At 54.1% G+C, this 142,861-nt stretch overlaps 1 protein-coding gene across 1 annotated transcript; it reads left to right on the forward strand.

Annotated features, from left to right (window-relative positions):
• The first annotated feature begins 19,627 nt into the window (after nucleotides 1–19,627).
• On the forward strand, nucleotides 19,628–118,931 carry SGPP1 (sphingosine-1-phosphate phosphatase 1). The gene is made up of 3 exons (XM_069638232.1): nucleotides 19,628–20,321; nucleotides 97,675–97,764; nucleotides 107,083–118,931. The coding sequence occupies exons 1-3, from the start codon at nucleotides 19,737–19,739 to the stop codon at nucleotides 107,629–107,631; spliced, it is 1,224 nt and encodes a 407-aa protein (XP_069494333.1). The 5' UTR covers nucleotides 19,628–19,736; the 3' UTR covers nucleotides 107,632–118,931.
• Nucleotides 118,932–142,861: the final 23,930 nt, after the last annotated feature.

Here is a 142,861-nt window from a genome sequence, read left to right on the forward strand (position 1 = left end):
ACATGAGCACCAACGCTACCCTGCTCCGGGCAACTCGCTTCCAAGAGAGCTGAGCACACTGCTGCCCCCAGACAGAGAGGGAAGGTGCATAAGCACGTCTCGACTGTGGCGATCGCCTCAAACTGCAGAGCTGAGGAGAGCGCAGCGAGTATAGACAATCCCACGTCATAGGAGCACCACCCGCTCCACCAGGGAACAATGAAAATTAAAGTTTACAGTCCTCTAACATGGCCACAACAAGGGTCAACATCACACCATAAATGCACTCATCATTGCACTCATTTAGGTGCTCAGTTATAACATAGCGGCCACCACAAGCCTGACAGTGCTACTTGAAGGCTGAAAAAGAAAGACTTGCCATTGTGTGGGCGTGCAAACCTTTTCATTTATTGCTCTACGGCAAGCCTTTTGCTATCATTACCGGCCATCAGGCTCTTGTCACAATATATGGAAAATTGACAGCCCAGATGTCACCCTACAAAGCTTGGTGGGGCCTACGCCTACTAGAATACCGGTTCAACATTATCCACAAACCGGGTAATGAATAGTCCTGTCTCCTCCTCCCCTGACAAGCCTTAACCATCCAGTGATCGGACCGAAGGTTATGTCAACTACATAGTACACCACACCAGACCACGCCACAGACGATTTTGCTAGAGTGACTGACTCAGAGAACGAGAATACCCAACACTGGAGCTAGCTGCATTCAGAATGGGAGGTGGCAAACAGCGGAAAGCACAGCATTATCAAACCCAGCAATAGATATCAGACTCCTGAGAATGCTTGCGCGCGTGTAAGATGAGCTATTTATCTGGTCGTCCAACCTGATCTCAAAGCGGATAGGATAGTGGCACCAGCACCTCTACAACAACAGATGTGGATGTTGCACATGAAGGCAACTGAAGAATTGTATAGACCAACAGACAACTAAGCAGGAAAGCATGGTTACCCGGGATGGACATGATTGAACGCACACTCCCATACATGCCAACCCTCCCGATTTAGGCGGGAGACTCCCGATTTTTCTGTGAAAAATATTGCTATTTTTCACTGTCTCCTGCCTGAAATACTAGTAGCCCCGATGCATTCCTATGGGGAAATGTTTGTATCCCGATTTCCCTGTGGAAATCTTCCTCCCAGCTGTGTCTGAATGTTGGCATGTATGCACTCCGATCGTACCATATATACCTCAGCCTACGCCACACCCTTCCGCAGAAACCATGCAGAGGACACTGCTTCCTGACCAGGTCTGGGAGGAAGTGGCCATTGACTTATTTGGTCCAATTCGATCAAGTAGCTACATGCTAGTGGCCCTAGACGAACACACCAGATACCTAGATATCGAAATACTGCAACCATGGCAGTGATACCTGCATTGGATCGAATATTCTCAATTTATGGTGCCAACAGACCCCCGTTCACAGGAAACGATTTCAAGGACTTTGCATTATACATAGGTTTCCACCACACCAAGGTCTCCCTGCTGTGGCCTTAAGCAATTGGAGCAGTGAAACGCATTATAGCCAATATTAAGAGAGCAATGGGAGTATCTACCATTACTCATAAGCCTACAGAAAGACGTAGCAGCGTGGGAAAATCACGTGATGGCAGAGGATGAACGTGATTGGCAGCAGTTCACCTCACGTGACACGTGAATTGCCGTGTTCCTCGGCGGTGCTGCAAGGCATACGAGAGTTTCTACGGGAGTTGCCAGGACAATGAAGGTTGGAAAACACCAGTCATCCTTCTCCAGTGTCGAGCAGAAGGTTGTGTTCTTGTGCCCCGATGTGCAGCGAGAGATGTGCCAGGTAAATGCGGGCTGATCGTGGGTTGCCTAGTGGGTTGCCTAGTAGTAGGCACACTGGGAGACGTGACAGAGCCCTCCCCCCAAGGGCCCACGACCCCGTGGGCAGGAAGGATGATCCCGATGGAAACGAGCTACCAGTCTAGGGGCATTAACATCCCGGGAAAAAACCCAAGAGCGCTCCTCAGGACAGTAACCCAACCAGTCCACAAGGTATTGCAGCTGACCCGTCTAAGACGAGAGCCCAAAATGGCACTGACCTCAAAGACATCCGGAGAGGAGCCCGAGACAGGGGCAGGAGGAGAGATGATATGTGTGGGGGGAATGCAAGGCTTGAGCAGGGAGACATGGAATACCGGGTGTATACGCCATGTTGATGGAATCAAAAGACGGAGGGGCACAGGGTTTAGGACCTTGAGAACCCTGTATGGGCCAACAAATCGAGGCAGCAACTTCCGGCAACCAGGGATGTGCAGATGGCAGGTCGACAACCAAACACGGTCACCCACATGGTAGTCAGGGGCTGCAACCCGTTTCTGGTCTGCCTTTGCCTTCATAGACACTTGGGCCTCACGTAAATGGAGAAGGGTCTGGTCATGAACCGAAACAAGATTGCGGGTGCAGGCCGTAGCAGCAGGGGCAGTAGAAGAGTCGAAATCAGGGAAAGGAAGGGTTCGGGGATGCTGGCCGTATAAAGCATAGAAAGGAGAAAAGCCAGTGGAGGAATGCTGAGAGTTATTGTATGCAAACTCAGCGAGGTGGAGTATGTTCAACCAGGTATCTTGGAACTGAAGAGTCAGGCAGCGTAAGTATTGTTCTAGGGTCTGGTTCACTCTCTCTGTCTGCCCATCGCTCTCCGGGTGGTAAGCGGAGGAGTAGCGTGCATCAATATAAAGGAGCTTAGGGAGGGCTTGCCAAAAATGTGAGGTGAATTGTGAGCCACGATCCGAAACCAGGACCTGTGGCAAACCAAAAAGACAAAACACTGATTTGAAGAATAATCGGGCCAATGTAGGGGCAGAGGGTATCCCTGTACAAGGAATAAAATGGGCCATTTTGGTGTACGAGTCAACGACTACCCAGATTGTGTCACAGCCCTGTCTGCGAGGTAGATCCGTGACTAGATCCATAGAAACAGTGTGCCAGGGTCTGGGTGGTAGAGGCAAAGGTTGGAGCAGACCTAGTGGTCGACCACGGCGTGTTTTGCACTGAGCACATATGGAGCAGGAGTTCACGTAACCTTCCACATCCCGCCGCATCGATGGCCACCAGCACCAGCGCTTTAGTAGTTCCAGCATATGTAGTTGTCCAGGGTGACCATTGATGGCGGCATTGTGGGACCAAGCAAGCGCCTGATTGCGTACATCACTTGTGGGGAGAAAGAGTTTCCTGTGAATAAATGGTAACCCTTCCTGAAGTACCAAGTCCCAATTTGTCAATTCATTTGGATGTTGTGAAACCCACTGCCTAATGATGGATAGCATGGGTAGGGATGGTGTGCATAAACAGACTACGTGACCCTTCCCTAATAGTGTTTCAGGATACAAAGACTGGGATTTCCCCCCCAGGAGAACGAGAAAGCGCATCCGCCTTGCCGTGGGTAGTCCCCGGCCTATGTTTCACTACAAAATCATATACAGCAAAGAAGAGATGCCAGTGTACCTGTCTGCTATTTACACATTTGAGGGAGGCCAGGTCTTGGAGGTTTTTGTGATCAGTGTACACCACGGTCTGATGTTTTGCCCCTATAAGGTGATGTTGCCATGTTTGCAAAGCGTCCTTAATGGCCAACAATTCTTTTTCAGTAACCGTGTAGTGATATTCGGAAGACGTGAACTTCCTCGAGTGAGAGGCTATGGGATGCAGTTGCCCCGTGGCTGAACAAGGTTGAGAGAGCACTGCACCTAATGCAAAGGGGGAAGCGTCGGCCTCCAGGACAAATTGTCACAATCTATGTACCTTTCTATTCCAAAGGTTTGGTGTTCACAGTCCCTACTGCAGATATCAGATAACAACAAGACAACACTAACCTGGTCCAGTAGAAATTCGTAGAGAAGAATGGAAAGCTCACCTAACCCCCTCTCCCCGCGCCGGAGAAACCCAGGTCGAGGAGGGGAAGTCAGGGAAACCCTCGTGGGGGAAAAAACCCTGTTGTACCAGGAACTGAAAGGAAGCGATGGGCGAGTCTTGATTCCCAGGAGTGACTTCGGGAGTTGGACTTGCGATCGCGAACTATCCTGAAGAGAGAAACCAGATGGTGTTTAGAAAAGGGAGAGATTGCTGCAGTAGGACTCTGGTGAGCGATATACCTTTAAATCTGAATGTCTGTTGAGGGGGTGTAAGACGGCTTGCACGAAGGTTGTATTCTGTTCAGCGCGTGGTTTAAAGTAACTCCCTGTCCTTGCAGAAGAGACTGAAGAATGGAGAAAGATTCGTTTTGGAATGAATTAAAGTATTTTGTATGCTGGGGGGGGGTACGGAACTATACATACTGCAGAGTGTAGAATCAATGCCTTCGGTGTAAGTGTATGGAGAGCTGGTAGGGAAGAGGACCACGGGTAGAGGAATCTAAGAGTGAGAAAAGGGAGAGACGGTTGAAAGATTACAGACAAGCTGAGTTATTCGAAGGGTAAAGAGAGCTAGCCTTGAATTACGAACTCACGGAGCGTGGCCTCCGAAAACAGTAGCAACGCGCTGGACCGAAGACGCCGCCGAAGGAAATCCATTCTGCGAGGTTGGGGGCGGAGTCATCCGACACTGTCGGATTCGGAAGGCTGGAGCGCTGCTTTTCCTTGCTACCGCCATGTTGGAGGGGGTAGAGGCGATGCATGAAATTCGTCTCCTCCACCTGTGCCAGAAGGTCCACGTGAGCCGCCCCCTAGAGGGAGCAGACGTGAGAGTATGCCCCCTCTGAAGGGCGACGAAACCCGGTTTACCAGGATGTAGGCGGTAAAACCTGCTAACCAAACGGGGAGCATGAACCGCTGAGGCGGGTTCCCAAGAATGTTCCGCCTGAGAATATCCCTTCCAGTCTATAAGAAACTGTAGCACCCCTCTTCTATAGCGTGAATCACAGCTCGAGGAGACTTCGTATTCTGGTCCTTCACTTGTCAGGACCGGAGGGGGAGTTCCCTTCTTGGACACATGGAATCGGGATTGTACGTCAGGCTTCAACTGAGAATCATGAAATGTAGGGTGTATGCGTTTCCAAGAAAAAGGGAGACGTAACTTGAAAGCAGCCAGGCCTTTATTTTCAAGAACCAAAAAGGGTCCAAAGTATCTCGGCGATAATTTTGAAGGTTTCAAACTCTTGGGGAGATATTTACTCGACAACCAGACCTTGTCACCAACTTGAATGGAAGGTGTGGGACTCCGATGTTTGTCGGCTTGTATCTTATAGCGTTCATGAGCATCCTTTAGAGCTACCTGTGCATTTCGATGTCCCTGTTGAATGGAGGTGATTAACCCGTCTAAATCCGGAAAGGAAGTATCTGTGGGAACAGTCGATGGGTACACCTCTGGATGAAATCCAAATGTACTAAAGAAAGGACTAACACGTATGGTGGAATGAACCGCATTATTATAGGCAAATTCTGCTATAGGCAGTAAAGCCTTCCAATTGTCTTGTAAAGCTGAAATATAACATCTTAGATATGCTTCCAGGGTTTGATTTAAACGTTCAGTCTGGCCGTTGGTCTGAGGGTGGTATCCTGAACTGAGCGCCCTTGAGATCCCTAGTAAACAACAAACATGTTTCCAGTACTGTGACGTGTATTGTGGTCCTCGATCCGAGATAATGACCTCTGGTAGTCCGTGGAGTGAAAAAATGCGTTCCACGAATACCCTGGCCATAACAGGTGCAGATGGAACAGATGGGAGAGGGGCGAAATGCGCCAATTTGGTCAAAGAGTCTATCGTCACCATGATGGTATTACAACCCTCTGACCTTGGTAAATCCACGATAAAGTCTGTTGATATTATTTGCCAAGGTTTCGTAGGAATTTGGGTTAGGATAAGTTTGCCAATAGGAGAAATCCTTGGGGTCTTGGTTTGTAGACACACCGGACAAGACGCGACATAGTCCATTACATCCTTGCGAAGTGTCGGCCACCAGGAGTGCCGTTGAATTTGTTCTGTAGTATTGAGAGTACCTCTATGCCCGGCTGCCTTGGAGTCATGACACATTTTAAGTACCTCTAATTGTAGTTCTTGATCGGAAAGGTACATCTTGTCTTCTCTGAAAAGAAGACCCCGATCAGCAGTAAGTCCTAGTTCTCGCAGGGTATCGTCCTGATCCAAGTCTAGATTCCTCGTCCTTTGTGCTACCTTTTGAAGAAAAGAATGGACAACAGGCACTGTGACCAGGTTGGGAAACATAGGTTCAGGCTGAAAAGGAGCTCCTTTAAGTGGATTACTGCAGGATAAAGCATCCGCTTTGAGATTAGTCTTGCCCGGTATGAAAGTGAATGTAACCCGAAAGGGTGAAAAAAAATGCGCCCATCTAGCTTGTCTACTATTGTTAGTTTGGGCATATTGCAGTGCTCGGAGGTTGTGATGGTCGGTTCTTATTTCAATAGGAAATAATGCTCCCAAAAGCAAATGACGCCATTCTTCAAAAGCCCTCTTGATCGCGAGCAACTCTTTCTCGAGAACCGTGTAATTTACTTCTGCCGGGGACAGAGTCTTCGATAGGTAAGCAATGGGTCTTTCGAACCCCCTGGCGTCCGGTTGTAACAGAACCGCTCCAATACACTGGTCTGAGGCATCTGATTCCACTATGAATCTGTGAAGCTGATCCGGCATTGCCAAGATAGGAGCTCTAGTAAATAAGGCTTTTAGCTCCTGAAAGGATTCCTGAGTTTCACTTGTCCACCGAAACACAACCCCTTTCTTTAGCAGATGAGTGATGGGATGGGTGAGGGTAGAAAAATGAGCAATGAAGCGCCTGTAGAAATTTGCGAAGCCAAGAAATCGCTGTATTTCTTTAACTGACTTGGGGGCTGGCCAATCAAGGATAGCTGACACCTTTGAGGGGTCCATGGAGACTCCTTGATCGGACAGGATATACCCTAGATATGCCACTTTGTCTTTATGGAATTCGCATTTCTCTAATTTACAAAAGAGATGGTTCTTCTGTAGTCTGTGTAAGACTTCTTTAACATGAATGACATGGTCTGCAAGGGTGGATGAAAATACCAAAATGTCATCTAAATAGACAATGACAAAATGTAGGGCTATATCTGCAAAAATGTGGTCCATAAACCTTTGGAATATTGCCGGGGCATTGGCTAATCCAAATGGCATTACACTATATTGGAAATGACCAAATGGTGTCCGAAAAGCGGTCTTCCATTCGTCCCCTTTTCTTATGCGGATGAGGTGATAAGCACCGCGTAGATCCAGTTTAGTGTAGAGTCTAGCTCCTCTAAGCGCTTCCAAGATATCCGGGATAAGCGGCATGGGATACTTGTCCGGCACTGTGATCTTATTTAATCCTCTGAAGTCAATGCAGGGACGTAACTCGGTGGTGTTTTTCTTTGGAATAAAGAAGAGTGACGCCGCTGCAGGAGAGGTGGATTCCGTGATTAAGCCATTTTCTAGATTTGTCTTCAGATATTCTTTCAGTGCCTCTTTTTCCTTGGCGGACAATATGTACATGCGGCCAAAGGGAAGAGGACTATTCGGAATCAGATCGATACAACAATCATCTCTGCGGTGAGGTGGTAATTCAGTGAATTCTGTTTTTACAAAGACCTGGTGGAATTCCTGATATTCCTGAGGAAGAGTGTTTACTTCGTTAAGAATCTTATTTGTGACACAAAAAGATTCCTGAGAGTGTTGGTTCTTGGAGGTGGAGGCGACTAAGTTATGGCAGTTGTGAACACAATGTTCTGACCCCAGAAAAAGAGTCCCAGCTCTCCAGTTAATAAAGGGGTTGTGAAATCTCAGCCATGGCAATCCTAAGATTACAGGATAATGTGCAGTCTTGATTAAATCTAATTTCAGGATCTCTTGATGTGCCGCTATAGTCATCGTGAGAGGAGAAGTGTGGTCTTTTATGGGACCGGAAGTAAGAGGGCTACCGTCCACACTCTCAACGGGGATCATTAATGCCTTGGGTACTTTTGGAATCCCCTGTTTAGTAGCAAAGGTGTCATCTAAAAAATTTCCTGCAGCTCCGCTATCGATAAGTGCGGGCACGTTTTCCAATCTTGTGCTACCCCAGGCTAGCGTAACTTCAAGTACTATCATCTGATTTTCTGTGGATAAATCTTGTTGAACCCTGGGAATGCTTTGAAGGGAACTAGTAACTCTGGAACCCTGCACCGTCGTTCCCCTTACGGTCGGGCGCTGGCGTTTCCCGCCTTCCTAGGGGGAGTATGGGGACATTCCTTAACCAAGTGAGAGCTCTCTCCACAATACATACAAAGACCCTGAGTACGCCTTCTGGTACGTTCACCCACAGATAAAGGACCTCTAGTATTGCCTATTTGCATCGGGTCCTCGGAAGGAACTGGTCTAATAGGAGACAGGGTACCTTCGGTGGTTTGTCTGCTCTTTCCTTTTCTTCTTTCCTTCTGTCTTTCTTGCAGTCGATAGTCTAACTGCATAACCAGTGAGATGTATTCCGCCATGTTATGTGGACGTGGGGCTCGGGACACCTCGTCCTTTAAATCCTCAGAAAGTCCTCTTCGGAATATGGTCATCAAAACTTCATCGGCCCATGCCGTGTCAGAAGCTAGTTTCTTAAAGCGTGTGATATAGGAAAGGAGATCCTGACTACCCTGTTTACAATCCAATAACTTTTCCTGTGAGGCAATGGTTATCTCCTGTCTCCCAAACATACTCTTTATGCTGTTACAAAAAGCAGGGTAGGAATCAAGTATGGGATTGTTACTGGTAACCAAAGGAGTGGCCCAAGCTAACGCAGCCCCTGACATTTGGGCAATCATATGGCCCACCTTGTCTCTATCTGTCGGGAAAAAGGCTGCCTTAAAGGCGAACTGTACAGAACAGGACTCAAGAAATTCCTTGACTGCATGGGGATTACCATCGAAACGTCCTGTGGGTAATGGGCCAGGAGGTACTTCCGAGCTATGGGCTGCTCGACCCACCTGTTGCCTCAAGCTGGTATTCTCTAGCTTCAATAGCTGTACCTCGGATGACAGGGACTGAACCGCTGCCATTAATTGTTGTATTTGTTGTTCCATAATGGATCCTCTGATTCTGTCAATAAAGACTGTGAGGCCGGTAAATAATTGAAAAATTCCTGGCGTTGCTAACTGTCACAATCTATGTACCTTTCTATTCCAAAGGTTTGGTGTTCACAGTCCCTACTGCAGATATCAGATAACAACAAGACAACACTAACCTGGTCCAGTAGAAATTCGTAGAGAAGAATGGAAAGCTCACCTAACCCCCTCTCCCCGCGCCGGAGAAACCTAGGTCGAGGAGGGGAAGTCAGGGAAAACCTCGTGGGGGAAAAAACCCTGTTGTACCAGGAACTGAAAGGAAGCGATGGGCAAATCTTGATTCCCAGGAGTGACTTCGGGAGTTGGACTTGCGATCGCGAACTATCCTGAAGAGAGAAACCAGATGGTGTTTAGAAAAGGGAGAGATTGCTGCAGTAGGACTCTGGTGAGCGATATACCTTTAAATCTGAATGTCTGTTGAGGGGGTGTAAGACGGCTTGCACGAAGGTTGTATTCTGTTCAGCGCGTGGTTTAAAGTAACTCCCTGTCCTTGCAGAAGAGACTGAAGAATGGAGAAAGATTAGTTTTGGAATGAATGAAAGTATGTTGTATGCTGGGGGGGTACGGAACTATACGTACTGCAGAGTGTAGAATCAATGCCTTCGGTGTAAGTGTATGGAGAGCTGGTAGGGAAGAGGACCACGGGTAGAGGAGTCTAAGAGTGAGAAAAGGGAGAGACGGTTGAAAGATTACAGACAAGCTGAGTTATTCGAAGGGTAAAGAGAGCTAGCCTTGAATTACGAACTCACGGAGCGTGGCCTCTGAAAACAGTAGAAACGCGCTGGACCGAAGACGCTGCCGAAGGAAATCCATTCTGCGAGGTTGGGGGCGAAGTCATCCGACACTGTCGGATTCGGAAGGCTGGAGCACTGCTTTTCCTTGCTACCGCCATGTTGGAGGGGGTAGAGGCGATGCATGAAATTCGTCTCCTCCACCTGTGCCAGAAAGTCCACGTGAGCCGCCCCCTAGAGGGAGCGGACGTGACACAAATGGAAGATCCGGATCAGGGTGTTGAAGCACCGGGGCGGAAGTGAACCTGGACTTCAGAGCCTCAAAGGCCATTTGATGCTCCGGTGTCCAACAGAACGGGGCAAGAGGGCTGGTCAAGGCGGTTAGCGGTGATACAATGGAGGAAAACCCAGCGATAAAGCGCCGATAAAAATTGGCAAAACCAAGAAAAGATTGTAACTGTTTCAGGTTGGTCGGGGCAGGCCAGTCTATGATAGCGCAGACTTTCGAGTGGTTCATGGATAGGCCACCAGGAGTTATGTGAAAACCTAAAAAATCCACCTCTTTAGTGTGGAACTCACATTTTTCGGGTTTAGCGAATAAGGCATGATTCTTGAGGCGTGTTAATACTTCTTTAACATGGACGATATGTTCCTCCAAGGAGGAGGAAAACACCAGAATGTCGTCCAAGTAAGCCACTACGTATATATCAAGAATATCATTGAACACCTCATTGACAAATTGTTGGAACGTAGCTGGGGCATTACATAAGCCGAAAGGCATCACAGTATATTCAAACAAGCCATGTTTGGAGCAGAATGCTGTTTTCCACTCGTCTCCCTGACGCATACGGACAAGGTTGTAAGTACCTCGGAGATCCAGTTTAGTAAAAATGGTTGCACATGTCCGTTTGTCTAGTAGTGGGGAGAACAATGGAACGGGATACCTGTTCTTTATGGTAATAGTATTCAGTTTTCTGTAGTCCACACAAGAACGTAAGTCTCCCTCTTTTTTCGGTACGAAAAAGATGGGACTAGCAGCCGGAGAGCAGGAGGGTCGTATGTGGCCTAATCGTAAGGCTTGTTGGATGTACTCCTTTAGGGCCTGTTCCTCTGACTGAGATAGGGAATATATCCTGCCCCTTGGGATCACTGCACCAGGGACTAGATCAATGGGGAAATCTTAGGGTCTGTGTGGTGGTAAACCTTCTGCCGTGGCCTTGTCAAACACAGTCAGGAATTCATGATAAACGGTGGGGATACCAGCCATTACAGCCCCTACAGTATGTGTTGAGGGTACACTTTGCATTGTCTCCTCTAGATGGGAAGAGGCCATTGCCCCAAGAATACTGGTAGGGGAGGAGAGCGTCTGAGATTCTATCAGGCAGAAGTGTTGACAAATATAAGATTCAAAGGTGACTTGACCCATACCCCAATTGATCAGTGGGTTGTGTTGTCTCAATCAGATAATGCCCAGAATAACACCGAATTGCGGGGTGGTGATAAGATCGAATGATATAGTTTCCTTATGGGTGTCTTGGATTACCACTTCCATAGGAGCCGTTTGATGCATGATAGGACCGGAAGCAAGGGAGGTACCATCAACTGCTTGCACTGGTTCTGGGTGTTCCTTCTTAATCAAGGGTAGATTGAGTTTGTGGGCCAATGCTATATCGATGAAGCAGCCAGTGGCCCCAGAATCGATCACTATGTGTACCTGGTGTGTAAGCTCCCTAGTAGGTTTCAATGAGGCTTGGACCACGATAGGTCTGATGGGACCGAAAACGGGTTCAGTGGGGGACATGGAGGTGCTCGCCCGTACCCCCGCTCTTAGGGGCGAGCCTTCTGAAAACCCTGATTCTTATTTCTTGGGCGTCGTGGGCATTCTTTAACATAATGTCCGTTGATGCCACAGTAAAAACAAGAATTATCCGTTCTTCTGCGTTCCCGTTCAGCCTGAGTAATGGGACTCCGAATCCCACCGACTTGCATGGGTTCAGGGGCCGACAAAGTCGAGGATGTTTGATTTGAAAAACCGACCTCTGCCTTATGCTCAGATCGGCGTGCATCTACTTGCAGGGTTAGGTCTACCAACTCGTAAAAAACAGAGGGAAGGGCCGGGACCACTGAGATGGCGTCTTTCATAGTATTACATAGCCCTTTGTAGTACACGATAGCTTTCTTTTCCTCCGGCCATGCAGTCTCTGTAGCAAGTTGGTTAAAACGTGTTATATATTCAATAAGTGTTTGTCTGCCTTGTGAGAGCTCTAGCAGTTCCAAGTCTCGGGATTGTGCTTTATACCTGGTATTGAATACCTTAGCCATTTCCGTTACTAGAAGATCGAAATCATATAATGCTGGATGGTTATTTTCCAGTAGCGGGTTCGCCCAGGTAGCTGCCACGCCAGATAAATGGGAAAGAAGGAAGGCTGCCTTGGTGACGGAATCAGGAAAAGCCTGGGGTCGACATAGAAAATGTAGTTTACACTGGTTCAAGAATGTGCGGTATTTCCTTGGATCACCTTGGAATCGTTCTGGGGCAGCAAGGGGAAAGGAAGTAGGAAGTAGTACAGGAGTGGGAGTTGTGGGCGGAGCGGGTGGAGACTGGGCTTGAGGAGCATCTCCAATCTCGGCGTCAGCCGATAGAGGATGACGTGTGCTTTGCAAGGTATCAAGACGGTGGTGGATTGCTGTTGTTGCGGTGACCATGTCTGTCCTAAGGGCCGCAACTGCCTGCATTAAAGCGGTCACGGGGTCCCCGGCGGAGGGATCCATAATCAGGGCGACCAAAAATGGCTTCTCAGTCTGTTTTGATCTTGATGGTCGTGCCGATTATTGAATACCTCCGTCCCCAAGTACCACACAGACAGAATGACCAAATACTGTCTGTGCAATCTTTGAGGCCACAGGTGTAGTGAGCCGTCAACTGGAACCAGGAAACGCCGGAAGAACCCCTTTGACTGCTATAAGGCAATAGAAGGTTATCAAACTAATGCAATATGGACACAGCAATAAGGAACTGATTGTAGCAAGGCTTACCTAGATGAGCTGTGGGCCAGGTCGTAATGCACTAGGGGCAACCAGCAGGGACAGTGGGCCGGGTTTCAGAGAGGCTTGGGTAGTAGTTCCACACCTGGACAAGTTGGTACAAGAGGAGTCCAAAAGAGGAGTCCAAAAACACGTAATGGGGTCAAAACCAGTTCAAAGCACAAGGTCCAAGCAAAGGGATAGTCCGTTTAAGCAATCCGTGGAGGAGATGCAGGGTCGAAAATCTTTAGAAGCAAGCAAGAAGAGTTCCAGGGCAAAGGTAACAGATGAAGCCAAGAAGAAGTAGAGTAACCAAAAAACAGTCCGTGGTCGTAGAGCCGATGAATCCTTGATGAAAACAATAACGCCAAACAGTCCTTACGAGAAGCAGCTGAGAAGCGCTGCTACCGTGGTTACCGGCGCTTTTGACTGCAAAAACGCGGCAGCGTGGGAATATCACGTGATGGCAGCGGATGAACGTGATTGGCAGCGGTTCACCTCACGTGATGCGTGAATCGCCGTGTTCCTCTGCGGTGCTGCAAGGCATATGAGAGTTTCCACGGGAGTTGCCAGGACAATGAAGGTCGGAAAACACCAGTCATCCTTTTCCAGTGTCGAGCAGAAGGTCGTGTTCTTGGGCCCCGATGTGCAGCGAGAGATGTGCCAGGTAAATGCGGGCTGATCGTGGGTCACCTAGTGGGTTGCCTAGTATTGGGCACACTGGGAGACGTGACAGTTTCCACCAATCCGGTCTCCCCACGCGCAGAGCTGCGGAGGCCGGATCTAACAATGGAGACGAGGTGAACTACTCGAGACACACGCGCTCGGCGCTCGACAGCCTGCTGATGGCCTGCGGCCATCGAATCTCAATTTTTGGGCACTCGGCGGGGGAATACACACGTGAACCCCCACCCCCAAAAAAAAAAAACCACGCCAGGGGGAAACAAACCCCACCTGGATCAACCTGACCCATCCTACAAAGGGCGGACCATCAGAACGTGGAGGCGCCAGGACTCTCCATCTGCCTCCTATGAGCCAGAATCGCCAGGAAAACGTCGGGGAAGGCCCAATGCTGATACACAGCTACTAATTCAGCACGTGTGCATGTGGTGAGGGCCGGACCTGGCAACTGCTGCCCATCTGGACAGTCAAGGGATCGCACAGGGACCTGCTCCAGGGTGAGGCAAGTGTACCCCAGCATGGCTACCGGAACATCCACCCCCAGACCCAGCACACCGTCGTGAATGGCGGCAAACCTATCGATGTCATCACCACAAGCTCGCCCGCAAGGGAGCTCCCGGGTATGATCCAGCCTTTTGACCCATTCACCGACCCATCATCAGTTGGCCCCAGGTGGCAGCTATGGATCTAGAAATTCGAAATGGTGATGGAATGCAAGGATATAAAGACTGCCAGGAAAATGAGGTTGCACTTGCTGCTAAACGTGGGGGACGAGGTACTACGCATATTTAACTCTTTAACCATTGATGATGGCCAGGACGCATACCAACAAGCGAAAGATGCCCTGACGGCGCACTTCCTTCCACAATTAAACCCGGACTATGAGACCTTCATATTCTGCATCACCATTCAGGCAGAAGAAGAAACGTTGGACGCCTACCACACACGGGTGAAGAAGCTAGCTATGTCTTGTAAATTTACCAACGTCGAAAAAGAAATCCGGAGGCAACTCATCAATGGCATCCATTTGGAAAAACTGAGACGGATGGTACTTGGTGAAAAAGGCATCTCCCTTACACGGATTCTCGAGATGGGTCGACAAAGAGATCTGGCACACACCAGGGCTGCCAACATGGGGGCAACGCTACAAAAACTACAGCCCGCCCTCGCTACAGCCATGGTGTCCCATGTCACCAACAGACAATTCACGAGGGACGAGGCTGGTAGCAGCTACGCACAAAACAGGTGGCAGCCATGCGTCCCGTGTCCCACAGAGTGTGGATGGTGTGGTGGACCGCGACATGGACGGCGTAACTGCCCCGCGCAAGGAACAACATGCGAGGCATGTGGCAGAAAGGACCACTATGCAAAGGTATGCCGATCAGTGGGCACCCCGGCACAGCCCCCGCAGAACACTCAAGAAAAGAGCGGGACCAAGAAGAAGAAACAGGCCAGCGCAAGGCGAGTCGAAATGGCCAATTCTTCGACCGAGGAAGAAGGGGATGATATCTCAGGCATACAACAGGAAGCCGGCAAGGAACAATGGAGAAAAGGGAGGAAGATCTACCAGGTGTCAGCGTTGGGTCAAGGGCAGACAACAAAGAGAAAGCATCTCCGAAGGCGCAAATGTTTGGTCACCCTTAAACCAGCAAGTATGGATGACCATCGACACGGGAGCTTCCGTAAATGTCATGCCCACGAACATGTTCCAAACGCTACAACCCCAACCAGATCTGAAGGACACGGACACGCTGCTGTTTGCGTATGGCAGCAGGAAGCCCCTACCGGTCGTCGGCAGGTTCCGCACCACTCTCGTCCACGGCGAAAACAGACTGCGATCAAAAATCTACGTCGTGAAGGCGGGGATTGAATGCCTCTTGAGTGGGGACGCGGCTGAAGATCTGGGGTTAGTCAAGTTCATCGGCCAAGTGGATGAAGTGCAAGAAGGCGAGAACATTTTGAAGCACTATCCCAACCTGCTAAAGGGGATAGGGTGTCTGAGAGACAAGACTATCAGACTCCACATTGACGAGTCGGTACAGCCGAAGGCAGTAAAACACAGGAGAACACCGTTCCACATGCGAGAACAAGTGGAGAAAGAACTTAAAGCGCTGGAAGAAGCCAGAATAATAGAGGAGGTGACTGGGCCCACACCATGGGTCTCCCCGATGGTAGTAACAAGAAAGCCCTAACAGCCCGGCAAAGTCCGGATTTGCATAGACATGCCTCTTCCGAACACCGCCATCAAGCGGGAGCGCCACATCACATCCACGCTCGACGAAATCGTGGCTGACCTCACAGGGTCACGAGTGTTCTCCAAAGTCGATCTGAAAGCAGGATACCGCCAGTTAAACCTTCACAGAGACTCTCGCTACATAACAACCTTCTCAACACATCTGGGGTTGCGGAGGTACAAACGCCTGAGCTTTGGGATATCATCGGCGGCCAAAGTCTTCCAACAGACAATTCAAGAGGTCATCCGAGACATACCTGGTGTTCTCAATGTGAGCGACGATATCCTGATCCACGCTCATGACAAGGAAGAACATCTCAAGAGGCTCCAAACGCTACTGGGCAGGTTAGAAGGTGCTGGATTAACCGTACATAAGGAAAAGTGTGAGTTTCTCAAATCTGAAATCGCGTTCTTTGGGTACAAATTCAGCAGCACGGGCATTTCCCCTGACCCCCAGAATGTTGCAGACATTCAAGCCGTAAGCCAGCCAATGACACCCACGGAAGTGCGCAGTTTCCCGGGCATGGCCACCTACTGCAGCAGGTTCATCCGGAATCTGGCCACTCTCTCGGAGCCCCTACGCGAGCTGACCAAGCTAAACGCCAAATGGGAATGGGGGCAGGATTGCCAGGAAGCTTTCGAAAACATTAAGGAGTCCCTGTCTGTTGACAAAAAAATGGCGTACTATAACACCGAGCTCCTGACAGAATTGTTTGTGGATGCGAGCGCCATAGGGTTAGGGGCCATCCTCATGCAGGTCACCAAAGAGGGGGCGAAGAGGCCCATCGCATATGCATCAAGAGCTCTCACCATGACAGAACAACGGTACTCCCACATCGAGAAGGAGGCCATTGCCGTACTATGGGGGTGTCGTCACTTTCACCTATACCTCTATGGACCGAGATTTACGGCGGTCACAGATCACAAACCCCTACTACCCATCTTCATGGGCACGTCGTCACACCCCCCGGCAAGGATAACGAAATGGTTGCTGCACCTCCAGCAATATAATTTTGAACTGGCCTACCAGCCAGGAAGTGGAAACCCGGCGGACTTCCTCTCAAGGCACCCTCGAGCAGCAACCTCACAAGAAGTCCAAGTGGCCGAAGAGACCGAGGAGCACATATGCCAGGTGGTGCGAGCTATGAGGCCAAAAACGGTCAGCATTGAGGACATTGAGTCTGAGACCCACAAAGACCCCTGTTGCAACCTAGTAAGTATGCCATCATCTCAGGCGACTGGAAGACCTTCATGAAGAACACCCATAACAGGACAGTGGAAGCGAAGGTTTTTCTCTCCGGGATGTTCACCATAAGACAAGACCTGTCGATCACAGAGAGCGGACTGCTGCTCAGGGGGAATCGGATTGTCATCCCGCCGAGCATACAAGACAGAATAGTGGCACTGGCCCACGAAGGGAATCAAGGGATGGCACGGACAAAAGCTCGGATCAGGCACCGGGTGTGGTTCCCACAGATAGACGAGAAGGTTGAAAATCTGGTAAGCACATGCCTACCCTGCCAGATAACAGGGGCTCCGCCTGAACCAGAACCCATTCAGTCAGTGGAACGTGGTCGTAGCAGTTGGGATGCCATCAGCATCGATTTCTGCACACTACGGGAAGGCCTCTACCTCCTGGTAGCCATTGATGACCACTCCCGATACCCTGAGGTCAAAATAGTGGAATCTACAGCAGCGGAGGCGGTCATCCCTGCCATGGAGAAGATGTTTGCGACACATAGTTTACCCACCACCATCAAGACCGACAATGGTGCCCCTTTCCAAGGGAAGGAATTCAAAAAGTACTTGCACGAACTAAACATCAAGTACCATCATATCATGCCGAGATGGCCCCAGGCGAACGGCGATGTAGAACGTTTCATGAGGACCCTGAATAAAGTACTAAGAGTATCCAAGGCGAATGCCAGCCGTGGAAAATTGACCTGTACCGTTTTCTGCAGAGCTACCGGGTCACCCCTCACAGCACGACGGGCGTCCCGCCAGCTGACCACATGTATGGCACCGTCATAAAATCCTCGATTCCCCATCACCCTAGCCGGACCCCGGACGAAGTCGATAAGAAGCGTACGGAGAGAAGGAGAACAAGTGCCAACGCACACATGAGTGCCAGGAGAAGAGCGAGACCATCCAACCACCAGGTGGGCGATCAGGTGGTCATGTTGCGAAATCCGACAAAGTCAAAACTGGACACCAGATACGAAGAGCTCCCATGGACCGTCAGTGGCAAGCAAGGGACCATGGTGACTGTAACGAGAGGGCACCGCCAGGTGACACGAAATGCGTTGTGGTTCAAGGCGGTACCACGCAACCTGTGGACCGATGGCGAAGGCCACCAGGAAGAGGAGGCATCCCAGGCCAACGAAGAAGAGCCCGCTTCCCGCGAGGACGAGGCTGCAGCAGGTGACAGGACGTGGGAGCAGTGGAGCGAGCCGGACATGGGTGAGCCAGACAGTGAAGGTGAGGCGCCCAGAGGGACAGCGGGGTCACCACCAGAGACGGGCGATATAGCTTGAGAACTGCCACAAGACTGCCCGCCAGGCTCAAAGACTATGTATGGTAGTTGGCTCCCTGTGGACTGTGAGTAAGGAGGGTCCAGGGACGTATAACCGTGTTATGTTGTTTTAACTGAAGTTTATAGCATGTTTGTGTTCAGTGTCAACCTCATTTGAAATAAAGGAGGAATGTTACATCCGCCCTGCGCCCCGCTACGCGGTGACGCAGGGCGCTCTAATAAAAGCCCCGCCCCGAGAACGGGAGGCAGTTCCGGGCCAACCTAACGCTGTGTGCTGCGTGATTTATCTGCTCCCGCTGGAGCTGCGACACAGATGCCGCATGGCCTTGCGTTTCCACCAATCCGGTCTCCCCGCGCGCAGAGCCGCGGAGGCCGGATCTAACAGGCCGCTCTTTTAGTTCAGGTCAATTTCCATGTAGGAATCTTTTAAGTTTTATTTTGACTATATAGCTCGGAATGCACTCTTTGCAGAGCCCCAGAAATTGCTGGAATTTGAAAGCTGAACACTTGTTTGAATTATGTGCGTAATTAATGTTGCAGACACATTCACTACTTTTATCACAATATTGCATTTTTCCATTGGATTGAATTTGGGATATAATTATTTTAGGAAGAATACAATTTTAAAAAATAGCAAAATGTGTTTAAAAAAAAAAAAAAACTCTAAACTTGAGTGCGAGGTGCAAAAAATGTATTTTAGACGTTGAATACAAAATCTCTGCATGGGTGTCTTAAGCTAAAATGTTTCTTATTCTCTGTGTTCATTGAGCCGTCTATCCTCGCTCCACTGAGGGGCGCCCCATTGCACCCCACCTCTCTTTAGACCGTCGTAAAATGGCGCCGCCTAGTGATAGGGGAAGGGGGAGGGGGGGCACGCGGGTCTCCATGACCCCGGTCACGCGGTATCACGTGCAGGGTGCGGCCCTGGCAGGTTCCGCTGTTCATGCTGTCACTTACACACCCCTCATTATTGGAGACAGTGCTTGTCATTCATTATTTTAGGGGCGGGCCCTCGCGCAACTAAGGGTGGAGTCCGCCACGCCCTGTCTCCTAATTGGGGAAGTTGTGGAGTCTGTCATTACAATTAGGGCGGGGTTAGACACATGATTTCGCCAGTCAGGGCGGAGCTGATAGGGGTCCAATGAGTCCAGGCGGGGCGAGGCTCGTAGCGTATCCTATGGGGGGGGCCGGACAGCGGTAGCAGCTCCTCCTATCAGGGCGGAGCTGGCGACCGTTTAGTCAGTGCGCTCGAGGCGAGGCTGGCAGCTCCTCCTATCAGGGAGGCCCAGTGGTAGCAGCTCCTCCTATCAGGGCGTGCGGGCTTCCTCCACCCTCCAATCTGAGCGCCTCTCGCGCCCGGGGGCGGGGCCGCGCGCGCCGGAGTCCCCTGCCGCCGCCGGATATGGGCGCAGGGCGGGCCGGCGGCCGATAAGCGCTATCAGGAGCCGCGGGAGCGCGGCGCGGCCGTGATTTGGTCATGGGGCCGGTGGAGAGGCTGCGGCGGCTCTGCGAGGCCCTGCAGGATCCGGCCTTGGTGGCCGGGTTCCAGCGGCTGTGCGGGGTGGAGGCGGCGGCTGAGGAGGCCGCGGAGAAGGCCGCAGCGGCGAACGGGGCCTGCGGCGAGGACGGGCGGCGGCGGCGGGGGCAGCGCGGGCCTCCCGAGGCCGGGGAGGCCGGAGACAGCGCCCCCGGGGCCGGGCAGCGGCGCAACTCCCTGACGGGCGAGCAGGGCCGGCCCTTCGTGCTCCGCCGGCCGGCGCTGCACCGCCTCTTCGCGCTGGGCACGGAGCTGGGCAACGAGCTCTTCTACATCTCCTTCTTCCCCTTCTGGATCTGGAGCGTGGACGCCTTCGTGGGCCGGCGGCTCATCATCGTCTGGGTCTGGGTCATGTACCTGGGCCAGTGCAGCAAGGACCTGCTGCGGCGCCCGCGGCCCGCCTCGCCGCCCGTCCTCAAGCTGGAGGTCTACTACATCTCCGAGTACAGCCTGCCCTCCACGCACGCCATGTCCGGCACCGCCATCCCGCTCTCCCTGCTGCTGCTCTCCTGGGGCCGCTGGCAGGTGAGCCTGGGGGGACGCGGGGGAACGCAGGGGGAACGCAGGGAAGGTGAGGAGGGGTGAGGGAGGCGGGAGGTCTACTACAACTCCGAGTACAGCCTGCCCTCCACGCACGCCATGTCCGGCACCGCCATCCCGCTCTCCCTGCTGCTGCTCTCCTGGGGCCGCTGGCAGGTGAGCCTGGGGGGACGCGGGGGAACGCAGGGGGAACGCAGGGAAGGTGAGGAGGGGTGAGGGAGGCGGGAGGTCTACTACAACTCCGAGTACAGCCTGCCCTCCACGCACGCCATGTCCGGCACCGCCATCCCGCTCTCCCTGCTGCTGCTCTCCTGGGGCCGCTGGCAGGTGAGCCTGGGGGGACGCGGGGGAACGCAGGGGGAACGCAGGGAAGGTGAGGAGGGGTGAGGGAGGCGGGAGGTCTACTACAACTCCGAGTACAGCCTGCCCTCCACGCACGCCATGTCCGGCACCGCCATCCCGCTCTCCCTGCTGCTGCTCTCCTGGGGCCGCTGGCAGGTGAGCCTGGGGGGACGCGGGGGGACGCAGGGAGGGTGAGGCGGAGGGGGGAGGGAGGCGGGAGGTCTACTACAACTCAGAGTACAGCCTGCCCTCCACGCACGCCATGTCCGGCACCGCCATCCCGCTCTCCCTGCTGCTGCTCTCCTGGGGCCGCTGGCAGGTGAGCCTGGGGGGACGCGGGGGAACGCAGGGGGAACGCAGGGAAGGTGAGGAGGGGTGAGGGAGGCGGGAGGTCTACTACAACTCCGAGTACAGCCTGCCCTCCACGCACGCCATGTCCGGCACCGCCATCCCGCTCTCCCTGCTGCTGCTCTCCTGGGGCCGCTGGCAGGTGAGCCGCGGGGGAACGCAGGGGGACGCAGGGAGGGTGAGGAGGGGTGAGGGAGGCGGGAGGTCTACTACAACTCCGAGTACAGCCTGCCCTCCACGCACGCCATGTCCGGCACCGCCATCCCGCTCTCCCTGCTGCTGCTCTCCTGGGGCCGCTGGCAGGTGAGCCTGGGGGGACGCAGGGGAACGCAGGGAGGGTGAGGAGGAGGGGGGAGGGAGGCGGGAGGTCTACTACAACTCCGAGTACAGCCTGCCCTCCACGCACGCCATGTCCGGCACCGCCATCCCGCTCTCCCTGCTGCTGCTCTCCTGGGGCCGCTGGCAGGTGAGCCTGGGGGGACGCGGGGGAACGCAGGGGGACGCAGGGAGGGGTGAGGGAGGCGGGAGGTCTACTACAACTCCGAGTACAGCCTGCCCTCCACGCACGCCATGTCCGGCACCGCCATCCCGCTCTCCCTGCTGCTGCTCTCCTGGGGCCGCTGGCAGGTGAGCCTGGGGGGACGCGGGGGAACGCAGGGGGACGCAGGGAATGCAGGGAGGGTGAGGAGGGGGGAGGGAGGCGGGAGGTCTACTACAACTCCGAGTACAGCCTGCCCTCCACGCACGCCATGTCCGGCACCGCCATCCCGCTCTCCCTGCTGCTGCTCTCCTGGGGCCGCTGGCAGGTGAGCCTGGGGGGACGCGGGGGAACGCAGGGGGACGCAGGGAGGGTGAGGAGGGGGGAGGGAGGCGGGAGGTCTACTACAACTCCGAGTACAGCCTGCCCTCCACGCACGCCATGTCCGGCACCGCCATCCCGCTCTCCCTGCTGCTGCTCTCCTGGGGCCGCTGGCAGGTGAGCCTGGGGGGACGCGGGGGAACGCAGGGGGACGCAGGGAACGCAGGGAGGGTGAGGAGGGGGGAGGGAGGCGGGAGGTCTACTACAACTCCGAGTACAGCCTGCCCTCCACGCACGCCATGTCCGGCACCGCCATCCCGCTCTCCCTGCTGCTGCTCTCCTGGGGCCGCTGGCAGGTGAGCCTGGGGGGACGCGGGGGAACGCAGGGGGACGCAGGGAACGCAGGGAGGGTGAGGAGGGGGGAGGGAGGCGGGAGGTCTACTACAACTCCGAGTACAGCCTGCCCTCCACGCACGCCATGTCCGGCACCGCCATCCCGCTCTCCCTGCTGCTGCTCTCCTGGGGCCGCTGGCAGGTGAGCCTGGGGGGACGCTGGGGAACGCAGGAGGGGTGAGGGAGACGGGAGGTCTACTACAACTCCGAGTACAGCCTGCCCTCCACGCACGCCATGTCCGGCACCGCCATCCCGCTCTCCCTGCTGCTGCTCTCCTGGGGCCGCTGGCAGGTGAGCCTGGGGGAACGCAGGGGGAACGCAGGGGGAACGCAGGGGGAACGCAGGGGAACGCAGGGAGGGTGAGGAGGGGGGAGGGAGGCGGGAGGTCTACTACAACTCCGAGTACAGCCTGCCCTCCACGCACGCCATGTCCGGCACCGCCATCCCGCTCTCCCTGCTGCTGCTCTCCTGGGGCCGCTGGCAGGTGAGCCTGGGGGGACGCGGGGGAACGCAGGGGGACGCGGGGAGGGTGAGGAGGGGGGAGGGAGGCGGGAGGTCTACTACAACTCCGAGTACAGCCTGCCCTCCACGCACGCCATGTCCGGCACCGCCATCCCGCTCTCCCTGCTGCTGCTCTCCTGGGGCCGCTGGCAGGTGAGCCTGGGGGGACGCTGGGGAACGCAGGAGGGGTGAGGGAGACGGGAGGTCTACTACAACTCCGAGTACAGCCTGCCCTCCACGCACGCCATGTCCGGCACCGCCATCCCGCTCTCCCTGCTGCTGCTCTCCTGGGGCCGCTGGCAGGTGAGCCTGGGGGGACGCGGGGGAACGCAGGGGGCACGCAGGGAGGGTGAGGAGGGGGGAGGGAGGCGGGAGGTCTACTACAACTCCGAGTACAGCCTGCCCTCCACGCACGCCATGTCCGGCACCGCCATCCCGCTCTCCCTGCTGCTGCTCTCCTGGGGCCGCTGGCAGGTGAGCCTGGGGGGACGCGGGGGAACGCAGGGGGACGCAGGGAACGCAGGGAGGGTGAGGAGGGGGGAGGGAGGCGGGAGGTCTACTACAACTCCGAGTACAGCCTGCCCTCCACGCACGCCATGTCCGGCACCGCCATCCCGCTCTCCCTGCTGCTGCTCTCCTGGGGCCGCTGGCAGGTGAGCCTGGGGGGACGCTGGGGAACGCAGGGGGACACAGGGAGGGTGAGGAGGAGGGGGGAGGGAGGCGGGAGGTCTACTACAACTCCGAGTACAGCCTGCCCTCCACGCACGCCATGTCCGGCACCGCCATCCCGCTCTCCCTGCTGCTGCTCTCCCGGGGCCGCTGGCAGGTGAGCCTGGGGGGACGCTGGGGAACGCAGGGGGACGCAGGGAGGGTGAGGAGGGGGGAGGGAGGCGGAAGGTCTACTACAACTCCGAGTACAGCCTGCCCTCCACGCACGCCATGTCCGGCACCGCCATCCCGCTCTCCCTGCTGCTGCTCTCCTGGGGCCGCTGGCAGGTGAGCCTGGGGGGACGCGGGGGAACGCAGGGGGACGCAGGGAACGCAGGGAGGGTGAGGAGGGGGGAGGGAGGCGGGAGGTCTACTACAACTCCGAGTACAGCCTGCCCTCCACGCACGCCATGTCCGGCACCGCCATCCCGCTCTCCCTGCTGCTGCTCTCCTGGGGCCGCTGGCAGGTGAGCCTGGGGGAACGCAGGGGGAATGCAGGGGAACGCAGGGAGGGTGAGAAGGGGGGAGGGAGGCGGGAGGTCTACTACAACTCCGTGTACAGCCTGCCCTCCACGCACGCCATGTCCGGCACCGCCATCCCGCTCTCCCTGCTGCTGCTCTCCTGGGGCCGCTGGCAGGTGAGCCTGGGGGGACGCGGGGGAACGCAGGGGGAACGCAGGGGAACGCAGGGAGGATGAGGGGGGAGGGAGGCGGGAGGTCTACTACAACTCCGAGTACAGCCTGCCCTCCACGCACGCCATGTCCGGCACCGCCATCCCGCTCTCCCTGCTGCTGCTCTCCTGGGGCCGCTGGCAGGTGAGCCTGGGGGGACGCGGGGGAACGCAGGGGAACGCAGGGGGACGCAGGGAACGCAGGGAGGGTGAGGAGGGGGGAGGGAGGCGGGAGGTCTACTACAACTCCGAGTACAGCCTGCCCTCCACGCCCGGCACCGCCATCCCGCTCTCCCTGCTGCTGCTCTCCTGGGGCCGCTGGCAGGTGAGCCTGGGGGGACGCTGGGGAACGCAGGGGGACGCAGGGAGGGTGAGGAGGGGGGAGGGAGGCGGGAGGTCTACTACAACTCCGAGTACAGCCTGCCCTCCACGCACGCCATGTCCGGCACCGCCATCCCGCTCTCCCTGCTGCTGCTCTCCTGGGGCCGCTGGCAGGTGAGCCTGGGGGGACGCGGGGGAACGCAGGGAGGGTGAGGAGGAGGGGGGAGGGAGGCGGGAGGTCTACTACATCTCCGAGTACAGCCTGCCCTCCACGCACGCCATGTCCGGCACCGCCATCCCGCTCTCCCTGCTGCTGCTCTCCTGGGGCCGCTGGCAGGTGAGCCTGGGGGGACGCGGGGGAACGCAGGGGGACGCAGGGAACGCAGGGAGGGTGAGGAGGGGGGAGGGAGGCGGGAGGTCTACTACAACTCCGAGTACAGCCTGCCCTCCACGCACGCCATGTCCGGCACCGCCATCCCGCTCTCCCTGCTGCTGCTCTCCTGGGGCCGCTGGCAGGTGAGCCTGGGGGGACGCTGGGGAACGCAGGGGGACGCAGGGAGGGTGAGGAGGGGGGAGGGAGGCGGGAGGTCTACTACAACTCCGAGTACAGCCTGCCCTCCACGCACGCCATGTCCGGCACCGCCATCCCGCTCTCCCTGCTGCTGCTCTCCTGGGGCCGCTGGCAGGTGAGCCTGGGGGGACGCGGGGGAACGCAGGGGGACGCAGGGAGGGTGAGGAGGAGGGGGGAGGGAGGCGGGAGGTCTACTACATCTCCGAGTACAGCCTGCCCTCCACGCACGCCATGTCCGGCACCGCCATCCCGCTCTCCCTGCTGCTGCTCTCCTGGGGCCGCTGGCAGGTGAGCCTGGGGGGACGCGGGGGAACGCAGGGGGACGCAGGGAACGCAGGGAGGGTGAGGAGGGGGGAGGGAGGCGGGAGGTCTACTACAACTCCGAGTACAGCCTGCCCTCCACGCACGCCATGTCCGGCACCGCCATCCCGCTCTCCCTGCTGCTGCTCTCCTGGGGCCGCTGGCAGGTGAGCCTGGGGGGACGCGGGGGAACGCAGGGGGACGCAGGGAGGGTGAGGAGGAGGGGGGAGGGAGGCGGGAGGTCTACTACATCTCCGAGTACAGCCTGCCCTCCACGCACACCATGTCCGGCACCGCCATCCCGCTCTCCCTGCTGCTGCTCTCCTGGGGCCGCTGGCAGGTGAGCCTGGGGGGACGCGGGGGAACGCAGGGGGACGCAGGGAACGCAGGGAGGGTGAGGAGGGGGGAGGGAGGCGGGAGGTCTACTACAACTCCGAGTACAGCCTGCCCTCCACGCACGCCATGTCCGGCACCGCCATCCCGCTCTCCCTGCTGCTGCTCTCCTGGGGCCGCTGGCAGGTGAGCCTGGGGGGACGCGGGGGAACGCAGGGGAACGCAGGGGGACACAGGGAGGGTGAGGAGGGGGGAGGGAGGCGGGAGGTCTACTACAACTCCGAGTACAGCCTGCCCTCCACGCACGCCATGTCCGGCACCGCCATCCCGCTCTCCCTGCTGCTGCTCTCCCGGGGCCGCTGGCAGGTGAGCCTGGGGGGACGCTGGGGAACGCAGGGGGACGCAGGGAGGGTGAGGAGGGGGGAGGGAGGCGGGAGGTCTACTACAACTCCGAGTACAGCCTGCCCTCCACGCACGCCATGTCCGGCACCGCCATCCCGCTCTCCCTGCTGCTGCTCTCCTGGGGCCGCTGGCAGGTGAGCCTGGGGGGACGCGGGGGAACGCAGGGGGACGCAGGGAACGCAGGGAGGGTGAGGAGGGGGGAGGGAGGCGGGAGGTCTACTACAACTCCGAGTACAGCCTGCCCTCCACGCACGCCATGTCCGGCACCGCCATCCCGCTCTCCCTGCTGCTGCTCTCCTGGGGCCGCTGGCAGGTGAGCCTGGGGGAACGCAGGGGGAACGCAGGGGGAACGCAGGGGAACGCAGGGAGGGTGAGGAGGGGGGAGGGAGGCGGGAGGTCTACTACAACTCCGAGTACAGCCTGCCCTCCACGCACGCCATGTCCGGCACCGCCATCCCGCTCTCCCTGCTGCTGCTCTCCTGGGGCCGCTGGCAGGTGAGCCTGGGGGGACGCGGGGGAACGCAGGGGAACGCAGGGAGGATGAGGGGGGAGGGAGGCGGGAGGTCTACTACAACTCCGAGTACAGCCTGCCCTCCACGCACGCCATGTCCGGCACCGCCATCCCGCTCTCCCTGCTGCTGCTCTCCTGGGGCCGCTGGCAGGTGAGCCTGGGGGGACGCGGGGGAACGCAGGGGGACGCAGGGAACGCAGGGAGGGTGAGGAGGGGGGAGGGAGGCGGGAGGTCTACTACAACTCCGAGTACAGCCTGCCCTCCACGCACGCCATGTCCGGCACCGCCATCCCGCTCTCCCTGCTGCTGCTCTCCCGGGGCCGCTGGCAGGTGAGCCTGGGGGGACGCTGGGGAACGCAGGGGGACGCAGGGAGGGTGAGGAGGGGGGAGTGAGGCGGGAGGTCTACTACAACTCCGAGTACAGCCTGCCCTCCGCGCACGCCATGTCCGGCACCGCCATCCCGCTCTCCCTGCTGCTGCTCTCCTGGGGCCGCTGGCAGGTGAGCCTGGGGGGACGCGGGGGAACGCAGGGGGACGCAGGGAACGCAGGGAGGGTGAGGAGGGGGGAGGGAGGCGGGAGGTCTACTACAACTCCGAGTACAGCCTGCCCTCCACGCACGCCATGTCCGGCACCGCCATCCCGCTCTCCCTGCTGCTGCTCTCCTGGGGCCGCTGGCAGGTGAGCCTGGGGGAACGCAGGGGGAACGCAGGGGGAACGCAGGGGGAACGCAGGGGAACGCAGGGAGGGTGAGGAGGGGGGAGGGAGGCGGGAGGTCTACTACAACTCCGAGTACAGCCTGCCCTCCACGCACGCCATGTCCGGCACCGCCATCCCGCTCTCCCTGCTGCTGCTCTCCTGGGGCCGCTGGCAGGTGAGCCTGGGGGGACGCGGGGGAACGCAGGGGAACGCAGGGAGGATGAGGGGGGAGGGAGGCGGGAGGTCTACTACAACTCCGAGTACAGCCTGCCCTCCACGCACGCCATGTCCGGCACCGCCATCCCGCTCTCCCTGCTGCTGCTCTCCTGGGGCCGCTGGCAGGTGAGCCTGGGGGGACGCGGGGGAACGCAGGGGGACGCAGGGAACGCAGGGAGGGTGAGGAGGGGGGAGGGAGGCGGGAGGTCTACTACAACTCCGAGTACAGCCTGCCCTCCACGCACGCCATGTCCGGCACCGCCATCCCGCTCTCCCTGCTGCTGCTCTCCTGGGGCCGCTGGCAGGTGAGCCTGGGGGGACGCTGGGGAACGCAGGGGGACGCAGGGAGGGTGAGGAGGGGGGAGGGAGGCGGGAGGTCTACTACAACTCCGAGTACAGCCTGCCCTCCACGCACGCCATGTCCGGCACCGCCATCCCGCTCTCCCTGCTGCTGCTCTCCTGGGGCCGCTGGCAGGTGAGCCTGGGGGGACGCGGGGGAACGCAGGGGGACGCAGGGAGGGTGAGGAGGAGGGGGGAGGGAGGCGGGAGGTCTACTACATCTCCGAGTACAGCCTGCCCTCCACGCACGCCATGTCCGGCACCGCCATCCCGCTCTCCCTGCTGCTGCTCTCCTGGGGCCGCTGGCAGGTGAGCCTGGGGGGACGCGGGGGAACGCAGGGGGACGCAGGGAACGCAGGGAGGGTGAGGAGGGGGGAGGGAGGCGGGAGGTCTACTACAACTCCGAGTACAGCCTGCCCTCCACGCACGCCATGTCCGGCACCGCCATCCCGCTCTCCCTGCTGCTGCTCTCCTGGGGCCGCTGGCAGGTGAGCCTGGGGGGACGCTGGGGAACGCAGGGGGACGCAGGGAGGTTGAGGAGGGGGGAGGGAGGCGGGAGGTCTACTACAACTCCGAGTACAGCCTGCCCTCCACGCACGCCATGTCCGGCACCGCCATCCCGCTCTCCCTGCTGCTGCTCTCCTGGGGCCGCTGGCAGGTGAGCCTGGGGGGACGCGGGGGAACGCAGGGGGACGCAGGGAGGGTGAGGAGGAGGGGGGAGGGAGGCGGGAGGTCTACTACATCTCCGAGTACAGCCTGCCCTCCACGCACGCCATGTCCGGCACCGCCATCCCGCTCTCCCTGCTGCTGCTCTCCTGGGGCCGCTGGCAGGTGAGCCTGGGGGGACGCGGGGGAACGCAGGGGGACGCAGGGAACGCAGGGAGGGTGAGGAGGGGGGAGGGAGGCGGGAGGTCTACTACAACTCCGAGTACAGCCTGCCCTCCACGCACGCCATGTCCGGCACCGCCATCCCGCTCTCCCTGCTGCTGCTCTCCTGGGGCCGCTGGCAGGTGAGCCTGGGGGGACGCGGGGGAACGCAGGGGGACGCAGGGAGGGTGAGGAGGAGGGGGGAGGGAGGCGGGAGGTCTACTACATCTCCGAGTACAGCCTGCCCTCCACGCACACCATGTCCGGCACCGCCATCCCGCTCTCCCTGCTGCTGCTCTCCTGGGGCCGCTGGCAGGTGAGCCTGGGGGGACGCGGGGGAACGCAGGGGGACGCAGGGAACGCAGGGAGGGTGAGGAGGGGGGAGGGAGGCGGGAGGTCTACTACAACTCCGAGTACAGCCTGCCCTCCACGCACGCCATGTCCGGCACCGCCATCCCGCTCTCCCTGCTGCTGCTCTCCTGGGGCCGCTGGCAGGTGAGCCTGGGGGGACGCGGGGGAACGCAGGGGGACGCAGGGAACGCAGGGAGGGTGAGGAGGGGGGAGGGAGGCGGGAGGTCTACTACAACTCCGAGTACAGCCTGCCCTCCACGCACGCCATGTCCGGCACCGCCATCCCGCTCTCCCTGCTGCTGCTCTCCTGGGGCCGCTGGCAGGTGAGCCTGGGGGGACGCTGGGGAACGCAGGGGGACACAGGGAGGGTGAGGAGGGGGGAGGGAGGCGGGAGATCTACTACAACTCCGAGTACAGCCTGCCCTCCACGCACGCCATGTCCGGCACCGCCATCCCGCTCTCCCTGCTGCTGCTCTCCCGGGGCCGCTGGCAGGTGAGCCTGGGGGGACGCTGGGGAACGCAGGGGGACGCAGGGAGGGTGAGGAGGGGGGAGGGAGGCGGGAGGTCTACTACAACTCCGAGTATAGCCTGCCCTCCACGCACGCCATGTCCGGCACCGCCATCCCGCTCTCCCTGCTGCTGCTCTCCTGGGGCCGCTGGCAGGTGAGCCTGGGGGAACGCAGGGGGAACGCAGGGGAACGCAGGGAGGGTGAGGAGGGGGGAGGCGGGAGGTCTACTACAACTCCGAGTACAGCCTGCCCTCCACGCACGCCATGTCCGGCACCGCCATCCCGCTCTCCCTGCTGCTGCTCTCCTGGGGCCGCTGGCAGGTGAGCCTGGGGGGACGCGGGGGAACGCAGGGGTAACGCAGGGGAACGCAGGGAGGATGAGGGGGGAGGGAGGCGGGAGGTCTACTACAACTCCGAGTACAGCCTGCCCTCCACGCACGCCATGTCCGGCACCGCCATCCCGCTCTCCCTGCTGCTGCTCTCCTGGGGCCGCTGGCAGGTGAGCGCGGGGGGACGCAGGGGGACGCAGGGAACGCAGGGAGGGTGAGGAGGGGGGAGGGAGGCGGGAGGTCTACTACAACTCCGAGTACAGCCTGCCCTCCACGCACGCCATGTCCGGCACCGCCATCCCGCTCTCCCTGCTGCTGCTCTCCTGGGGCCGCTGGCAGGTGAGCCTGGGGGGACGCTGGGGAACGCAGGGGGACGCAGGGAGGGTGAGGAGGGGGGAGGGAGGCGGGAGGTCTACTACAACTCCGAGTACAGCCTGCCCTCCACGCACGCCATGTCCGGCACCGCCATCCCGCTCTCCCTGCTGCTGCTCTCCTGGGGCCGCTGGCAGGTGAGCCTGGGGGGACGCGGGGGAACGCAGGGGGACGCAGGGAGGGTGAGGAGGAGGGGGGAGGGAGGCGGGAGGTCTACTAAATCTCCGAGTACAGCCTGCCCTCCACGCACGCCATGTCCGGCACCGCCATCCCGCTCTCCCTGCTGCTGCTCTCCTGGGGCCGCTGGCAGGTGAGCCTGGGGGGACGCGGGGGAACGCAGGGGGACGCAGGGAACGCAGGGAGGGTGAGGAGGAGGAGGGGGGAGGGAGGCGGGAGGTCTACTACAACTCCGAGTACAGCCTGCCCTCCACGCACGCCATGTCCGGCACCGCCATCCCGCTCTCCCTGCTGCTGCTCTCCTGGGGCCGCTGGCAGGTGAGCCTGGGGGGACGCGGGGGAACGCAGGGGGACGCAGGGAGGGTGAGGAGGAGGGGGGAGGGAGGCGGGAGGTCTACTACATCTCCGAGTACAGCCTGCCCTCCACGCACGCCATGTCCGGCACCGCCATCCCGCTCTCCCTGCTGCTGCTCTCCTGGGGCCGCTGGCAGGTGAGCCTGGGGGGACGCGGGGGAACGCAGGGGGACGCAGGGAACGCAGGGAGGGTGAGGAGGAGGAGGGGGGAGGGAGGCGGGAGGTCTACTACAACTCCGAGTACAGCCTGCCCTCCACGCACGCCATGTCCGGCACCGCCATCCCGCTCTCCCTGCTGCTGCTCTCCTGGGGCCGCTGGCAGGTGAGCCTGGGGGGACGCTGGGGAACGCAGGGGGACGCAGGGAGGGTGAGGAGGGGGGAGGGAGGCGGGAGGTCTACTACAACTCCGAGTACAGCCTGCCCTCCACGCACGCCATGTCCGGCACCGCCATCCCGCTCTCCCTGCTGCTGCTCTCCTGGGGCCGCTGGCAGGTGAGCCTGGGGGGACGCGGGGGAACGCAGGGGGACGCAGGGAGGGTGAGGAGGAGGGGGGAGGGAGGCGGGAGGTCTACTACATCTCCGAGTACAGCCTGCCCTCCACGCACACCATGTCCGGCACCGCCATCCCGCTCTCCCTGCTGCTGCTCTCCTGGGGCCGCTGGCAGGTGAGCCTGGGGGGACGCGGGGGAACGCAGGGGGACGCAGGGAACGCAGGGAGGGTGAGGAGGGGGGAGGGAGGCGGGAGGTCTACTACAACTCCGAGTACAGCCTGCCCTCCAGGCACGCCATGTCCGGCACCGCCATCCCGCTCTCCCTGCTGCTGCTCTCCTGGGGCCGCTGGCAGGTGAGCCTGGGGGGACGCGGGGGAACGCAGGGGGACGCAGGGAACGCAGGGAGGGTGAGGAGGGGGGAGGGAGGCGGGAGGTCTACTACAACTCCGAGTACAGCCTGCCCTCCACGCACGCCATGTCCGGCACCGCCATCCCGCTCTCCCTGCTGCTGCTCTCCTGGGGCCGCTGGCAGGTGAGCCTGGGGGGACGCAGGGAGGGTGAGGGTGAGGAGGAGGGGGGAGGGAGGCGGGAGGTCTACTACAACTCCGAGTACAGCCTGCCCCCCACGCACGCCATGTCCGGCACCGCCATCCCGCTCTCCCTGCTGCTGCTCTCCTGGGGCCGCTGGCAGGTGAGCCTGGGGGGACGCGGGGGAACGCAGGGGGACGCAGGGAGGGTGAGGAGGAGGGGGGAGGGAGGCGGGAGGTCTACTACAACTCCGAGTACAGCCTGCCCTCCACGCACGCCATGTCCGGCACCGCCATCCCGCTCTCCCTGCTGCTGCTCTCCTGGGGCCGCTGGCAGGTGAGCCTGGGGGGACGCGGGGGAACGCAGGGGGACGCAGGGAACGCAGGGAGGGTGAGGAGGGGGGAGGGAGGCGGGAGGTCTACTACAACTCCGAGTACAGCCTGCCCTCCACGCACGCCATGTCCGGCACCGCCATCCCGCTCTCCCTGCTGCTGCTCTCCTGGGGCCGCTGGCAGGTGAGCCTGGGGGGACGCGGGGGACGCAGGGAGGGTGAGGAGGAGGGGGGAGGGAGGCGGGAGGTCTACTACAACTCCGAGTACAGCCTGCCCTCCACGCACGCCATGTCCGGCACCGCCATCCCGCTCTCCCTGCTGCTGCTCTCCTGGGGCCGCTGGCAGGTGAGCCTGGGGGGACGCGGGGGGACGCAGGGAGGGTGAGGCGGGAGGTCTACTACATCTCCGAGTACAGCCTGCCCTCCACGCACGCCATGTCCGGCACCGCCATCCCGCTCTCCCTGCTGCTGCTCTCCTGGGGCCGCTGGCAGGTGAGCCTGGGGGGACGCGGGGGAACGCAGGGGGACGCAGGGAGGGTGAGGAGGAGGAGGGGGGAGGGAGGCGGGAGGTCTACTACATCTCCGAGTACAGCCTGCCCTCCACGCACGCCATGTCCGGCACCGCCATCCCGCTCTCCCTGCTGCTGCTCTCCCGGGGCCGCTGGCAGGTGAGCCTGGGGGGACGCTGGGGAACGCAGGGGGACGCAGGGAGGGTGAGGAGGGGGGAGGGAGGCGGGAGGTCTACTACAACTCCGAGTACAGCCTGCCCTCCACGCACGCCATGTCCGGCACCGCCATCCCGCTCTCCCTGCTGCTGCTCTCCTGGGGCCGCTGGCAGGTGAGCCTGGGGGGACGCGGGGGAACGCAGGGGGACGCAGGGAACGCAGGGAGGGTGAGGAGGGGGGAGGGAGGCGGGAGGTCTACTACAACTCCGAGTACAGCCTGCCCTCCACGCACGCCATGTCCGGCACCGCCATCCCGCTCTCCCTGCTGCTGCTCTCCTGGGGCCGCTGGCAGGTGAGCCTGGGGGGACGCGGGGGAACGCAGGGGGACGCAGGGAACGCAGGGAGGGTGAGGAGGGGGGAGGGAGGCGGGAGGTCTACTACAACTCCGAGTACAGCCTGCCCTCCACGCACGACATGTCCGGCACCGCCATCCCGCTCTCCCTGCTGCTGCTCTCCTGGGGCCGCTGGCAGGTGAGCCTGGGGGGACACGGGGGAACGCAGGGGGATGCAGGGAGGGTGAGGAGGAGGGGGGAGGGAGGCGGGAGGTCTACTACAACTCCGAGTACAGCCTGCCCTCCACGCACGCCATGTCCGGCACCGCCATCCCGCTCTCCCTGCTGCTGCTCTCCTGGGGCCGCTGGCAGGTGAGCCTGGGGGGACGCGGGGGAACGCAGGGGGACGCAGGGAGGGTGAGGAGGAGGGGGGAGGGAGGCGGGAGGTCTACTACAACTCCGAGTACAGCCTGCCCTCCATGCACGCCATGTCCGGCACCGCCATCCCGCTCTCCCTGCTGCTGCTCTCCTGGGGCCGCTGGCAGGTGAGCCTGGGGGGACGCGGGGGAACGCAGGGGGACGCAGGGAACGCAGGGAGGGTGAGGAGGGGGGAGGGAGGCGGGAGGTCTACTACAACTCCGAGTACAGCCTGCCCTCCACGCACGCCATGTCCGGCACCGCCATCCCGCTCTCCCTGCTGCTGCTCTCCTGGGGCCGCTGGCAGGTGAGCCTGGGGGGACGCGGGGGAACGCAGGGGGACGCAGGGAGGGTGAGGAGGAGGGGGGAGGGAGGCGGGAGGTCTACTACAACTCCGAGTACAGCCTGCCCTCCACGCACGCCATGTCCGGCACCGCCATCCCGCTCTCCCTGCTGCTGCTCTCCTGGGGCCGCTGGCAGGTGAGCCTGGGGGGACGCGGGGGAACGCAGGGGGACGCAGGGAACGCAGGGAGGGTGAGGAGGGGGGAGGGAGGCGGGAGGTCTACTACAACTCCGAGTACAGCCTGCCCTCCACGCACGCCATGTCCGGCACCGCCATCCCGCTCTCCCTGCTGCTGCTCTCCTGGGGCCGCTGGCAGGTGAGCCTGGGGGGACGCGGGGGAACGCAGGGGGACGCAGGGAACGCAGGGAGGGTGAGGAGGGGGAGGGAGGCGGGAGGTCTACTACAACTCCGAGTACAGCCTGCCCTCCACGCACGCCATGTCCGGCACCGCCATCCCGCTCTCCCTGCTGCTGCTCTCCTGGGGCCGCTGGCAGGTGAGCCTGGGGGGACGCAGGGAACGCAGGGAGGGTGAGGAGGGGGGAGGGAGGCGGGAGGTCTACTACAACTCCGAGTACAGCCTGCCCTCCACGCACGCCATGTCCGGCACCGCCATCCCGCTCTCCCTGCTGCTGCTCTCCTGGGGCCGCTGGTAGGTGAGCCTGGGGGGACGCTGGGGAACGCAGGGGGACGCAGGGAGGGTGAGGAGGGGTCAGGGAGGCGGGAGGTCTACTACAACTCCGAGTACAGCCTGCCCTCCACGCACGCCATGTCCGGCACCGCCATCCCGCTCTCCCTGCTGCTGCTCTCCTGGGGCCGCTGGCAGGTGAGCCTGGGGGGACGCTGGGGAACGCAGGGGGACGCAGGGAGGGTGAGGAGGGGTCAGGGAGGCGGGAGGTCTACTACAACTCCGAGTACAGCCTGCCCTCCACGCACGCCATGTCCGGTACCGCCATCCCGCTCTCCCTGCTGCTGCTCTCCCGGGGCCGCTGGCAGGTGAGCCTGGGGGGACGCTGGGGAACGCAGGGGGACGCAGGGAGGGTGAGGAGGGGGGAGGGAGGCGGGAGGTCTACTACAACTCCGAGTACAGCCTGCCCTCCACGCACGCCATGTCCGGCACCGCCATCCCGCTCTCCCTGCTGCTGCTCTCCTGGGGCCGCTGGCAGGTGAGCCTGGGGGGACGCGGGGGAACGCAGGGGGACGCAGGGAACGCAGGGAGGGTGAGGAGGGGGGAGGGAGGCGGGAGGTCTACTACAACTCCGAGTACAGCCTGCCCTCCACGCACGCCATGTCCGGCACCGCCATCCCGCTCTCCCTGCTGCTGCTCTCCTGGGGCCGCTGGCAGGTGAGCCTGGGGGGACGCGGGGGAACGCAGGGGGACGCAGGGAGGGTGAGGAGGAGGAGGAGGAGGGGGGAGGGAGGCGGGAGGTCTACTACATCTCCGAGTACAGCCTGCCCTCCACGCACGCCATGTCCGGCACCGCCATCCCGCTCTCCCTGCTGCTGCTCTCCTGGGGCCGCTGGCAGGTGAGCCTGGGGGGACGCGGGGGAACGCAGGGAACGCAGGGAGGGTGAGGAGGGGGGAGGGAGGCGGGAGGTCTACTACAACTCCGAGTACAGCCTGCCCTCCACGCACGCCATGTCCGGCACCGCCATCCCGCTCTCCCTGCTGCTGCTCTCCTGGGGCCGCTGGCAGGTGAGCCTGGGGGGACGCAGGGGGACGCAGGGAACGCAGGGAGGGTGAGGAGGGGGGAGGGAGGCGGGAGGTCTACTACAACTCCGAGTACAGCCTGCCCTCCACGCACGCCATGTCCGGCACCGCCATCCCGCTCTCCCTGCTGCTGCTCTCCTGGGGCCGCTGGCAGGTGAGCCTGGGGGGACACTGGGGAACGCAGGGGGACGCAGGGAGGGTGAGGAGGGGTCAGGGAGGCGGGAGGTCTACTACAACTCCGAGTACAGCCTGCCCTCCACGCACGCCATGTCCGGCACCGCCATCCCGCTCTCCCTGCTGCTGCTCTCCTGGGGCCGCTGGCAGGTGAGCCTGGGGGGACGCTGGGGAACGCAGGGGGACGCAGGGAGGGTGAGGAGGGGTCAGGGAGGCGGGAGGTCTACTACAACTCCGAGTACAGCCTGCCCTCCACACACGCCATGTCCGGCACCGCCATCCCGCTCTCCCTGCTGCTGCTCTCCCGGGGCCGCTGGCAGGTGAGCCTGGGGGGACGCTGCGGAACGCAGGGGGACGCAGGGAGGGTGAGGAGGGGGGAGGGAGGCGGGAGGTCTACTACAACTCCGAGTACAGCCTGCCCTCCACGCACGCCATGTCCGGCACCGCCATCCCGCTCTCCCTGCTGCTGCTCTCCTGGGGCCGCTGGCAGGTGAGCCTGGGGGGACGCGGGGGAACGCAGGGGGACACAGGGAGGGTGAGGATGGGTGAGGGAGGCGGGAGGTCTACTACAACTCCGAGTACAGCCTGCCCTCCACGCACGCCATGTCCGGCACCGCCATCCCGCTCTCCCTGCTGCTGCTCTCCTGGGGCCGCTGGCAGGTGAGCCTGGGGGGACGCGGGGGAACGCAGGGAGGGTGAGGAGGGGGGAGGGAGGCGGGAGGTCTACTACATCTCCGAGTACAGCCTGCCCTCCACGCACGCCATGTCCGGCACCGCCATCCCGCTCTCCCTGCTGCTGCTCTCCTGGGGCCGCTGGCAGGTGAGCCTGGGGGGACGCGGGGGAACGCAGGGGGACGCAGGGAGGGTGAGGAGGGGTGAGGGAGGCGGGAGGTCTACTACAACTCCGAGTACAGCCTGCCCTCCACGCACGCCATGTCCGGCACCGCCATCCCGCTCTCCCTGCTGCTGCTCTCCTGGGGCCGCTGGCAGGTGAGCCTGGGGGGACGCGGGGGAACGCAGGGAGGGTGAGGAGGGGGGAGGGAGGCGGGAGGTCTACTACATCTCCGAGTACAGCCTGCCCTCCACGCACGCCATGTCCGGCACCGCCATCCCGCTCTCCCTGCTGCTGCTCTCCTGGGGCCGCTGGCAGGTGAGCCTGGGGGGACGCGGGGGAACGCAGGGGGACGCAGGGAGGGTGAGGAGGAGGAGGGGGGAGGGAGGCGGGAGGTCTACTACATCTCCGAGTACAGCCTGCCCTCCACGCACGCCATGTCCGGCACCGCCATCCCGCTCTCCCTGCTGCTGCTCTCCTGGGGCCGCTGGCAGGTGAGCCTGGGGGGACGCGGGGGAACGCAGGGGGACGCAGGGAACGCAGGGAGGGTGAGGAGGGGGGAGGGAGGCGGGAGGTCTACTACAACTCCGAGTACAGCCTGCCCTCCACGCACGCCATGTCCGGCACCGCCATCCCGCTCTCCCTGCTGCTGCTCTCCTGGGGCCGCTGGCAGGTGAGCCTGGGGGGACGCGGGGGAACGCAGGGGGACGCAGGGAGGGTGAGGAGGAGGGGGGAGGGAGGCGGGAGGTCTACTACATCTCCGAGTACAGCCTGCCCTCCACGCACACCATGTCCGGCACCGCCATCCCGCTCTCCCTGCTGCTGCTCTCCTGGGGCCGCTGGCAGGTGAGCCTGGGGGGACGCGGGGGAACGCAGGGGGACGCAGGGAACGCAGGGAGGGTGAGGAGGGGGGAGGGAGGCGGGAGGTCTACTACAACTCCGAGTACAGCCTGCCCTCCACGCACGCCATGTCCGGCACCGCCATCCCGCTCTCCCTGCTGCTGCTCTCCTGGGGCCGCTGGCAGGTGAGCCTGGGGGGACGCGGGGGAACGCAGGGGGACGCAGGGAACGCAGGGAGGGTGAGGAGGGGGGAGGGAGGCGGGAGGTCTACTACAACTCCGAGTACAGCCTGCCCTCCACGCACGCCATGTCCGGCACCGCCATCCCGCTCTCCCTGCTGCTGCTCTCCTGGGGCCGCTGGCAGGTGAGCCTGGGGGGACGCTGGGGAACGCAGGGGGACACAGGGAGGGTGAGGAGGGGGGAGGGAGGCGGGAGGTCTACTACAACTCCGAGTACAGCCTGCCCTCCACGCACGCCATGTCCGGCACCGCCATCCCGCTCTCCCTGCTGCTGCTCTCCCGGGGCCGCTGGCAGGTGAGCCTGGGGGGACGCTGGGGAACGCAGGGGGACGCAGGGAGGGTGAGGAGGGGGGAGGGAGGCGGGAGGTCTACTACAACTCCGAGTACAGCCTGCCCTCCACGCACGCCATGTCCGGCACCGCCATCCCGCTCTCCCTGCTGCTGCTCTCCTGGGGCCGCTGGCAGGTGAGCCTGGGGGAACGCAGGGGGAACGCAGGGGAACGCAGGGAGGGTGAGGAGGGGGGAGGGAGGCGGGAGGTCTACTACAACTCAGAGTACAGCCTGCCCTCCACGCACGCCATGTCCGGCACCGCCATCCCGCTCTCCCTGCTGCTGCTCTCCTGGGGCCGCTGGCAGGTGAGCCTGGGGGGACGCGGGGGAACGCAGGGGGAACGCAGGGGAACGCAGGGAGGATGAGGGGGGAGGGAGGCGGGAGGTCTACTACAACTCCGAGTACAGCCTGCCCTCCACGCACGCCATGTCCGGCACCGCCATCCCGCTCTCCCTGCTGCTGCTCTCCTGGGGCCGCTGGCAGGTGAGCGCGGGGGGACGCAGGGGGACGCAGGGAACGCAGGGAGGGTGAGGAGGGGGGAGGGAGGCGGGAGGTCTACTACAACTCCGAGTACAGCCTGCCCTCCACGCACGCCATGTCCGGCACCGCCATCCCGCTCTCCCTGCTGCTGCTCTCCTGGGGCCGCTGGCAGGTGAGCCTGGGGGGACGCTGGGGAACGCAGGGGGACGCAGGGAGGGTGAGGAGGGGGGAGGGAGGCGGGAGGTCTACTACAACTCCGAGTACAGCCTGCCCTCCACGCACGCCATGTCCGGCACCGCCATCCCGCTCTCCCTGCTGCTGCTCTCCTGGGGCCGCTGGCAGGTGAGCCTGGGGGGACGCGGGGGAACGCAGGGGGACGCAGGGAGGGTGAGGAGGAGGGGGGAGGGAGGCGGGAGGTCTACTACATCTCCGAGTACAGCCTGCCCTCCAGGCACGCCATGTCCGGCACCGCCATCCCGCTCTCCCTGCTGCTGCTCTCCTGGGGCCGCTGGCAGGTGAGCCTGGGGGGACGCGGGGGAACGCAGGGGGACGCAGGGAACGCAGGGAGGGTGAGGAGGAGGAGGGGGGAGGGAGGCGGGAGGTCTACTACAACTCCGAGTACAGCCTGCCCTCCACGCACGCCATGTCCGGCACCGCCATCCCGCTCTCCCTGCTGCTGCTCTCCTGGGGCCGCTGGCAGGTGAGCCTGGGGGGACGCTGGGGAACGCAGGGGGACGCAGGGAGGGTGAGGAGGGGGGAGGGAGGCGGGAGGTCTACTACAACTCCGAGTACAGCCTGCCCTCCACGCACGCCATGTCCGGCACCGCCATCCCGCTCTCCCTGCTGCTGCTCTCCTGGGGCCGCTGGCAGGTGAGCCTGGGGGGACGCGGGGGAACGCAGGGGGACGCAGGGAGGGTGAGGAGGAGGGGGGAGGGAGGCGGGAGGTCTACTACATCTCCGAGTACAGCCTGCCCTCCACGCACACCATGTCCGGCACCGCCATCCCGCTCTCCCTGCTGCTGCTCTCCTGGGGCCGCTGGCAGGTGAGCCTGGGGGGACGCGGGGGAACGCAGGGGGACGCAGGGAACGCAGGGAGGGTGAGGAGGGGGGAGGGAGGCGGGAGGTCTACTACAACTCCGAGTACAGCCTGCCCTCCACGCACGCCATGTCCGGCACCGCCATCCCGCTCTCCCTGCTGCTGCTCTCCTGGGGCCGCTGGCAGGTGAGCCTGGGGGGACGCGGGGGACGCAGGGAGGGTGAGGAGGAGGGGGGAGGGAGGCGGGAGGTCTACTACAACTCCGAGTACAGCCTGCCCTCCACGCACGCCATGTCCGGCACCGCCATCCCGCTCTCCCTGCTGCTGCTCTCCTGGGGCCGCTGGCAGGTGAGCCTGGGGGGACGCGGGGGGACGCAGGGAACGCAGGGAGGGTGGGGAGGGAGGCGGGAGGTCTACTACAACTCTGAGTACAGCCTGCCCTCCACGCACGCCATGTCCGGCACCGCCATCCCGCTCTCCCTGCTGCTGCTCTCCTGGGGCCGCTGGCAGGTGAGCCTGGGGGGACGCGGGGGGACGCAGGGAGGGTGAGGCGGGAGGTCTACTACATCTCCGAGTACAGCCTGCCCTCCACGCACGCCATGTCCGGCACCGCCATCCCGCTCTCCCTGCTGCTGCTCTCCTGGGGCCGCTGGCAGGTGAGCCTGGGGGGACGCGGGGGAACGCAGGGGGACGCAGGGAGGGTGAGGAGGAGGAGGGGGGAGGGAGGCGGGAGGTCTACTACATCTCCGAGTACAGCCTGCCCTCCACGCACGCCATGTCCGGCACCGCCATCCCGCTCTCCCTGCTGCTGCTCTCCCGGGGCCGCTGGCAGGTGAGCCTGGGGGGACGCTGGGGAACGCAGGGGGACGCAGGGAGGGTGAGGAGGGGGGAGGGAGGCGGGAGGTCTACTACAACTCCGAGTACAGCCTGCCCTCCACGCACGCCATGTCCGGCACCGCCATCCCGCTCTCCCTGCTGCTGCTCTCCTGGGGCCGCTGGCAGGTGAGCCTGGGGGGACGCGGGGGGACGCAGGGAGGGTGAGGAGGAGGGGGGAGGGAGGCGGGAGGTCTACTACATCTCCGAGTACAGCCTGCCCTCCACGCACGCCATGTCCGGCACCGCCATCCCGCTCTCCCTGCTGCTGCTCTCCTGGGGCCGCTGGCAGGTGAGCCTGGGGGGACGCGGGGGAACGCAGGGGGACGCAGGGAACGCAGGGAGGGTGAGGAGGGGGGAGGGAGGCGGGAGGTCTACTACAACTCCGAGTACAGCCTGCCCTCCACGCACGCCATGTCCGGCACCGCCATCCCGCTCTCCCTGCTGCTGCTCTCCTGGGGCCGCTGGCAGGTGAGCCTGGGGGGACGCGGGGGAACGCAGGGGGACGCAGGGAACGCAGGGAGGGTGAGGAGGGGGGAGGGAGGCGGGAGGTCTACTACAACTCCGAGTACAGCCTGCCCTCCACGCACGACATGTCCGGCACCGCCATCCCGCTCTCCCTGCTGCTGCTCTCCTGGGGCCGCTGGCAGGTGAGCCTGGGGGGACACGGGGGAACGCAGGGGGACGCAGGGAGGGTGAGGAGGAGGGGGGAGGGAGGCGGGAGGTCTACTACAACTCCGAGTACAGCCTGCCCTCCACGCACGCCATGTCCGGCACCGCCATCCCGCTCTCCCTGCTGCTGCTCTCCTGGGGCCGCTGGCAGGTGAGCCTGGGGGGACGCGGGGGAACGCAGGGGGACGCAGGGAGGGTGAGGAGGAGGGGGGAGGGAGGCGGGAGGTCTACTACAACTCCGAGTACAGCCTGCCCTCCATGCACGCCATGTCCGGCACCGCCATCCCGCTCTCCCTGCTGCTGCTCTCCTGGGGCCGCTGGCAGGTGAGCCTGGGGGAACGCAGGGGGACGCAGGGAACGCAGGGAGGGTGAGGAGGGGGGAGGGAGGCGGGAGGTCTACTACAACTCCGAGTACAGCCTGCCCTCCACGCACGCCATGTCCGGCACCGCCATCCCGCTCTCCCTGCTGCTGCTCTCCTGGGGCCGCTGGCAGGTGAGCCTGGGGGGACGCGGGGGAACGCAGGGGGACGCAGGGAGGGTGAGGAGGAGGGGGGAGGGAGGCGGGAGGTCTACTACAACTCCGAGTACAGCCTGCCCTCCACGCACGCCATGTCCGGCACCGCCATCCCGCTCTCCCTGCTGCTGCTCTCCTGGGGCCGCTGGCAGGTGAGCCTGGGGGGACGCGGGGGAACGCAGGGGGACGCAGGGAACGCAGGGAGGGTGAGGAGGGGGGAGGGAGGCGGGAGGTCTACTACAACTCCGAGTACAGCCTGCCCTCCACGCACGCCATGTCCGGCACCGCCATCCCGCTCTCCCTGCTGCTGCTCTCCTGGGGCCGCTGGCAGGTGAGCCTGGGGGGACGCGGGGGAACGCAGGGGGACGCAGGGAACGCAGGGAGGGTGAGGAGGGGGAGGGAGGCGGGAGGTCTACTACAACTCCGAGTACAGCCTGCCCTCCACGCACGCCATGTCCGGCACCGCCATCCCGCTCTCCCTGCTGCTGCTCTCCTGGGGCCGCTGGCAGGTGAGCCTGGGGGGACGCAGGGAACGCAGGGAGGGTGAGGAGGGGGAGGGAGGCGGGAGGTCTACTACAACTCCGAGTACAGCCTGCCCTCCACGCACGCCATGTCCGGTACCGCCATCCCGCTCTCCCTGCTGCTGCTCTCCCGGGGCCGCTGGCAGGTGAGCCTGGGGGGACGCTGGGGAACGCAGGGGGACGCAGGGAGGGTGAGGAGGGGGGAGGGAGGCGGGAGGTCTACTACAACTCCGAGTACAGCCTGCCCTCCACGCACGCCATGTCCGGCACCGCCATCCCGCTCTCCCTGCTGCTGCTCTCCTGGGGCCGCTGGCAGGTGAGCCTGGGGGGACGCGGGGGAACGCAGGGGGACGCAGGGAACGCAGGGAGGGTGAGGAGGGGGGAGGGAGGCGGGAGGTCTACTACAACTCCGAGTACAGCCTGCCCTCCACGCACGCCATGTCCGGCACCGCCATCCCGCTCTCCCTGCTGCTGCTCTCCTGGGGCCGCTGGCAGGTGAGCCTGGGGGGACGCGGGGGAACGCAGGGGGACGCAGGGAGGGTGAGGAGGAGGAGGGGGGAGGGAGGCGGGAGGTCTACTACATCTCCGAGTACAGCCTGCCCTCCACGCACGCCATGTCCGGCACCGCCATCCCGCTCTCCCTGCTGCTGCTCTCCTGGGGCCGCTGGCAGGTGAGCCTGGGGGGACGCGGGGGAACGCAGGGAACGCAGGGAGGGTGAGGAGGGGGGAGGGAGGCGGGAGGTCTACTACAACTCCGAGTACAGCCTGCCCTCCACGCACGCCATGTCCGGCACCGCCATCCCGCTCTCCCTGCTGCTGCTCTCCTGGGGCCGCTGGCAGGTGAGCCTGGGGGGACGCAGGGGGACGCAGGGAACGCAGGGAGGGTGAGGAGGGGGGAGGGAGGCGGGAGGTCTACTACAACTCCGAGTACAGCCTGCCCTCCACGCACGCCATGTCCGGCACCGCCATCCCGCTCTCCCTGCTGCTGCTCTCCTGGGGCCGCTGGCAGGTGAGCCTGGGGGGACACTGGGGAACGCAGGGGGACGCAGGGAGGGTGAGGAGGGGTCAGGGAGGCGGGAGGTCTACTACAACTCCGAGTACAGCCTGCCCTCCACGCACGCCATGTCCGGCACCGCCATCCCGCTCTCCCTGCTGCTGCTCTCCTGGGGCCGCTGGCAGGTGAGCCTGGGGGGACGCTGGGGAACGCAGGGGGACGCAGGGAGGGTGAGGAGGGGTCAGGGAGGCGGGAGGTCTACTACAACTCCGAGTACAGCCTGCCCTCCACACACGCCATGTCCGGCACCGCCATCCCGCTCTCCCTGCTGCTGCTCTCCCGGGGCCGCTGGCAGGTGAGCCTGGGGGGACGCTGCGGAACGCAGGGGGACGCAGGGAGGGTGAGGAGGGGGGAGGGAGGCGGGAGGTCTACTACAACTCCGAGTACAGCCTGCCCTCCACGCACGCCATGTCCGGCACCGCCATCCCGCTCTCCCTGCTGCTGCTCTCCTGGGGCCGCTGGCAGGTGAGCCTGGGGGGACGCGGGGGAACGCAGGGGGACACAGGGAGGGTGAGGATGGGTGAGGGAGGCGGGAGGTCTACTACAACTCCGAGTACAGCCTGCCCTCCACGCACGCCATGTCCGGCACCGCCATCCCGCTCTCCCTGCTGCTGCTCTCCTGGGGCCGCTGGCAGGTGAGCCTGGGGGGACGCGGGGGAACGCAGGGAGGGTGAGGAGGGGGGAGGGAGGCGGGAGGTCTACTACATCTCCGAGTACAGCCTGCCCTCCACGCACGCCATGTCCGGCACCGCCATCCCGCTCTCCCTGCTGCTGCTCTCCTGGGGCCGCTGGCAGGTGAGCCTGGGGGGACGCGGGGGAACGCAGGGGGACGCAGGGAGGGTGAGGAGGGGTGAGGGAGGCGGGAGGTCTACTACAACTCCGAGTACAGCCTGCCCTCCAAGCACGCCATGTCCGGCACCGCCATCCCGCTCTCCCTGCTGCTGCTCTCCTGGGGCCGCTGGCAGGTGAGCCTGGGGGGACGCGGGGGAACGCAGGGAGGGTGAGGAGGGGGGAGGGAGGCGGGAGGTCTACTACATCTCCGAGTACAGCCTGCCCTCCACGCACGCCATGTCCGGCACCGCCATCCCGCTCTCCCTGCTGCTGCTCTCCTGGGGCCGCTGGCAGGTGAGCCTGGGGGGACGCGGGGGAACGCAGGGGGACGCAGGGAGGGTGAGGAGGGGTGAGGGAGGCGGGAGGTCTACTACAACTCCGAGTACAGCCTGCCCTCCACGCACGCCATGTCCGGCACCGCCATCCCGCTCTCCCTGCTGCTGCTCTCCTGGGGCCGCTGGCAGGTGAGCCGCGGGGGAACGCAGGGGGACGCAGGGAGGGTGAGGAGGGGGGAGGGAGGCGGGAGGTCTACTACAACTCCGAGTACAGCCTGCCCTCCACGCACGCCATGTCGGGCACCGCCATCCCGCTCTCCCTGCTGCTGCTCTCCTGGGGCCGCTGGCAGGTGAGCCTGGGGGGACGCGGGGGAACGCAGGGGGACGCAGGGAGGCTGAGGAGGGGGGAGGGAGGCGGGAGGTCTACTACAACTCCGAGTACAGCCTGCCCTCCACGCACGCCATGTCCGGCACCGCCATCCCGCTCTCCCTGCTGCTGCTCTCCTGGGGCCGCTGGCAGGTGAGCCTGGGGGGACGCGGGGGAACGCAGGGGGACGCAGGGAGGGGTGAGGGAGGCGGGAGGTCTACTACAACTCCGAGTACAGCCTGCCCTCCACGCACGCCATGTCCGGCACCGCCATCCCGCTCTCCCTGCTGCTGCTCTCCTGGGGCCGCTGGCAGGTGAGCCTGGGGGGACGCGGGGGAACGCAGGGGGACGCAGGGAGGGTGAGGAGGGGTGAGGGAGGCGGGAGGTCTACTACAACTCCGAGTACAGCCTGCCCTCCACGAACGCCATGTCCGGCACCGCCATCCCGCTCTCCCTGCTGCTGCTCTCCTGGGGCCGCTGGCAGGTGAGCCTGGGGGGACGCGGGGGAACGCAGGGAGGGTGAGGAGGGGGGAGGGAGGCGGGAGGTCTACTACAACTCCGAGTACAGCCTGCCCTCCACGCACGCCATGTCCGGCACCGCCATCCCGCTCTCCCTGCTGCTGCTCTCCTGGGGCCGCTGGCAGGTGAGCCTGGGGGGACGCGGGGGAACGCAGGGGGACGCAGGGAGGGTGAGGAGGGGTGAGGGAGGCGGGAGGTCTACTACAACTCCGAGTACAGCCTGCCCTCCACGCACGCCATGCCCGGCACCGCCATCCCGCTCTCCCTGCTGCTGCTCTCCTGGGGCCGCTGGCAGGTGAGCCGCGGGGGAACGCAGGGGGACGCAGGGAGGGTGAGGAGGGGCGAGGGAGGCGGGAGGTCTACTACAACTCCGAGTACAGCCTGCCCTCCACGCACGCCATGTCCGGCACCGCCATCCCGCTCTCCCTGCTGCTGCTCTCCTGGGGCCGCTGGCAGGTGAGCCGCGGGGGAACGCAGGGGGACGCAGGGAGGGTGAGGAGGGGTGAGGGAGGCGGGAGGTCTACTACAACTCCGAGTACAGCCTGCCCTCCACGCACGCCATGTCCGGCACCGCCATCCCGCTCTCCCTGCTGCTGCTCTCCTGGGGCCGCTGGCAGGTGAGCCGCGGGGGAACGCAGGGGGACGCAGGGAGGGTGAGGAGGAGGGGGGAGGGAGGCGGGAGGTCTACTACAACTCCGAGTACAGCCTGCCCTCCACGCACGCCATGTCCGGCACCGCCATCCCGCTCTCCCTGCTGCTGCTCTCCTGGGGCCGCTGGCAGGTGAGCCTGGGGGGACGCGGGGGAACGCAGGGAGGGTGAGGAGGGGGGAGGGAGGCGGGAGGTCTACTACAACTCCGAGTACAGCCTGCCCTCCACGCACGCCATGTCCGGCACCGCCATCCCGCTCTCCCTGCTGCTGCTCTCCTGGGGCCGCTGGCAGGTGAGCCTGGGGGGACGCGGGGGAACGCAGGGGGACGCAGGGAGGGTGAGGAGGGGTGAGGGAGGCGGGAGGTCTACTACAACTCCGAGTACAGCCTGCCCTCCACGCACGCCATGCCCGGCACCGCCATCCCGCTCTCCCTGCTGCTGCTCTCCTGGGGCCGCTGGCAGGTGAGCCGCGGGGGAACGCAGGGGGACGCAGGGAGGGTGAGGAGGGGCGAGGGAGGCGGGAGGTCTACTACAACTCCGAGTACAGCCTGCCCTCCACGCACGCCATGTCCGGCACCGCCATCCCGCTCTCCCTGCTGCTGCTCTCCTGGGGCCGCTGGCAGGTGAGCCGCGGGGGAACGCAGGGGGACGCAGGGAGGGTGAGGAGGGGTGAGGGAGGCGGGAGGTCTACTACAACTCCGAGTACAGCCTGCCCTCCACGCACGCCATGTCCGGCACCGCCATCCCGCTCTCCCTGCTGCTGCTCTCCTGGGGCCGCTGGCAGGTGAGCCGCGGGGGAACGCAGGGGGACGCAGGGAGGGTGAGGAGGAGGGGGGAGGGAGGCGGGAGGTCTACTACAACTCCGAGTACAGCCTGCCCTCCACGCACGCCATGTCCGGCACCACCATCCCGCTCTCCCTGCTGCTGCTCTCCTGGGGCCGCTGGCAGGTGAGCCTGGGGGGACGCTGGGGAACGCAGGGGGACACAGGGAGGGTGAGGAGGGGGGAGGGAGGCGGGAGGTCTACTACAACTCCGAGTACAGCCTGCCCTCCACGCACGCCATGTCCGGCACCGCCATCCCGCTCTCCCTGCTGCTGCTCTCCTGGGGCCGCTGGCAGGTGAGCCTGGGGGGACGCTGGGGAACGCAGGGGGACACAGGGAGGGTGAGGAGGGGGGAGGGAGGCGGGAGGTCTACTACAACTCCGAGTACAGCCTGCCCTCCACGCACGCCATGTCCGGCACCGCCATCCCGCTCTCCCTGCTGCTGCTCTCCTGGGGCCGCTGGCAGGTGAGCCTGGGGGGACGCTGGGGAACGCAGGGGGAACGCAGGGGAACGCAGGGAGGGTGAGGAGGGGGGAGGGAGGCGGGAGGTCTACTACAACTCCGAGTACAGCCTGCCCTCCACGCACGCCATGTCCGGCACCGCCATCCCGCTCTCCCTGCTGCTGCTCTCCTGGGGCCGCTGGCAGGTGAGCCTGGGGGGACGCTGGGGAACGCAGGGGGACACAGGGAGGGTGAGGAGGGGGGAGGGAGGCGGGAGGTCTACTACAACTCCGAGTACAGCCTGCCCTCCACGCACGCCATGTCCGGCACCGCCATCCCGCTCTCCCTGCTGCTGCTCTCCTGGGGCCGCTGGCAGGTGAGCCTGGGGGGACGCTGGGGAACGCAGGGGGACACAGGGAGGGTGAGGAGGGGGGAGGGAGGCGGGAGGTCTACTACAACTCCGAGTACAGCCTGCCCTCCACGCACGCCATGTCCGGCACCGCCATCCCGCTCTCCCTGCTGCTGCTCTCCTGGGGCCGCTGGCAGGTGAGCCTGGGGGGACGCTGGGGAACGCAGGGGGAACGCAGGGAGGGTGAGGAGGGGGGAGGGAGGCGGGAGGTCTACTACAACTCCGAGTACAGCCTGCCCTCCACGCACGCCATGTCCGGCACCGCCATCCCGCTCTCCCTGCTGCTGCTCTCCTGGGGCCGCTGGCAGGTGAGCCTGGGGGGACGCGGGGGAACGCAGGGAGGGTGAGGAGGGGCGAGGGAGGCGGGAGGTCTACTACAACTCCGAGTACAGCCTGCCCTCCACGCACGCCATGTCCGGCACCGCCATCCCGCTCTCCCTGCTGCTGCTCTCCTGGGGCCGCTGGCAGGTGAGCCTGGGGGGACGCGGGGGAACGCAGGGGGACGCAGGGAGGGGTGAGGGAGGCGGGAGGTCTACTACAACTCCGAGTACAGCCTGCACGCCATGTCCGGCACCGCCATCCCGCTCTCCCTGCTGCTGCTCTCCTGGGGCCGCTGGCAGGTGAGCCTGGGGGGACGCGGGGGGGCGCAGGGAGGGTGAGGCGGAGGGGGGAGGGAGGCGGGAGGTCTACTACAACTCCGAGTACAGCCTGCCCTCCACGCACGCCATGTCCGGCACCGCCATCCCGCTCTCCCTGCTGCTGCTCTCCTGGGGCCGCTGGCAGGTGAGCCTGGGGGGACGCGGGGGGACGCAGGGAGGGTGAGGCGGAGGGGGGAGGGAGGCGGGAGGTCTACTACAACTCAGAGTACAGCCTGCCCTCCACGCACGCCATGTCCGGCACCGCCATCCCGCTCTCCCTGCTGCTGCTCTCCTGGGGCCGCTGGCAGGTGAGCCTGGGGGGACGCGGGGGAACGCAGGGGGAACGCAGGGAAGGTGAGGAGGGGTGAGGGAGGCGGGAGGTCTACTACAACTCCGAGTACAGCCTGCCCTCCACGCACGCCATGTCCGGCACCGCCATCCCGCTCTCCCTGCTGCTGCTCTCCTGGGGCCGCTGGCAGGTGAGCCGCGGGGGAACGCAGGGGGACGCAGGGAGGGTGAGGAGGGGTGAGGGAGGCGGGAGGTCTACTACAACTCCGAGTACAGCCTGCCCTCCACGCACGCCATGTCCGGCACCGCCATCCCGCTCTCCCTGCTGCTGCTCTCCTGGGGCCGCTGGCAGGTGAGCCTGGGGGGACGCAGGGGAACGCAGGGAGGGTGAGGAGGAGGGGGGAGGGAGGCGGGAGGTCTACTACAACTCCGAGTACAGCCTGCCCTCCACGCACGCCATGTCCGGCACCGCCATCCCGCTCTCCCTGCTGCTGCTCTCCTGGGGCCGCTGGCAGGTGAGCCTGGGGGGACGCGGGGGAACGCAGGGGGACGCAGGGAGGGGTGAGGGAGGCGGGAGGTCTACTACAACTCCGAGTACAGCCTGCCCTCCACGCACGCCATGTCCGGCACCGCCATCCCGCTCTCCCTGCTGCTGCTCTCCTGGGGCCGCTGGCAGGTGAGCCTGGGGGGATGCGGGGGAACGCAGGGAGGGTGAGGCGGTGGGGGGAGGGAGGCGGGAGGTCTACTACAACTCCGAGTACAGCCTGCCCTCCACGCACGCCATGTCCGGCACCGCCATCCCGCTCTCCCTGCTGCTGCTCTCCTGGGGCCGCTGGCAGGTGAGCCTGGGGGGGACGCGGGGGAACGCAGGGGGGCGCAGGGAGGGTGAGGAGGGGGGAGGGAGGCGGGAGGTCTACTACAACTCCGAGTACAGCCTGCCCTCCACGCACGCCATGTCCGGCACTGCCATCCCGCTCTCCCTGCTGCTGCTCTCCTGGGGCCGCTGGCAGGTGAGCCTGGGGGGACGCGGGGGAACGCAGGGGGACGCAGGGAGGGGTGAGGGAGGCGGGAGGTCTACTACAACTCCGAGTACAGCCTGCCCTCCACGCACGCCATGTCCGGCACCGCCATCCCGCTCTCCCTGCTGCTGCTCTCCTGGGGCCGCTGGCAGGTGAGCCTGGGGGGACGCGGGGGAACGCAGGGGGACGCAGGGAGGCTGAGGAGGGGGGAGGGAGGCGGGAGGCCTACTACAACTCCGAGTACAGCCTGCCCTCCACGCACGCCATGTCCGGCACCGCCATCCCGCTCTCCCTGCTGCTGCTCTCCTGGGGCCGCTGGCAGGTGAGCCTGGGGGGACGCGGGGGAACGCAGGGGGACGCAGGGAGGGGTGAGGGAGGCGGGAGGTCTACTACAACTCCGAGTACAGCCTGCCCTCCACGCACGCCATGTCCGGCACCGCCATCCCGCTCTCCCTGCTGCTGCTCTCCTGGGGCCGCTGGCAGGTGAGCCTGGGGGGGACGCGGGGGAACGCAGGGGGACGCAGGGAGGGTGAGGAGGAGGGGGGAGGGAGGCGGGAGGTCTACTACAACTCCGAGTACAGCCTGCCCTCCACGCACGCCATGTCCGGCACCGCCATCCCGCTCTCCCTGCTGCTGCTCTCCTGGGGCCGCTGGCAGGTGAGCCTGGGGGGACGCGGGGGAACGCAGGGGGACGCAGGGAGGGGTGAGGGAGGCGGGAGGTCTACTACAACTCCGAGTACAGCCTGCCCTCCACGCACGCCATGTCCGGCACCGCCATCCCGCTCTCCCTGCTGCTGCTCTCCTGGGGCCGCTGGCAGGTGAGCCTGGGGGGACGCGGGGGAACGCAGGGGGACGCAGGGAGGGGTGAGGGAGGCGGGAGGTCTACTACAACTCCGAGTACAGCCTGCCCTCCACGCACGCCATGTCCGGCACCGCCATCCCGCTCTCCCTGCTGCTGCTCTCCTGGGGCCGCTGGCAGGTGAGCCTGGGGGGAAGCGGGGGAACGCAGGGGGACGCAGGGAGGCTGAGGAGGGGGGAGGGAGGCGGGAGGTCTACTACAACTCCGAGTACAGCCTGCCCTCCACGCACGCCATGTCCGGCACCGCCATCCCGCTCTCCCTGCTGCTGCTCTCCTGGGGCCGCTGGCAGGTGAGCCTGGGGGGACGCGGGGGAACGCAGGGGGACGCAGGGAGGGGTGAGGGAGGCGGGAGGTCTACTACAACTCCGAGTACAGCCTGCCCTCCACACACTCCATGTCCGGCACCGCCATCCCGCTCTCCCTGCTGCTGCTCTCCTGGGGCCGCTGGCAGGTGAGCCTGGGGGGGAAGCGGGGGAACGCAGGGGGACGCAGGGAGGCTGAGGAGGGGGGAGGGAGGCGGGAGGTCTACTACAACTCCGAGTACAGCCTGCCCTCCACGCACGCCATGTCCGGCACCGCCATCCCGCTCTCCCTGCTGCTGCTCTCCTGGGGCCGCTGGCAGGTGAGCCTGGGGGGACGCGGGGGAACGCAGGGAGGGTGAGGCGGTGGGGGGAGGGAGGCGGGAGGTCTACTACAACTCCGAGTACAGCCTGCCCTCCACGCACGCCATGTCCGGCACCGCCATCCCGCTCTCCCTGCTGCTGCTCTCCTGGGGCCGCTGGCAGGTGAGCCTGGGTGGGACGCGGGGGAACGCAGGGGGACACAGGGAGGGTGAGGAGGGGGGAGGGAGGCGGGAGGTCTACTACAACTCCGAGTACAGCCTGCCCTCCACGCACGCCATGTCCGGCACCGCCATCCCACTCTCCCTGCTGCTGCTCTCCTGGGGCCGCTGGCAGGTGAGCCTGGGGGGACGCGGAGGGACGCAGGGGGACGCAGGGAGGGTGAGGAGGGGTGAGGGAGGCGGGAGGTCTACTACAACTCCGAGTACAGCCTGCCCTCCACGCACGCCATGTCCGGCACCGCCATCCCGCTCTCCCTGCTGCTGCTCTCCTGGGGCCGCTGGCAGGTGAGCCTGGGGGGACGCGGGGGAACGCAGGGGGCACGCAGGGAGGGTGAGGAGGGGTGAGGGAGGCGGGAGGTCTACTACAACTCCGAGTACAGCCTGCCCTCCACGCACGCCATGTCCGGCACCGCCATCCCGCTCTCCCTGCTGCTGCACTCCTGGGGCTGCTGGCAGGTGAGCCTGGGGGGACGCGGGGGAACGCAGGGGGCACGCAGGGGGACGCAGGGAGGCTGAGGAAGGGGGAGGGAGGCGGGAGGTCTACTACAACTCCGAGTACAGCCTGCCCTCCACGCACGCCATGTCCGGCACCGCCATCCCGCTCTCCCTGCTGCTGCTCTCCTGGGGCCGCTGGCAGGTGAGCCTGGGGGGGACGCGGGGGAACGCAGGGGGACGCAGGGAGGGTGAGGAGGGGGGAGGGAGGCGGGAGGTCTACTACAACTCCGAGTACAGCCTGCCCTCCACGCACGCCATGTCCGGCACCGCCATCCCGCTCTCGCTGCTGCTGCTCTCCTGGGGCCGCTGGCAGGTGAGCCTGGGGGAACGCAGGGGGACGCAGGGAGGGTGAGGAGGGGTGAGGGAGGCGGGAGGTCTACTACAACTCCGAGTACAGCCTGCCCTCCACGCACGCCATGTCCGGCACCGCCATCCCGCTCTCCCTGCTGCTGCTCTCCTGGGGCCGCTGGCAGGTGAGCCGCGGGGGAACGCAGGGGGACGCAGGGAGGGTGAGGAGGGGCGAGGGAGGCGGGAGGTCTACTACAACTCCGAGTACAGCCTGCCCTCCACGCACGCCATGTCCGGCACCGCCATCCCGCTCTCCATGCTGCTGCTCTCCTGGGGCCGCTGGCAGGTGAGCCGCGGGGGAACGCAGGGGGACGCAGGGAGGGTGAGGAGGGGCGAGGGAGGCGGGAGGTCTACTACAACTCCGAGTACAGCCTGCCCTCCACGCACGCCATGTCCGGCACCGCCATCCCGCTCTCCCTGCTGCTGCTCTCCTGGGGCCGCTGGCAGGTGAGCCTGGGGGGACGCGGGGGAACTCAGGGGGACGCAGGGAGGCTGAGGAGGGGGGAGGGAGGTGGGAGGTCTACTACAACTCCGAGTACAGCCTGCCCTCCACGCACGCCATGTCCGGCACCGCCATCCCGCTCTCCCTGCTGCTGCTCTCCTGGGGCCGCTGGCAGGTGAGCCTGGGGGGGACGCGGGGGAACGCAGGGGGACGCAGGGAGGGTGAGGAGGGGGGAGGGAGGCGGGAGGTCTACTACAACTCCGAGTACAGCCTGCCCTCCACGCACGCCATGTCCGGCACCGCCATCCCGCTCTCCCTGCTGCTGCTCTCCTGGGGCCGCTGGCAGGTGAGCCTGGGGGGACGCGGAGGGACGCAGGGGGACGCAGGGAGGGTGAGGAGGGGTGAGGGAGGCGGGAGGTCTACTACAACTCCGAGTATAGCCTGCCCTCCACGCACGCCATGTCCGGCACCGCCATCCCGCTCTCCCTGCTGCTGCTCTCCTGGGGCCGCTGGCAGGTGAGCCTGGGGGGCTGGGGGGGGACACCCAGGGGTGTCAGGGAGGGGTGGGTTGGGGGGGGCGGGGCTGGAGGTCTACTACAACTCCCGAGTACAGCCTTCCCTCCACGCATGCCATGTCCGGTGTAACGTCACTTTTTGCTATCTGTCAGAAAATCTGACAGGACTTGTAATGTCATTTTTTGCTACCCATCAGAAAATCCTACCGAGAGCAGGCATTGGGCAACCCACCCAGGGATAGGAAATAGTGACGGGGTAGGAAAATCTGAAGGCATGTTCTGTCAATTTTTGCTTCCCAACATAATATCGTACCAATGGCACATTTTTACCATGTAGAAGGAAAGTGGGGGTACATTTCAATGGGTAGGCACATCTGACAGGCTGTGCAGGGGTCGGAAAATGTGACCGGGTAGGAAAATATGACCGTATGCAATGTCATTTTTTTCACATCACATAGGTTAGAAATCCTTGTAGATGGTTGGTGCGGCCCTATACATAGGCGGCCTGGTTCCCTGGGGATGCTAGGCCATTGGTCCCAGCTTCACCTGCTCCTCTTCTTCCACATTGGATTATTCTTCATACGCCATCAAGCGCAAAGCTCATAATTGTGAATTACTATAAGAATTCACTAGATCTCCCATTTGTGGCCTTATGTGCACCTGGTACTGCAGACATGAGAGCAGAGGCTACTTTTGATGTCACGATAACTCCAAACCTGTTTTTGATCCCAGACCGTCGGTGCTGTTCCAGTTCTTCCCACCCTGAGCTTAAATATGTTACTTTCCTTGCAGCACAACTCACAGGGACAGGGATCCTTGTGATGGATTAGCACATATGGCTGTTGGTCTTGGGTTGACCGATACACTAGGGTCTTGGGATAGGGCATCTGGGCACTATAACTAGGGTTTGGACTGGTGAAGGTCGGAGGCTTGTACCCTCTTTCAGGGGGGATAACTTCTCACAGGGAGCTCTCTGCCCCCATTTGGAATTGCAGGGTGCATTTGTTCTGCCATACAAGTGCTAATAATATAAAACACTGAGAGGTTTATGGATTTCCGCAGGTTTGGTCTTTTTCACTGCTGCATTACTACACCCAAATGCAATGAAAAGTTGTCTTGTAGCCTGAAGGCTTTTGTACGGTTGAAGTAATACTTTAAGGCCCTCTTGACGTCTAAAGAATGTAATGCTGATGTAAATCTATGAAAGATCCAATGCTGGAGAAAATCTAAAAAAGCAGAGGTGAGACAATTTGATAGGGTAGTAAAATATGACAGCAAAGGTCATCATTTTTCCTACCCATCAGAGACCACTATTTGCAGGAAAATGGGGGGACAAGTGAGGAGGGGAAAGGACAACTGCGACAAGTGACAGCTTTGCCCGTGGGATTAAGCTTGCAGTCAACAGGTATGTGCTCTGAAATGGGCGAGTGCTAAATAAAGTAAAGAGGGGCGGGGGTGGCAAGGGAGGGAGGGGAGTTACGAGTTAGAGATTTAAGCGAGGGACGGGATTGGTCAGCGGTTCTCTCTCTGCAGCATTATGCTTGCAGACTTCTATGGATCAGTTGCTGTGAATAAGTCGTGGGAGAGGAGAAACAGGCTGCCGTTAACACTATTACTGTGCACGGACTACAGAGCGAAGATGCTGGCCACTGGAACCTCTTACTGGGGTTCTGACACCGATCTCCCCGCTCTGATGCCTGTGCTCACAGCTATGCGCTGTCAGGAAACTGGATGAGGAGGTAAAGAATGATTTCACCGGCACAGCCCGGACGCTAGTGCAGAGCAGTATCCGGTGACTGTGATGTCATGTAGACGGAGCACCTGTAAATAACTTGCTATATAAAGCACGATGCAGGTGTTTGTCTCCATCACATCCCTTGTGTTGAGTGCTTTTGTCTGGGTATAGTTTTGGGGGTTTGGGGAGGGCTTGTCGGGTGTGATTTTTCAGGTTCAGGCGACGGTGGGGGAGAGGGGTACCTGAAGCAGGGTACGGGGTTACATATTTCCTAAAGCTTCTTGCGGAGGGCCAGTTGTGGGTTCTCTGCACCTCTGCTGAAACACTGCCTGGGGACTGGATGGAACCCCAGCGCCAAGTGCTGCTAACTATGAAACAGCTGGGTAGAAGTGCTGCTTTCCTCCCATTCATGCGTCATAGCCTTTATGTAAAGTCCTGCCCCGCCTACCCCACTGAAAGAATTGCACTAATGCTGAAACCAACGTTACAACTGACAGCACGCTACACATCCCATCTCGCAAAATCAAAGTTATCTGGACAATTTTCAAGACATCCACTATGGAAGACCTCACTGCCATCCTTGCATCCCTCAAGGATACATTGTATGCATCTGCCTCCCTCAAGAGAGGGTCCCAAGAATGCCCCTCCTCACCTTCAGAAACATGACAGGACGACGAGCCAAGAACGCTCGCAGCCACCCACCTTATTATGGACGAAATCCAATTGCACCATTTGCTGACACGTACATGGAAAAAATATCCCCTAAATCAACCATACAGACCCAATCCAGTGCACATTCTTACAGCTATAGGGAGACAACGGAGAGCGAGGATGGAAATAGCCTAATAGACAGTCTCGATTAAGCAACAAGAAGCCACAATGCTGATGTCATTAGTGACACCACAACACACTCCTGCACTGCACAAACGCACATTTGCATACACGAAGAACAAACCTACACATCTCTATAGCTAGAGGACGGATACATATACATACTGTCAAAGCTTTTATTTTTCTCAGACAAATGCAGGAACGCAGAAATGCAAGGCAAGAAGAGATCCTGATCAAGCTTGCAGATGCTTAAAGCAATTAACCCTATGGGACTACAGGAGTATATATGGAGCCTGGTAGAACCATGTGTGACGAAGCTATAGGTTACCTAGCATAACGGGCATGTAGAAATCATAAGTCTAAGTAAAATTACAGAGGGCCTCAAGTTACAGAGCAAGAGACGAGAAGAGCTGATTCAGACTGCACGGAGCGCAAAGCAGGCTCACAGCCAGGGTCAGAGATGCACGACTGCATTCCAAACTTTAGACAACAAGGGACCAGCTACAGAGAATCGGGATAAATCCTCCCAAATGCAAGCGCAAGAGCTTGGCTTTGTTTCCAAGCACGTGGTGCAGCCGGCCCAGACGATGGACATTCACCTGTGGTGGGAAAGCAGACCCGATCCCAGCAAACCCAGACAAGGAAAGCAACGTAGGAGCGCATTCTCACAGGCAAAGGTGGTGCACCATAAGTGACAATACAGACACAATTGTTCACATTACCTTGAAGAGGTGCACAGAGAACTGGTTGAGTCCCAGGCCTGCGGAGATCAGCTCTAACCAATCACAGAATAGAAAATCAGGGGTGGATGGCAAGGGGCAAGAACCAATGGTAAGCCCACTACTCTGCAGCAATTTAAAAGATAGTTTCTTGGGGACGGGACAGGCCAACCACCTCACATGCAAGGACCAGTAGAATTACCTCAATAGGGTGCACACATAGGTATTACCACTCTCAATACCCAATCATTTGTGGTGATAGGTTTTTCAGGGAAGGGCCAAGGGATGACGTAAAATCGCTACAAACTGTAACTCGCACCATGGAATACTGAAAAGTACTGGAGAAACTTGATTGTTTTGTATGGTCCCTGTTGCGTTTTGTAATAAACTGCAGGTTGAACCTGCCGTTGGCCGAGTCCTCCATTTATTCTGGGGAAGGGAGTTGGGCCCTTGAGTCAGGCGGACTCCCAGACAACCTCTGGCATACCTGGGGAAAACTACCCCAACCATACTCGAGACCCTTTCTGGCTGAAGCACTCCTCCCTTACCTGACAATAATTAACAGCTCCCAGCAGGACACAATTGTTCCTCCGGCAAGTGGTCTTTATAGATTCATAGTTAGCAAGCTAAACCCTGATTAGGTTTATAGCTCTCTGGTCATTTGTAGCCAATTACAAGAGCCGTTCCGTTTGGGCTACGAGTGGAATAGGTGCCCAAGAGTGTTAGGCTGTTAGAAATGCACCCCAGTCAAAATTGTTAAATACTAAGCGTTCAAAATATATTTACTATATACCGGTGTCCAGTCAAAGGATCTAAAACAAAAGGATTGAATACAATAGTTTCGAGTCAAAAGGATCGAAAAAAAAGGGTCTCATGCCTTTTTTGAAAATGGTTTTTCTTTTTTGGTTTCTGTATAAAAGTGTTTTTTTACACCAAAAACGGGGATTTGGGTGGTGGGGGGACCCCCCAAAAAAAAGAAAATTCACTTTTTTTACTTGTCAGTCCTTTTTACTCTAAACTATTGTATTCGATCCTTTTACCTACAATCGGCGCATTTATTTCCATTTTGTTTTACGCATGGGTAGTAATGTCCCTTAGTGCCATACTGAACGGAGATGTCACCTTAACAAGGGCCGGCAAAGTCAGGCACTTGAAGTTGATCATACCTACCTGCAGCTGGTTACTATTCCACAGGAGTATAAAAGGAGTGATCAGCGAAAGCAAGTTGTACGAGTAGAAGGGCGAATCGGAGTCACAGTCCAGCCGGAGCAGCCAAGAAGGTGGAGAATGGGATGCTGAGATGCTTACCGACTGCAGAGTGAGGCTGCAAGAGGAAACGTGGCGAGGGAACCGTGTCTCCAAGGAGCCAGAGTCCAGAGAAGGAAGCCCAAAGACGCTGTGGTCCCTTTTTGTGAGCATAAAAAGTTGCTTGTTCCCCCGGGCAGAGAAGTAACCGCTCAGGAGTATCTGAGGGGTAGGGGGTGAGCCACTGACCTCAGCCATAAGAAGCAGAAGCTAACCGAAGCAACAGCATGACCAGTGAGATTCAATCCAAAGAAGCAACCCGGTATGCAAGTGAGTTGCTGAATTTCATTGTGTCAATGCCAACGCGTGCAGGCAGCATGTTAATAGAAAGTTCTGAGTGAAAGCGAAGCAATGAGATGCAGACAATAAGATAGTAAAACCTTGTATAAAAGTCGTTGCGCTGAAGAAAAAGCATTCTCAAATTGAAAAGTATCCATATTACTCGTTGAGATGAATGAAAGGAATTGAGAATGGCTATTAGGCCATTGCGAATTGAGAATCGCATCTTAGGCTGCTTGCTCTCCCTCGTATCTTATGTCCCAACGATCCCCACGCACCGCCTCCCCTTCTTAGCTCCCGCCCTGATCATGTGTGTAGTGTCCTTGGCGGTTTGTTTTTTCTCGATTGTTGGCTCATATTGCATTGCCTGCATTCCTGCCGTGTTCATTACTTTACTTCTATGTTTTTTGGTTGACGACTTGGTTCACCCCCCTCTGATTGTTTTTTTGTGCTTCTGTTGCTGTGGTCCATGTTTTGCACCTGATTTTCTGGCTGTTTGCTGTCCACTGTTTACCCCTCCTTCGGTGTCCCTCCCTTCTTTTTGTCCTCAGCCCCTACCTCTGTCTCATCTATCGACTATCCCATCTCTCTCAGTAAGTCTGGCAATAAGAAGTTCAAAGGGACATCCAGGACTCCAACCCAGGCCTCCCTATCGCTGATACCTGCACAAGTGCTTCCTCCAGACAGACCCTTGGAGGCATCCTCTTTGTTCCCTCTGCAGGCCTATGGACCCCCCCCCCCTCCTCACATGGTCTTGGTTCTCTTTTTTTTCTCTTTTCCCATTAATGGTGGAACCCGGTGGGAGGCCCTCCTGGCCCCCTTCCACTCCTCCAAGAACATCATAAATGTCTACAATTATGGCACCATCTAGGTCTACATTAATGGCACCATCTAGGTCCAAGGCCCTTGGGCTAACCACCTCCTTTTTTGATAGATGCTTCCTGCACCTTATAAACTTCCTTTCCTCTCCTGCTATCCCGTCTCTGGCTCCTCTGCCGCCTCTTTCCTCTGCCACCTCTACGGCTCCCTCTGCTGCTTCTCTCACCACCCTGTTGCCACCTTTAACCGCTACCCCTCTGGCACCCTGTTCTTCCGACTACCTTGCCGTCTCCACCTTCCTACTCTGCCCTCCTTTGGGCACCTCCGTACCTCTGACCTGTACACCTCCATGGAAGTCATTCAAAGGGGGCAACCTGCTCCAAATTGCTACTATTAACTCTTGCTCTGCTGTCAATCACTCCTCTGCCGTCTCCTGGAAGAACTTGATCTGGATGTTCTCGGTCTCACTGAGACTTGGTTCACGGCCAGCTCTGTCACAAGCTTTGACACTCTCCTTCCTGATGGCTACAAGATCCTTTCGGAAACAAGAACCAACCGACCCGGTCGTGGTGTAGCCTTGATCTTCCAGTGTATCCCTGCTGCTTTCATCCCTTTGCAGCACTACTCCACCTTTTGAATGCCTGGTCTGTACCTCAATCTTTCCTGGCCTCATCCTCAATGTGGCCACTATCTACAGGTCAACTGGCCAGGTCACCCTCTTTGTCTCCGAGTGGCCTGACCACTCCTCCTCCCTCCTTTCCTCTACCTCTCAATGTCTCCTCCTCAGAGATCCTAGCATCCACCTAGATGCAACCTGCCCATCTCTCCCTCTCGCCACTCCTCTCTCCTGGAGTGTCCACTTTCTCCTTTCCTCCCACCTCTCTCTACCCCTCAGGCCAAGCCGACCCCTGCACTGCCACTTACCTTCTCATGTCATCTGACGTGAAGCGTGTCATCGGAGTCTTTCACAGCTACTATCTCTCTTCCTTCTGCAACTTTGACTGACTCACATCCTGACGCAGCCCTTTCTAACCTTCCTCTCTCCATCACTAACACTATTTATATCCTTGCGCCCGTCATGAGGATCCGCTTGAAGCCCAAATCAAAGTGCAACTCATAGTACGACTCTGACCCGGTCACCCATAAAAGCAAGTGCAGGGAGGCAGAGAGGAAGTGGATGGAATCAGGAGCATCCTCTGACAAACTGGCTTGTTGCCTGCTCCAAAGGCAATAGACTCTCTGTCCTCGCCAAGAAGAGAGCTCACATTCAAGCCTGCGTCTCAGCGGCATCTAGCATCTCGGCCAAACTCTTCAAAATCTGCAAGGAGCTGGCCAATCCTGCTGCAGTCTCTACCTCCCCTGTTCCCTCCCAGGCCCTATGCATGGCCTCGGCTTCTCACTTCATCACTAAAACTCATCCTATCCTCTTCTTCTACCTCCTCCTCCTCCACTCCTGGCCAGTATGTGGCTGTCTCTCCTCCTCCTTTCTCCAACCTTTCCAATTTTCACCCCTGACGATGTTTCTAGACAAGTCCGCTACATGAAAGTCTTGCCAAAGCAGGCTCTACCCTGCTCATCCAGAACCATCAAAGACCACATTGGCACCCTTGCTGTAGCCTTTGGGCATTTCTGCAAACACTCCTTTGCCACTGCCACTTTTGTTCTCAAGAGTTATGGCTTTTGAAAGTTTTCAGGTGGGGCGTGAGCCACTTGCGGTACGGTCCTTTGTGTGAGGTTGCAGGGCGTCGGGCGGTGAGAGGAATTAGTGTTTCTTTATTATTTGTAGAGCGCCGAACTGCTCGCAAGCATCGAGGCGCTTACATGGAGACGTAGACAAATAGTGGGGAAAAACAGTATACAGGACGATTCATTATATATAGGGGTTGTCCATCAGAGGTCGTAAAGCTATATCTCGAATTACTTAAAAAGCAAGGTTTTAAGTTTTTTACGGAAGGAGAATAGATTTGATTCCAGTCTAAGGCTAGTAGGAAGTTTGTTCCAGAATGCTGCCGAACAGGTGGGGAAAGCTCTTCCTAGACCTAGTTCTTTTTTCAATTTAGGAGTTATCAATCCCTTGGCTTCAGATCTTCGTGTTCTGGTAGGGTTGTAGGGTGTGAGTTTGGTCTTAAGGTAGGCAGGTGCTTTTCCATAGAGGCATTTATGGGTTAGGCACAAGGACTTGAATTGTACACGGTCTTCCATTTTTAACCAATGTAGGTCGCGTCTGGCTACGCTGATGAGATCTCTCCTTGATTTTAGTTTGATGACTCTTATCGCCTGATTTTGAATCAGTTGGTACTTATGTAAACTGGCACCAGCAAGGAGAGCATTGCCATAGTCCAATCGTGAAAGAATGGTAGCTCTAGCAATGGTGGCGCAATTTTTTTCATTGAGAAGGGGTCTCATTGTTTTGAGAAGACTAATGTAGTAGCTACAGTTTTTGCTGACATACATGGCTTGAGCATGTGCATTGAGAGTGGCTTCCAGCGTCATGCCAAGTGTTTTCACTTTACCGACTACAATGCAAGATTCCTTGATTTGAAATGCCTTGTAGTCAGAAGTCAGTTTAGTGCAGGCCTGGGTAGATCCAAAAACCATTAACTCGGTCGTGTTGCTATTGAGGCACATCCAGTTATTATTCATCCACTCTTCGATATTCTTGTAGAGGGTGTTCAGTTTAATACTGTCTTTAGCATAGTCACCAATCAATTCCATGACTAGCTGAGTATCGTCAGCATAGTTAGTGAAAAATACTTGAAGTTCTAGTAATTCACACAGGAGGTGTATGTATATATTAAAGAGTAAAGGGGACAAGCTGGCTCCCTGAGGAACTCCGCACGATATGTTCTGTTCAATTGAGAATTTATCTCCCCAATGAACTCGTGAATTTCTATTTTCCAGGAAGGAGGTGATCCTGCTTATTGCTTCTTTAGAACAGTTTGCAGTTTTGGCTAGTGCTTTTTGTAAGAGCTGGTGGTCTAACAGATCAAACGCCGCACTAAGGTCTAACAGTACTAGTAGTCCTGTTTTGCCCTTATCTAATTTCCAGCATTTTTGTTTGCAGATATAACATTGCTGTTTCTGTGCTATGCACTGCTTTAAAACCGGATTGTTGTGGATGTAGCAGTTCATTTTTAACTACATAATCCTGTAGTTGGGCTGTGGCAATTTTGTCCATGACCTTAAGGGTGAAATTGCAGTTGGTAATAGGCCTCAAATTGTTGGGGTCAAGTAGATCCAAGTTGGGTTTCTTTACCAGTGGAGTGATGACTTTTTTTTAATATTGACTGGCACAGTTTTGTCTCGGAGGATGAATTCACAATTTTAGTAAATAAAGGGGCACATATGTCAGGGTGGTCAAGAATAATTTTAGGTGGAAGCTTGTTTTCCGCGCAGGAAGAAGGTTTCATAGATGCCAGTGTCCAGGAGTCAAAGGATTTGATGGTTAAAGGATAGTTCCGGGACATTTTTTTTTATTGTCCCTACGGTTCGGCCATGTGTTTTTAAGCATAAATCGGTAGATTGTAGAAAACTTTCCTATGGACCTTACCCGACTTTTCGTCCATTAACGCACTCGAAATCAGCCGCCATTTTGTGATAACCCTATCATTTCCCCCCATCGACCTGGCTCACCTGCTTTTGCGGCACTAAATCAAATCCCCCGCCCCTGAAACAGACTTTATCAAAACATTCATATTCCCCGCCTCTATCCGTGACGTGACTGTGCTGCGTAGGCAAACGCGCCCAGGCGTCTTCTACGCGACTCCACACAGAACCCGGAAACCAACACAGATCAGCTCACAACACAATGCGCCACAATTCGGAATATGAAACTGTACTTTTAAATCAAACCGCAAGATTGTAAATTTGGTAAAGTACATTTATTTGACATCAAATGTTTAGAGAATATTCAGCGATTTGCATTTTTATTTGCTCTCGATCCAAAATAGTTCGTCTTGAGGCACACTAGGCCACCACAACGGTATGTATTGCATCTAGCCATTGGTACCGCGTAAGGGCATACTTGTACTTGGCGATCGTCCCATAAAATGGTCAGGGTGGTAACGTTGTTCACGCGGAGAAGCAACTGGCGGTTGTAAAAGCCATCCACCGGTGTCTGGTACTCGTGACACGGACAATAATGAAGGATGTACCTGTTTTAAAAACATAAAAAATGAAATTAGTCTCACTCACCATCAGATCTTTATTAAAATTATTCATTTTATATATTAGGTCGGGAAATTATTTCATAGCTAGGACAGTGCAACTGGGTATTATACGTCATTTCCAGTAACCCACCCCCTCTCCTCCGCCTTTTTCAGAGCCGCCTGAGCGCCAGTGGACCACTTCGTCACTGATATGATATAATATGGCATTTGCAACGCGCCTATACACAAGTGTTTCAAGGCGTGGCGAGGCAGGGAGGGGGGGGAGCAAGGAGAAGACAGACAACGATCCTACTAGGCCAGGTGTCATTCAGATCGCGCAAGTGCAGGGGGAAGGTAAAAGGGGAAGGGGAGGGGGGAAGTGGAGTACAAGGTAAGTAGCATAAAATAATAAATACATAGGGCCAGCTGGTGGCGAGTGCAAGGTAAGTGCAGAACAAGTGCTGGGAAGGGGGGGCTGTAGGATACTGAGACAGTCTCCCAGTGCAGGGGTTGACAGGGAGGCAGTGCAGGTGGAGAGTGGAAGGGCCCAGGACCGTGGTCGCAGACAGTGGACCAGTTGTAGCAGGGGAGAGGGAGAGAGAAAGCAGAAGCAAAGAGGAAGGTTTTGAGGTGCTTCCGTAAAAGGAGATGGTTCTCCTCAAGATAGTGCGCGGTACAAAACAATATGCCACATAGGACGAACAAGTACAACTTAACCCGTCTTTAAAGCTACTGTATAGTAATTAAATTGCGGTATAAACTCATCTAAAGAGTTACTTACATTATATTTGCATTTTCCATTGTGTCTGTGCGTAGGGCAGCCCCGAAATACCACTCCTATGCCGACGTTATTTCTTCTAGTGAACGAACATTAAATGGCTATCGTTTCTGAAATTTTATTATCGTTTCTTACGTTATTGCACCACACCCCCAAAAAGAAGTCTTTCGGGATGGTCCCGGCCTGTCAAGGTCAAATAACAATAGAACCTTATACTGAGTTGTGGGCCATTCCGGCACCCGAGCAAAAAATCAAAGCAGCTGACCTTCACTTTGAACGAGCACACATTCCTAGTTAGCTACATTCAGTGTAAGGCCATCTCACAGGACTTGAAATTTACACTCCATCTTTGCATTTTGTCTGCGTGCTTTGCAGCCCCAGAGAACCATAAATACGGAGACATTCTATATTTTTTGAAAAATGATTTATATTACCGTTTGGTTTAATTTAATGCGCAAATGAACATGGTTGGATAGACACATTGCATGTACACTGAGCAATCACTTTTATTTACACAATACATAGCTACACATATTCAATGGGCCTGCGACATGAGGAGACTCGAGAGCAAAGTCACAGGTGACACCCGGGTGGTTCGCACAACTGCACGGTGAAGGGAGGCGCAAGGTTGGAGAGACACATTGCATGTACACTGAGCAATCACTTTTATTTACACATTACATAGATACACATATTCAATGGGCCTGCAACATGAGGAGACTCGAGAGAACAGACAATCAAATTACAATCATTTAAACCGTGATGTGTATTTCTCAATGAGCTCTGCTTTAGGTGGACATGGAACAGAGGCAATGTTGGGTGGCAATGCAGTTGTCCCCTGCACAGGGTCGTTCACAACTCCATGTATGTGCCTATCTAGGACATCAACAATAAGTCTCTCAAACTCATATTGCATATCCTCAAACACTGGTTTGATCACCCATTGTTTACTTCTTTTAGTGAAGGCCTTATTGTAGCGAAGCGTCCCTAAAGTTCCGGTCGTCCTACTTTGTTGACGGCCAACATTATGGTTATGTGCCAAGACCGCTAGAAGAGTCCGATTTATCATGCCCTCCATGCCAAAATGCAATCGTTTTGGCCTGTACTTTAGGCACATATTGTGGAACACCTCCAAATCTCCTGTGTGGCAGAATTCCGTGAGTCCCCTCAAATCTCTTGTTATAGTTTTATCAAATACAATCTTTTCAATGGCTTTGTGAGTGGGTGATGAAGGAATCAACCACTTCTTCTTCCGTGCCTCCTCTGTGGACAAATGGCCATGTTCACAATTGTGGAAATGTTGGTTTGTGGTCCAGCGGTGAACGTTGCTACAGTGTAGCATTACTGACCGCCATTTTTCCAGTAGAATTTCCAACGACCCTTCACATGTTTTTGAGCTCCACCAAAGATGGTTGCTGATTGACTTGGATCACTGTGAAATACCTTGCATATCTTTTGTTTTTTTACCTGCAGCCGACATTTTTTTATTGATTGTTTTTGCAAGATGCCATACGTCAAATTGGTGATTTATATTTTTGTACTCTTCTCTCATTGTCTTGGCATTTGAAACGTGTCTGTCCATGGCTATCAGGTCGATCACCATTCCCCGCGATTGTAGTTCTTGCAATGATGCTACAAAGCCAACTTTCTCCATGGCCACTGAGGATGTACTTTGTGACACCTGCACGACCACCGAACTCACAATTTTCTTACTTTCCATGTCCTGAAAGTGGTAGGTGCAGTACTTGGCTGAAAATCCTGGGCTGTCGCACTGTCCATCACCGGCTAGCCTGAACCGTTTGCCCGCGAATGTACTTTCAATAGACATTTTTTCCATTCGCCAAGCTTCGCTAATGGCTGGAAATAGATAATCGGTTTGGTATTTGTAGAACTGAGTTTTCGCAATGAAATGGATTCCCACAAACTGAAAGAAATACTCTCCACTTTTTAAAACTTGAACCACTAAAAAGTGCGGCCGCTGCACAAAGTGGATTGCCTGCTGGCAGTTGCCCCAGCATGGGTTGTGCAGACCATGAGAACGGATGATATTGTGTACAGGTGGCATGTATTTTAAGGTTAGTGCCTCGAATTGCACGAGTCACATTAATCAATGGCTCCCCACATTCTTCCCCACCAACCGAATGCCCACATTTCATCTTAATAATAATATCAATCAAACAACTATCGAATACAATGAATTTGGCCTCTTTCCTTATACTGTCACTCTGCATCCCAGCTGGTTCGGCCTGTAACGTTGAGGACATGTCACTCACATTAAAGGTACAATCTCTGATATCGTCTTCCGCTATGTTCAGTGATATTGATGGTGTTTCATTGTCGTCCATTTCATTCTCTCCCATTGCAACATCTGTTCCTTCTCCGGCGATGGGAAAATAAACAATTTCTTCAACTTTCTCGCGGTCTTAGTTTTTGCGGGTGTGGATTCTGTGAATTGATCTCTGACTGCATCAGAACTACTAGGACATTCACTAACAATGGCTGGTGGTGGTATAGCTCCGTTGTCAATCACTTCATATTCTTCCCATTGGCATGCTGCATCTCCAGTCTCAAGTCCCTGGCAAAAGGTTTGACAAGCAACATCTCTCGTTCGCTTCACTGTCTGTGTAGATCTAGTTCGTACACCCACTCGCAACTAGAGGACAGATTGGAAAAGGGATGTTCAGTTTAAACACAACTTACAACATAATATAGTGACCAGGACACTAACCTTCTTTTGCTTTCTTTTCTTTGAAACTTTCTTGCCTCAAACTTCAACATCTGGATGCTGTTGCTCCGACTCGTGTGTGCATGTCGCCACTTCCTCTTGCACTGCAACGACTATATTTTCATAAGCACATCATCACGCACAGACGCTCCATCGACTCCCTGAAACATCGAACTTTCATTAGTATGTATAATAATATTGAAAACACAAAATGTACTTGGGGACCAATACCCACGTACATCTCAATAGCAAAACACGAATGAACGCATTGTGTAGAACATTCAAACGACAATTATTCACGCATTGTTGATCTAGTTAGATGGAACTGTCAAGATCCATACCTCGGGCTCCGCATAGACTTCCATTGATGATATTATTGAAGATGACGCTTCAGCAACTCCCTGAAACACAGTAATTGCATTAGTATGGTTTTCTATTTTGTTAAAAAGAACATAAACTTTGTGCAGGCGTCAACGGCTCATCTAAATAGACCTGCACAAATGATCAGTTGTCTAAAATAAATAATGGATATCTAAATACGATTCGATTTGCTCGATCGTTGGAAGTGTCACCACCCAGAGATCTGCATCAACTACTAGGGGTGATGTTCTTGTAGAAGAAGCTCTGTCATCTCCCTGAAACATAGTACTTGCGTTAATAAAGAAGGAAGTATAGCGGATGTAATCACGTCATATGATCTCGCTTGATCGAACTGTCAGTATCTATACCTCGAAATGCATAAGAACATCAAGGGACGCTGTAACTGCGGTGCACACTTCTGCAAGCTGTTGCGCCGACCCGTAACTGCATGCTCCCCCTTCTTCTTGGACTAATGCTCCATCGACTCCCTGAAACATAGGACTTTCATTAGTAATGAACACAATATTGAAAAAAGAAGACACATAGGAGGGCGACGACAGAAGGACATATCAATGGCTAAAAACGAAAGAAACATTGTGTGTAACAATCACGCTACAAGAATGCAAGATCTGATGATCTCCATCGATGGAACTGTCCGGAAACGTACCTCGAGCATCTGAGTGACATCAACAGTTGTCGTCAATGCGTTGGACTCCTCAGCATCTCCCTGAAAGACAGTACTTGCATTATTTTGGATAACAATAATTATAACTGAAAACAAAGACTAGAGGACGAGTACTAGGGTGTACCATTAGGTAAAATAATTACACGATAAATTAAAACTATTGATTTACATGCCTAAAACAAGTCAGTGGCAGAATAGCTAAGTAAGATTACCCGATAGGCGCTTGAAGTGGCTGATGACTGCAATAACGACACGGATGGAGAATCTTCCGCCTTCATATTGAGTGGATACATAAATGGGGATATTATTGTTGGCCTTGCGGTAGTGTGTAGCATTAGCTGAGAGCTAAATCCGTAAACTTGACTCACCAGTGGAGGGATGTGGACGAATAGAGTGGGAATAGCGGTTGAGAGCAATTTACGCGTCTCTCGCAGTGTTTTCCTCTTTATTGGCAATGATGTGGAGTACATGTCTGAGCTAAAGAGCCTGCTGCAGATGCGGTATCGATCACCCCTCTTGTCCGCAAAGACTTCTAGGACTCTACTTTCAAGCTCAGACGGTGGATATCCGCAATATCGGACCCATTCTCTTATCTGATCTATTGTCTTAGGGAAAACATGCATTATAGTACCTTCAGATTTATTATGGGTCTTCGAAGGGCAACTGCCAATGGAACAGGCAGGCATTGTGGAAAGTTCTGAAAAGTAAAGATCAACAATTCTCTATGAATACCAATGTGTTAAAAAATTAAATGACACATAAAAGGTTCAATGCAAGGTTCGTTTTGGTTCTTGGAACTATACACGTTATTCACATGCGGATAAGTATTTGAATAACTTTAAAAAAATAGAAAAATAATTCGACTAAACTCAGAACATGTGACTAGTTCCTTGCATGTACTGTCTTGAACGAAAAGAAAACATGGATGCAATTTGATGACTACTAGCAAATAGATATAAATTAAAAAATTGGACGCAAAATGATTATGGTACATGGCCTTACCTTGACGAACAAACAGTTAGATGCAGGGATCAGAGTAGTTTCTTGTCGTAGAACAGGGAGCAGTTCACAGGTTGCAAACTGACGAGTTTGCTCGAAGTGGTCACGGAAGTTCACAGAGACGTAGAGCAGATAACCAGCACCTTCACGGGTTGACTATCAAAGCGCAAAGAAGTTCTCATTAGAAATATGAAGTGGGTTATAAAGAATTCGAAACGGGTGTGTTTGTGAATGAATGACGTGTATATGTCGTGGCATTATGCGGTTTGCAGGGGGGCGTCCAGCGTGAGGGGGGATGCTTGGCAGGAGACACGGGGTCTCGAGGTAGACATGGGAACAACCCATGCTCTATAGACCACTTTGAAGTGTACATGGTCTTTGGCACCTCTTGGCCTTTATCGCTCCCTGACAGCTCCACTTGCCAGCGCACGTACCCCGGTGCGAACTGCCTTTGATAGGGCGGGGGGTGGATTGGGGTGGTGGTCGTGCAGACAAGACTCGTTTGCCGCAGGGCCTCACCAAGGAGAGGCCATCTAACTGCATGTAAGAGGCAGGCTGCAGGATCTAGTACATGGAAGGCAGGGGGGTGAGTTTATAAATACCTCACCCTCCCAGGAGAATATATGGGTGCAGTTCACCCTGGAGACCCTGGATGCCGAGGCAGTTAGTCAGCAGCAGGCTGGCCTGTGGTGGCAAGGTGGCACGGGCCAGAGGGGGTCATCTCTGTACCCGGTGCCCAAAAGGATGATTTATTATGATCAACCATATTGATTTACCTATAACCATGTTTTGTATCAATAAAATCCAACGGCCTTTTATTGCCAACGCTTGAACAAAGTGGTGTGGTAAGTATTTTTGGGGGAGGAGGCAAGGCCGGGATGGAGACACACTAGATTCATTTAAAAAATCAAAACCATTGTTAAAATATATGTTGGGTTTTATTTTAGATCTTAATTTCAATTGAACATAAATAATAAACATTACACATTGTAAAGTTCCGGTTGCAGCACATCCAGGGAAAATCCGCGGTATTGTCCACTGTCGCTGGGGAAATGTTGTCTAATGGCAAGTACCGCACAGGCAGGTATTACTCTCTGAACGCGGTGTCCGAGCCTCCCGTGAAGCCACCAAGTGAAGCAACGATAGGCCACCAGCCTGTACCACCTGTGAAAAAGAAAGATGAAAACTGTATTAAAATGACAAAACTTTCTTATCAATGTCGATTCAGGTAAAAAATGTCATTCTGCTTTGAAAAAAATTCTATCTAGAAAATGCACAATATGGAACCAATTTACATGCGTTCGAATGATATGTAGATGTAATTTTATATGTGGGAGACGACCATGAAATAGTAGTGGCATCACTGACATCACAACCAGAGTATACTTACTCGTTACTCGGATTACGCGGACGAACAGTGCCGCGAAGTTCGTGCATAAGCACCATCATCATCCTCAACACGGTCCGTGAGAGGCAGGCTTCCCTGAACTCTGGCAGCTCGGTGATGCATTGCGGACTTGGCTCGCCTTCCGAAATGTAGGCCAAGCACCCGGAATTTTCACGGCAGCAGCAGTTCTCCTCAGTTGGCATTAGCTCGCACCGATTGCACGTGCACCAGGTGGAGACGCCGTCCATGCGACATGGTCCAGGCTCTTCATCCGTTGACTGGTCCTCCCAACTGCCGTCCGAATCCCCATCGTTTTCGCGTGCTTGCCTTTCCAGTAGTTCCTCCTCGGTGTACTCTGGCTCGTACATATACGGCATTATTGTAGCCATTGTGTGGTAAAGAAAGTAAAATAATTTACAGAGATGGTACAGGTGTTCACAAGGCCTAGAAGCGGCGAAGGTAGCTGACCAGAGCACAGAAACGAGTCACAGAATACTCAAAGTAACACAGAGAGAGTAATGGAATCGAAAATCTGCTGCTGTGTGTTGTGAAACGGTGTGTTTATACTTATTGAGGAAAGAGGCGTCCTGCCATTTCCATGGCGACACTTCATTAGCTGAGGCACAGAGATTGTTGACACGAAACGTGCTTTGGCGTTGGGAAATGGCCGGTACGCGTCTGCTGATGTCAGGCTCAGGGGCTGTATTGTGAGATGATCTAAGACCTTGTGTACAGCAAAGGAACTGCCTCAAGACGAACTATTTTGGATCGAGAGCAAATAAAAATGCAAATCGCTGAATATTCTCTAAACATTTGATGTCAAATAAATGTACTTTACCAAATTTACAATCTTTCGGTTTGATTTAAAAGTACAGTTTCATATTCCGAATTGTGGCGCGCTGTGTTGTGAGCTGATCTGTGTTGGTTTCCGGGTTCTGTGTGGAGTCGCGTAGAAGACGCCTGGGCGCGTTTGCCTACGCAGCACAGTCACGTCACGGATAGAGGCGGGGAATATGAATGTTTTGATAAAGTCTGTTTCAGGGGCGGGGGATATGATTTAGTGCCGCAAACGCAGGTGAGCCAGGTCGATGGGGGGGAAATGATAGGATTATCACAAAATGGCGGCTGATTTCGAGTGCGTTAATGGACGAAAAGTCGGGTAAGGTCCATAGGAAAGTTTTCTACGATCTACCGATTTATGCTTAAAAACACATGGCCGAACCGTAGGGACAATAAAAAAAAAAGTCCCGGAACTATCCTTTAAGTCTACCACAGGTCGGTGTAGTTGGGGGGGGGGGGGGGGGGGGGGGGGGGGGGGGGTTGACAGAGTAGCAGGGTTTCGGCTAGGTCGGGAGTACCCTGACTTTGTTCCAGCATTTGTGATCAAAGGTGAGTATAGGGGGAGCCGTGGTAGGATGGGCTGGTGTGTGAGATAAAGGGATGGCATAGTGGTCTGTCCAGATAAGTGGTTTGGGACTGGATGTAGAGACGAGGTCCTAATTGTTGAGGATCTCATCAAGGGTGCGACACCTGAGTGAGTTGAACTGTGCTGTGACGGGAGACCAGGGGTTGGGTCATAGGATTGTTTGGCACGTCAAACCATATATTGAAGTCTCCCAGTAGTGTGAATGTTGGGTGATTTACCTTAATGGTAGCTATTGAGTAACAGAGATTGTTGGCAAAATGTCTGTCATATCCAGGGGGTCTGTATACGAAGCTGTGAGTGAGTGTTGATGCTAGCAAGAGTTTTACTAGAAGGGATTCACAGTTAGCATTGCATGTCTGGGTTTCAGTGAGAGAGATGCGGTTTATAGAGAATTGCCACTCTGCCACCTCTGGAAGGACTGTTGTGGGAGATAAGCGAGTAGCCATGGGGGAAGGCCTTGTGTGCGACTGGTGCAAAATCGTCGGAAAGCCATGTTTCAGTGTTAAAGGTGAGGTCGGGGCTGTCTGAGGATAGGAGGTCAAAGATGCTGTCTGTTTTTTGTCACGGAGCAGGCCTTGAAAAGGAGGCATGTGATTTCATGAGGTGAAGTGATTTTCTTGATGCTCATGGCCGGGAGTGTTTGGGTTTCATAAGTGCCCTTTGCAATGTTGGGAGTAGTCGGATTAGTCTGGCAAGTTGGACTGACAGAGGGGTGGTAGTTGGGGGTTGGGATGTAGGTACTCTTTGGGGGAGGGGTGAGTGGGTCAGGTCGATGGGGTGCGGGAAGCATAAGCGGGCAGTGGTAGGTATGTTAGAGAGGGGGAGGGAGGGATGGAGAGTGGTGCATGTGAGGTGTGTTGGGTCATGCAAGTTGTTTGGGGTTTGAGTCTGGTGGGTGCTAGGGGTTTAGGAGTACTGGGTGAGAGGTTGAGTTCAAAAGGGTGAAGATGGGGCGAGGGAAGGGCCTGATGGTGGGGGAGGGGAAGGATGGGAGGTTGGACCGATAAGTGGTGAGGTATGGCGAGCCGAGGGAGAGGGCTACCTTTTATGCGTTTTTTGGGTCTGACTGCCAGGGGGGGTGAGGGAGGGTAGGCGGGTCAGAGGGGAAGGAGGATGGGCGTGCTACTTTTGAGAGACGGGGGGGGGGGGAAGGTTTGAAGGGGGAGGTTGGTGGGTGGGGGTCAAGAGGGAGCTGAGGGTGGGGGAGACAGTGGTGTGGGAGATTGGGTGAGAGGTTTTCGCAGATGAAGAGGTGGGGGTTCAGAGTTGTGCAGAGTTTGAGGTGCGGTTGTCTTTGAGACCTCTGTCAAGGCGACGCTGCGTTTGAGGAAGAGGAATAGGTGGTGAGGAGGAGTGGGGGGCGGGGATGGAGTGCGTGTTGGTGGAGGGTTGAGCCTGATGGTGTGACGTGAAGCACTAAATACGAGTGTGGGTGCTAGTGCAGGTCTCAAGAGGGCTTTGGCAGGGGCTGGGGGTGCTGGGGTGGATGGTGTTGCTCTGGGGGTGAGTTCCTGAGTGAGCGCACAGATGCTGTTATTTGCATAGAACACATGGTGTTTGGAGAGCCAGAGAGCTCCTCTGCCTTGTGAGGTGGAAATTGCATGGGGTGTAAGGGAGGGGAGAAGGGGATTGTTCTCTATAGATGCCTGGGGAAGAAGGCCAGGTAGTGGGCTGGTTGGGCTGAAATGTGTGGGATGAGGTGCGCAGTATTTGGCGCGCCAGAGTGCTCCTCTGATTTCAGAGTTGGTTGTGGGGTGGTGATTAGGGGGACTGAGGGGGGGGGGGGGGGCAAGAGTATCAGCGATCAAGTACAATGGTCTGAGTTGGCAAGTCGATGTGGGATGAAGAGGGGTGGGGGGTTCCTGAATGAGGGTGCTAGTACGGGGCGCCGGTGCTGGGGGTGGTGCATTATGGTGGGTGGGTGTGGTGCAGAATGGGCAGGGTTGAGGGGGTGCAGCGGCGGTTTTGTTGTCTAGACACCTAGGTTTCTCCATCAGGGAGGGGAGGTCGGTCATGATTGTGGGATGGAGCACATCAGCAGCTGAGTGATGTGTGGGTCAGAGAGTAACTGCACGTCCAGAGGGCTAGGACCAAAGGATTCGAGTCTGGGTCGAGGCACCTATTAAGATGGCAGGAAGTATATTGAGCTATAGTGCAATAGCAGCACCTAGGTTTGGGACACCTGGATAGAGGAAGAAAGGGCCTTACACGGGGGAACAACAGTAAATGCAATAGTGGTAGTAACGGTAATTGTTTGGCTGTGGGCTGAATCTAAGTGTGATAGGACACAACAGGTGGGGTTAAGTTGAATTTTCGATGGGTTTGGACATTTTACTTGCACCATATCCCGGAATCGCATACTTGGGGATGTTGAAGAGGGGCTTTTAGTCCCATATGCAATTCTGATTGACGGCTGTTTGTACCACCCACTGAGAGACAGACAGCCATTGAGGCAGTGCCTACCGATCGTTATTGTGACAAATCAAAGGTATTCATCCCTTCTCTCCAGGTTGGACCTACCCCCTTTTGAGGCTAGGAAGGTGAGTCCATTCCGCAAGACTCCCCCTAGGGGTCTGGGCAAGTTGAACCAAACTGGGAGTGACTTCCTCTTGGGGGGAAATTACTCTCATTTCCACAAGGAACTCTCTAGACTACCCACCTTATATGCATATATGTGACTCCCTTCCATAAAGAATATCTCTTTAAGAAGAGATCTGTATAGAATTGTGATGAGTGGATCACAAGAGGAGAGAGATTATGGTGCCCCCCCCCCCTAGCATAATCATGCCTTGGAGAGGCAGACTAGGAGGAAACAGTGGAACCTGCGACTGTTCGACAAACTGAAGAACGCCAGCTCAAGACACCGGAGGCCCGGCGAAGTAGACAACGGGGAAGCCATTGTGAAGATGGGGAGAGAAAACCTGTCCGGTGTGGTGGTGTGACCAGGACCATCCTGCGGTGTGCCAGACACCTGCCTAAATGCCGAAACCCCTACAGCAGGGAGCGCTGACACCTCCCACTGGCCAGCATCCCTCGACTACAGTAGCCGACAGAGATGCAAGGGACAGAATGTTGGAGAAACCCGAGACCGAAAACACAAGGCAGGTTACCCCAGCAAGCGCCAAGCCACGTAATGTCACATGGGACAAACAATGGTACAGGGGAAAATAGGAGAAGCGGGAGGCCGCCAGGGCAACCTATTGTAAGGAGTGGAACGAGTGAAAGGCCCGAGGGCTACATTCGAATAGTAAACCTGAATAAGTCCCTATATGAGGAACAAATGAAGAGCTCGACAAACAAGGGTGAGTGGGAAATGAAGGAAAGGTGCAAACGAATACCCTGGAAAGAGGGGAATAGCAGCTCAGTGTTTAAGGGTGGGGAAGACCCTTCATATCCAAGGGTCAAAGGAATTGTGATTTGAAACTGCCAAGTGAATTAAATAACAAGAGAAAGAAACCAATAGAGAAACCCAGGAGGGGTGATTCCTAACACAAATAAAACCTTAACGGTTGGCTCTCAGGGTGTGAGAAACCTTAAAGTAAAGAATGTGAGACAGTATGTTTAGGAGAATCATTATAAGCATAACACTAAAGAGAGTACAAGACCAATCGACAGCTAGGATTAGCTACAAGAAAGACGGAAACTCCAAGAGAGTGTCAAAGAAAATCAGCATAAGCAACATAATTCTGAAGCAGAGATATTTTGTTTATTGCCGATATAAGGAGCTAAAATAAAAACCCTGAGAGAAAGCCACTGCCAAGAAGGCAAACGGGGAAACAACCAGGAGAGAGATTCTTTTGGCCGACTTAAGTTGTTTGTGTTAGTGGAAGGGTCAGATAGAGTTGCGTTTAGGACTGAGGACATTTACTTGACACTTTGTGACGACAGACAAGCACCTTCAGTTACTTTAGTAAGGCAGGGAACCCCCTCTGGCATTAGGGGGAGATAGGCCTTTTCTTTATAATTTCATCAAGAGAAAGTCAACCTGTCCAGAGTATGTCCGACTCCTTCTTCCGACTCGCCACATTATCCTGGATTCATGTAGGTGTTCCGGCAGCAGGAGCCAATCCAGTTATATAGGTGTCTGGAGTGGCTCTCATCAGCTCAAGGAGGTCCCCCTTGGAGAGACGGGGAGAAACGGCAGGCTCCAAACACATTTGCACAGAGATACTGTTCACCCAGCAAGCCCACGCAGCGCTACCCATCCACAAATCGGCTAGGATAGAGTCTTTATGGCAATGACACATAAAACCTGTTCTCGTCTGAAATGCAGAGCACACCTCATAACTGCCAAACCTATCAAACCTTACGAAACTAGACATAAAAAACTAGCCTTACTGTACGGGTAATTGGAAAAGCTTGAATTTACAAGCTTGGGTGCCAACTTATGATTTTCGCTAAGGAGGCAGAAATTCCGCCACCGAGCAAAGAGAGGGAGCTCTGCCCATGTCCAGGTTGAAACAAACCATTTTAAAGCACGTTTTGCAGCAAGAAATGGAAAAAAAAGTCACAGGATTAAATGGCAATTCTTTCTGCAACAGTTGCCTTTCCTCCGGAGCTGTCTTTCCTCTGCATTCTGCTTTTGTATCTCCACCTTGCCCCTACTTCTTCTGCACCTGCCAGAACGCTTTGCCTGTCCACCCCTCTCCTTCTCCCCTCCACCCTGCAATTAAGGCTCAAGTGGTCCAATCATGTGGAGCCCTTTCTACTTTGAAGTGATCAGCACGTGCTAATTTTACAAGACAGATGCTAACACTTCATCAAGTCTCAGCCTAGCAGGACAGGACCCAGAAGCCATTTCACGACAAGTGATTTAAAGGCCTGGGGCTTAAAAGCACACTGGACTGAATCCTTTCTTGTCTGTTTTTGGTCACCCTCATAAAATACATGCAGTATACCCGCTGTGCAAATGACACTCCTGCCCTAGTGGATCTGGGAGTACGGGGTCAATGTCTCCCATGTACTCAGTGGCTGTGTGGTACCTAAGCTTACACATGCACAACACAGTTTGTTCATATAGTATAGAAGGAGCTCAGCCTGCCTGCACAGTAAGGATCTACAGGCGGTAGATGGGGTCGAGGGCGGAGAGTTACAAATAAAGTGACATATGCATACTTAACCACGGTCTGCTGGGAACTTTGAATTAAACACTCAAATGTAATGAGGAAACCTGTTAAGGGATGAGCAGTATCTGATGTTGTTGATCCTGAGGTGGCTTTCTACAGCACTCTTTAGCTTTGATGCTGTATTGCTTCATTTTTTACACACACAAAATGTGCTTCTTGTCACCTCCTTTCCTCCTTCACTGTTCCTATTCCTCTGATTATTCTGGGTATATATCTCAGCATGTGGTGCCTCCCTTTCAAGTCTTTTTTTTTTCCTTATTAGGCAGGCCTTCATCCCGAGCCTGGTATTATGGTGTATTAATAGCCGAGATATTCCTGACTTAAGATAACTGCATAATAAGGTATGGTTCAATAACTAGGCCGATGATACACAGGTACTCTTAAGGCTTGATTTTCTAGAAAGTGATCCCCATCCCGATTGACGAATTGTCTTACAGCAGTGGGTGACTGGATGGCCAATAAATGGTTGAAGTTGAACATTGGAAAGACTGCGATTATGGTAACAGGTGCCACTGACTTTAGCCAGATTCTTTTGGCCCATGTCCTGCCCCTGTCAATTCTATCAAAAGTCTTGGTGTTAAAGTTCAGTCCTCAGGCTCCAGGGAGCTGCAGATTGCATCAGTATGCAACTCTGGGTTTTTAAAGATTAACATTTTGAGGAAGACGCTGCCATTTTTACCCTCCAAGTCTCCAGCAAAGGTTGCTGCAGCTTCAATTCTTGGGTGTATTGATTACTGAATGTTGGCCCGCAACTAAATAAAAGTTGCAGGAGTGTCCCCGCATGTGCAATGTAATAATGTCTCTGCAAAAAACAGCGACTTTTTTTGTCAGGAAACATTTTTGCAGGGACATTACTACATGGAACCGCTGGCTCATGGAGTTGGTGGAATGTCCCTCTCCCAAGATCTTCATCAATTGCATTGGCTTCCTGTGCAGAGTGGCCTCGAGTTTAAGACTCTTTGCATTTCTCATCAGGCCTTCTATCAGTTGGGCGCTGAGTATCTGCAGATGAGACTCATTCCATACACTCCCTCAAGGCAGCTCCGTTCGGAGTCTCAAAAACATCTGTTGGTCCCTTGCTTCTAAAGATCCCGGTCAGTGGTCGTGCTTTCTCCACAAATCATTTAAGAAGCATTCATGATCATTTAGCATTTTGGAAAGCTCTTGAGACTTAACTTTTGTAGTTTCTTGCTTTTAGGATTTCTGGAGTGGACTCTCCTACGGGCTGTTTCTTAGCACCTAGATGCCTTCTGGCTGTAGTGCTGGGCTTTATAAATGCTATTATTACATTACTGTCACTTCCTCAACATGCTGTCATTCAACTGTTCCATCATTCATAAAGAGTGTTATGACAGCCACTCCATGCCCACACCTGTTGCACAATGATAAGATCCCTCCACCCCATCCAACTGCCTCTAAACGCAGTCATGAACGTTTACTTCATCACTCTGAGTGTGGGGGCTTTTGTGAACGTCAGACCCCGGACCGGTTACCTAAAACCAGAATTGAAGGTCCGAGACGTGACCCATCTCAGTGTGGTGAGTGCAGTGGGCCTTTTCTGCAATTTGTGATCGCCAAGCGGCCGCTCACCCTTTGGGCCACCAAGCCTCCCACTGAGTGTGGTTGGTGTCAAGTGATAATCCATGAGCCTTTGGTTTTTTTGTTTGATTAATTTTTCATTATTTTTTCAAATCCTAACATTCCATACTTCACAACGGTGTTTGTTCACAAGTTCATCACCTGTAATTCCATATTAACCATTTCTCAGCCCATCGCCCACAGATGCTTAAAACTACCACTACCACTTCACCACCTCTCTCCTCCCAGCATCTGCCCACTACCACCTCTAAACCCCCTGCCAGCTACCACCTCTCTCCACCCCCTGCAAGATGCCACCTCTCCTCCACCCCCCTGCCCACTACCACCTCTCTCCTCCCACCACCTGCCCACTACCACCTCTCCTCCCACCACCTGCCCACTACCACCTCTCTCCACCCATCTGCCCACTACCACCTCTAACCCCCTGCCAGCTACCACCTCTTCCCTTCACCCCCTGCAAGATGGCACCTCTGCCAGCTCCCTTTGTCCCACTGTCACTCAATCTCTGCCACTGTCCATGTCACGTTTGAGAAAACATAGAACATCTTTGCTGCATAAATCTCGAGCACTTCTTTAAGGTCCCATGATGAATGCATCTTTTGTTGTAAATGAAAATACTGTGCGCTCTATTTCTTGTGTCCCTTTCTATTGCCACACACCCCTGCAATGGCTCTCTCAAGAAGCATGACCCAATATTGTTGTGAACATATTGAAGTGGATTATTTGATGACTTCACCTATTTGGACTTCAGGCAGTGAACGAGTCGCTCTTTCTATATGCAGATGGCTGACTCCAAATACTCGAGAAAGGGTGTGATCAGCTCTCTAAACTAAAGATCCCAGTCCGCTCCCACCAGCGTGCACATTAGGCAGTGCAGCAGGAGGCAGACCCAGGCAATGTGTGCTGTGAAAGGAAATGTACAAAAACTTTGTGTGGGGGAGGAGGGTTACAATGGCACCGCATTTAGCGATTATTACAATCCTGGGAGTTTATAGAATAAAAAACGCATAGTGTCCGCTGGGTGCTGTTCTTTCCGTCCGCTGGGTTCGTGCTCTTTCCATCCCTTTTTAAGTCGCTAGTGAAACGACTTCTTTGTTTTTATTTCAGTCAGCCTAGCTCACATAAAGTTAAATGAATTGCACCCCTGGGTCCTTAAAAGACAGGCACACCACATTCATGGTGTCAAAAAATCTTATCTGTTAAGTAATCACTGAGCATGCGTGCGCATGCTCAGTCAGCAGGATATGATTTTCTGACACATAGCAAAAAATGACGTTACACCGGCACCGCCATCCCGCTCTCCCTGCTGCTGCTCTTCAGGGGCTGCTGGCAGGTGAGCTTGGGGGTGGGGGGGTCGGAGATCTACTACTCCGAGTACAGCCTGCCCTCCACGCACTCCATGTCCGGCACCGCCATCCCGCTCTCCCTGCTGCTGCTCTCCTGGGGCCGCTGGCAGGTGAGCCTGGGGGACGGGGGGGCAGGGAGGGTGAGGAGGGGGGGGGGCTGGAGATCTACAACTCGAGTACAGCCTGCCCTCCATGCATGCCATGTCCGGCACCGCCATCCTGCTCTCCCTGCTGCTGCTCTCCTGGGGCTGCTGGCAGGTGAGCGTGGGGGGCGGGGGGGCGCGGGAGGGGTCAGGGAGGGCGAGAGTGAGGGAGGCGGGAGGTCTACTACAACTCCCCGAGTACAGCCTGCCCTCCACGCACGCCATGTCTGGCACCGCCATCCCGCTCTCACTGCTTCTGCTCTCCTGGGGCCGCTGTCAGGTGAGCCTTGGGGACGGGGGGATGTGCAGGGGGGACAGGGAGTATGTACCAGGTCAGCTCTATCCTCTTGTCTGAATTCGACTATGGCAAGGTCTTCTGTGGCGATTTGTCTAAGTTTGGGATGCAATGACAGTCTGACCGCATTATCTGTTTAGATTGAAGTTGTCCCCTTCATCTACCACTCTTTCCAGCTTTGCACATCCGTCTTATTCTTTGTGTGGCCGATTCTCTTCACCTGCCTTTCTTTGAGAGTGCGGATCTGAGTGTTTGCTCCATCTACTGTATGCAGCACCACAACTTCTGTTTCAATCAGGGCTCATAGTTCTGTCTCACTGACGGGCGACTTGGGTGAGTTCAATTTCTGTAGGCTTTGTTGCTTAGATTTGAGAGGCTTCGTGTAGGTTTTCTTGTCGTCAGTGTTCTTGGTTCACTTTCATGTTTGGAGCTACTACCTAATCCTTGAGATTTTTGTTGTTTGCAGGTTCTCTTATTTTTTTCAGCTAACGTGAGGAAGGTGGGGGAACGGTCCAAGTCACTCATCGGAGATAGCTTGGCAAGTTTTCGGTGGCTCTGGGGTTAGACTGGTACCATCTGATCTTGTTTCCGGGATGTCCTCTTTGTGTTTCTCAATTGAATAAATGGATCGATCTAAAGGGATTCTGATCCTCTACCACAAGTAGATACTCTTGGTCGGTTTATTGTCATTTTATTTTTAAGACTTCTCATTTGTTCCCTCTTGGTCGTTGTTTGTTTTGGTGGTCTTGCCTGCAGAGGGGGTCTCACATCTTGTCTGCTACCAAACTAACGGTACGTTTTTCCCCCCTCGTCTGTTCTGGTTTTCTCAGGGGTATCTTCTGGCTCCAGGGTGATCAAGATTGCGTCTTGGGTTTGTATTTGGGTCTTTAACAGTTCTTCTATCTCTGTTCACTAAGACTGTGGCCACCGGACCAGAACCACCAGTAAGGCTTTCCTCCGTCGCGTTTTTACTCTGGTTACAGTCCTTAGATGGGTATTTCTTCTCCAGTGTAACTGCCTTTTCAGCGCTGTTGTTGGTTTGTTCCGGTATGGTTGTCCTACTTTCGCTGGCTATGGGTTCAGGGGGTTCTGGTGTGATCTTCTCCTGTTATAGCAGTGATATACCCTTCGATGAAGATCATTTTGGAGTTTACCATCGCCAGTAGTGTTGTTTGGTTGCATAGAGTATCCTGCATGGCTTTGTATAGCTTCATGAACCGGGCCATGGCTATCGTGATCACTGACAATTGATCAAAGGGTCTTGTTTAGGCGACTTTGTTCGTTTTTTGGTCTGAGGTTCCAGTTGTTAAATCTTTCCTTGCCATAGCCCTGGCTATTTGATGGCTTTGGGGGCAATATGTTAGATGAGGACTGTGTCCTGATAACTGGTTGTTAGAGGGGGAAGATGGAGGGCCAGAGACCATTGATGATGCCGAGAAGACCTGTTGGTCCTCAAGATCGGGATAGGCCTCTTCAATCCTCTCAACGCTATCTTTAGACTTGTCATCAGAATGTCTGTCACTCCTTTTCGGTAAACATTTTTTGTCGTTATATCTCCTTAATCCAAAGCACTTTACAGAGCACATATTTACATACAATATCACCCAACTGAAATTGGTACTCATTTATTGACCTTGGAAGGATGAAAGGGTGAGTTGGCCATGCCAGGATTCGAACCTGCGAACTGCAGATTCGACTCGGATCGCAGCAGCAAGCGCTCAACATGCTGAGCAATATTACCAGCGATTGTCCAGTGTCTACTTTCCTGTGGTCCCATCTTCAAGGTTTTAATGATCAAACTCATTTTTGCTGCATCTTGCTCTATACCCTGGAGAATTTCCCATGCAACGCCCCCTTTCAGGTTCTCCTCAATTTCGGGATTTTGTGAGGTCAGTGCATGGCTCTGCTGCAGGTTTCACCGGGTCTTTGTGAGTATGTCTGAAATCGGCCAGTAAATCTTCTGGGGTGTCAACTGTGGAGGGGTTGACTTCTTCCGTTCTGTCGTCTGGGGAGTCTTGTTCTTGTGATTTGTCTAAACCTTGTTTTGGGTGGGGTTTGATTAATTTTTCCCTTGTACACGTGGTCTTTTCCAGAACATTTAGCAAATTCACTTTTTCTGCTCTGAATGATGGTTTTCCGGGCCTCTCCAGTTCCATTTCAGGAAAGGGGATATGTCCTGGCTATCTTTGGCTCTGTAGTTTGTGTGCTTATTAAATCTCCTATTTTTAGGACCTGTGGCTTTAAAAGAAGGCAGTTCCATAGGTCGCCAAATCCCACTGTTTTGTTCCCTTGGTCGCCTGATGTCCATGTCCAGATGTGTCTCCCTTTTCGGCAACGCTTTCTTCTGTTGTGGGGTTTTTGTTCATGGGTTTTCAGGGAGCTTATGGCAAGTTTGGAATGACGTTGTTACTTTATCTTCATATCCAGATGTCGGGGCCTAGGCATGATTGGGGGTGGGGGAGGGGGGGGTTGTAGTTCAAATGCCACTAACTCCACACCTCCATCAATGCTATTGAATCCTTCAATAGCTTGAGTTTTTTCATCTGATCGAAGCACTTCTGCTGTGGTATTTGGGGAAGGGAATGATGCATTTTCAAGGGGCTTTGCATCGCTAAGTAGATGAGGGGAGTGACTTTTTCGGGTTATTATTCCTTGAGCCAAATGTTTGGGAGTCAGCTGGTGGCTGACTATTCTGATCTTCTTCCTCCCAACTGATTTGGTTTCTACATGAATCGCGCTCGTTGAGTTGGGGTTTTGAAATTGATATTTTATTTCTATCGCGCTCATACAGTGTTTTAGAGTGCGACAAGGCAAGGGAGGGGAACAGGGGAGAACAAAAGGATCTTACTAGGCCCAGTGACATTGAGAATGCACAAGTGCGTGGGGGAGGGGAAAAGTGCAAGGAAGGAAGGAAGGAGGGAGGAGTGGAAAGTACTGAGCAAAAGGAGAACAGAGTTAATAATAAAAAGCAACAAAAGTATTACTGCAGCCAGCAAGTGGCAATAGTTGCGTTTAAGGCAGCAGACAGGGTAGGTCAGATAAATGCAGGAAGAAAAAGGGGGGGGGGGTTGTATGGGTACAGCTACAGACCCCGGTGCAAGGGGTGGCCCGGAGGCAGTGCGGCAGGGTGAGCAGGAACCTGGGCCCAGAGGACAGAAGGTGGCCAGGTGCACAGTGCCAGGAGTGAACAGATCAGCAGGGGAGAGGCGGGAGCGAAGGCAGACGCAAAGAGGAAGGTCTTAAGGTGTTTCCGGAACCGGAGATGGTTCTCTGGTTTTAGTGGCAGGGAGGCCCCAGCCGAAGACCGAGAGCTACACCCCAGCTTTTTTCTTTGAAAACTGACTGTCCCTGAGTGAGTTAGAGGTGCAAAGAGCTTGAGGGGAGAGGTATTTGCGGAGGGATAGCCTTATGGACAATTCAGAGGGTTTTGAATGTAATCCTTGCGTCCGCTGGGAGCCAATGGAGTGATTTCAGAGCTGGGGTGATATGATCCCAGGGCTTGCGGCCAAGGACAAGTTTTGCAGTTCTGTTCTGGATTAGTTGGAGAGGGCGGAGAGTAGAGACAGATAGATTAAGAATGAAGTTATTACAATAGTCTACCTTGAGGGAACCAGAGTTTGGGGGAAGGAGAGGAATGGGAGAGTACCTCTGAGGAGGTGCAGTAGGAAGTTTGTATTTTTAGAGACATCTGAGATGTGGGCGGAGAAGGAAAGTGTGGAATCAATGATGACCCTGAGGTTCTTAGCCTCGCTGGTGGGGTAGGAGGAGGGCCAAGTGAGGCAGGGCAGAGTGAGGGAAAGGATGGAGAAGGTGTGCCGATGAGGAGGATCTGTTTTGCTGGATTTCAGACAAAGAGCATTGGCAGAACACCAATCTTGAATGGCAGTAAGGCAATTGGAGATGAGAGAGGTAGAGGAGTTGGCCGAGGGCAGACTGAAAAGGAGTTGTCAGCGTAGCACTGGAAATTGGAGCAGAAAATGGCAATGCAGTGGGCGAGAGTTGCCAGGTATTGGTTGAAAAGCCAGGGTGAGAGGTTGGACATCTGTGGGTCCCCATAGGTAGAGGGGGAGATAGATGATAACAAGGATCCCAGCATGCCCTGGGAGGGTCAATCGGAGAGAGACCTCTTTCCTCCACACACACTCACCCTACTAGGGCTGTTAAGTTGGTAACTGCTTGTTGCAGAGCTGAAGGGGAAGACTGCTTGCCTGATGGGAGTGCAGGTAAGGCTCGGGGAGCATGTTAGTGTTCTGGTTTTATCCGAGGGTCACCAGCTGTGAATTCAGGTAGGGGTATTGTCATAGTTGGGGGTGGAGTGGGCTTATCTTCCAGTGTTGAAGTTGTAGCAGACGAGGTCGGTTCAGTGACGTCTGCCATTTCTTTAAAAGGGGTATTGCTTGTCCGGGGCCGGGCTCTATGCAGGCTTTTTACACAGTACACCAGCGCCCGAGTCTGCTTTATTCTGTCTTCTCGACATCTGGGAGGGGGGGGTGAGGAGGGTCAGTAGAGTAGTGAGGGAGGCGGCGGTCCAGCCACTCTGCGCCAGGGCAAATACAGTTTCTTAAAGGTCCCACAACTGCAATACAAGTTATGTTTTCCAAGCAGCATTAGTTATACCAACTGTCGGTTATACACTCTGTGCAGCAGAGGATTAGCAGTCACAGGATTATATATGTGTAGAAATCACTGCATAATGTTAGAAAGTTGTACAGACTCGCCGACTCGATAGTTTCCAGTCGCTTAGATCGTCTTCACATGGCGGAGACAGAGGGTTCACTGTTGGGGCGGTGCTAGGGGGAGGAATTCTAGCCAAAGGCACAGTCGTTCCTAAGAGGCAAACTCGCCTTGCCAAGGAATCCTCACCCCAAACACATTAAACGCACTCCGCTTCTACTGAAGTATATGTAGCAGAGCAGGTTCCTCCAATCTAGCTGCAATAAAGATGGGGGGGGAAAAAAGACTTCTCAGCTTCAAAGGCAGACAGTGAGTCTCCCAACAACTTAAAACACTCAGATGACCAATATCTAGTTTGCAGTTGGCGAACCCACCAGTTCTTATGCTAAGCTGAAGTTCTCAAAAGTGACTCGAGTGGAGTTTAATTTCACATGGAAATGGGTTCCTAACACTATTTTGCTGCTGATTTAATTTCTGAACAGCCCTCGGAGTGAAAGCTCATTAATAGTTTTTTATACCTAGTGTCGTCTTAGTCGAGTGTTGGGCCTAACCGTTCTCCTGTTCTGCAATGTTGTGCTGCCTTCGGTGGACTTGAATCCTCCTGGGAGCTGATCCTCTACTGAAGCCGCACCTTGGTTACCCCAGGCACCATCCTCGGTTGGCCCGTGGGGCGGCAGATCTCCTGCCTGTGGCTCAGAAAGCTCATTGGCCCAAGCAGCTTCTATGCTTTGAGGGGCCTGTTTAGGGCAGACATCTGAACCGAAGCACAGCCAAATAAACAATCTGACATGCCGAACTACCCCCTTAAGGGCCCAAGTGTACGTGCTGCTTTCATCCCATGGGAGTTGAGAGTGCTGTTAAGAATAAGGCTCAGGAGCGAAGACAGCTTTCAGCATTTATTTAGTATCAGGAAACATGACAGCAGGCGCTGCCTTCCAAGGCAAACCCCCAACTGATGCAGAACTCAACATGAAACAATAACACTCCAAGAAAGAACATAGTGATGTCATGATGACATAAGATGCACACACAATCCCCTGCTAGAGAAAACATGTGCAACATTCTAACAAAACATTTCCTAATAAATGACATGTATCTACTGGTTAACAATCCAACACATCTCCTTCCTTACAATATTGAGAGCATTACTCGGTGTAATAATCCTTCAACCAAAGAGACTTGTTTCTTACTCTCTCTGAATTTGTATCCATGTGGTTGTCTTGGTTACCCCTTGGTACTCCATTTCTCACGCCTGATTCACACAATAACTCATGGTCATAGCTATTCTCACTTGTTTCATGGTCCACTGCTTCACCATCATTGTTACACTTCACCAATCTGGACATGGACCAGCACTCTTCCCCCTCCGTGATGGTTACATTCCCTCTCACCACAGCAATCTTCTTGGGACCTATTAACCTACTTCCAACACATTTGGGAGATAATCTGGGATTCTTGACATAGACCAAGTCTCCCTCCTTCCAGGTTATCTCCTTGGATTTCCTTTCCACATCACGCCTCTCCTTATATTCATTTTGAGCTTCTTTAATTAGCGTCATGATCTTGTCTCTAGCCACATTCATATTCTTAGCTAAATTTAGCCAACCTGGGCAGAGCTTAGTACCCGGCTTCCTGTCCTTGAGAGACATAAAAGGAGAAACCTTGGTAACTGAATGTGGAGCCGTACAGTAACTCCAAATCCTCTCCCTCAATACTTCCTGCCAATTCAAACCCGTTGCCATCGCCAGTTGTAAACCCCCCTTTATAAACCTATTTGCCCTCTCCACCAACCCATTAGCCCTGGGTTGATAGAGAGCCGTCCTAAGATGTTTTATACCAAATTTCTTAAAGAAGGCCAACATCCGATCAGAGCAGAAATGGACACCATTATCCGAAATTAATTCTGTCGGGAAACCCTCTCTGAAAAATACTTCCTCCAAAAAATGAAATCATTTGAGAGGCGGTAGCTTCACGAATCGCCTTCCATCAATCAACTAGAAATCTAAAGTTATCACCCAAAAAATGTAGCGGGCCCACTAGATCTACAGCAACCTTCTTCCAAGGTTCATCAGGAACAGTTACAGGTCTTATGGGTGCTTCTCTAACCACCTTGCTCTTGTCACTTCTTTCACACTCCCTACAGTTCTTCACACACTTCTCTACTTCACGGTCAACTCCCGGCCACCAAAGAGATTGTCTAACATATCACTTTTTTCCTCCCATGCCCAAGTGTCCTTGATGTGCTATCCCCACTAATTTGGACCTAATTTTACTGGGGGGAACTATTTCTACTGCCTTTCCTAAATGTGGCACCATCCTCTGACAGATTTAATTCATCCTTAATCCCATGGTCAAATTTCTTCTCAACGAGATTCTTATGAGGCCACCCTGTTCCAGTCCACATCTTGACGTGTGTCAGTTCAACATCAGCAACCTCCCGCTCATTACTCGTACTCAATTTCTGAAATGCTCAGACCTTGCTCCACAACAATCTCCTTGGTATCTTTGCCACCCACAGGTAGCCTAGACAAACAGTCTGCAACATTGTCTTTGCCCAGAACATACACAATTTTAAAATCATAGACCAGCAGTTCAACCATCCATCGTGAGATCCTGGGAGACCCTTTGGTCCATTCCACACTGCCCAATAACTGGACTAAAGGTTTGTGATCCGTCCTTACTGTAAAAGTTTGACCCCAGAGATAAAATTTGAAATGTACAACCGGCCACAAAACTGCCAATGCCTCTCTTTCTATTACGGAGTCATTTTCCTCCGCCCCTCTCAATGGTCTGGACGCAAACAAAATGATATGTTCAATTTTCCCATATCATACTGGGACAGAGCAGCACCAAGACCCAGGGTACTCGCATCCACAGCCAATACAGTTTTCCTTCCTGCAACAAAACCCCCTAAAGAGGGTGCTTTTATAATACTCTTTAATTTTCTGAAAAGCCTCCTGGCACCCTACTGACCATTCAATCCTTTACACCCTTTTTTAGCAGGTCTCTCAGAGGAGATGACATGGTGGCAAAACCACTAACAAACTTATAGTAGTACTCCGCCAGCCCCATAAATGAACGTAATTGTTCCTTGTCCTGTGGCTGGGGAGCACTACTAATGCTTTCAACAAGAGACCTTTTTGGAGAAATACTGTCACCTGATATTTTGTGGCCCAAGTACTCTACTTCCTGTACAGCAATTTTACACTTATTCCTCTGAACAGTTAATCCAGCTTTCTTAAGTCTAATTAGAACAGTCCTTAGTATTTCATCATGCTCCGTCTCATTATCAGCAAACACCAAAATATCATCTTGGAATACCGTGACCTTTCCCAAACCTTTAAGCACCTCCTCCATCACCCTCTGAAATACAGACGCAGCCGAAGCTAGACCAAATGACATGCGACTGTACTTAAAGATGCCTTCAGGGGTGATGAAGGCAGTGAGATGTTGCGACTCTCTGGACAATGAACCTGATGATAGGCCGCTGATAAGTCGATGACAGAAAACAATTTAGGCTCGCCTAGCGTGGAAAGGGTCTCTGAAATATTCGGGAGTTGATGTCTCTCGACAATTATGTTCTGATTCAAACTGCGCAAGTCAACACAGTCTCAATTTCCCATTGGCCTTAGCCACCAATACAATAGGCGATATCCATTCAGTGGCTGACACTGGCTCGATTACTCCCTTGCCAATAAGATCATCCAGCTCATCCCAAAGCGGCTCCTCATGTTCAGTGGTACCTGCCTCACCTTATGCACTATAGGTCGTGCACCATTCTTTTGCTTATGTGATGCTCAAAATCTTTAAGTCTTCCTAACTTTTCAGAGAACACTTCAGGAAATTCTTTGGTCCAGGCATCCTCAACCTCTGCAATAGACACTGGGTTTGGTGCACTTGCTTGAACTCTTACACCCAAGCTCCTCTGCTCTTCCCATCCCAAAAGGGAAGTCCCTCTTTTAGCTACTAGAATGTTGGCTAAGCACTCCCTTTCTTTATAAAGCACCTTTGCAGGAAACTCCCCCAGGATCTCTATGGCAGATTCACCATAGCCACAAGCTTTAAAGGCATGGTCTAGTAAAAATGTTTATTTAAAAAATAGATGGGCAACATAAAAATAAATACTAGCATTCTTTTTTTTAAACTTCCTATGTAAAATTTTGAGCCATTCAAGATCAAAATTTGCAAAAGCAAGCACATGGGCGCATCCATTTTGTTAAATGGATGCCCTCCTGTGCTGGCTTTTGCGGCACTAATGAAGGAAAAGCCAGCCAGCTGTAGTAAACAAAAGCTACCGCTGGGTGGCTTTCCCTTCATTAGTGCTGTACGCGGAGGACGGGGACCGGAGACCAGAGCAGGAAAGCTGCAGCTGAATCTCGGTAAGTGCTATTTATTTAAAAATAAAATAAGCACTAGCTGCGGTTTTGTTTTCTACGTTTTCCGGGCTGGAGAAGCCTGGAAAACTTGGAAATAAAACCGCAGCTTTAAAAACGTATTTATGTTTGCGGTCGCTTTTAAAGCGACCGCAAACATAAATACAACGTTATTGTGTTGGAAAACACGGCGGTTTTTCTTTCCAAGTTTCTCAGGCTCCTCCGGCTCGGAGGAGCCTGAGAAACTCGAAAGAAAAACCGCAGCGTTTTCCAACACAACACGGTTGTGTTTACATGCCACGTAGTGTTTCTGCCTACAGGTGATTTCCCATTTGGGGCTCTCGGGCTCCCCACGGGGGGCCCTGAAAGCCCCAAATGGGAAATGCTAAATGCTGCGTTGTCTGCCTAAATCTGCTTTCCCATTTGGGGCACTCGGGCTCCCTGTGGGGAGCCCGAGAGCCCCAAATGGGAAAGCAGATTCAGGCAGAAACAACGCGGTTGTGTTGGAAAACGCTGTGGTTTTTCTTTCCGAGTTTCTCAGGCTCCTCCGAGCCGGAGGAGCCTGAGAAACTTGCAAAGAAAAACCGCAGCGTTTTCCAACACAATAACGTTGTATTTATGTTTGCGGTCGCTTCAAAAGCGACCGCAAACATAAATACGTTTTTAAAGCTGCGGTCGGGCTCCTCCAGCCCGGAAAACTTAGAAAAAAAAAACGCAGCTAGTGCTTATTTTAAAAAAATAAATAAATAGCACTTACCGAGATTCAGCTGCAGCTTTCCTGCTCTGGTCTCCGGTCCCTGTCCTCCGCGTACAGCACTAATGTAGGGAAAGCCACCCAGCTTTTGTTTACTACAGCTGGCTGGCTTTTCCTTCATTAGTGCCGCAAAAGCAAAAGCCAGCACAGGAGGGCATCCATTTCACAAAATGGATGCGCCCATGTGCTTGCTTTTGCGAATTTTGAGCTTGAATAGCTCAAAATTTTACATGGGAAGTTTTAAAAGAGAATGCTAGTATTTTTTTTTTTATGTTGCCTATCTATTTTTTAAAAAACATTTTTTACTAGACCATGCCTTTAATGTCAGTGGGGCGAATCAGAGTCACACTTCCTCAAGGTGTTTACCAAGGTGTCTTGTGATATTATCGTCCAGGGAGAGCAGGTGTCCACCTTCATTACTAGTTTGCACCCATCAATGTGGAAAATATCTGCCGGCCCTTTCGTCTCCCCAGATATGGCCGAAATTTCAAATATGTCTGGGACCAGGTTCTTGTGTGCTCGAAACCTCCTGTATATTGTAATTCCACCGAACACTCTCTTCACTGCTGGTTCTGCTCTCTATATCAGGCTCCACAAGGTTAATGGAAGCAGCCCTGCAAACATTCGCAAAGTGCCCTCTACCTTTGCATTTGAAGCATTCTGCGAACTTGGCAGGACAAGAGGGAAAATTAGCGCCATGTCTGGGATTCCCACACCAAGAACAGGAATTCCTTGCATTCCAGTTTCCTTTCCTACCAGTCGGAACACCTGTTCTTTCTCTGGTCAATGGCACACACTGACATGGCTGAGGAGGCTTGTTTATCAATCCTGAGTTCCTTGACGTACAGGGATGTACGTTCAATGCTTCTGGCTAACTCGACAGCTTCATCCAACAACATATCCTTGGTGAGGAGCTTCTCCTGAATTCTGACGTTAGTGTATCAAACCAACTGATCTCTGATCAGTGAGTCAGTCAATTGCTCAAATTCACAGGAATAACTCGAGGATCTCAAGCAGGCAACATAGGACTCCACTGATTCCGACTTCTTGGACTCGTTGAAAGAATTTGTGCCTTTCAAAACTAACATTTTTCTGTGGCTCAAAATTATCTTGTAATTGCTTGAGAGCTAAGGCATATTCATCAGCATCGCCAGCTTCCGGCTCTTGGTTTCGTGCCAAGCCATCAAAGATTCTGTGCCCTTCTACACCCAAATTGTGAAGTAAAAGAGCTTTCTTGCGTGCAGAACTACATCTTGTCACCCCCCATGGCCACCAGGTAATTCTCAGACATCGTTACACTTGTCCCACATGATCGTGGGGCGACCTGGTTCATTGAGAAAGGAAATAGGTGGAGGAATGGAGGCAGCCATGGCAAGAGTGATGTACAGGACGCCTCAGTGGGAGGTGCTTACTGAAGGTTTGTCCAAAGAAAAGGCTAAAAGAAATCAATAGCCCATTGTGCACAGACCCATATGCAAGAAAAGACATTTTTTTTTTTTTAGTTTATTTTTTTTTATAGTCCACTGTGCACACACTCCGTGTATTCCTTTCAAAACCTGTAAACGGGAGTCAAGCAAATGTCACAAACGTCTTTCAAATATACATGGCGCCGAGCGAGCAACAAAATAAAGATGTGCCGTGTGGCATCGTTTGTTCGTAGCAAAGAAATGGAGCTGTATGTAAAATACCCCTTCTGTATTCTTCCGGCGTGGGGAACTGGTTGCCAAGCAACTGACGTCACAACAGGGAGGACCGGGGCTCACGGAAGGCAGACACACCTCCAAGTCGTGTGCGTCAGTCAGTAGTGCGCATGCGCGGGGCTGAGACAAGACCCCACGAGGCCTCGCTTGCGCACTGCCTGCTCCGCTTCCCGTCAAAAGAAAACCAAGTTGGCACTGTTGCGCGCTCCGGCTCCCCAGTCCAAATCCTTCCCCGACTTGCCTGAACGTGTTGGGAACGATCAATGGTTGAATCGCTGCCTCCCTCACCTCCTGTACTTCTGCCTGCTGTCACATTCACAGGAGGGAGGAGGGACCCGGCATAGTGATCCGGGAGCACCGCAGGGCCAGGCAGTGAACAGCAGCAAGAGGCCATAGATCTGTGGCTTCTTGAATCCTCGTCGCCAATGTTAAGAATAAGACTCAGGAGCGAAGACCGCTTTCAGCATTTATTTAGTATCAGGAAACGTGACAGCAGGCGCTGCCTTCCAAGGCAAACCCCCAACTGATGCAGAACTCAACATGAAACGATAACACTCCAAGAAAGAACATAGTGATGTCATAATGACATAAGATGCACACATTTCCCCTGTTAGAGAAAACATGTGCAACATTCTAATAAAACATTTCCTAACAAATTACATGTATCTTCTGGTTAACAATCCAACAAGCGCAACGTCCTCTCACTAAGCACTGACCTTGAAAGGTCTTGCAGAGAGGGATTTTGACTTATGATTTTTCCATCGATAAAGCCTAGCGTGTAGCAATCGGGAGTGTCACTAAACCCCATTGTGCCATTTTTATCACTGGTGCTGTTTGCATTTACAACTCACTTACCTGTTTCTTGGCTGTAAGTCAGTCACATGGACGGGCCTTGAAGAGTTTGTGCCCCATTCCCAGGTACGTGCATGTTGCCTGGACTGCCTAAGAATACTAGAAAAAGTTGGTAACTTTATCTTCCCTCTCCCTTGTTAGGTTTTTACTATTGCTGTGCTTTACACCAATGGGTATACACAGTAAAGTGTGTAGCCCCCCTCCCTCTGTGTGCTGCTGTGTGTGTGTGTGTGTGTGTGTGTAGTCTATCACATTTTTCTTGCATGTGTTATGGCACAAATAGTGTTTAGGAGCCACCCTCGTTTATTGCCTATCTGTGATGCATAGAAAACCCGGACCTCGTAAGTCTGTTGTATTCATGTGTACAGTGTTAAGGTCTTCACATGTATATAGTTGCAGAAGGCGTGCCTCTAGGCTGGGTGGCACCATGGTGCCCAGTGTTCCATTATATCACTGGTCTCCAGGGGAATGTTGATGTTTGATGCATGACTGCTGGGAGAGGAGAGAAAGGTTGGGGCTGCTGATGTTATACCCTACGGTGTCCAGAGGATCATTGGCCGTAACGTCTGTGTTCACCACTCCCTGCCCAGATAGTTTGGCAAGATGAAGGGCGAGACGCCCGCGATCGTCCACTAGGCTGGCCTCTCCAATACACACACATTGCTCATTTGGAAAGATCTCTCCTCTTTGAGGATCCTGCCTTGCTGCTCTGAGATCTGCTCCTTCATAGTTTCCGGTCCTGTTGGGTCCGTGCTGCTGTCCAGTCTGCCCTTGTTATGCCAGAGTTTGGCAGAGATGTGGATCCCCACGTCAGTGTGAACAGGTAAAAGCTCCTTTCCGTGCATCCAGACCAGACCAGATCTGTTCCTGGCTCAATGGTATCCCCTCCGCAGACCATGTCCTTGTGATCTTGGTGCACACCCTTCTTCACGCCGGTCTTGCAGTGCGGTGTCCAATCCACGTTAGACTTGGTCTTCATCTGAGAAATTAGATGCCCAAACCATTAAGAGGGCATGGGTAGTGAAGTGCACCAAGCCCTGCTTCTGCACACTTTCATCTTCCAGGATGCCTCCAGTGGCTCGGAAAGAGGAACCCGCGCTAGAACTCCACACACGCAGCTTTAGAGATTTACTAGCCCTTGTCATTCCTTCAAATATTATTTATTTTTACTTTATGCACAACGTTTGATAACGCACACATCTTGAAGCCATAGCGCTCTCAAGCTAGCTCAACGTGTTGTTGTGTAACTTGATGCAATTTTGGTAAATGCACGACTGACCGTCCTGATACTTGGCAGTTTTTGGGAAGTTGAGGGAAGGGTGGGCAGATGCTCGTCATTAAAGGCAATATACATGTTGGCAAATTGTCTTCATGACACCTGTGTTTCAGAGGAACTGCAGAAACAACCAGTGAAGAACTGTACTCGGGATGCCTGAAAAGGACCCGTCCTCAGAACCTCAAGGAACTTTTTTATATCCCATGGCCACCCTAAGAATAATCTTACTTTCTTGGCCTAAACTATGGAACTCTGGATCATGGTGGTGGTCTCGGTTCCATCCCCTCGACATCAACCTGCAGCACTGCTTCCAAACAACCAGTAACTAAGTAAAGATTTGAGCTCCCTGCTATCAGGGATCACTGAGACAACCCCGAGTTCCCTCAGGGGAACTAAGGGCTAGTGCATAGTAATTTCAGGGGGCAGGCTTCTGTCCATTTAGGTATGAGCCATTATGAGTTATGTCACCTTCTGATGTTCTAGTGCGCCGTTTTACAAGAAGCTCAAACATCGCATGGGTATGGCACTGTATTACCTAGCTCGGGTATGAATGTATGGCACTGGATTGCCTGGCTCGCGGTAGCTGATGATGTCCAGTTTATAATGCGCTTAATACTGTAGACCAGCCTCTAGTGCAGGACCAGAATGTGATCCTGCAGGCTGCTCTAGGTTACAAACAGCAGCTCCCAGTCATTTGCAACTCCTCATAGAAGTTGCAAGACAACATTACTGTGTCTTACCGCAGGCTGCTTATATAAGATAGATGATTGCCAAACCCGCTTGTCTTCTCCCACGCCCTGGCCTTCTCAGCTCTGGGCCTGAATTTCGATTCTACGGTCATAGTTCTGGAATGCATTTTAAGTGGTGTAAGTTGGTGGCTTTAAGCCGCAAACCTTGGGTGTGCTTTGTTTTTCCCTGGCCGCCTTACTGGAGCAGCAATAAACCCTGCAGTGCTTTCAGCACACAATGTGCCGAGTGTTTCAGCATGCTTTATTTCCAACCTGGGGAGTGTGCATAGCTCTTTACATAGAATGTAAGTGGGATACCCTGACGGTGAAACATTTTATCTTGGATTTACTGTTCGTGTGCGTTTGTCATTTGTATGTATTTTTTTGGAGGGTCACAACAAGGGCTTTTGTTGACCCAATAGATTTAAAGTGACAGACGGCACATGCAAGCAATACTTTGGAAAGGCATAAGTTCTATACAAGGGGGAGCCGGGTCACCCAGCTCAGTTTATAAAAGCTTTGAGCAGTACACACATTTATTGTGTCTGCTGCATTCTGGTCGTAGAGCCCAGTGATTTGCACAAGGGAGTGGGGGTGACGGGGGGGGGGGTGTGTTTGGTGCGACGCCACTGGGAGGCGTTCTTGTATAGTGCTGTTTGGCAGTTCTTGTTGAAGGTGTTAGAGGTGGTGAGAATCTGTCCTTTGTATTCAAAGGCTTGGAGAAGTTACATAGGCCCCGACCTGGCATCATTGTTTGGGAATTTGTAGTAATACTTGCTTTTAGGACTGATGGACAGCTGTATAGAAGACTAACCTAGTTTAGTGATGGGGACATCTCTGGGAGCTGTAGCCAATCCAGTTCAAGGTAGTTGGACGAGTGGTCTGGTCTAAGTCTCAAGAGGTGGTGTAAGGGGTCCCCAATGAGCACACCCAGTGAAGTGTCAGGGAACACAGACAATCAGTTATCAAATATTTATTTATGGCCATTTAACACTATAAAAAAGACTACTAGCATGTAGTATCACACACAACTCAATAAAAGTTGCGTTATGGATCTCCAGGTCACTGGACTGGACAAAATACATTAAACTGTTAAAGGAAGGTAAGTATTAGTATGCAGCACTACAGGTACACCGTTACAACACTAACTTTAAAAGTCCATCCCTAAGATGCATCGGTCCTCGTGCCCAAAAGTTCCATACGGATTAGTGAGACAGGGAAAAATTGGTGTGGGGCTTCTAGTGTCCAATAAAGGGTTCCAAGTGGTAAAGGACAAGTTATTCTAACTAACAAAAGTGTGTGTGCAAGCAAGCGGGGGCTAAGCCGAATTGTTGTAATTGTTTCTAAACTTTTTATACGGGGGATATAGGGGTTCTGCTACGTATCGTTCCTGTACTCCGCTTATTCGTAGGACTTGGCAGGTCCTCTGAAGCGGTCCAGAGGTTGGTACCCCCCCCCCCCCGTCTGTTTCAGCCCTTGATGCCCAGTGCTCGCAGGTTCGAGCACTTCTCGGATCGGCATCAAATACTGGTGCAAGAGCTTCAGGTTGGAAAATGTAGACTAACTTGATACAGGGTCCTTCTCTCCACAGGACTAGATGCAGGAATCGGACTACGGCCACAGATGTACAGCAACGCAGGGGGACACACTTGCCCCTGGTCAGACTTCAACTCCTATCTGTGGTCCCCTTGATGCTGGATCCACACAATTTGGCAGAGGTCAGTCTTGTAGCATAAGCTGGCGATTCAACCCATCCACCCCCCAAGTTCCAGGCCTCAACATGGAACAGCGAGGTCTGCAGAGACCAACCCTGAGCTGGTCAGCCACTGGGTGGTCCAGGGGCACTTCCGAAGTTTCTTCTTCGCATGACTCAGAGCTGACGTCGAGAATGGATGTTCCCTCCACTCCAAGGGTCGCAGCTCTTTTGCAGGATTGCTGGAGATCTTCAACAAGACAGCGCTCTTCCAAGGCAGCAGCAGAAGTTGTCCGCCAGGCTTTTAACAGGTCCACGGTCTCCTTGCACGCTTTGGAGCTGGGTAGGATAGTTGGCTCCTTTGGGTTCTTTTCTCTGGAATGGGTGCAGAGTCTTATCCAAAAGGCAGCTAAGAGACAACTCCCACTAACATCAAAGATCTGGCCGACACACAGACCCCATCAGTGGTCCAATCTGGACCACTGGTGGTACAGCTCTTGCATACTGTTCAGACACACGGAACCCCGTTTTTGGATCGGGACCCCTACTTCCCGGCAATACGCATAGCCCCTGCGAAAAAAGTCTCTGCTTTCCTGGGCACTGGAAGTCCATATATGGATTTTCCTGACCCCACAGGTCGGGAAGAAGGGTTAGTGATAAGATGGCCATGGGACAAACGAAAAACCATGTGTCATGGCCATGCTTCGACACTAGCCACAGTTGGTAGCCAAACGCGATAAACACAGAAAGGCTTAAGTAAAATACCCCCAATAAATAGCAAAAAGTTAGTGCTGCCACCAGCTTGTAACTTAGGCACATATACAGTAGTAACCAAAAACCCTCTGAGTGTTGGACGAGGGCAAAACAAAAAGCCTACCCCATTGTACTGCATTTTACAATGATAAAAAGTTACAACTAAGTAACTAGAATAAGGGAAACTATTACCCATAATCGACAGCCTGAAGGACATGTCAGTTTACACATAACAGATGAGCAAAAGCCAGTGTAATGACGCTGAAGGCAAAAAGAGTAGATCAGCTTAAAAAAATAAAAGCAAAAGGTTTGCGGCTCCATTTGAAATGGAGGGAAAGGTGCTGCAAAGAGAAATCTTTGTGTTGGGGAAAGGAAAAACCGCTGGGAAGTTGTGCCTGTATCTTTTAAGTACTACATTGGGTGATTATTATGACATAACTGCAAGGAATGTAAAACGACTGGTGGAGCAGTGGATCGGTACATTATGGTCCAGGTGAGCAACTCGTGTTTGGTGCAAGTAAATCAATGCGTTTTATAGACCCAAGAGCGCCAATGTATAACCTGTGAAGTGATTTGTCGCACACATTCTGCCTTTCTTGCATAGTTCAAAATTTAACTGGGACAGGAATTCCTACTGTGCACCGGAATTTTCCTTCTCGCCAGAAGGACGCGGCCACCTTGAGACAGGATTTTGAGGTACTATAGGAATTGTAATGGACAGATACTAAAGACTTAATGTTAAACAATTAGCGTAACGGGTAACCTCTTATTCCTAATATAAAATCATTTTTTCGCAGGGTCTTAAGTTCAAGGGCACGCAATGACCAGTTGATTCGTTATGCCCAGGGCGGTTTCTCAGTGGTCTACAGGACCTATTTTGTGTGCTGTGTCCGCCATAGACCTGAAACTCCTCAGACCTGGGTTATGCAAGTCTTGCTGGCATGCTCTCGGGGGTGTTTTGCTATGCCATTAATATGTTTTAACGTAATGTGGGAAAGCAGAAGGTCTGGTGTTTAAAACAAAAAAAATGGACACAAGCTAGTGTTTCATTCCATGATGAATGTACACTTAAGATGTAATAAGGGTGCATTTTCATTCTCAAACGCATCTGGGACGCAGGTGCACTATGCAATCTAGTGAATGGAGTTATGAAGTCACAATTCCTAAGGAGGGGCAGAATGAGTGAATCCTGTGGCCCCCACCCCCTTGAGCACTCTCTCTGATGCTTGATGTCGATGTGTAACCACGTTTGTGCTGAACATTTCTCTTGTTCCCACAGTTTCCGTTCATGCTTGGGCTGTTGCTTGCCGTCGTGTGGTGCACTCTGGTGTGTTCCAGTCGCATTTACATGGGAATGCATTCAGTGCTGGTAAGGCCAATTGCTATATGAAATGTATTTAATTTTAATTGTTGCGTCTGTTCAAATAAAGCTCCAGGAAGAGCAGGGCTTATGTTGCTGTAAGCCCCCCTACGCCTGGCTCCCTCTCGGGTATGCTCAGTCAGCAAATGGTAATAACTCTGTGTTCAAAATTCATAAGATTAGGGACGAGCTAAAACTGTCTGCCAACTCCCTGAGAATCAAACTGGAAACGATGCCGCAATTCTCCTTTAAACTGCTTTCTACCACTGAGCGACCAACTGTGCAAGTGCTATTTAGAGTTATCAAAGAATCGTACCCGTGTCGCATACAGGCCATTGCTGCAATCATAAATGAAACCTTTGACACCAGTCTCGTACCAAATTCACTGAAGGAAACCTGTGTTGCACCCATTATTGAAAGGGCGTCGCTTGATCCAGACGGCCCAGTAAATTACCGCCCCATGACTAATGTCAGTTTTGGCGTTACAGCATTGTGTTGCCACACAGTTCATTGGGGACCTAGCAATCTGGCTTTTGCCCCATGCCTAGCACAGAACCTCTTAAATATTCAGTCAAGTATACTGGACATACTTGAAGCAGGAATGGCAGTTTGTGGATCTCTCGGCCGCCTTTGTCCTCCATCATAACATCCTCACTTAGTGTCATCTGAGCCAGCTGTCGCGTCATTGGGTTGACTCCTTTTTGCGAGGCAGATCTGCCTCTGTTGTAGTGGGTCATCTAAGAGTGCAAGGAGTTCCACAGGGGCCATGCTAATCCCCTCTGCTATTTAATGTGTATATCAAGCTACTCCATGACTTCCTGCTGACGCCCCTGATTACTGACCCCTCAGCTTCGGTGATGGATGACAGACCATTAGCTTTACCTGAACAAGCAGGAAACTGAGGTGCTAGCCACTCCGAATATGAGCAAGAAATTGGGAAATGCCTACCATTTCTTGTAATCGTCCCCCGCCTGATTCCAGTACTCAAAAGGCCAAGTCGTTGGGCATTCTCCTTAATTCTGGCATGAGCGTGAATGCTCGTATTTCCATTTGCTCCGTCAGAATAAGCCTGTTCTCTCGGACACCAACGCTGCCACCATTAGCGGGGCGATCCTACCTAGGGAGCAAAGTGGATTATAGAAGTGCACCAGCTTATGAAAACGCCTGGCTTCAGGTGGCGCAAGACTCTGTAGCCAAGACACAGACCGTGACCAACATTGATAAATACTTGCATATCCCCTACGTTAGAATCACTTTGCTGGTTGCTGATTGCGCAAGCTCTTAAAGACATTAACTATCAGTCATAAATGCCTGTCTGGCGAGGTACCTAACTCTCGCAGATAAGTTTGAAAAGTGTTCTGTTCTCTGAATCTTTCACGTAGTGGCAATTGAGACTATGCTGACAGTTTCTTTCCTAGCCTCTAACCTTTGGACCACGTATGGATACGACTGTTTGTTTTTGTCTGTTTAGTGCTATGAAGCCTATGGACTTTCAGCGCTACAGTAATAAATACAAAAAATGTACGAAACAATTAGAGGAGCAAAAATCCCTATTTCTAAATGGGACCAAATGAATAAATGACAAATTAGGGTATTTGGGGTGGTGGTGTAAAATGGGCAGGGATGGAAAGACAAAAGCTAGTGTTAGGGGAGGAGCGTGGTTTGTGAAGAAAGTGCTTCGACAGTGTACCATATAACCAACAAATTGCTACACAGTATATGCTGCTTAGGCAATAGCCTCCAGTACCATCCCGACACTCTGGAGGAAAGGGAATTTTGGATTAAGCTTACAGGTCGCACAAAGGGGAGTAGCCCTTTTGAACTGCTAGAGTCTGTAACAAGCTCAACTATTTGAGCTGGGAAACTCAACCCAAGACAGTACTGCTACTTCCGTGGTGTCTTGTAGCTTACCAATTTAGCACCTTTTAAAAAGGCTGTTGAACGAAGGCTCTACTTGTATGGCTCTAGGTGTGGTGGGTCGGGAATCGGGCTATGTTTCTTGCTGATGTGCAGAAAACTTACCAAGGAAGTCATAATGGTTAGACTTTGATCACTAGATCTGTTATGTTATCTGCCTTGAAACATCGAGCACGACTTCTCTGCCAGGTGGGAGACTTGAGTAATGCACCTGATTGCGACAGGCAGCAGCTTTTATTTCAATCTGCTGAAGGCCAAAGGTCGTTTGGTGACCCTGAGTCCAGGCAGACACCCAAGACCCTCCTGTTACGATTCCACCCTTCCCTCCCCTGCCAAGCAACCTTGCTTTGAGGTTGCAATAGTTATGAGGCTTAAGGGGAAAGCACACCCTCGTTAATACTGAACATTTTGTTGATTAAAACAAAATCTTGCCTGTTGGTTCCCGTAAAATGTGGAGTTGTTCAGAGCAGTGGGCGTGTTGAAGAACATGTTTTAAAAATGCTAATCTTTGTAGGAGTTATTATAATTGTTCAGCTTAATGCTGCGTCAAACATTTGCAATTGAGATATTTTGCAATCTTAATGAGCCAATGCAGCAATCTGTTCTCGAAATAAGCGGTCATTCTATCTTAAGTCTCTATGGCCATGAGCAGCCAACCCCCAACCCCCCCCCCCGACCGGCATATGTACCACAATATGGAAGGCCCTTGTGAAATCGGGGCGGGCCCCCTAAAGAACTGAGTGCAGTCTCCTGAAATGCAGCCGATGCTCTACATTTTGTAATGTCTCTGGAGGATTGGAGAATAGTGATCTTGGTGATTTGCCGGTGTGTGTGTCCTCTGTAATGTCTCTGGAGGATTGGAGAATAGTGATCTTGGTGATTTGCCGGTGTGTGTGTCCTCTGTAATGTCTCTGGAGGATTGGAGAATAGTGATCTTGGTGATTTGCCGGTGTCTCCTCTGTAATGGCTCTGGAGGATTGGAGAATAGTGATCTTGGTGATTTGCCGGTGTGTGTGTCCTCTGTAATGTCTCTGGAGGATTGGAGAATAGTGATCTTGGTGATTTGCCGGTGTGTGTCCTCTGTAATGGCTCTGGAGGATTGGAGAATAGTGATCTTGGTGATTTGCCGGTGTGTGTGTCCTCTGTAATGTCTCTGGTGGATTGGAGAATAGTGATCTTGGTGATTTGCCGGTGTCTCCTCTGTAATGGCTCTGGAGGATTGGAGAATAGTGATCTTGGTGATTTGCCGGTGTGTGTGTCCTCTGTAATGTCTCTGGAGGATTGGAGAATAGTGATCTTGGTGATTTGCCGGTGTGTGTGTCCTCTGTAATGTCTCTGGAGGATTGGAGAATAGTGATCTTCGTGATTCGCCGGTGTGTGTCCTCTGTAATGGCTCTGGAGGATTGGAGAATAGTGATCTTGGTGATTTGCCGGTGTGTGTGTCCTCTGTAATGTCTCTGGAGGATTGGAGAATAGTGATCTTGGTGATTTGCCGGTGTGTGTCCTCTCTAATGGCTCTGGAGGATTGGAGAATAGTGATCTTGGTGATTTGCCGGTGTGTGTGTGTCCTCTGTAATGTCTCTGGAGGATTGGAGAATAGTGATCTTGGTGATTTGCCGGTGTGTGTGTCCTCTGTAATGGCTCTGGAGGATTGGAGAATAGTGATCTTGGTGATTTGCCGGTGTGTGTGTCCTCTGTAATGTCTCTGGAGGATTGGAGAATAGTGATCTTGGTGATTTGCCGGTGTGTGTGTCCTCTGTAATGGCTCTGGAGGATTGGAGAATAGTGATCTTGGTGATTTGCCGGTGTTTGTCCTCTGTAATGTCTCTGGAGGATTGGAGAATAGTGATCTTGGTGATTTGCCGGTGTGTGTGTCCTCTGTAATGGCTCTGGAGGATTGGAGAATAGTGATCTTGGTGATTTGCCGGTGTGTGTCCTCTGTAATGGCTCTGGAGGATTGGAGAATAGTGATCTTGGTGATTTGCCGGTGTGTGTGTCCTCTGTAATGTCTCTGGAGGATTGGAGAATAGTGATCTTGGTGATTTGCCGGTGTGTGTGTCCTCTGTAATGGCTCTGGAGGATTGGAGAATAGTGATCTTGGTGATTTGCCGGTGTGTTTCCTCTGTAATGGCTCTGGAGGATTGGAGAATAGTGATCTTGGTGATTTGCCCTGTGTGTGTGTGTCCTCTGTAATGGCTCTGGAGGATTGGAGAATAGTGATCTTGGTGATTTGCCGGTGTGTCTCCTCTGTAATGGCTCTGGAGGATTGGAGAATAGTGATCTTGGTGATTTGCCGGTGTGTGTGTGTCCTCTGTAATGGCTCTGGAGGATTGGAGAATAGTGATCTTGGTGATTTGCCGGTGTGTGTGTCCTCTGTAATGGCTCTGGAGGATTGGAGAATAGTGATCTTGGTGATTTGCCGGTGTGTGTGTCCTCTGTAATGTCTCTGGAGGATTGGAGAATAGTGATCTTGGTGATTTGCCGGTGTCTCCTCTGTAATGGCTCTGGAGGATTGGAGAATAGTGATCTTGGTGATTTGCCGGTGTGTCTCCTCTGTAATGGCTCTGGAGGATTGGAGAATAGTGATCTTGGTGATTTGCCGGTGTGTGTCCTCTGTAATGGCTCTGGAGGATTGGAGAATAGTGAACTTGGTGATTTGCCGGTGTGTGTGTCCTCTGTAATGGCTCTGGAGGATTGGAGAATAGTGATCTTGGTGATTTGCCGGTGTGTGTCCTCTGTAATGGCTCTGGAGGATTGGAGAATGGTGATCTTGGTGATTTGCCGGTGTGTGTGTCCTCTGTAATGGCTCTGGAGGATTGGAGAATAGTGATCTTGGTGATTTGCCGGTGTGTGTGTCCTCTGTAATGGCTCTGGAGGATTGGAGAATAGTGATCTTGGTGATTTGCCGGTGTGTGTCCTCTGTAATGGCTCTGGAGGATTGGAGAATAGTGATCTTGGTGATTTGCCGGTGTGTGTGTCCTCTGTAATGGCTCTGGAGGATTGGAGAATAGTGATCTTGGTGATTTGCCAGTGTGTGTGTGTCCTCTGTAATGGCTCTGGAGGATTGGAGAATAGTGATCTTGGTGATTTGCCAGTGTGTGTGTGTCCTCTGTAATGGCTCTGGAGGATTGGAGAATAGTGATCTTGGTGATTTGCCGGTGTGTGTGTCCTTTGTTATGGCTCTGGAGGATTGGAGAATAGTGATCTTGGTGATTTGCCAGTGTGTGTCCTCTGTAATGGCTCTGGAGGATTGGAGAATAGTGATCTTGGTGATTTGCCAGTGTGTGTGTGTCCTCTGTAATGGCTCTGGAGGATTGGAGAATAGTGATCTTGGTGATTTGCCGGTGTGTGTCCTCTGTAATGGCTCTGGAGGATTGGAGAATAGTGATCTTGGTGATTTGCCGGTGTGTGTCTCCTCTGTAATGGCTCTGGAGGATTGGAGAATAGTGATCTTTGTGATTTGCCGGTGTGTGTGTGTCCTCTGTAATGGCTCTGGAGGATTGGAGAATAGTGATCTTGGTGATTTGCCGGTGTGTCTCCTCTGTAATGGCTCTGGAGGATTGGAGAATAGTGATCTTGGTGATTTGCCGGTGTGTCTCCTCTGTAATGGCTCTGGAGGATTGGAGAATAGTGATCTTGGTGATTTGCCGGTGTGTGTGTGTCCTCTGTAATGGCTCTGGAGGATTGGAGAATAGTGATCTTGGTGATTTGCCGGTGTGTGTGTGTGTCCTCTGTAACGGCTCTGGAGGATTGGAGAATAGTGATCTTGGTGATTTGCCGATGTGTGTCCTCTGTAATGGCCCTGGAGGATTGGAGAATAGTGATCTTGGTGATTTGCCGGTGTGTGTGTCCTCTGTAATGGCCCTGGAGGATTGGAGAATAGTGATCTTGGTGATTTGCCGGTGTGTGTGTCCTCTGTAATGTCTCTGGAGGATTGGAGAATAGTGATCTTGGTGATTTGCCGGTGTGTGTGTCCTCTGTAATGGCTCTGGAGGATTGGAGAATAGTGATCTTGGTGATTTGCCGGTGTGTGTGTCCTCTGTAATGGCTCTGGAGGATTGGAGAATAGTGATCTTGGTGATTTGCCGGTGTGTGTGTCCTCTGTAATGGCCCTGGAGGATTGGAGAATAGTGATCTTGATTTGACTGTGTGTAAGGAAGACTGTCCTCTCAGTCCCCACTGCTTTTTTTCCTGGCCTTTGTCCTGACCACTGTTTCCAAGTGAAACTCTCATTAGGCATTGAAGACCGTGTATGTGGACTGCCTTGGTGGGGTTACCGCTAAGTGTTCCAGACAGTGGGCCTGGTTCTGGTTGGTGCGAGTGTACTATAGTGGATGTAAGATTTGTAGCCGTTTTCGCTTGCAATAAACCTCTTCCCAGGGGCTTGCAAAATGGGTCTTGTACTGTTGTGAAATGGGTTACCAGGCACAGGTTTGTTGCTCTTGTGCAAGTGAGGGAGCAGTTACCGTTGCTGGTACTCTGTAACACTGCCTGTATTTCGTGAGGGTGTGCCACTGACCCCGGCTGTGCATCTGCATCCAGTGCTTGTTGTGCGTGGCAGACCTTGTTCCTGGCTATTGCCCCAAAGGCACCATGCATGCTTCAGGCTTTTCGGTGGACCCCCTCTTGCCGTTGGTCTTTGTTGTCGTCATTCTGGGGATCCTCATGAAGGTTTGTTCAGTTCCTGTCACTAAAGGTCTCCGGTGCTGACCTGGCCCGTGCAGAGTGGTTCATTGCCTTCCTTGCTGGGGACCTCTTTGCTTTGGCTCATTGAGTGCATCTCCTGCACTGTACTGCTTCCTGTATAGGTTCTTCTCGGATCCAAACTATGTCCTGGACCCCTTTGGCGAACCTTTGCTTGTCTCCACATGAGAACAGTGGGGCACGGTTTCCTCTGGGCCTGTTAACTTAGTGACCGGTTGGGGCGGGCGCTGTTATTTTGAAGGTATGTGCCTTATTGTTTAAAGGTTCAGTTTGATTTCTGTTTGCCCATTCTAGTACGTGTGTAGTCACTTGTATGGAGAACATCAGTGTACAGAGAATATCTTTTTTTAGAGATCTGTTGTGCAATGTTTCCTTTTGTGTGGCAATGTTCAATCCAGTTGCCTTCGCTGCCAGCGTCTTGATGAACCTGTTCTCAGCCGCAATGGCAGAATGGGGCATTGCTCCCCACTCTCTCGAACGGGCTTGAGGTCCCGAGTGGTGTCATTGGTTGCTTGAATCTTCGATGGAGGGCCCAGACTATCTAGACTGTTACCTCTGCATGCATTCCATGACCTGGGCGGTACCTTTCACAGGACACTTCCCTAAGTGTTGGAGGTAATTGAGGGGATCATGTTTTACTTGACCGTTGGTTCCCCCTCTATGGTTGGTCAAGGACATTCAGACTTCATTGTGGTTCCCGCTTGTTTATGCAGAGCTGCTCAGCATCTCCATGTATGCCGGCTGTCTACACCGCTGCTGCATGGAGCTGCTGAGCATCGCTCAACGTATCCAGGCTGTCTGCACCGCCACTGCATGGAGCTGCTCAGCATGGCTCCATGTATGCAGGCTGTCTGCACCGCCGCTGCATGGAGCTGCACGTATGCCGGCTGTCTGCACCACTGCTGCATGGATCTGCTCAGTATCGCTCCATTTATGCCGGCTGTCTGCACCGCCGCTGCATGGAGCTGCTCAGCATGGCTCCATGTATGCCGGCTGTCTGCACCGCCGCTGCATGGAGCTGCTGAGCATTGCTGAACGTATGCCGGCTGTCTGCACCGCTGCTGCAAGGAGCTGCTCAGCATGGCTCCATGTATGCCGGCTGTCTGCACCGCTGCTGCAAGGAGCTGCTCAGCATGGCTCCATGTATGCAGGCTGTCTGCACCGCCGCTGCATGGAGCTGCTCAGTATCGCTCCTTTTATGCAGGCTGTCTGCACCTCTGCTGCATGGATCTGTTAGCATAGCTCCATGTGTGCCGGTTATCTGCACCTCTGCTGCATGGAGTTGCTCAGCATCACTTCACACTCCTATGGCCAATGCTCAGACGTAGCACACAGTTTTTTGTGCTCTTCTGTGGAGGTTGCTAGCTGTTGGACACGTCCTCGAATCTTCCCTCCCTTCTCCCAACATTCCTTCCCCTAATGATTGGGCCCTTTTTTATTGGCTTGTGCATGTCTTTAACAAATGTGTATTGTTGGTACCACAGGAGCAACACTTGGAAATCTCTTCAGTCGCAGCTCTAGAATGCTGCACGTTTAACTCCACTTCCTCTGCTCGTGCAGTTGCTCCTTCTCTGGAATCCACCTAGTAACTTTCAGAGCAGGTGTTTTGTTTTCGGATCCTGCATGAGCCCGTTTCTTCTGGGTTTTCTCCATGGTGGAACTCTGGGTGAAATCTGTCTGCCTGCATGTCTCCCTCTCCCCGCCCTGCTCTGCATCAGCCCCCATCTCCCTCGCTCCACCTTTTCTCTTACTCTGTCTCATTCTCCTCACTCTCCTGTCCCAGCTTTTCACTTCCTCTGCCTCACTCCCTCTTCTCTTCCTGTTTCTAGCCCTGCTCTTCTTTTCCTCTGCCTCCCTCACCCCTGCCCCAGCTCTTCACTTCCTCTGCCTCAGTCTCCTCACTCTCCTGCCCCAGCTCTTCACTTCCTCTGCCTCAGTCTCCTCACTCTCCTGCCCCAGCTCTTCACTTCCTCTGCTTCACTCTGCTCCCCGTCCCTGCCCCAGCTCTTCACTTCCTCTGCCTCACTCTCCTCCCTCTTCTCGCCCTGCTCTTCTCCTGCCTCTCTCCCTCTTCTCTGCCCCAGCTCTTCACTTCCTCTGCCTCCCTTTCATCCCACTTCTCTTCCTGTCTCTCACCTCGCCCTTCTCTTCCTTGTCAGTCTTTCTCACCACTACATCTCCTCTCCTTCATTGGTTGCGACCCCTTCCCCGATCCCTTCCACCTGCCCATACTAATTTATACACTAATATGGCTGCTAACATGTTCGTACCGGCCTGAAGGACAAAAGCAACAGCTTTTCGCAATTGCCAATGTTTGATTTTAAATGTTTTAACAATTTTTTTTTTTTTTTAAAATAATTTTTCACCAGTATTGTCCGAATTGTAAAAAAATGTCGAGCTGTGAATTGCGACGTTGTAAATGCTGACTTTTTCTTTTATTTTTTAAACCCCCCCATGTATGTATATATAATTAATATGGGGTGGTCTCCCCCCACATATATATGTGGTGTAAAAGGTTTCGGCCGTCGCAATAATCACCTAGATCCGTATTGTCTGACCAGTTTGCCCTTCATGGCTGATTGTGTAGCTCTTAATTAGTAGACTAGTTCATTTCCACAGTTCTGGATCCTAGTTAAAATGTTTTATTGCACTCTTAAATGCGCTGGCTCGGTCTAAATGCTTGTTTTTCTTCCCTGGGCCCTGCAGGATGTGATTGTTGGGGTGCTCTACACCATTCTCATCATGATCGTCTTCCATCCCGCTCTGGAGCTGATTGACCACTTCAACCTGACCTACACCTACGCTCCCGTCATTATCATCGGCCTCCACTTGGGACTGGGTCTCTTTTCCTTCACTCTGGACACCTGGAGCACTTCGCGGGGTGATACTGCGCAGATTCTGGGCAGCGGGGCTGGCATTGCATGTGGCTCGCACGTGAACTACTTGTTGGGGCTCATGGTGGACCCCTCTCCTGATCAGCTGCCTTTCGATCCTCTTCCCATCACCCTCACCATGTGTGCAAATGCCATGCTCAAGTTCCTGATTGGAGTGGTGCTTCTGCTCCTGATCAGGCACGTGATGAAGAAGACTACCATTCCGCTGGCCTGCTGGATCTGTGGCATCGCGTGTGACGATGTGAGGAAGGCAAGACAGCACATGGAGGTGGAGCTGCCCTATCGCTACATCACCTACGGAATGGTGGGCTTTGGGGTCATGTTCATGGTCCCTTTTTTATTCACCATCATTGGTTTGTAGGGCGGAAGGGATGATGCCATAAACGGTCGCGTCGAGGTGTGCCCTTCGCTCTCATTACAGGATACTTGGCCGGAAGCTACTCTTATGCAATTGCGTGTTCTTGATGGTTTACATGGTGGGCCTTTTCATTGGACCAAACCAGCAGCATAGTCCGATTTTACAGTCTATTCTTGCCTACATTCTTTGCACGCGTGTTCTAGAAGCCAAGCATTGGCTCAAGGTACCTATTCTCTGAAATGCTTGATGCTTGTGCCTTTATGTTGCTGAACTAACAAACTGTGGTCTAAAATAGGAGTGCTGTTTTTAAAGGAATCTACATAAATTGTATTTTTATATGTTTCAGTTAATGTTTACTTTCAGAAAAGCAATTCATAGGTGCACAGGAGAAGATGACTGGACTTACAGGGAGAATCCTAGCGCAGTCTGTATTTATTTGCATTTGCTAGGCACATGTTAAATTGTCTAGAAATAGCGCAGAAATGCCTACAGCGAGGCCTCTCAAAGTATTACATTTTTCTGAAAGGAGGGTGGTAAAGAAAGACCTTCAGGGCTGGCCCCAGTTGTTCATTCCCGCTGCTGCTGCTTGGGAGAACTGTTTACTTTGGATGGCATCCTTGATTTCCCTAAGAGTTTCAACTTAACGACAGCCCTGACTTCTTAATGCGTGTGCAGGAGAGATGTCCGCATATGAGAGGACTGTTTTTAAGCTCTCGTTGACCTATCCATATTAGAATACAGTGGAGAGCATTTCCTCTTGGTCCCTCGTCCCAGTCTTCACCTCATGGGGCCGCCAGGACAGGAAAACCCCTGTGAATGTGGCTTAAAGAAACCCTTCGGAACAGCTGACTCTGCTCTCCCCCACCCCTTCTGGATGTTGAAGAACTGCTTGTCCCCAGCACAATTCCCCCCCCCCCCCCCATCTTTCAAATACGTGACCTGGAAGGGTTACGTATAGGTACTGAGCCCTGCCTTGCCCTGCCTCACTCTCCAATGTGGAGCTTGCTTTTCATCGGCTTAGCGAGGTTCTGGGTCGCAGGGCTCTCCATAGGCTTGCTAGGCCCCTCTACTTCTGTGCTGGCTCTTGGTTACTTGTCCTCGTGGTTCAACCTGGAGGGTGTCTTGTGGCCGGCTGTACTAGCCCTCTTGGGCGAGAACCCCTACACCCAGCTACATTGCAAAACAGCACGGAGGAGGAGCACCATGTCCCGAATTGCGCTGGCCCTCTGTCGAGGCCCTATCTCAATTGACACTGGTCGGCCTCATGTGGGTTGGCAGTGGGCAGCTCCTTCGGATTGGATTCAGGTAGGGGAGGTAGTGCAGAGGGGAGTGCAGCTGGAGGTTGCATAATAGCTTTGGGCAGAAGGACTATGTGACTTAACAATGCAGCAGGCGGTGGTCCAGATACTCTCAAGGAGAAGGGAGAGCATCATGTGTTTGGGGGTGAGGAGGAAGCTGGCAGTGGATCTCATTCAGAAGATACCTTGCCTCCTTACCCCCACAGGATGGTGCCAATGTATCCTCCAGGTCCTTTGGCTAGTGCTCTACTCTGTGCATCACTTTGTTGGTTGCTGAATTAAAGGATCTTAATAGTGAGGTTGTACATGTGGCAATTGATGCCGAGCTAACCCTTATTTGTCCCAACCCCTAGATCATGGTCCTGATCAGCCTTTGGGGGAGGCTTGAATGGTGCTGATAAAAAGCCGGAGTCGGACCTGTCTCAGAAGTTCTTTAGGAAGGTTGTTGTAAAGGTGCTCCTGTTCCATCTTCTGAACCTGGACCATAAGGGTACAAAAGCTCTTCAGGTGGGGTAGACCAAGCAGGACGCCTACAGCCCTTACTTTACAATCCCTCCAACGGGGCTACCATTCCTACAGAACCTTATTTCCAGAGACTGGTGGGAGCTTGAAAAGACAGCCATATCCCGAGGATGGTGTAGACTTTATTCTGCCCTCCTGACTGCAGGCCGGAAATCTGGACATTGTTCAAGGGTAGGGGAGATTCTGAGTTCGCAATGACCACTTTGAGCAGGAACTGTATAAAGAAGGTTCCCTGGGACTTGGACAAGTGAGCTGTGATTCTTCAGGAAACCCATCTTGGGTATTTTGTTTCGATCTTGTTCCTTGTACAGAAACTTTCTGGGACCTGGTGGGCAATCATCAACCTAAAGAGCGTGAATGGTTCCATCAAGAACATTGTTTTGATGGATATTCTTCAGAGCCTCATAGCCCTAGAAGAGGGCTGTTTCCATGTGCTGCTCCTTCCAGGACAGCAGAGGCTCCTTGGCTTGGCTGGGTAGGTCTGCACTTGATCTCCTACACACCAGGATGGGGAGGTCTCTCACCTGTAGTCCTCTTTTCCTTAGGTTTAGTCCTGAGGTACTGATTGTTATATTGCCCTGCGCTTTACCGGGCATAGAATGTCTGATTGTTCACCTCCATGAGGATCTGGTCCTTGCCACTTCAGGTTGGCTTTCAGTGGTTTGCCCCGTGCCCCAACCACCAATTCCTTGTATGTACCTCGACAGAAGGACCCCCTCGTCTACACTCTACTATCTCCTTGCTTTTTTGCCCCAGTCACAGGAAGAAGCCCTCCAGTGCTCCCTTGAGAAGGGTGCTATGGTGCGTCACTAGGGCTATGGCAGCTTCCTGGGCAGATGCCATTTGGCATGCAGCCGCCTGGTCTTCACCTGATGCATTGGGCCAGCCAATTGCCCCCTGTCTCCCCACTTCGTTCCTCTTTTGAGTCTGCTGTTCTGTCTTCGTGAATAATTACGTTTCTGTAAGTACTGGGACACGGAAGAGGTCGGGTAACATACCGGTGATCCTATAGCAATACATCCTTCCCTTCTTTGCCAGTCCTAGAACCTTCCCCTGGATCGGTATTGAGGAATTCTCTTGGATTGACAGGATGTACTGGGGAAGGGGCTGTTGTGTCCCTCAGTGTGTTTGTGTATGTATGTGTAATACATATATTTGAATAATTTTGTGCAATGTTCATGGGGTTTTGCTGAGGCGGGAGGCCTCATGAGGTTAGGACTGTGACGAGTAAGTGATGGGCTATTTAATAGGATTACTGCTAAGTAATTGGCATTAGTGTTGGTCGGGATGGTTTTTTTGGGACATAAAAAAACAATGTTTTATAGGGGTGGGGGACACTCAAGATTGCCATTAGTTTGTATTGGTGTTGTAGTAAGACACGGGTAAGCACTTTAACTTGTGCTGAAATGGGGGCCACAAATATGATGTTGGTGCACAGGGGATGTTTGCCCCCCGCTTTCACTGACCTGTTCTGTGAATGTGTCGGCTCAGACAAGTGTTCTACGCTTTTGCTGCTTCAAACCGTTATCCCTGCTTTCTTAGAGATACTTTTGTTAGTAGGAATGCGGGGGGGGGGGTGGTCCCCCCCCCTTTCCCTTGGCTCCTATGCCATCTCTGACCAGTCTGTACATGAACTGAAGCATTGTACCCTATTGCCATGTGTAAGGACCCCTTCCTAGGACATCAAGGTTGCAAAGCGCTCCCTATTGCCATGTGTAAAGACTCCTTCGTAGGACATAGAGGTTGCAATGAGCTCCTGCTGTGCGACACTTGGAATGTCTAGGAGTGTAGGACCCCTTCCTAGGACATGGAGGTTTCAATGACCACTCTTTTACCATGTGTAAGGACACCTTCCTAGGACATGGAGGTTGCAATGCGCTCCTGCTGTGCGACACTTGGAATGTCTAGGAGTGTAGGACCCCTTCCTAGGACATGGAGGTTGCAATGCGCTCCTGCTGTGCGACACTTGGAATGTCTAGGAGTGTAGGACCCCTTCCTAGGACATGGAGGTTGCAATGTGCTCCTGCTGTGCCATACTTGGAATGTGCAGTATCGCTCTTTGAGGGCAGTCAGGCTGTTCGTTTTTTAAGGAAAAGAAATTTGAATCATCTCCCCATCTGAAGCTTTCCTTTTCCAGTTCCGGAATCTCCCGTTCCCTAGCGCTGCACCGTGACTGTCTTGCCAAGGCTTCTGTGAGCCGAGCGTTACTGTGGCCGCAGAGCTTGCGTCTTCCTGCTGGGCTGCTCGCTCTGTGCATAAAGCACGGGTGTGTAGACGTCGCTCCTTAGTTGTGAGGAAGCTGAAGTATTATTTTTTTTCTTCAGCAAATTGACTGCCCCGTCGTGCCAAGATCGGAGCCTTTTCCAATGTACTGGACTAAATGATGACTTGGCATGTTTTGGCCAGCTTCTGGTAGGGTTGGTGACTGGAGTAGGTGCATGCAGGGTTGAGGATTGGATGTGCCAGCCTGTAGTAGGCATCGCATCAAAAAGTTAGTCACTCTCAACCCGCGCCAATGATGTAAATGGACACAACTGATAGTAGCTTCGATAAGACATACTGTACTTGAGGCATCAGGCCCTTATATTGACTTCTGGCAATTTGCATTTCCCTAATACTTGTCACGTGAGCAACCGAAACATGGCACTTGGGTGACCTGCCTTTTCATCTATAACGTGAATGGGTAATTACTGAACTAAGCCCTGATAGGCTGATACTACACAGTAAATCGCATTGCATACTATCAGTTGTGACATTGTGTCAATTTACATCAGTGGCGCAGTTTGAGAGTGATATCCTATTACTTTGGAGCCTTGGCTTGAGTTTGTGTGTCACTCCTGTTGCAAACCCCAACAATCTAGATCACTTGCATCACTAAGGTGATCTCTGACTCAGGGAAGGGCCTCTGTCCTTTTGAACTCTGTTTCAATTGAGAATGTAGTGTAGTTTCTCTTAATTTCGGTTGACTTTATTTTTTGCACCTTGTGCAATGTTCTCATCAAAGTGTTTATTTGTTTACAAAAGCTTTTCTCACCCGAATGTCCAAGTTTTGTAAAGTACATGATGGCCCCACATTGCCTCCAAAAACTCGAAATGGCTGGCCTATTTCTTTTTGTGCCCATACCACCAATCTGAGTGCAGTTTTATTTGGGGCTTTGGGGTGGGGAAAAATGGAGGACTATACCCATGACCCCCTCCCCTGTTGGATGTACACGTTTGCTTTGTGCTATACGAAGACCACTTGTTTACAGCCATAAAAGCGAAAACGTTAATGGTAGTCAACAGCTGTGGAGGTTGCAGAATAGATGAGCTGCCGCCAGGCTTCCTCTATGAAATGTAGCGCCCACACTGTCTAAATTCCTGCTAGCAATTGCGGGTTGGCGCATCTGCCTCGAAGTAAGTGCGGCAGTTCTTGTTAAGATGGCAAAGCTCTGATGGGTGAGTCACAAACTGCCTCTGGAGATGCACTACAATACTAGGAGAAATGCGTCCCACCAGTGCGCTCAGTAAAACTGCCAGATGTTAAACCGAAAAGAGGCTAATATTGGCCAAAAACAAAATTGTACAGTACGCAGAGAAAAAAATATTTTGGCAATAAGCCCCTTGCTGATGGGCCATTACCGCGTCCAATAATGCCCTCGGGGCGCATAGTTACAGGCCCGAGCACAGCAAGGGCCTTAATGAAGGCCCGAGGGCATTACCGGATGCGGTAATGGCCCACCGGCGAGGGGCTTACTGCCATTAGCCCCCGGCCCGTTAGACCGGGGTACTAATGGTGCTTTTTTTCAGTTGCAAGACTCGTTGCGTTTCACTACCAGGGTGAAAAGGGAAGACCGGGCTGCCGCGGACTGGGAAACAGTCAGAATTCCCTTTCCATGGCACTGACTGCCATGGAACTGGGAGAAGGGACGCATAGTCCCTTCTCATGGCGGTCTGAGGAAACGCAGAACAATGGTGTGAGGGACGTGGGCGGTATTACTGTGTACTAATGTTAGCTCAATAAAGGTATTGGTAATTAACAAGCTTTCTTCATCTGGTGAGCCTGAGCTGCAAAGTGCCCTCGGGTTAATTTTATTGCTTTTAACCTTCGTCAAATCCCAACCAACCAAAGTATAACTTTGTTTTATTGAAACACAGATGCTGTTCTATAGCTTGTAACTTTTTTTTATGGTCCTCCAGTGCCTGGCATTTCTGCTTCTCGTTGATGTGGGAATGTGCAGTCTTTTTAACTACAGGTTCTAAAATCATAAAGCTGCACTGGTCGGTTTATTTCAACGTTTTGTCTGTAACCATTTTGGGTAATTTTCTTTCTAATCCAATTTATTTAATCTATTGCACGATATTTGCTCTGTGTGCTAAAAAGATTGCTGTATGTCTGTTCCACTTCGTTTTTTTTATTTTTTTAAACCACTTGTTTTGGTTGGTGATTTCTGGACTTGCCACCACATTAGTATGGATGTTTTAAGAGGTAAAATGACATATTTCCTGGGAAAGGCCCGGGGAATGTGTCTGGAACAAGAACCTATGTTTTTTTGTTTTTTTGGTGCCTTAGCGTGCCTTCTGTCTGAGCTCTCTGCAAGGACGCTGCTCATCTACTCCAGAAGGTAAGGACAGCTATCCAAGCAGTGACTGCTGCCTGAGCTCCCTGCAGGGACGCAGCTGCTCTACTCCAGATGGTAAGGCAGCTGTCCAAGCAGTGACTGCTGCCTGAGCTCTCTGCAGGGACGCAGTTTACCTGCTCCAGATGGTAAGGCCAGATATCCAAGCAGGGGCATCTGACAGAAGTGATGGAACGGGGAAGTAAATGCTTGATTTCAAGTTCTATACTATGTTTAGTGTTCATTTTCAACCCTTGGGAAATGCTGCCACTGTGTGGCTACTACTGGAACTGGAAGCCATGCAATGCCCAGGGTTATCGTGCAGGTCTGCCTCTGCAAGCGGCCCCTTGTCCTGCGATGCACTGGTTTTCTGTTTTGAAAGTGCACCGCTGTATACAGGCTGCTTTTGCGATTGTAGTTTCATTGCTAGTGTTATTGCCCATATCTATCCCCAAATCTCAATGTCCATTCCAAGGATTAAATCTGCCCCCTCTTTTCAGGGCATTGATGCATTTAATTTGAAAACAACTGATTATTGTATCAGCTAAAAGCAAGGGGGAATCTGCTTGAAGCGCTATATAATTTGTAATCTTGTCATAGCTGCTGACTTTTCTGACGACTTGGTACACTTTTGCTTCGTGACTCTACATCCAGTACCCTTCTATATGCACGTTAACCACCCTTCGTTACCTTTGAAGCTTGGGCTCTGTCCTTGCAATACAGAAGTGGTGCAGACATCCTTGAGCTGACTAGGATCACATCTTCTCTGATTGGTCAGCTTTGACCTTGTGCGTGCACACACGTAAGCTGATGCGACACCCAACAAGCATCACCTTACCAGTAATGACGATACTGCCTGTGTGGCTTTGCTCTGTTGCTGCCCCATTCCTTTTGAACAGTTTCTTTCAAATGGTCCCTAGGCACAACTACTACCTCAGCAATGCATCTAATTACAATTCTGTAACCCAGAGTACAACAGCAGCAGCTCTGGAGTTGCTTCCTTCCTAGTAAAGCTGCCGGCGGGCACAGCTGCTGCTCCTCAGGAGGACTGTCCTCAGCCCTGCCACCTGTAAAGTGGGCGTGCACTTCAAGGCTATACACTGCTCTCGTGCTTGTGTGCATATGCTTAGTGGCCAGAAGTGTGCATATGCTTAGTGGCCAGAGCCTCCACCTGTAGTGACGTGCACTTCAAGGCTACACTGCTCTCGTGCTTGTGTGCGTATGCTGCCTAGTGGCCAGAGCCTCCACCTGTAGTGACGTGCACTTCAAGGCTACACTGCTCTCGTGCTTGTGTGCGTATGCCGCCTAGTGGCCAGAGCCTCCACCTGTAGTGACGTGCACTTCAAGGCTACACTGCTCTCGTGCATGTGTGCGTATGCCGCCTAGTGGCCAGAGCCTCCACCTGTAGTGACGTGCACTTCAAGGCTACACTGCTCTCGTGCTTGTGTGCGTATGCCGCCTAGTGGCCAGAGCCTCCACCTGTAGTGACGTGCACTTCAAGGCTACACTGCTCTCGTGCTTGTGTGCGTATGCCGCCTAGTGGCCAGAGCCTCCACCTGTAGTGACGTGCACTTCAAGGCTACACTGCTCTCGTGCTTGTGTGCGTATGCCGCCTAGTGGCCAGAGCCTCCACCTGTAGTGACGTGCACTTCAAGGCTACACTGCTCTCGTGCTTGTGTGCATATGCTTAGTGGCCAGAGCCTCCACCTGTACTGACGTGCACTTCAAGGCTACACTGCTCTTGTGCTTGTGTGCGTATGCCGCCTAGTGGCCAGAGCCTCCACCTGAAGTGACGTGCACTTCAAGGCTACACTGCTCTCGTGCTTGTGTGCATATGCTTAGTGGCCAGAGCCTCCACCTGTACTGACGTGCACTTCAAGGCTACACTGCTCTCGTGCTTGTGTGCGTATGCCGCCGCCTAGTGGCCAGAGCCTCCACCTGAAGTGACATTCACTTCAAGGCTACACTGCTCTCGTGCTTGTGTGCATATGCTTAGTGGCCAGAGCCTCCACCTGTAGTGACGTGCACTTCAAGGCTACACTGCTCTCGTGCATGTGTGCGTATGCCGCTTAGTGGCCAGAGCCTCCACCTGTAGTGACGTGCACTTCAAGACTACACTGCTCTCGTGTTTGTGTGCGTATGCCGCCTAGTGGCCAGAGCCTCCACCTGTAGTGACGTGCACTTCAAGGCTACACTGCTCTCGTGCTTGTGTGCATATGCTTAGTGGCCAGAGCCTCCACCTGAAGTGACGTGCACTTCAAGGCTACACACTGCTCTCGTGCTTGTGTGCGTATGCCGCTTAGTGGCCAGAGCCTCCACCTGTAGTGACGTGCCCTTCAAGGCTACTCTGCTCCCATGCTTATGTGCATATACTGTTTATTGGCCCTACCTGCCCCCTTGCGTCTGCTCCCAGTTCTATGGGCTGGATGTCGAGGTGTGCAATGCCGGAGGGTTTAGTCTTGCAAGGAAGGGCTTTCTGACATTGGCAGATTGCCAAAGTAAAACTGTGCGGCTCTCGGTGTACCAACACCCTTCGTTTCACAAGTGGTGTAATGCACCTCTAGCTAGATGTATCAAAAAGGGAGACCATGGTTTCCAAACCTCATTCTTCTCGGGAATATCCAATATCTGAGTCACTTATGCCTGTGACACTGTTACCACAGAGCCGTGCATAGGCCTCCCAGGATTAACTCGCGATTGTCACTAAAACGAGAGTGTCTTTGTACCGAAGACCTCTACTTCACTTTAGAATTCATGTTTTACCCCGAAGTTCATAGTGGTAGTGTCTCTCGCTAACAAGTATTGTCTATACTGCCCTTGCCTGGTATTGACTGTACTTGAGTGAGGACTTAACTTTCATCCCACACAATTGCACCTGCCATTTAAAAAAAAAAAAAAGAAAAAAAAAATGTTTACCTCCTCGAGCCCCCTCCTTAGAAGTTTCCATGTTGATGATGTGCGCCACTAGTGACATCTAATTCTGTGCAGCATTTCATTGCTCTCTTCTTAGTGACTCCCACTATGGTGTTCCCAATGAATGCATCGGGCTAATGCACGTGCTCACATGGATATTGTAAGGTTCTAACCTGAAAATGTTTTATTTGTAATTCCCGCTATAAATGTTTACACTGCTGGCTTGTATAAAATCACCTTAAGAATGCAAGTTTCTACTGAATGGATGTCCATCAGGTGTTGCACGATTCTTGCACCCTAACTTTCCATCACTAATGACTGTAGAAGCAAGCGTATAGGGATGGTGAGCTAGTTCTTTCCATCACCAAATACTAGAAGCAAGCGTATAGGGATGGTGAGCTAGTTCTTTCCATCACCAAATACTAGAAGCAAGCGTATAGGTATGGTGAGCTAGTTCTTTCCATCACCAAATACTAGAAGCAAGCGTATAGGGATGGTGAGCTAGTGAAGTTCTCCCTTCACCCTGACTTTCCATCACTAATGACTGTAGAAGCAAGCGTATCGGTGTGGGCTACCTCTCCTGAGAACCTACTGGCCTTTCAGCGAGCATCCACAAGCCTAGTAATGCAAGGGACAAGCCGCTGGATAGCACCTGGGACACAGTGCGCATTCTGTAAAGTAAGCTGAAGCGTCTCTCCAAGATGGAATGCCAGCTAAAATGTGATGTATTGGCAGAGTAGAAACCTTTTAATCAAACATGAATATCTCCAATTCCACCAGGCCTCTTTTTAATCCAGAGCGACCCTGGTGCTGTAAGGGTCTTCCAAAAAGGAAGATTAGCCAAAAGTTTCCTGCAGACGCCCCCAGAAAGAACTGTAGTAATGTCCTCCAGCATAGGCATTAAGGCCCCCACAGCTGGGCAGATAATCTGGTCCAAAACCATAGAGCTCACTATCGTATGCTGCAAATATAGACATCTGGTGTGTTTGTGGGAAAATGTCTCTTCATTAATGCAAGACGTTTAGAGTTGCATGACGCATTCAAAGTAATAAATGCAAGCCATTTTATACGAATTTTAAACGGTTTTTAAAACTGTAAATGACCCTTTTTTTTGCATTGTTCTGGGGTTGAATTCGTTGCCCTAATTTGTTTCTCAATGTGTGTAGGGTAGCAAACACTGTTATTTTATACTGCTGTTGTAAGATCTGTGTATGTTTTTATATGCTCCTGCTGCATTTTCACAACCGTTGATTTCAGGATGATTGTGCCGATCGCCTCCGAAAGTGACCTTGCGTTCATGGGAGGCTTTGTGGCTATCTATGGAATGGTATTGCATCAAAATATGACTCCTAAAGTGAGACTCTTGCTAAATGTTAGCCCCCTTAATTCCTGTAATGAGTCGTATGGATATCTTTTTTAACGATACAATTAAAACAAAAGCCTTACTGCGGTTCCTAAAATTATGTGCTATCACTATTCGAAAAATCACAAAGCAGCAGTTTAGAAATGGGACTTGATCCACTAATGACTAAATCCCAGTCCGATGTAATAGACATGTGTCTACAAGGGGAACCCTGCCTCCCGTGGTGCTAGGAGAAGTGAGCTGGAGGGTTGCAAGAGGGAGTCCTTTTCTTGTGATAGCTGGCAGTCTCAATTTGGAGATCTATTTTTGATATGGTACTTTTGGAAGCACTCACTACGTTGAGACGTTTTAACACTGCAATGAAATTGTATATGCACCGAGCAAGACCCCTGTGAAACTTCAGTCATGTGCTGTCTGGCATATGAGACCTTTCTTTGTTTCACTCGTCTTGTTTTTCACAATCCTAATGTTTTATTGTGCGTTTCTGTTCAATGATTGTATGTCATGAGAAATCAAAGAGCCATACCCGATAATGCACTATTCTCTTCAAATTAGTCATTTTTAAATCGTTTGCATTAACATATTCCATTAAAAGATATATTAATTCAAGGTTTTCTTTTTGCGTCTTCATTTTGTGTTTTTATTTGGATGACATTGCATGGAGGTTGTAATGAAACTTGGGACCTCCAATGTCCAAACACTCACCCTAATATGAAACGGATAAGACGCCGACTTAGATGCACGTAATGCAGAATGCCATGGGAACAACCGCCTATGACTCCTCAAGCTGCACTGGCCTGTCTGGCTTTTATACTCAATTAAACCCAGCGGTGTCCTCAACCTGACGAGATCCAAGGTGGGTTTTGCTCGCTAAGCTCAGTCTAACAATTACAGTTGCTCCACCACATCTGAGTGGGTTGACCTTTTATGGAAGTACTGCACCATGAGTGCAAGTGAAAGGAGGAGGGCTGGCTTGCGTGGTCAGTAGAATAATTATGAATGTGGGCTACTTATTGTGGTGAGCATTGAACCAGATGTGTGATCTCTACATACTCCTACGTCCCGTCCCCTTTCCTCCATACTTATGGGACATCTCTCCGTCCTGTGGGACGGGACCAGAGCACTTTTGTAAAGCATCCAAATTTGTTTAAAAAATGTGCCCCTCCTCCCTTTCCTGCGCGGGGCCCGGCACGCGGCCGTAACCCCGCCCACCTTGGCTCCACCCTGTGCATCGCCCATCAGTCCTTTTCTATCGCAGGGTCCAAGACCCATTAGCAATTACAGAGGAACCTTATTAGAGGGGATGGCGGGCGGGCGTAAGGAGGAAATGGGACTATGGACTAGGAGTAAGGTGGTCACTACGGTGAGTAACCTGGTAATACTCCTACGTCCTGTCCCCTTTCCTCCATACTTATGGTCTATATCTTTTAAACTAGATTTTCCAGACTGTTCATCTTGTCGCTTCGCGACAGCCAAATCATTGTCTGTTCTGGTTAAAGCTCCCTTCAAGGCTCAAAGGCCGTTGTCGCAAGGTCGACCTTCCTCTGGTTTTAGGGGCTTCCTTGACTGCAAAAATCGCAGAGTGGATACTCCTGCAGGGAATAACCTCCGTAGACAACAGCGTACGCGGTATTTCTCCCGCTCCTCATCCTCCTCATCAGGTTCAGGTGGCACCGCCACCGATAAGCCTGCCAAATGAGGGTTTTCCACGCTCGCACGAGACCCCGGTGGGAGGACGCATTGCGTCTCATTGGGAGGCGTGGCAAGCCATCACAGAAGACAGATGGGTCTTGTCAGTCGCTCGAGCGGGCTTCTGCTTACCTTTACACCCTACCCCACCCCGCAACCTCATTTTCAGCTGTCGGGCTCACCCTCCCTCAAGGCCGAGGTTCAGAAACTTCTGCTCCTCAGAGCTGTGGAACCCGTTCCCCTTGGGGAGCGAGGGGAGGGCTTCTACTCCCGGCTGTTTACAGTGCCCAAACCCAACCAGGCTGGCCTGCGCACCATCCTAGACCTTTCCCAGATCAATCTTTCCCTACCCCAAGAGAAATTCAAGATGATCACGCACGGCCAGATGCGCTCCTCGTTGCAGGCGGGCGATTGGCTCAGCGTGGTAGATCTTCAGGATGCGTACATGCATATCCTGATTTGGAACCCACACAGCAGATGCCTCAGTTTCTCTTTGGGAGAGGAGCACTTCCAGTTTCGAGTGCTTCCTTTTGGCCTCAGTTCGGCACCGCGTGTCTTCACGAAGATGTCGGTGATTGCGGCCTGTCTTCGTCTCCAGGGTATCCATGTGTATCCCTATTTGGACGACTGGCTCCTACGCAGCCCTTGTCTGTTGTCAGCAGCGGGCAACCTCCAGTCTCTCCTTCAGCTCCTGTTCCATCTTGGGCTGTCGGTGAACTGGTGGAAATCCTTCATGACAGTCTCACAGGACCTGGCTTTCCTGGGTTTTCGCTTTGGAACATGATAGACAGCCGAGTGTAACTGACCGGGGACAGAATGGCGGATCTGTTGGCCACGTGTCAGATGTTTACGCAGTCGGAGAGCATGTCGGCCTGGAGGTTCCAGAGGCTTCTGGGCCTCATGGCCTCGTGTGTACTGGCTCTTCCTCTTGCCCGTCTCAAAATGAGACGGACCCAGATGTCTCTACGGAGTTCCTGACATCAGGCTGTGGACCCAGATTCCAAACGGATAATGATTCCGGATTCCATGAGAGTGGACCTGGACTGGTGGTCATCTCTCAGCAACCTGTCAGTGGGCGTGGGGTTCCAGGACCCAGCCCCCATGGTGAGGATCACAACAGACTCCTCCCTTTCGGGCGGGGCGCGACGTTCAATCTTCTTCAGGTCTCCGACCTCTGGTCACCTCAGGACAAGCTCCTGCACATAAATCAATTGGAGCTTCTGGCGATTTTTCTGGCGCTCAAGGCGTTCAGACCTCTCATTGTCAACAAGGTGGTCCGCATAAGAACGGGCAATGCGGTGTCAATGTACTATATAAACAAGCAAGGGGGAACGAAGTTTCCCCCTCTCGTGGATCTGTCCATCCAGATTTGGGAGTGGGCCGTGCTTCATGGGGTCTGGCTGCTTGCAGTGCACATCCCGGGCCGGCTGATTGTCACCGCGGATGCCCTCAGCCGGCGCACAGTGGTCAGCTACAAGTGGGAGTTGAAGGCGGAGATCCTCTCATGGATTTTCTCGCGTTGGGGCACACCGGAGGTGGACCTCTTCGCCACGGCTGTAAACGAGAAGCTTCCTCAGTATGCCTCCAGAGGGGGGCTGGGAGCCTCCTCTCTGGGGGACGCACTCGAGATCCCTTGGCACAACATGACAGCTTACACCTTCCTGCCTCTTCCTCTGGTTCATCGAGCAGTCTGTCAACTGTTCTCTTCTAATGATAGCTCCGTGGTGGCCAGCCAGGTTTTGGTTCTCAGAACTTCAACACCTGTCGGTGTGTCCGCCGATCAGGTTACCATTAACTCCCGATCTTCTTCACCAAGGGGAACAGCAGATGTGGCACCCCTCTCCACAATCGCTCAACTTGGCGGCATGGTGCCGGAGTTCACGGCTCTAGAGCATTTGGGTTTGTCTGCGGATAACATGCGCATTATCAAGGCAGTCGGGAAACCCTCAATACAAGAGTAAATGGCTCGGGTTCTATTATTGGTGTTTGGAGAAAGAATTGGACCCGAGGGTGGCGACGATTGACACAGTGCTGTCCTTCGTCTCCTCCCTAGCAGAGTCAGGGGTTCATGTCTTGTCCTGCAGGACTTGTGTCTCGGCGATTTCCGCCTACCTCTCTACAGACCGTTGTTCTTATTCGTTAACTAACCCGGTGGTGAAGAGACATTTTGCTGGTTTGACACGCATCTACCCTCCGGTTCGTAGTCTGCACCCGCCCTTGGACCTAAATGTAGTCCTGACGGCGCTGTGCCATAAACCTTTTGAGCCAATGGCTACGATTGACCTCAAGTACGTGTCCTGGAAAGTGTCCTTTCTGGTAGCTGTTACGTCAGCGAGGAGAGTGAGTGAGCTCCAGGCATTGTCGGTGGAGCATCCTTTCTTGGTCTTTCACAAGGACAAGGTAGTCCTTCGGACGAACTCAGCTTTCCTACCAAAGGTAGTGACCGAATTGCATCTGAATCAGTCGATTTCCCTTCCGGTCTTTTTTCCGACCCCTGCCTTGGAGGCGGAAAGGGTTCTACACTGCCTGGATGTCCGAAGAGCTCTTAAGTTCTACCTGGACAGGACTTCCGAGCTTCGGAGCTCTTCCCAACTGTTTGTGACCTTCGGTAAACCCCAGGGCAGGCCAGCGTCTAATTCATCCATTTCCAGATGGATTGCTGCCTGTATCACGGAATCTTTCACCGTCCAAAAGCTGAAACATCCTAAGGGTATCCATGCACATCAGGTGCGAGGCAAGGCAGCCGCGGTTGCTTTTCAGAAGTATGTTCCCTGGGAGTCCATCGCTAGAGCGGCTACTTGGGCCTCCCCATCTGCTTTCTGGAAGCATTACTGCCTCGATATGAGCTCTAGAGCTGACGCTCAGTTCGGCCAGGCTGTGCTGAAGAACCTGTTTCAGTAAGGGGTATTTCCATCCACCCATAGTTCCTTTAAGGAGTGCTTGGGAATCTCCCATAAGTATAGAGGAAAGGGGACGGGGACGTAGGAGTAGTACCAGGTTACTCACCGTAGTGACCACCTTACTCCTAGTCTATAGTCCCCTTTCCTCCATACGCCCGCCCGCCGTCCCCTCTAATAAGGTTCCTCTGTTATTGCTAATGGGTCTTGGACCCTGCGAGAGAAAAGGACTGATGGGCGAGGTGCGGGGCGGAACCAAGGTGGGCGGGGTTACGGCCCCGCGCAGGAAGGAGAGGAGGGACACATTTTTGAAAAACATTTGGATGCTTTTTACAAAAGTGCTCCGGTCCCGTCCCACAGGACGGAGAGATGTCCATGAGTATGGAGGAAAGGGGACTATGGACTAGGAGTAAGGTGGTCACTACGGTGTATAACCTGGTAAAACCTAAGCACTTCTGGCTTCCCATTGGCTCGGCTTATCTCCGGATGTCCTGTGGTGAGTAAGGACAACATTAAGAGGTTAGACAAAATCCAATCAAGGTAAGGTAATAGAGCTGCTCAGGAAGGGTGCAGTCTAGGGCTACAATGAGTCCGCACAGAGCAACACTGGTTACTCTGTTAAACAGGCAAGTATACAAATACAGTTGGGCCGTTAGTTTACACACAAAGCGCTACAATATGTAGGTATATAGTGTCTCACGAAACCCATATGAAACAGATGTGCCATTCTTCCTTGAAACACAGCGGAGTGCTTGGATGCGTTAGAAATATAAAGAACAATTCTGGGTCATCATTAAACAGCTTCCCTAGCTCTTTTAAAAAGCCCACCCCTAAGATTGTTTGGGGGGCTTGTGCCCAAAAGTCACCAGTTTCAAGTAGACACTCTTCAGGTAGGTTTATACAGAGATTTGCAGAACCACTTGCTTTGATTAATCAGTAATAAAAAGTCATGCGTTTAAGATCAGGACTCGATTTAATCCCAGTTTAGTGAGTTGGGGGTTGGGACTTTACTTCTCTGTTACCCTATGGTAGAAGGGGAGAGAGAAATGGGTATCTAGACTTAAATCACTGGCGGTGTTCATTGTGAACACAGGAGCAGGCCCAGCACTGCTTCCATTGGTGTGTGACGATTGAATATGCAAGAGCAGGTCACTTGGCACAAGCTGGAGATCTGTGAAGTGTCAAGATTCTGATCAGGTAGCTCAGGAGAGAGCTGGCCAGTCCACTGGTTGGTTCAGATACACTTCTGAAGGCCTAGCAGGCACGGTTCCTAGAACAGGGCTTGATACTCTTTATTCCCATTGGTCCAGGGGTCGAACAACCAACAAAGTCCTTCTTGATATCAGGGCGGAGTAGGGCTGCACTGGGACAACACAGGAGTAGATGTTGGTCAGCTGCAAGGGTGGTCGGTGGGCGGCTCTCTTTCATAGACGTCTTGGCCTCAATGGTGATCGGAGGACCTTCTTTTATCCAGCATGTGGGAGCAAGCTCCAGCCAACCAATGGGTGCGCACCATTCAATCAGCCATTTGCTGTCGCGGATAGCCACTGGCCTCAACAAACGACAGATGCCAGGGATGTGGATTGGGACTAGACAGTCCTAGCCTCCTCTGCTGGTGCACACAAACACACAAAATGCCTGTTGGTCTGTAAACGCCTCTGCTTTCCATATACAGCAGTTCCTGGACTGAGTGGGAAGGAAGAAGGGCAAAGTAGCCAAACACAGGGTGTGAAATTGCATGTTTTGCTCCTGCTCCTACCCCAGGAGAGCCTGGTTACATGGACACCAACAGCTATGCTTGGTTCCCAACAAACATACCTATGTGACAGTAATTTTTTGTATCTGGAATAGGCATAAAGAACCATTATAGAGATCCTTGAAGACGTGTAACGCATTATGAATTGTGACCATTATGTATTTAACAGATCTGAATTGTAGCACTGTTCCTTGTACTTAGATGGAATCCAGGATGTAGACAGCTAACACATTTTCTCCCCTGGCACAACGCACCACTTTTTCCCCTTCTCGCACACCGCACCTTTGCAAACTAGCGGAAGGCACATGCTCATTCCACACACCCTGCACACACGATTGCAAACACCTCTGAATTTTTGTAGTAAAGGTAACTTCTCTTATGGCAAACTGCAGCGTCCCATATAACTATCTCCCTAAACACAATCCACCAATTTAGCTCATAGTATACCTCTGCTGCGCCCATTCACACGCCATTCAGACATGGGTGTCTAGCAGGTCTTGGCCACTCTCTCATAACTTTAATGGCTGAAATGCGCACACACACATAATAGCACTTCCCATTTCTCCCAAATGTTGGACTCCGGCGTTCAACCAACAGCATGTTGGGACCATAATGATGGTGAAAGATGCTATACAAATCTCAAAATGAATTTGATGTACACAATGGACAAAGTTAGTACCTCACTTAAAAGTTAATTTGCACCACACTACTAGCTCCTGGTTTTCTATGGTAGCTCCTGCCTAGTGGGTGATGCCTGATGCACAGGAGCTATTTTTAGGCCTTGCTAAGGAAATCTTAATTTCAACCCCTGCACACAGTCATGTGAAGAGATGCAAGGATACAAAGTATCCTAACTTCACTGTAGGGTGGTGTGTGCAATTGTGAAACTGGAAGAATGATGCACAGAGCATTTTTTCCATAGGATTGTGCCACTGCAAAAGGCTTCTGTGAATCAGGCCCCTAGTCTCTGTGCTGACGGTCGTGGGGGCTAGTTGTTTCCTAGTAAGAATGAGCAAAACCGGCAAGTGAAGTAAAGCAAAAGCCTTTACTTGCCTCCCAAAAATTCAGGACAGGGTTCAAAACCAGCAAAAAGAATGGGGTCTCTTGGGAATCTAGGGAAAGGTGCAACAACATTTTTTCAGAACAGTAGCTTAAGTAGTTCAGCTGCTTAAACTCGGCTTAAATGGACCAGGTGAAGTTGTAGCATCATTCTAACTAATGTGTTTGTTTATAGTGGCCAACACTATTTAGTAAACGGTAGTTCTCCAGCATGGGGTCTGGCATGGATTCACATGCTCATGAATATTCCCCGTCGTCAGGCCGGGAATCCTCGGTATAGAAAAAATCATTATCAGTTTTGTTTCTGATCTGTCTTTCTCAGTAGTAACCAATCACTGGTCTCTGGGTCATACTGCCCCCAGCCAATGACTGCCCGCTCCCTAAGCCCCACCCCTGGCAGCCATCCTCAGATTTTTACCGCACGTTCAAGTGTTGGGAGTCCTCGTGCTTAGCTCTCGAGCTTTTGCTGCGTTTTCGTGCTTTTTTCAGGAGATTTTCTCATTTTTTTTCGGTTAAAAGAGCCTCAAGCTCCACCGTTTCTACTTCCAATCAACGGGGATCCGTTTCAGAGTTTTCTTCGCTCCTCAAGGGTGAAGATTTCGTCGAGTTACGCTTTTGGAGGATTCCAGAAGTTCCGAGGCCTACCCCGGACATGGCCCAGGAGAAAGGGAGCTCGACGCCCGGGAAGCTATTCAGGACCTGCTCTGGATGCCAGCTTCAGAACGTTTTCAAGGAGGACGAGCATTCGTTATGCCTCTGTCTCCATGAGGACAAGACGCACAAGGAAAAGGACTGCGCGTTTTGTGGAAACATGTCGGAGCGGACCATGAAGGATCGCCAGCTCCGTCTCGCCAACTGGCTGGAAGGTAAGAGCCCGCCAGGCGAGAAGAAGTAGTCCGAGTGGTCTAAATCCTGTGAGGGTGCTCCGGCGATGGGGGCCCAACAAAAGGCTAAGCACCGCGGGTCCACGGGCACCGGGAGCGCCGAACGGTTGGGCTCCTTGGCTGCCAGGCACGGCGCACCATCCCCGGCGCCATCGAACACGAGCCAACGCTCTGGCTCGGGTAAGAGGAAGTCCGAGAACCCGGCGAAGCTTCTGGAGAGGCCCCGGTCGATCTCGAAGACTCCGGCAGAGGGGGAGCGAGGCTCGGACCCTCCCCCGAAGGTGAAGGCACCAGGCGTACAGAAGGTGACGTTGGCCGTGATTCACCCTGCTAGGACCTCGATTGAGGATGTCTCCGCGGCCCTGGCTCAGCCTGTGGAGGCTACACCAGTGGAGGCGCCCTCAGGTACCCGAGTCTCCCTGCCACCATTTTGTCAGCCATCCAGTCCTTCTGCTCGGAGATAAGGACTAGGTTGCCCCTTCCCCCGACGGAGGAGCCTGAGCCAGACCCGACGGAGGATCCGGAGCCAGTACCTTCGGGGAGCCCACCGCCTAAGAGGAGGAGGACGAATCCTAGGCCTCCTCTCCCGCCTTCTCTGCCTTCCCCCGGTCCACTACCCACAGGGATGATACAGGCATGGACACGACTACGACGGGTACAGATGACGATGGAGGCGATGACGAGACGTGCCCCCCGTCGCCCCCTGCCCGGGCGTCCCCGCCCGAAGAGATTGGATCCTTCCATGCAATGATCTCCAGGGCCTCCAAGCTCTTCCAGCTCTGCCCCGAGGAAAAGAAGGAGGGGTTCCTTTACCAGCGGCACGAGGCTAAAAGGAAGACGGTCCTCGCTGTACCGCTTCTTGATGACATCTGGGGATGAGGGGCTCGCCCTCCTCAAGAACCCTGCCACGGCTCCTGCGAAGAGGGACCGGTACGAGAAGTAGTACCGGGTCCCCGACGCTGCCCCCTTGTGCCTTAGGGCGCAACCTACCCCGGACTCGGTCGTTTCGGCGGCGGCCTAGAAGAAAGCGGGGGGGGGGGGCATCGGCCTCGACTTCAGCCTCCCGGACGGTGGACGGTGAGGGTAGGAAACTGGATGCGATGGGACGACGGGTCACCTCATCTGCAGCGACGACCATCAAGGCTGCCAACGCCCTGGCCATCGTAGCCCGCTACGACAGGGAGTTGTGGTTCAAGATTGCCCCTCTGTTGGACTTCCTTCCGGATGCCAAGAGGGCTGAGGCCCTGGAAATCTTGCAGGAAGGTGAGATTGCCTAGGACCACGCCATTACGGTGGCTACGGACATCGCCGACACCGGTTTCCGTCAGTTGGGCAACGGCGTTTGGCTGAGACGACGAGGATAGCTCAGGGCGACGGATTTTCGCCAGGACGTTCAGACCAAGGTTTTGGACATGTCCTTCGAAGGGAACAACCTTTTTGGCAAGGCGGTTGATGAATCCCTTCAGGCGATCAAGACGGACACGGAGACGGCCCGTGCACTGGGTGTGCTCCAACAACGACGGCCGTCCTTTCGGAGCTCCGGAGGCAGACAGGGTGCCTCCAAGGGAGCCGGCAGCAGCTCCTCTACTTACCGTCAAGCGGCAAGGTCGTCGTCGCAGGAGGCCTACAGGGGCGCGACAAGTCAGGTGGATCCCGCCGTCGTCGCCAAGGTGGTCAAGGAGGCAAAGCGGCCTCCAAGCAAGATTGAACCGTCCGTCGAGTCGGGCCCCTGCCGAAGCACCCCGGTGGGAGTCCATCTCCACCGACCGTTGGGGTGCTGGACGCCCTGGCCCTGGGGCACGCCCTCGAGTTCCAGAAGAGGTGCCCCCGCATTCCTCCCGAGGCCAGGAAGGAAAATCACGTCCCTCAACTGCTGTTGGAAGTACGGGCGATGCTCAGGAAAGGTGCCATCGAGCTCCTCCCGAAGAGGCTTCGGGGCTCGAGTTTACTCAAGATACTTCCTTGTGAGGAAGAAGACAGGAGGATGGCATCCCATCCTGGACCTGCGACGACTAAACAAATACATCAAGGCACAGAAGTTCCGGATGGTCACCCTCCAGCACGTGCTGGGACAGCTGGAGGAGGGCGATTTCCTGTCGTCGTTGGACTTGGAGGATGCTTACTTCCACATCCCTATTCTAACTAGGCACCGAAAGTTCCTCAGGTTCGTGGTCAAAGGGCGGCACTACCAGTTCAAGGCCCTCCCGTTTGGATTAAAATCGGCACCCAGGGTGTTCACCAAGTGCCTAGCACCGGAGGCGGCGCGGCTGCGCCTGCAGGGGATACATGTCTACCCCTACCTGGACGACTGGCTCATATGGGCAAGGACAAGGGAGCTCGCTGTGGAACACACTGCGAAGTCCGTCCAGCTGCTCATGGACCTAGGGTTCTCCATCAACTTTCCAAAATCCCACCTGGTCCCGTCGCAAGTCGCCCTGTTTCTGGGAGCACAGCTCGACACAGTAGCGCGGCGGGCCTCACCGTCGGAGGACAGGATAAGGACCATCCTAGGAAAGGTGCAACGTCTACTGGCCACGGACGTGGCCAGAGTGAGGTCTATCAAGTTCCTCCTCGGGATTATGTCCTCCTGCATTTATCTGGTGCCCCATTGCAGACTTCGGATGCGGCCCTTGCAAGAATTCCTCGACGCCCACTGGATCCAGACGAGCTTCGAGGACAGGATCTCGCTCGACGAAACGTTCCGTCAGGCGATACGATGGTGGGGTGTCCGCGCTCATCTGACAGCGGGAACAGGCTTCCTAGCCCCGGCCCACCAGGTGACGGTGACGACGGATGCCTCCCTGGAAGGTTGGGGAGCGCACACCGGGGGGCCTCCACGCGAGAGGCCTTTGGTGCTCGGAGGAGAAGACTCTCCACATCAACATCTTGGAGCTCCGCGCAGTGTTCTGGGCCCTCAGGTCCTTCCTTCCGTCCCTCAAGGGCAAGGTGGTGAGGATCTTCACCGACAACACCACCACAATGTCTTACATTCGGAAGCAGGGCGGAACCAGATCCCCTGCCCTGTCAAAGGAAGCCCAGGATCTGTGGCATTGGGCCATCGCACAAGGGATGTTTCTGGTACCCTTTCATCTGGCAGGGATAAAAAACACCATCGCCGACTCACTCAGCAGGGAGCTGCGCTCGTGCCACGAGTGGGAACTGCGCCAGGATCAAGTGGACCGACTCTTCCGACGATGGGGCGAACCCCAGATCGATCTCTTCACAACGGCGGCGAACTCCAAGTGCCGGAGGTTCGCCAGCAGGTTTCCCCAACCGAGGAGCATGGGCAATGCTTTCTCATTCCCCTGGGACGGCCTGTTCCTTTATGCATTGCCGTTGCTACTCCGGCTCGTCAACCAGCTCAAGAGGTCCCGGTGCAGGATGATCCTCGTCGCACCGGCGTGGCCGAGGCAGGTCCGGTTCCCGGACCTTCTGGACTTGTCAGCGTCCACACCAGTCAAGCTACCGACGGACGCGGATCTTCTCTCCAGAGAAGGAGGCGCCATTCTTCATCACGAACCAGAGTCGCTGAACTTGCAGGCCTGGCTCCTGCAGCACTAGAGTTTGGAGGATACGGCATCCCGGCCGACTGCAGAGAGGTTCTTGCAAAGGCCAGGGCATCCTCAAGTACTACGGACACAAATGGAAGAGGTTCTCTGTCTGGTGCCGGGCACAGAAGATTAACCCTCTGCGGATTACGGCCCCTCAAGTATTGCCGTACCTACTGTCTTTGGCCAAGACTGGCCTATCTCACGCTTCCATCAAGGTACATCTGGCTGCCGTCTCACGTTACCCCAGAACTACAGGACGGGCGTCCTTGTGGTCTCATCGTCTGGTGAAGGAATTTATGAAAGGACTGTTCTGATCATTCCCGTCGGTGAAGGCCCCTGCCCCGGCGTGGGAGCTCAACGTGGTATTAACTAGGCTCATGGGGGCCCCATTCGACCCTATGCATTCAGTGCCATTGAAGTTTCTGTCGTGGAAGACAGCATTCCTCGTGGCCATCACCTCTGCACGAGTGGGAGAGATCCAGGCCCTATCTTGCAAGCCTCCATACTTGACTTTTCACGACACAAGGGTGGTGCTGAGGACGCACCCCTCCTTCATGCCCAAGGTGCCGTCGGACTTCCACCTCAACAAGCCCTTGGTGTTGCCAGTTTTCTTCCCGTCGCCTTCGTCGCCGGCTGAGAGGACTCTGCACTCGCTAGATTTAGCTAGAGTGCTGAAGTTCTATGTGGACCACACGAAGAGTTTCCGGAAGACATCACAGCTGTTTGTGAACTTTGGACCTGTGAATCAAGGGAAGGCTCTCTCGAAGACTTCCATTTCCAGATGGCTCTCCGGCTGCATCATGCACTGTCACCGGTTGGCAAACCGACCGCTGCCCGGCCGTCCGAGAGCCCATTCGACCAGAGCGATCGCTGCTACTATGGCGTTCCTGTCTGGTGTGCCCCTGCTCGACATCTGCAGGGCTGCTACATGGAGGTCGACGCACACCTTCACGAGATTCTACTGCGTCGACCGGGATTCCAGGGAGGAGTCCAGAGTCGGCCAGGCAGTGCTGCGCAACCTGTTCGCTTAAGGTGAGCCTGGTGAGGAGGTAAGAGTTGCTTAATGTTGAGTTGTTGTATTGCTTGATATTGAGCCTTTTGCCACCTCCCGTGGTTGTGCATGTGTATACTGCTATGTATTCTTATATTCATGAGCATGTGAATCCATGCCAGACCCCATGCTGGAGAAGGAACAAGTTACTTACCTGTAACTGTTGTTCTCCAGCATGGGTCTGGCATGGATTCACATGCGAACCCTCCCCCCTACCCCTCTGCGGCTCTTCACTTGGTCATACAGCCACTTCATGTGCTACCAAATCTGAGGATGGCTGCCAGGGGTGGGGCTTAGGGAGAGGGCAGTCATTGGCTGGTGGCAATATGACCCAGAGACCAGTGATTGGTTACTACTGAGAAAGACAGATCAGAAACGAAACTGATACTGATTTTTTTCTATACCGAGGATTCCCGGCCTGACGGGGAATATTCATGAGCATGTGAATCCATGCCAGACCCATGCTGGAGAACAACAGTTACAGGTAAGTAACTTGTTCCGTACTGGTGGAACAGAAAGTGTTATTACGTAGCAAAAGTTTACAATAAACTCCCAAATTTAAGGAGGCATTCAAGATTTGGTGTCTTCTCACATGTGCATGTTCACATGTGCATGTTCACATGTGCATGTTCTATATAAGGCCCAGATGCAAATTTGCAAACCTTTGTTTGCCTTGTGAACAGTGGTGTTTCTGAGGACCTGTTTTTGATCACACAGTGGACTGTGCAGTTCTGCAAGCGGGTGCTATACAAAAGATTTTGAAATGTGAACATTTGACACATACCACTTGGTGATTGGGGTTATATGTGGCATTTATAACATGCAAGTGTTTCTAGGTATGACAAGACAAGGGGGGGAACAAAGGGAGGACAAAATAACGATCTTACTAGGCCTTGTGTCATTCGGATCGTGCAAGTGTGGGGAAGAGAGAAGGGGAGAAGTGCGAGGGACAGAGAAAGTGGGAAGTGCAGTTAACTCACAAGTACAGCTAGCGGGTGGCTCATAAGTACAGAGAGAAGGGACTGAAGGTTGAAGACACAGACCCTTAAATTCTGGGGAGCCCAGAGGCCGTGCAAGGGCAATTGGACATGCAGTAGCCTGGGCCCAAGTTCTGGGAGTGACCAGTCCGCGGAACAGTCGGGTGCCTCAGCACGGGAGAGGAAGAGAGAAAGTGGAACAAAAAGGAAGGTCTTGATTTTCTTCCGGAAGTGGTTCTGCTTGAGTTTGAGAGAGGCAGGGAGGCTGTTTCAGAGGGATGCCCCAGCCAAGGAGATCTGCCCCCAACTCTCTACTTGGAGAATTGTCTGACACTCAGAGTTGGAGGTGGATGAGTGGAAAGCTCGAGAAGGAAGTTGGAAAAGAATGTTGGAGGTAGAGTAGTCCCAGGCCCCAGAAAGCTGTGTGCGAAGCAGAGGGTCCCAAACTTGATACTTGCAGCCACAGGGAGCCAGTGAAGAGATTTCAGAGCTGGAGAGATATGATCCCTGGGCTTGAGGCCAAGGACCAGTCTTGCAGTCCTGTTTTGGATAAGTTGTAAAGGTCGAAGAGTAGAGGCAGGAAGATTTAGTAAGAGGCTGTTGAAATGGTCCAGCCTAGAGAGGACCAGAGCTCTGGAGACTGAGCTTCTGGGGGAAAGTGAGAAAGAATACCTCTGAGGAGGTGCAGCTGCTAGTTTGACTTCTTAGAGACATCGGAGATGTGAGGAGCGAAGCAGAGGGTGCAGTCGAAAATGACACCAATATTTTTAGCCTCGCAGGAAGAGGGCCCAGAGAGAGGAAAGGGGGGAGCGGGTGTCCCAATGAGGAGGGTCTCAGTATTACTGGCATTGAGGCAGAGATCATTGGTGGCACACCATTCCGCAATTGCTGCAAGACATTCTGGTATGAGCGAAGAACAGAGGTGGCTGAAGGGAGCCTGAAACAGAGCTGAGTGTCATCTGCATAAAATTGAAAAGTGGACCACAAAGTAGTGATGCAGTGGGCTAGAGGTGCCAGGTGTAGTGGTTGAAGAGCCAGCGAGAGAAGTTAGGATCCTGGGGAATACAACAAGTAGAGAGAGAGGTAGACGAGTGGAAAGCCCCAGTTGGACCTGAGAGGGTTGGTCAGTGACAAAGGAGGTCAACGAGGCCAGGGCCTGATCAGTAAATATGAAGGTGGTCGTGGAGGCGATTGAGCAGGATGGCATGGTTCACTGTGTAAAAGCAGAGGATAGATCGAGGAGAAGGAGTATGCAGCATAGCTTATGAGGACAAAAGGGTTAGGACATCCTCATGTAAAGTGGATGGGGGAGATTTAAGGTAGATGACAAGTATGGTGATGGGCGATGGCTTGAGGGGCTGTGGATTCTTGGTGACAGGGGAGGTGGCCTGAGGGGCTGGGGATTTTTGGTTGCAGGGGAGATGGCTTCAGGGGCTGGTGATTCCTGGTGGCATGGGAGATGGTGTAAGGGGCTGGGGATTCCTGGTGGCCTGAGGGGCTGCGGCGTCCTGGTGGCATGGGAGATGGCTTGAGGGGCTGCGGATTCCTGGTGGCATGGGAGATGGCTTGAGGGGCTGGGGGCTCCTGGTGGCAGGGGAGATGGTATAAGGGGCTGGTGATTCCTGGTGGCAGGGGAGATGGCTTAAGGCGCTGGGGATTCCTGGTGGCTTGAGGAGCTGGGGGTTCCTGGTGGCAGGGGAGATGGCTTGAGGGCTGGGGATTCCTGGTGGCATGGGAGATGGCTTGAGGGGCTGGGGATTCCTGGTGGCAGGGGAGATGGCGTGAGGGCTGGGGGCTCCTGGTGGCATGGGAGATGGCTTGCGGGCTGGGGATTCCTGGTGGCAGGGGAGATGGCTTGAGGCGCTGGGGATTCCTGGTGGCTTGAGAAGCTGGGGGTTCCTGGTGGCAGGGGAGATGGCTTGAGGGCTGGGGATTCCTGGTGGCATGGGAGATGGCTTGAGAGCTGGGGATTCCTGGTGGCAGGGGAGTTGGCTTGAGGGGCTGGGGGTTCCTGGTGGCATGGGAGATGGCTTGAGGGTTGGGGATTCCTGGTGGCAGGGGAGATGGTATAAGGGGCTGGTGATTCCTGGTGGCAGGGGAGATGGCTTGAGGGGCTGGGGGTTCCTGGTGGCAGGGGAGATGGTATAAGGGGCTGGGGATTCCTGGTGGCAGGGGAGATGGTATAAGGGGCTGGGGATTCCTGGTGGCAGGGGAGATGGTATAAGGGGCTGGGGATTCCTGGTGGCAGGGGAGATGGTATAAGGGGCTGGGGGTTCCTGGTGGCAGGGGCGATGGTATAAGGGGCTGGGGGTTCCTGGTGGCAGGGGAGATGGTATAAGGGGCTGGGGATTTCTGGTGGCAGGGGAGATGGCTTGAGGGGCTGGTGATTCCTGGTGGCAGGGGAGATGGCTTGAGGGCTGGGGATTCCTGGTGGCATGGGAGATGGCTTGAGGGCTGGGGATTCCTGGTGGCATGGGAGATGGCTTGAGGGCTGGGGATTCCTGGTGGCAGGGGAGATGGTATAAGGGGCTGGTGATTTCTGGTGGCAGGGGAGATGGCTTGAGGCGCTGGGGATTCCTGGTGGCTTGAGGGGCTGGGGATTCCTGGTGGCAGGGGAGATGGTATAAGGGGCTGGGGATTCCTGGTGGCAGGGGAGATGGTATAAGGGGCTGGGGATTCCTGGTGGCAGGGGAGATGGTATAAGGGGCTGGGGGTTCCTGGTGGCAGGGGAGATGGTATAAGGGGCTGGGGGTTCCTGGTGGCAGGGGAGATGGTATAAGGGGCTGGGGATTCCTGGTGGCAGGGGAGATGGCTTGGGGGCTGGGGATTCCTGGTGGCAGGGGAGATGGCTTGAGGGGCTGGGGGTTCCTGGTGGCATGGGAGATGGCTTGCGGGCTGGGGATTCCTGGTGGCAGGGGAGATGGCTTGAGGCGCTGGGGATTCCTGGTGGCTTGAGGGGCTGGGGGTTCCTGGTGGCAGGGGAGATGGTATAAGGGGCTGGGGATTCCTGGTGGCAGGGGAGATGGCTTGAGGCGCTGGGGATTCCTGGTGGCTTGAGGAGCTGGGGGTTCCTGGTGGCATGGGAGATGGCTTGAGGGGCTGGTGATTCCTGGTGGCAGGGGAGATGGCTTGAGGGCTGGGGATTCCTGGTGGCAGGGGAGATGGCCTGAGGGGCTGGGGGTTTCTGGTGGCAGGGGAGATGGCCTGAGGGGCTGGGGATTCCTGGTGGCATGGGAGATGGCTTGAGGGGCTGGGGGTTCCTGGTGGCAGGGGAGATGGTATAAGGGGCTGGTGATTCCTGGTGGCAGGGGAGATGGCTTGAGGCGCTGGGGATTCCTGGTGGCTTGAGGGGCTGGGGGTTCCTGGTGGCAGGGGAGATGGTATAAGGGGCTGGGGATTCCTGGTGGCAGGGGAGATGGTATAAGGGGCTGGGGATTCCTGGTGGCAGGGGAGATGGTATAAGGGGCTGGGGGTTCCTGGTGGCAGGGGAGATGGTATAAGGGGCTGGGGGTTCCTGGTGGCATGGGAGATGGTATAAGGTGCTGGGGGTTCCTTGTGGCAGGGGAGATGGTATAAGGGGCTGGGGGGTTCCTGGTGGCAGGGGAGATGGTATAAGGGGCTGGGGATTCTTGGTGGCAGGGGAGATGGCTTGAGGCGCTGGGGATTCCTGATGGCTTGAGGAGCTGGGGGTTCCTGGTGGCATGGAAGATGGCTTGAGGGGCTGGGGGTTCCTGGTGGCAGGGGAGATGGTATAAGGGGCTGGTGATTCCTGGTGGCAGGGGAGATGGCTTGAGGGCTGGGGATTCCTGGTGGCAGGGAGATGGCTTGAGGGCTGGGATTTCCTGGTGGCAGGGGAGATGGCTTGAGGGCTGGGGGTTCCTGGTGGCAGGGGAGATGGTATAAGGGGTGGGGGTTCCTGGTGTCAGGGGAGATGGTATAAGGGGCTGGGGATTCTTGGTGGCAGGGGAGATGGCTTGAGGCGCTGGGGATTCCTGATGGCTTGAAGAGCTGGGGGTTCCTGGTAGCATGGGAGATGGCTTGAGGGGCTGGGGGTTGCTGGTGGCAGGGGAGATGGTATAAGGGGCTGGTGATTCCTGGTGGCAGGGGAGATGGCTTGAGGGCTGGGGATTCCTGGTGGCAGGGAGATGGCTTGAGGGCTGGGGATTCCTGGTGGCAGGGGAGATGGCTTGAGGGCTGGGGATTCCTGGTGGCAGGGGAGATGGCTTGAGGGTGAGGTACTCCTTGAAGGTATGGGAGATGGCGTTTTTGTCTGGGGGACATATCTCTAAGGGAGGGTGTAAGAGAAAGGGAAAGAGAAAATGGCTGAGTTAATGTGAATGAGATGGGGGGGGGCTAGATCAAAGACCGCCACGAGGAGAGAAGCGGGAGATGTTGGGGAGGAAGGGGCATGAATTGATAGGAAGCCCAGTAGTAGGAGTTTGTAGAGGGGACAGTTGTACATTGAGAAGCAACTGGCATGAAGAGGGTGAGAGAGAGAAGTTCTGCAGAGTGTGCGGCAAAATGGAGGATTTTAAGTGCAACGAATGATCGAGGGGCAGGAGAAGGCTGTAGCAGTAGGCAAGTCCAGAGGACCCGAGTGGGTTTTTTTATTTTAGAATTGTAGGCAGCGGAAGGTGTCATTTTGTTTTTGTATTCTGCAGATTCATCCGAGCAGCAGCGACTGTGTGGGGGAAGCTGTGTACCCTGGGCAGGTTGTGAGGTGGTCAGAGAAAGAGACTGGGCAGGGAAGGGGAGTGGTGTTGACTGCTATCTGGGCAAATTCAGTTTTATGATTTGAGCGTAAGGCAACAAAGCGCTGTGCTGCGATGCATGGTGAAGAGATGGTCAGATCCTCATGGAGGGGTCTGGGGATGGAAGGGGGAGGATGTAGGAATGGCTAAAGGGAGGACCCGAAGGAGGAACTGTAAAGAGTAGTGGACCTGGGGGGCAGGGGGGGTGGCAGGGGAGGAGTAATCCACTGATTTGGATCAGAGGTGCTAATGACCCGGAGGTAGACCTCGATCACGGTGGACTTTTTTTTTTTTTTAGTATTGCAGTCTGTGCAGTCCGTGAAGGGTGCAAGGCTGCACGTCCCTCTCGCTTCTTCAAAAAAGTGTCGAGCCCTTCCCCTTGCACCCTTTTATTTTTGCTTCCTGTCGGGGTTTGTGTTTGGCTCCGACCTGTGCACAGTCGCTATGGTCAGACCTGCACCGACTGAAGTCTGCGATCTGGGAATAGAGAAGGCTATAGTACATTGCTGCATTCCAGAGCCGCGGGCAGTTTTAGAACTCTGGGATGGTATATGGATTTTCTCTGCTTTGCGGATCCATAGTAACGGGGCGGACATCAGCCTTTGAGCTCGAGGGAGCGCAACGACTATCTTCGTGCTGTATCTCGAACGTTGTAATGGTTACACCGCTTACATTGTATACAGGTACCATTCCAGCGGGTGCTTTGCGGCTCCACATGGTGACTGCGGGCTCGAGGGAGCTCAACAACCCCTTTTCTGTCCTCACTTAGACAGCTTGACTGAACACCTCATTGAAATGCCTACGTTGAGTGCTGTTGGCTTAGCTGGGGCATCCCATTGCTGTGCCTCCCCCGCGACACACCCCATTTCGTTTCACTTTCATAACTCCCCCCCCCTCATTTCTGCCCCTCCCCCGAGATGAGTTTCCCAGAATAAACAGACCAAACAAGTTTTCAAGATGGAAATCATAATGCCACGACAAGCTTTATTTGCATAAAGTCGAGGAGTTACCTTGCAGGTGATCCGTTTATCCACCACACTATTCCGGGTGTGGCTTCTTAAGTACGCCCCCCACTGTCCCGTGTCCAGAAGACCCTTCCGGCTGAGCCCGGCCCTCCCTACCGGTTTCTCTCTACCCATGGCCATTTGTTTACATTTCTGAACATTTTTCCCCCAGACTCTTTTTTGTGGTGTCCTTATTCACAGTACACGTTTCTACTCTGTGCTCCCATTCCCTTTTCCGTACCTACTCTTCCTTTGTTCCGTTCCTGTTTCCTTGTTCTACCTGCCCAACCAACCTTCTAATTCTAGCGTTAAGTGATCCCGGCTTTCCTTCTATTTCCCATTTCCTGTCTCGGTGTGCTACGATTCTCCTTCATTCCATTCCTCCTTGTTCTCTCTCCCCCTGATCGATCGTCAATGATCTTACCCCAGTCTACCCTGATCTGTTATCCCTCGCACTTCACTTCTGTTCCTGGGATCACTCCTCCTCCCCCTTCCGGTTCTCTTCTTCTTTGCCTGACCCCCCCCACCCCCATACCTCCATGCTCTATTCCCTGTATTCCATTAGGACCGGCCTCCATGTTCTGTTCTCTCTATTCCCCAAGTTGCCCAGTCTCTTCCCCCCCATCCTTGCACTTACTCCCCCCAAACCCCTTGGACCCTCCCTCCCGCCCCTCCTTTGTCACCCCCTGAGCCCTTCCCCGTCCCCACTTACTCTTCCCCTAGGTATTTTCTTTCAGTTATCCCTTCCCCTGCTTGTTTTTATTACCAACCTTCCTGTGCCACCTTCTTGTCCCCCCCCCGGCTTGCCCTTTTCATTTTCTTCTTTCTCCCCTACCCAACCTGCCCCCTCCCGCATTTGGGGTTGGAATGACTGCCAAGCCCCCTAACCACTCCCCCTTTACCCAGGGCCTCCCCTGAGTCTATTACTCCTGGGCGTCGTAGATTCTAAGCTATTGGCTGAGCAGCCCCCTATGGGTCTGCCAGTGCTTTCTACCAAGACTCTCTGCTGGTGGCCGGCAGCAGAGAGTTACCCCCCCCCCCACCCTCGAGAACAGGTTGTAGCTCCCTGCGGGTACCAGCAAATAACCCCCTTGCCTCATTCATCTGATCCAGCACTCTCATTCATCTGCCATCCCTTGGGGTGAAGGGAAGGGGCGGGGGCAAACCCCCCCCCCCATTGCCCAGTTCCCCCTGTATCCCTCCCACTGACGCTTGGCCTAGCCCCTCTTGTATCTTCATGCACACCCTGAACCTGCCAATGCCTCCCTCCATTCCATGGTCATTAGAGCAGCCCCAACATCTGACAAATGAGTCCTATCGCCCCCAAAATAACCCGGTACTTTCAGTGTGATCAGGGGGTGACGGATCCAACCCATTCCTTTTGCTTTTTAAATATCCCCCCATCCTAGAGTTCGCCTTCCTTCTTGCAATTTCAATTGCCCCGTGGCACAATGACCCCCCCTCCCTCCATTCTTGCCTAGCGATTATTTCAGACCAAAATACCTTTGTGCCCTGAAACACCCTCCCCACCCGCGTGAGGATGTTACCCATGATCGCCATCATGGCCTTTCTTCCCTTCGCCACCAAGTCGCTGCCCACCCCACCCCCATATGTAGCACTAAGATGTCGGGATGATGTTGTGCTGCCTGTTCCAAAGTACCCCATAGTTGATCACAGCGCAAACTGGCCTTTGTGATCCAGCAAATTTGAGTATGCTGGAACCCCATGTTGCCATCCTCGCTCTCTCTGCTGCTCTGGCCACAAACGAATGACCCACGATCATGCCCAGGTGACATCTGTGGAGAGAAGAACGCAAGTTAACCCTTTGAGCGATACCCCCCCCCTCCTTGCACCCATGGAAGTCCCCTCCACCCCCCCCTGTCCCTTATCTTCCTCTCGTTCTACCTGATGTGAAGTCTGAATTTGTCCGACTCCCATCTCCCTATTCTGTTGATGCTATCCTCTGCCAGCCCCTCCCTGTGCACTGTTGTTGCCCCCCCCCCCCTATCCGGAATGAATGTTTGGAATAAAGTGCTGGGTCAATGCCTGCCTTGTCCAGTCTTGCGGCTAATACCTTCCGAAATTGGAATTGTCTTAAGAGCGGTCCATCCTCGTGTATGAACTGATAGGTAGACCCTCATCCCCTCGTCCCCAAAAATGCTGACATGGTCACAATTGGGCAAAAAACGTCCTGGCCCAATTTTCCCAGAACTATCTCCCTGCCTTTGGCCCCCTGACCTTGACGTTTAGTGCCCCCTACCTCATTGTCACGTCCTTGATCAGTAAAGCCCTGTGGTTGTGATCGCCCTTGGCCCTAGCCACCAGCTTGCTGATCCGTAATGCTCCGAAGAAGGCCAAAGCAAAGCATGCCTCGAACTTTGTGTTCATACCAGGAGTAGCAGATCGCTCCTGTTGCTAACATGATCTTTTTTTAGAAGGTCAAAATGAATGGGTCTCCTCTCGTCCCTTGGCTGTGATGACACCCTCCCCCCCCCCGTCCCTGTCCCACCCTTTCATTGCCGCCCTCACTAGGAAAACATTGGTTGGGTCACTTCTCCCTGCCTGTTGGCTGTGGAATGCTATTGCACTGAGGTGTGCCACCACCCACGATCTTGTTATTTCTGCTCCCCTGGCCCATAGCACGAAGTAGTCCACCTTCCTCTCCCAGCTGGCCACCCCCATTTCTTTGGTGATTTCCAGGAATGTGCTGAAATTGGTGTTGTATTTTTTTTTTTTTTTTATTTGTTTTGGCTTAAGCCTTTACACAAATAATACAGAATTGTTAGCATAAAACACATAAAAATTACATTAAATTTCATTGTTTTCCCCCAACCCTGCCAATTTTCTATTTTTCAGCTAAATCAATGTTTTGAAGACTTTTGTCCTTTATTTTATTTCGTTAGATGATCAGTCCACTTTCTGTTATCACCTGGATTGCTGCAAACGTCAAAACTGCGTTGCTTCCTGAGGTAATTCTGTCCCAAAAGAGGTCTGAAATTATATCTTCCTCTCTCCACACAAAGTCTCTGAAAAGTCTTAGTCGTTGAGGCCATGTGCCTTCACATTCCATTAGAACATGCCTTAATGTTTGTTTGGCAGGGTTGACGCAGATTGAACATAGTTTTTTTGCCACGTCCCCTTGGTTGCGCTTTTCCAGAACAGCCCCACACTGGACAAGGTTCAGTCTCTTTCTAAGAAAGTCTGAGCGCAGTTTCCTGTTTGGGGATTTTAGTAGATAGCAAGAGAGACACCCAGGCTTCTTTTCTCCCTTCAAAAATGGATTTTGAGTTGGTTTATCTCTTACTCTCTCTACTGTTTCAATCCAATCCCATTGTTCTAGTCTTCTTTTCACTTTGAGTGGGTTTAGGATTAAGGTCTCTTTGTTTATATCTAAAGTCTTCAGTCTTTCCAGTGTTCTCGCCTCTAACAAGGTGAGGATAGTTGATTTCTTTAGCAATGTTTCATGTCTGAGGTCTCCATACAGTGTCGAGTCCTTGCTTGTTGCTATTTCTTGAGACAATGTAATCAGCTTCCAGTCTGCCATACAGTTCAGCGATTTTAGACCTAGCTCAAATCTCAAGCTTTTTGAGGAGGCACAGTTTGGGAGACCCAGAGCTTTTTTCCATAGGCGGCCCTCAAAATTGTCCCAGTTTATGAACCAAAGATCGGGTTTGGCTTCTAAACCATACAGGATGACTGGGACCACTTTGGCAAGGTAGAACTTTACCAATGGGAGAATAGAAAATTTACAAAGTTTGTAGTTTTAATTTGATCATTTGTGATGTGAATTGTATTACTTTAGCCATGATTTCACTTTCTGCTTTGTATATTGCTGAATGGGCATGGATGTAATATCCCAAGTATTTTATGGTTGCTACTGTTCTTATCCGTTCTCCTCCCATATTCCAGTTTGTGTTTTGTTTTTGATAGCGGATGTTTGAAAATCAGGATATTTGATTTAGCCGGGTTTACTGTCAATTTGTTTACTCCCACATACTCACTCAGTTTGTCAAGTAAATGTTGTAGACCAATTGATGTTCTGTCGAGGAGAACTATATCATCCGCGTACGCGAGCCAACATATTTTTCTCCCATGTAATATTGGACTTAACAAAGCCGATGGTTGCAAAAAAAGGCCCATGTCTGCTAAGAACAGGTTGAAGAACAGAGGCGCTCCCAAGCACCCCTGTCTGACCCCCCTATTTACTTCAACCAGTCTTGAAAGGTGTCCCATTGCATCGAGCCTTACTCTCAGATTAGTTTCCCTATGTAATTCCACTAAGATGGACAATAGTGGTTCTGGCATTCCCCATTTCTGGAGTTTCTCCCAAAGTAAGACTCGTTCTATTTGGTCGAAAGCTTTGGACAAGTCTATCCAGGCTCCGTACAATGTTTTTTTTCCCCCTCTTTTTTGTTCACTTAAGATGCTTAAAATCAGGCCATTAAGAGATGTTGAGTGGCCTTTGTGGAATCCTGTTTGAAAGCGTGATAAGATATTGAAGTCTTCCACCCATTTTGAGATGTGATTTAGTAGAAGCTTCATAAAAATTTTGCTTTCAATGTCCAACAATGCTATTGGTCTGTAATTCATTGCTACACGACGATCCCGATGTTTAAAGAGGGGTATTATGAGGGCCGTTTTCCAAGATGCTGGGAAAGTCTGTTTTTTTAGTATTTCAACAAAGATAACAAATAAAATCTTTGACCACAGGATAGGTTCGCTTTTCAATGCCTGATAGGTCAAGCCATTTAGTCCCGAGGCTTTGGATGTTGAGGAATTAATTATGATTTTGTGTATGTCCTCTTCATTGAAATTAAGTTGCCAACGGAGTTCTGGCTTGCTTCTAAATTCACGGTTGTTGTCGCTTAAATTGGTGTTGTATCTGACTCTTGTGCGTCCAGCCAACTGTCTAGCTGTCTC

This window comes from Ambystoma mexicanum, chromosome 14 (genome assembly GCF_040938575.1).
Source record: "Ambystoma mexicanum isolate Mex_15411 chromosome 14, UKY_AmexF1_1, whole genome shotgun sequence".
In the NCBI taxonomy this organism is placed as follows: domain Eukaryota; kingdom Metazoa; phylum Chordata; class Amphibia; order Caudata; family Ambystomatidae; genus Ambystoma; species Ambystoma mexicanum.

What these genes read in the sequence shown, in the direction of transcription:
- SGPP1 (XM_069638232.1), top strand. Translation starts at nt 19,737, where the DNA reads ATGGGGCCGGTGGAGAGGCTGCGGCGGCTCTGCGAGGCCCTGCAGGAT. An exon ending in TCTCCTGGGGCCGCTGGCAG is followed by an intron (nt 20,322 to 97,674) that starts GTGAGCCTGGGG and finishes TTGTTCCCACAG; the next exon opens with TTTCCGTTCATGCTTGGGCT. An exon ending in TGGGAATGCATTCAGTGCTG is followed by an intron (nt 97,765 to 107,082) that starts GTAAGGCCAATT and finishes TGGGCCCTGCAG; the next exon opens with GATGTGATTGTTGGGGTGCT.